Source organism: Staurois parvus, unplaced genomic scaffold (assembly GCF_062004578.1).
Source record: "Staurois parvus isolate SC_StPar_1 unplaced genomic scaffold, SC_StPar_1.0 ptg000048l, whole genome shotgun sequence".
Classification (NCBI taxonomy): Eukaryota; Metazoa; Chordata; class Amphibia; order Anura; family Ranidae; genus Staurois; species Staurois parvus.
The window spans coordinates 136,948-281,126 of record NW_028317844.1 but is presented as its reverse complement, the minus strand read 5'-3'; the positions used below and the strand labels follow the sequence as shown (position 1 = coordinate 281,126).

The following is a 144,179-nucleotide window of genomic DNA, read 5'->3' as shown; positions in this document are numbered from 1 at the left end:
AGTGGTTGGGGGTAGGTAGGTGTCAGTGGTCGGGTATGGGTGAGAGGCGATGGCTGGAAACAACACACAATACTGCCTCTTTCTGACACATTGACACACAGATTATGTCACGTGAGAGAAAAAAAACCAGCCCTCTCTGCCCCTGGTTGCCCCAACTATCCTTCCTTCGTAATAGAGGGGTCTTATCTTCCTCCCCTTCATCACAGTTGTGACTGCGCACACAGACCAGATAGCAGGGTGGGATTTACACTAGAATATTAATAATAAAAAATATTCGTCATCATCACCTGCGTTTATATGCAATCAGAGGCGCCCTCCCATCGCACATAGAGGCATTGTGAAGAGTGTAAAGGTAAATCCCAGGCAGGAGGAGGAGAGCGCGAGCGACACCAGTTACCTAGTGAACGCTCCTTTGTATAGTGTTTATTGCTCTTTGTCCTGGGGTGGTAGGTTGGGGGTGATGGGTGTAAGTCTGGGGTATCAGTGGTGGGGGGTAGGTGGGAGTCAGATGTTGGGGGTAGGTGTCAGTGGTTGGGAGTATTTAGGTGTCAGACTGGGGTGTCAGTGGTTGGGTGTAGATGGGTTTCTGTCTGGGGTGTCAGTGGTTGGGGGTGATGGGTGTCAGTCTGGGGTATCAGTGGTTGGGGGTAGGTAGGTGTCAGTGGTTGGGGGTGATGGGTGTCAGTCTGGGGTATCAGTGGTTGGGGGTAGGTAGGTGTCAGTGGTTCGGGGTGATGGGTGTCAGTCTGGGGTATCAGTGGTTGGGGATAGGTAGGTGTCAGTCTGGGGTGTCAGTGGTTGGGGGTGATGGGTGTCAGTCTGGGGTGTCAGTGGTTGGGGGTAGGTAGGTGTCAGTGGTCGGGTATGGGTGAGAGGCGATGGCTGGAAACAACACACAATACTGCCTCTTTTCTGACACATTGACACACAGATTATGTCACGTGAGAGAAAAAAAACCAGCCCTCTCTGCCCCTGGTTGCCCCAACTATCCTTCCTTCGTAATAGAGGGGTCTTATCTTCCTCCCCTTCATCACAGTTGTGACTGCGCACACAGACCAGATAGCAGGGTGGGATTTACACTAGAATATTAATAATAAAAAATATTCGTCATCATCACCTGCGTTTATATGCAATCAGAGGCGCCCTCCCATCGCACATAGAGGCATTGTGAAGAGTGTAAATCCCAGGCAGGAGGAGGAGAGCGCGAGCGACACCAGTTACCTAGTGAACGCTCCTTTGTATAGTGTTTATTGCTCTTTGTCCTGGGGTGGTAGGTTTGGGGTGATGGGTGTTAGTCTGGGGTATCAGTGGTGGGTGGTAGGTGGGAGTCAGACGTTGGGGGTAGGTGTCAGTGGTTGGGAGTATTTGGGTGTTAGGCTGGGGTTTCAGTGGTTTGGGGTAGGTGGGTGTCAGTTTGGAGTGTCAGTGGTTTGGGTGTAGATGGGTTTCAGTCTGGGGTGTCAGTGGTTGGGGGTAGGTGGGAGTCAGATGTTGGGGGTAGATGTCAGTGGTTGGGAGTATTTAGGTGTCAGACTGGGGTGTCAGTGGTTGGGTGTAGATGGGTTTCTGTCTGGGGTGTCAGTGGTTGGGGGTGATGGGTGTCAGTCTGGGGTATCAGTGGTTGGGTGTAGGTAGGTGTCAGTGGTTGGGGTGATGGGTGTCAGTCTGGGGTATCAGTGGTTGGGGGTAGGTAGGTGTCAGTCTGGGGTGTCAGTGGTTGGGGGTGATGGGTGTCAGTCTGGGGTGTTAATGGTTGGGGGTGATGGGTGTCAGTCTGGGGTGTCAATGGTTGGGGATAGGTAGGTGTCACAGGTCGGGTATGGGTGAGAGGCGGTGTCTGGAAACAACACACAATACTGCCTCTTTTCTGACACATTGACACACAGATTATGTCACGTGAGAGAAAAAAAACCAGCCCTCTCTGCCCCTGGTTGCCCCAACTATCCTTCCTTCGTAATAGAGGGGTCTTATCTTCCTCCCCTTCATCACAGTTGTGACTGCGCACACAGACCAGATAGCAGGGTGGGATTTACACTAGAATATTAATAATAAAAAATATTCGTCATCATCACCTGCGTTTATATGCAATCAGAGGCGCCCTCCCATCGCACATAGAGGCATTGTGAAGAGTGTAAAGGTAAATCCCAGGCAGGAGGAGGAGAGCGCGAGCGACACCAGTTACCTAGTGAACGCTCCTTTGTATAGTGTTTATTGCTCTTTGTCCTGGGGTGGTAGGTTGGGGGTGATGGGTGTAAGTCTGGGGTATCAGTGGTGGGGGGTAGGTGGGAGTCAGACTTTGGGGGTAGGTGTCAGTGGTTGGGAGTATTTAGGTGTCAGACTGGGGTGTCTGTGGTTGGGTGTAGATGGGTTTCTGTCTGGGGTGTCAGTGGTTGGGGGTGATGGGTGTAAGTCTGGGGTATCAGTGGTTGGGGGTAGGTAGGTGTCAGTGGTTGGGGGTGATGGGTGTCAGTCTGGGGTATCAGTGGTTGGGGGTAGGTAGGTGTCAGTGGTTGGGGGTGATGGGTGTCAGTCTGGGGTATCAGTGGTTGGGGGTAGGTAGGTGTCAGTCTGGGGTGTCAGTGGTTGGGGGTGATGGGTGTCAGTCTGGGGTGTCAGTGGTTGGGGGTAGGTAGGTGTCAGTGGTCGGGTATGGGTGAGAGGCGATGGCTGGAAACAACACACAATACTGCCTCTTTTCTGACACATTGACACACAGATTATGTCACGTGAGAGAAAAAAAACCAGCCCTCTCTGCCCCTGGTTGCCCCAACTATCCTTCCTTCGTAATAGAGGGGTCTTATCTTCCTCCCCTTCATCACAGTTGTGACTGCGCACACAGACCAGATAGCAGGGTGGGATTTACACTAGAATATTAATAAAAAATATTCGTCATCATCACCTGCGTTTATATGCAATCAGAGGCGCCCTCCCATCGCACATAGAGGCATTGTGAAGAGTGTAAAGGTAAATCCCAGGCAGGAGGAGGAGAGCGCGAGCGACACCAGTTACCTAGTGAACGCTCCTTTGTATAGTGTTTATTGCTGTTTGTCCTGGGGTGGTAGGTTGGGGGTGATGGGTGTTAGTCTGGGGTATCAGTGGTGGGTGGTAGGTGGGAGTCAGACGTTGGGGGTAGGTGTCAGTGGTTGGGAGTATTTGGGTGTTAGGCTGGGGTTTCAGTGGTTTGGGGTAGGTGGGTGTCAGTTTGGAGTGTCAGTGGTTTGGGTGTAGATGGGTTTCAGTCTGGGGTGTCAGTGGTTGGGGGTAGGTGGGAGTCAGATGTTGGGGGTAGATGTCAGTGGTTGGGAGTATTTAGGTGTCAGACTGGGGTGTCAGTGGTTGGGTGTAGATGGGTTTCTGTCTGGGGTGTCAGTGGTTGGGGGTGATGGGTGTCAGTCTGGGGTATCAGTGGTTGGGTGTAGGTAGGTGTCAGTGGTTGGGGGTGATGGGTGTCAGTCTGGGGTATCAGTGGTTGGGGGTAGGTAGGTGTCAGTCTGGGGTGTCAGTGGTTGGGGGTGATGGGTGTCAGTCTGGGGTGTCAATGGTTGGGGGTGATGGGTGTCAGTCTGGGGTGTCAATGGTTGGGGATAGGTAGGTGTCACAGGTCGGGTATGGGTGAGAGGCGGTGTCTGGAAACAACACACAATACTGCCTCTTTTCTGACACATTGACACACAGATTATGTCACGTGAGAGAAAAAAAACCAGCCCTCTCTGCCCCTGGTTGCCCCAACTATCCTTCCTTCGTAATAGAGGGGTCTTATCTTCCTCCCCTTCATCACAGTTGTGACTGCGCACACAGACCAGATAGCAGGGTGGGATTTACACTAGAATATTAATAATAAAAAATATTCGTCATCATCACCTGCGTTTATATGCAATCAGAGGCGCCCTCCCATCGCACATAGAGGCATTGTGAAGAGTGTAAAGGTAAATCCCAGGCAGGAGGAGGAGAGCGCGAGCGACACCAGTTACCTAGTGAACGCTCCTTTGTATAGTGTTTATTGCTCTTTGTCCTGGGGTGGTAGGTTGGGGGTGATGGGTGTAAGTCTGGGGTATCAGTGGTGGGGGGTAGGTGGGAGTCAGACGTTGGGGGTAGGTGTCAGTGGTTGGGAGTATTTAGGTGTCAGACTGGGGTGTCTGTGGTTGGGTGTAGATGGGTTTCTGTCTGGGGTGTCAGTGGTTGGGGGTGATGGGTGTAAGTCTGGGGTATCAGTGGTTGGGGGTAGGTAGGTGTCAGTGGTTGGGGGTGATGGGTGTCAGTCTGGGGTATCAGTGGTTGGGGGTAGGTAGGTGTCAGTGGTTCGGGGTGATGGGTGTCAGTCTGGGGTATCAGTGGTTGGGGATAGGTAGGTGTCAGTCTGGGGTGTCAGTGGTTGGGGGTGATGGGTGTCAGTCTGGGGTGTCAGTGGTTGGGGGTAGGTAGGTGTCAGTGGTCGGGTATGGGTGAGAGGCGATGGCTGGAAACAACACACAATACTGCCTCTTTTCTGACACATTGACACACAGATTATGTCACGTGAGAGAAAAAAAACCAGCCCTCTCTGCCCCTGGTTGCCCCAACTATCCTTCCTTCGTAATAGAGGGGTCTTATCTTCCTCCCCTTCATCACAGTTGTGACTGCGCACACAGACCAGATAGCAGGGTGGGATTTACACTAGAATATTAATAATAAAAAATATTCGTCATCATCACCTGCGTTTATATGCAATCAGAGGCGCCCTCCCATCGCACATAGAGGCATTGTGAAGAGTGTAAAGGTAAATCCCAGGCAGGAGGAGGAGTGCGCGAGCGACACCAGTTACCTAGTGAACGCTCCTTTGTATAGTGTTTATTGCTCTTTGTCCTGGGGTGGTAGGTTGGGGGTGATGGGTGTAAGTCTGGGGCATCAGTGGTGGAGGGTAGGTGGGAGTCAGACGTTGGGGGTAGGTGTCAGTGGTTGGGAGTATTTAGGTGTCAGACTGGGGTGTCTGTGGTTGGGTGTAGATGGGTTTCTGTCTGGGGTGTCAGTGGTTGGGGGTGATGGGTGTAAGTCTGGGGTATCAGTGGTTGGGGGTAGGTAGGTGTCAGTGGTTGGGGGTGATGGGTGTCAGTCTGGGGTATCAGTGGTTGGGGGTAGGTAGGTGTCAGTGGTTCGGGGTGATGGGTGTCAGTCTGGGGTATCAGTGGTTGGGGATAGGTAGGTGTCAGTCTGGGGTGTCAGTGGTTGGGGGTGATGGGTGTCAGTCTGGGGTGTCAGTGGTTGGGGGTAGGTAGGTGTCAGTGGTCGGGTATGGGTGAGAGGCGATGTCTGGAAACAACACACAATACTGCCTCTTTTCTGACACATTGACACACAGATTATGTCACGTGAGAGAAAAAAAACCAGACCTCTCTGCCCCTGGTTGCCCCAACTATCCTTCCTTCGTAATAGAGGGGTCTTATCTTCCTCCCCTTCATCACAGTTGTGACTGCACACACAGACCAGATAGCAGGGTGGGATTTACACTAGAATATTAATAAAAAATATTCGTCATCATCACCTGCGTTTATATGCAATCAGAGGCGCCCTCCCATCGCACATAGAGGCATTGTGAAGAGTGTAAAGGTAAATCCCAGGCAGGAGGAGGAGAGCGCGAGCGACACCAGTTACCTAGTGAACGCTCCTTTGTATAGTGTTTATTGCTCTTTGTCCTGGGGTGGTAGGTTGGGGGTGATGGGTGTAAGTCTGGGGTATCAGTGGTGGGGGGTAGGTGGGAGTCAGACGTTGGGGGTAGGTGTCAGTGGTTGGGAGTATTTGGGTGTTAGGCTGGGGTTTCAGTGGTTTGGGGTAGGTGGGTGTCAGTTTGGAGTGTCAGTGGTTTGGGTGTAGATGGGTTTCAGTCTGGGGTGTCAGTGGTTGGGGGTAGGTGGGAGTCAGATGTTGGGGGTAGATGTCAGTGGTTGGGAGTATTTAGGTGTCAGACTGGGGTGTCAGTGGTTGGGTGTAGATAGGTTTCTGTCTGGGGTGTCAGTGGTTGGGGGTGATGGGTGTCAGTCTGGGGTATCAGTGGTTGGGTGTAGGTAGGTGTCAGTGGTTGGGGGTGATGGGTGTCAGTCTGGGGTATCAGTGGTTGGGGGTAGGTAGGTGTCAGTCTGGGGTGTCAGTGGTTGGGGGTGATGGGTGTCAGTCTGGGGTATCAGTGGTTTGGGGTAGGTAGGTGTCAGTCTTGGGTATTAGTGGTTGGGGGTAGGTGTCAGTCTGGGGTGTCAATGGTTGGGGATAGGTAGGTGTCACAGGTCGGGTATGGGTGAGAGGCGATGGCTGGAAACAACACACAATACTGCCTCTTTTCTGACACATTGACACACAGATTATGTCACGTGAGAGAAAAAAAACCAGCCCTCTCTGCCCCTGGTTGCCCCAACTATCCTTCCTTCGTAATAGAGGGGTCTTATCTTCCTCCCCTTCATCACAGTTGTGACTGCGCACACAGACCAGATAGCAGGGTGGGATTTACACTAGAATATTAATAATAAAAAATATTCGTCATCATCACCTGCGTTTATATGCAATCAGAGGCGCCCTCCCATCGCACATAGAGGCATTGTGAAGAGTGTAAAGGTAAATCCCAGGCAGGAGGAGGAGAGCGCGAGCGACACCAGTTACCTAGTGAACGCTCCTTTGTATAGTGTTTATTGCTCTTTGTCCTGGGGTGGTAGGTTGGGGGTGATGGGTGTAAGTCTGGGGTATCAGTGGTGGGGGGTAGGTGGGAGTCAGACGTTGGGGGTAGGTGTCAGTGGTTGGGAGTATTTAGGTGTCAGACTGGGGTGTCTGTGGTTGGGTGTAGATGGGTTTCTGTCTGGGGTGTCAGTGGTTGGGGGTGATGGGTGTAAGTCTGGGGTATCAGTGGTTGGGGGTAGGTAGGTGTCAGTGGTTGGGGGTGATGGGTGTCAGTCTGGGGTATCAGTGGTTGGGGGTAGGTAGGTGTCAGTGGTTGGGGGTGATGGGTGTCAGTCTGGGGTATCAGTGGTTGGGGGTAGGTAGGTGTCAGTCTGGGGTGTCAGTGGTTGGGGGTGATGGGTGTCAGTGGTTGGGGGTAGGTAGGTGTCAGTGGTCGGGTATGGGTGAGAGGCGATGGCTGGAAACAACACACAATACTGCCTCTTTTCTGACACATTGACACACAGATTATGTCACGTGAGAGAAAAAAAACCAGCCCTCTCTGCCCCTGGTTGCCCCAACTATCCTTCCTTCGTAATAGAGGGGTCTTATCTTCCTCCCCTTCATCACAGTTGTGACTGCGCACACAGACCAGATAGCAGAGTGGGATTTACACTAGAATATTAATAATAAAAAATATTCGTCATCATCACCTGCGTTTATATGCAATCAGAGGCGCCCTCCCATCGCACATAGAGGCATTGTGAAGAGTGTAAAGGTAAATCCCAGGCAGGAGGAGGAGAGCGCGAGCGACACCAGTTACCTAGTGAACGCTCCTTTGTATAGTGTTTATTGCTGTTTGTCCTGGGGTGGTAGGTTGGGGGTGATGGGTGTAAGTCTGGGGTATCAGTGGTGGGGGGTAGGTGGGAGTCAGACGTTGGGGGTAGGTGTCAGTGGTTGGGAGTATTTAGGTGTCAGACTGGGGTGTCAGTGGTTGGGTGTAGATGGGTTTCTGTCTGGGGTGTCAGTGGTTGGGGGTGATGGGTGTCAGTCTGGGGTATCAGTGGTTGGGGGTAGGTAGGTGTCAGTGGTTGGGGGTGATGGGTGTCAGTCTGGGGTATCAGTGGTTGGGGGTAGGTAGGTGTCAGTCTGGGGTGTCAGTGGTTGGGGGTGATGGGTGTCAGTCTGGGGTGTCAATGGTTGGGGATAGGTAGGTGTCAGTGGTCAGGTATGGGTGAGAGGCGATGTCTGGAAACAACACACAATACTGCCTCTTTTCTGACACATTGACACACAGATTATGTCACGTGAGAGAAAAAAAACCAGCCCTCTCTGCCCCTGGTTGCCCCAACTATCCTTCCTTCGTAATAGAGGGGTCTTATCTTCCTCCCCTTCATCACAGTTGTGACTGCGCACACAGACCAGATAGCAGGGTGGGATTTACACTAGAATATTAATAATAAAAAATATTCGTCATCATCACCTGCGTTTATATGCAATCAGAGGCGCCCTCCCATCGCACATAGAGGCATTGTGAAGAGTGTAAAGGTAAATCCCAGGCAGGAGGAGGAGAGCGCGAGCGACACCAGTTACCTAGTGAACGCTCCTTTGTATAGTGTTTATTGCTCTTTGTCCAGGGGTGGTAGGTTGGGGGTGATGGGTGTAAGTCTGGGGTATCAGTGGTGGGGGGTAGGTGGGAGTCAGACGTTGGGGGTAGGTGTCAGTGGTTGGGAGTATTTAGGTGTCAGACTGGGGTGTCTGTGGTTGGGTGTAGATGGGTTTCTGTCTGGGGTGTCAGTGGTTGGGGGTGATGGGTGTAAGTCTGGGGTATCAGTGGTTGGGGGTAGGTAGGTGTCAGTGGTTGGGGGTGATGGGTGTCAGTCTGGGGTATCAGTGGTTTGGGGTAGGTAGGTGTCAGTCTTGGGTATTAGTGGTTGGGGGTAGGTGTCAGTCTGGGGTGTCAATGGTTGGGGATAGGTAGGTGTCACAGGTCGGGTATGGGTGAGAGGCGATGTCTGGAAACAACACACAATACTGCCTCTTTTCTGACACATTGACACACAGATTATGTCACGTGAGAGAAAAAAAACCAGCACTCTCTGCCCCTGGTTGCCCCAACTATCCTTCCTTCGTAATAGAGGGGTCTTATCTTCCTCCCCTTCATCACAGTTGTGACTGCGCACACAGACCAGATAGCAGGGTGGGATTTACACTAGAATATTAATAATAAAAAATATTCGTCATCATCACCTGCGTTTATATGCAATCAGAGGCGCCCTCCCATCGCACATAGAGGCATTGTGAAGAGTGTAAATCCCAGGCAGGAGGAGGAGAGCGCGAGCGACACCAGTTACCTAGTGAACGCTCCTTTGTATAGTGTTTATTGCTGTTTGTCCTGGGGTGGTAGGTTGGGGGTGATGGGTGTTAGTCTGGGGTATCAGTGGTGGGTGGTAGGTGGGAGTCAGACGTTGGGGGTAGGTGTCAGTGGTTGGGAGTATTTGGGTGTTAGGCTGGGGTTTCAGTGGTTTGGGGTAGGTGGGTGTCAGTTTGGAGTGTCAGTGGTTTGGGTGTAGATGGATTTCAGTCTGGGGTGTCAGTGGTTGGGGGTAGGTGGGAGTCAGATGTTGGGGGTAGATGTCAGTGGTTGGGAGTATTTAGGTGTCAGACTGGGGTGTCAGTGGTTGGGTGTAGATGGGTTTCTGTCTGGGGTGTCAGTGGTTGGGGGTGATGGGTGTCAGTCTGGGGTATCAGTGGTTGGGGGTAGGTAGGTGTCAGTGGTTGGGGGTGATGGGTGTCAGTCTGGGGTATCAGTGGTTGGGGATAGGTAGGTGTCAGTCTGGGGTGTCAGTGGTTGGGGGTGATGGGTGTCAGTCTGGGGTGTCAGTGGTTGGGGGTAGGTAGGTGTCAGTGGTCGGGTATGGGTGAGAGGCGATGGCTGGAAACAACACACAATACTGCCTCTTTTCTGACACATTGACACACAGATTATGTCACGTGAGAGAAAAAAAACCAGCCCTCTCTGCCCCTGGTTGCCCCAACTATCCTTCCTTCGTAATAGAGGGGTCTTATCTTCCTCCCCTTCATCACAGTTGTGACTGCGCACACAGACCAGATAGCAGGGTGGGATTTACACTAGAATATTAATAATAAAAAATATTCGTCATCATCACCTGCGTTTATATGCAATCAGAGGCGCCCTCCCATCGCACATAGAGGCATTGTGAAGAGTGTAAAGGTAAATCCCAGGCAGGAGGAGGAGAGCGCGAGCGACACCAGTTACCTAGTGAACGCTCCTTTGTATAGTGTTTATTGCTCTTTGTCCTGGGGTGGTAGGTTGGGGGTGATGGGTGTAAGTCTGGGGTATCAGTGGTGGGGGGTAGGTGGGAGTCAGATGTTGGGGGTAGGTGTCAGTGGTTGGGAGTATTTAGGTGTCAGACTGGGGTGTCAGTGGTTGGGTGTAGATGGGTTTCTGTCTGGGGTGTCAGTGGTTGGGGGTGATGGGTGTCAGTCTGGGGTATCAGTGGTTGGGGGTAGGTAGGTGTCAGTGGTTGGGGGTGATGGGTGTCAGTCTGGGGTATCAGTGGTTGGGGGTAGGTAGGTGTCAGTGGTTCGGGGTGATGGGTGTCAGTCTGGGGTATCAGTGGTTGGGGATAGGTAGGTGTCAGTCTGGGGTGTCAGTGGTTGGGGGTGATGGGTGTCAGTCTGGGGTGTCAGTGGTTGGGGGTAGGTAGGTGTCAGTGGTCGGGTATGGGTGAGAGGCGATGGCTGGAAACAACACACAATACTGCCTCTTTTCTGACACATTGACACACAGATTATGTCACGTGAGAGAAAAAAAACCAGCCCTCTCTGCCCCTGGTTGCCCCAACTATCCTTCCTTCGTAATAGAGGGGTCTTATCTTCCTCCCCTTCATCACAGTTGTGACTGCGCACACAGACCAGATAGCAGGGTGGGATTTACACTAGAATATTAATAATAAAAAATATTCGTCATCATCACCTGCGTTTATATGCAATCAGAGGCGCCCTCCCATCGCACATAGAGGCATTGTGAAGAGTGTAAATCCCAGGCAGGAGGAGGAGAGCGCGAGCGACACCAGTTACCTAGTGAACGCTCCTTTGTATAGTGTTTATTGCTCTTTGTCCTGGGGTGGTAGGTTGGGGGTGATGGGTGTTAGTCTGGGGTATCAGTGGTGGGTGGTAGGTGGGAGTCAGACGTTGGGGGTAGGTGTCAGTGGTTGGGAGTATTTGGGTGTTAGGCTGGGGTTTCAGTGGTTTGGGGTAGGTGGGTGTCAGTTTGGAGTGTCAGTGGTTTGGGTGTAGATGGGTTTCAGTCTGGGGTGTCAGTGGTTGGGGGTAGGTGGGAGTCAGATGTTGGGGGTAGATGTCAGTGGTTGGGAGTATTTAGGTGTCAGACTGGGGTGTCAGTGGTTGGGTGTAGATGGGTTTCTGTCTGGGGTGTCAGTGGTTGGGGGTGATGGGTGTCAGTCTGGGGTATCAGTGGTTGGGTGTAGGTAGGTGTCAGTGGTTGGGGGTGATGGGTGTCAGTCTGGGGTATCAGTGGTTGGGGGTAGGTAGGTGTCAGTCTGGGGTGTCAGTGGTTGGGGGTGATGGGTGTCAGTCTGGGGTGTTAATGGTTGGGGGTGATGGGTGTCAGTCTGGGGTGTCAATGGTTGGGGATAGGTAGGTGTCACAGGTCGGGTATGGGTGAGAGGCGGTGTCTGGAAACAACACACAATACTGCCTCTTTTCTGACACATTGACACACAGATTATGTCACGTGAGAGAAAAAAAACCAGCCCTCTCTGCCCCTGGTTGCCCCAACTATCCTTCCTTCGTAATAGAGGGGTCTTATCTTCCTCCCCTTCATCACAGTTGTGACTGCGCACACAGACCAGATAGCAGGGTGGGATTTACACTAGAATATTAATAATAAAAAATATTCGTCATCATCACCTGCGTTTATATGCAATCAGAGGCGCCCTCCCATCGCACATAGAGGCATTGTGAAGAGTGTAAAGGTAAATCCCAGGCAGGAGGAGGAGAGCGCGAGCGACACCAGTTACCTAGTGAACGCTCCTTTGTATAGTGTTTATTGCTCTTTGTCCTGGGGTGGTAGGTTGGGGGTGATGGGTGTAAGTCTGGGGTATCAGTGGTGGGGGGTAGGTGGGAGTCAGACTTTGGGGGTAGGTGTCAGTGGTTGGGAGTATTTAGGTGTCAGACTGGGGTGTCTGTGGTTGGGTGTAGATGGGTTTCTGTCTGGGGTGTCAGTGGTTGGGGGTGATGGGTGTAAGTCTGGGGTATCAGTGGTTGGGGGTAGGTAGGTGTCAGTGGTTGGGGGTGATGGGTGTCAGTCTGGGGTATCAGTGGTTGGGGGTAGGTAGGTGTCAGTGGTTGGGGGTGATGGGTGTCAGTCTGGGGTATCAGTGGTTGGGGGTAGGTAGGTGTCAGTCTGGGGTGTCAGTGGTTGGGGGTGATGGGTGTCAGTCTGGGGTGTCAGTGGTTGGGGGTAGGTAGGTGTCAGTGGTCGGGTATGGGTGAGAGGCGATGGCTGGAAACAACACACAATACTGCCTCTTTTCTGACACATTGACACACAGATTATGTCACGTGAGAGAAAAAAAACCAGCCCTCTCTGCCCCTGGTTGCCCCAACTATCCTTCCTTCGTAATAGAGGGGTCTTATCTTCCTCCCCTTCATCACAGTTGTGACTGCGCACACAGACCAGATAGCAGGGTGGGATTTACACTAGAATATTAATAAAAAATATTCGTCATCATCACCTGCGTTTATATGCAATCAGAGGCGCCCTCCCATCGCACATAGAGGCATTGTGAAGAGTGTAAAGGTAAATCCCAGGCAGGAGGAGGAGAGCGCGAGCGACACCAGTTACCTAGTGAACGCTCCTTTGTATAGTGTTTATTGCTGTTTGTCCTGGGGTGGTAGGTTGGGGGTGATGGGTGTTAGTCTGGGGTATCAGTGGTGGGTGGTAGGTGGGAGTCAGACGTTGGGGGTAGGTGTCAGTGGTTGGGAGTATTTGGGTGTTAGGCTGGGGTTTCAGTGGTTTGGGGTAGGTGGGTGTCAGTTTGGAGTGTCAGTGGTTTGGGTGTAGATGGGTTTCAGTCTGGGGTGTCAGTGGTTGGGGGTAGGTGGGAGTCAGATGTTGGGGGTAGATGTCAGTGGTTGGGAGTATTTAGGTGTCAGACTGGGGTGTCAGTGGTTGGGTGTAGATGGGTTTCTGTCTGGGGTGTCAGTGGTTGGGGGTGATGGGTGTCAGTCTGGGGTATCAGTGGTTGGGTGTAGGTAGGTGTCAGTGGTTGGGGGTGATGGGTGTCAGTCTGGGGTATCAGTGGTTGGGGGTAGGTAGGTGTCAGTCTGGGGTGTCAGTGGTTGGGGGTGATGGGTGTCAGTCTGGGGTGTCAATGGTTGGGGGTGATGGGTGTCAGTCTGGGGTGTCAATGGTTGGGGATAGGTAGGTGTCACAGGTCGGGTATGGGTGAGAGGCGGTGTCTGGAAACAACACACAATACTGCCTCTTTTCTGACACATTGACACACAGATTATGTCACGTGAGAGAAAAAAAACCAGCCCTCTCTGCCCCTGGTTGCCCCAACTATCCTTCCTTCGTAATAGAGGGGTCTTATCTTCCTCCCCTTCATCACAGTTGTGACTGCGCACACAGACCAGATAGCAGGGTGGGATTTACACTAGAATATTAATAATAAAAAATATTCGTCATCATCACCTGCGTTTATATGCAATCAGAGGCGCCCTCCCATCGCACATAGAGGCATTGTGAAGAGTGTAAAGGTAAATCCCAGGCAGGAGGAGGAGAGCGCGAGCGACACCAGTTACCTAGTGAACGCTCCTTTGTATAGTGTTTATTGCTCTTTGTCCTGGGGTGGTAGGTTGGGGGTGATGGGTGTAAGTCTGGGGTATCAGTGGTGGGGGGTAGGTGGGAGTCAGACGTTGGGGGTAGGTGTCAGTGGTTGGGAGTATTTAGGTGTCAGACTGGGGTGTCTGTGGTTGGGTGTAGATGGGTTTCTGTCTGGGGTGTCAGTGGTTGGGGGTGATGGGTGTAAGTCTGGGGTATCAGTGGTTGGGGGTAGGTAGGTGTCAGTGGTTGGGGGTGATGGGTGTCAGTCTGGGGTATCAGTGGTTGGGGGTAGGTAGGTGTCAGTGGTTCGGGGTGATGGGTGTCAGTCTGGGGTATCAGTGGTTGGGGATAGGTAGGTGTCAGTCTGGGGTGTCAGTGGTTGGGGGTGATGGGTGTCAGTCTGGGGTGTCAGTGGTTGGGGATAGGTAGGTGTCAGTGGTCGGGTATGGGTGAGAGGCGATGGCTGGAAACAACACACAATACTGCCTCTTTTCTGACACATTGACACACAGATTATGTCACGTGAGAGAAAAAAAACCAGCCCTCTCTGCCCCTGGTTGCCCCAACTATCCTTCCTTCGTAATAGAGGGGTCTTATCTTCCTCCCCTTCATCACAGTTGTGACTGCGCACACAGACCAGATAGCAGGGTGGGATTTACACTAGAATATTAATAATAAAAAATATTCGTCATCATCACCTGCGTTTATATGCAATCAGAGGCGCCCTCCCATCGCACATAGAGGCATTGTGAAGAGTGTAAAGGTAAATCCCAGGCAGGAGGAGGAGTGCGCGAGCGACACCAGTTACCTAGTGAACGCTCCTTTGTATAGTGTTTATTGCTCTTTGTCCTGGGGTGGTAGGTTGGGGGTGATGGGTGTAAGTCTGGGGCATCAGTGGTGGAGGGTAGGTGGGAGTCAGACGTTGGGGGTAGGTGTCAGTGGTTGGGAGTATTTAGGTGTCAGACTGGGGTGTCTGTGGTTGGGTGTAGATGGGTTTCTGTCTGGGGTGTCAGTGGTTGGGGGTGATGGGTGTAAGTCTGGGGTATCAGTGGTTGGGGGTAGGTAGGTGTCAGTGGTTGGGGGTGATGGGTGTCAGTCTGGGGTATCAGTGGTTTGGGGTAGGTAGGTGTCAGTCTTGGGTATTAGTGGTTGGGGGTAGGTGTCAGTCTGGGGTGTCAATGGTTGGGGATAGGTAGGTGTCACAGGTCGGGTATGGGTGAGAGGCGATGGCTGGAAACAACACACAATACTGCCTCTTTTCTGACACATTGACACACAGATTATGTCACGTGAGAGAAAAAAAACCAGCCCTCTCTGCCCCTGGTTGCCCCAACTATCCTTCCTTCGTAATAGAGGGGTCTTATCTTCCTCCCCTTCATCACAGTTGTGACTGCGCACACAGACCAGATAGCAGGGTGGGATTTACACTAGAATATTAATAATAAAAAATATTCGTCATCATCACCTGCGTTTATATGCAATCAGAGGCGCCCTCCCATCGCACATAGAGGCATTGTGAAGAGTGTAAATCCCAGGCAGGAGGAGGAGAGCGCGAGCGACACCAGTTACCTAGTGAACGCTCCTTTGTATAGTGTTTATTGCTCTTTGTCCTGGGGTGGTAGGTTGGGGGTGATGGGTGTTAGTCTGGGGTATCAGTGGTGGGTGGTAGGTGGGAGTCAGACGTTGGGGGTAGGTGTCAGTGGTTGGGAGTATTTGGGTGTTAGGCTGGGGTTTCAGTGGTTTGGGGTAGGTGGGTGTCAGTTTGGAGTGTCAGTGGTTTGGGTGTAGATGGGTTTCAGTCTGGGGTGTCAGTGGTTGGGGGTAGGTGGGAGTCAGATGTTGGGGGTAGATGTCAGTGGTTGGGAGTATTTAGGTGTCAGACTGGGGTGTCAGTGGTTGGGTGTAGATGGGTTTCTGTCTGGGGTGTCAGTGGTTGGGGGTGATGGGTGTCAGTCTGGGGTATCAGTGGTTGGGTGTAGGTAGGTGTCAGTGGTTGGGGGTGATGGGTGTCAGTCTGGGGTATCAGTGGTTGGGGGTAGGTAGGTGTCAGTCTGGGGTGTCAGTGGTTGGGGGTGATGGGTGTCAGTCTGGGGTGTCAATGGTTGGGGGTGATGGGTGTCAGTCTGGGGTGTCAGTGTTTGGGGGTAGGTAGGTGTCAGTGGTCGGGTATGGGTGAGAGGCGATGTCTGGAAACAACACACAATACTGCCTCTTTTCTGACACATTGACACACAGATTATGTCACGTGAGAGAAAAAAAACCAGCCCTCTCTGCCCCTGGTTGCCCCAACTATCCTTCCTTCGTAATAGAGGGGTCTTATCTTCCTCCCCTTCATCACAGTTGTGACTGCGCACACAGACCAGATAGCAGGGTGGGATTTACACTAGAATATTAATAATAAAAAATATTCGTCATCATCACCTGCGTTTATATGCAATCAGAGGCGCCCTCCCATCGCACATAGAGGCATTGTGAAGAGTGTAAATCCCAGGCAGGAGGAGGAGAGCGCGAGCGACACCAGTTACCTAGTGAACGCTCCTTTGTATAGTGTTTATTGCTATTTGTCCTGGGGTGGTAGGTTGGGGGTGATGGGTGTTAGTCTGGGGTATCAGTGGTGGGTGGTAGGTGGGAGTCAGACGTTGGGGGTAGGTGTCAGTGGTTGGGAGTATTTGGGTGTTAGGCTGGGGTTTCAGTGGTTTGGGGTAGGTGGGTGTCAGTTTGGAGTGTCAGTGGTTTGGGTGTAGATGGGTTTCAGTCTGGGGTGTCAGTGGTTGGGGGTAGGTGGGAGTCAGATGTTGGGGGTAGATGTCAGTGGTTGGGAGTATTTAGGTGTCAGACTGGGGTATCAGTGGTTGGGTGTAGATGGGTTTCTGTCTGGAGTGTCAGTGGTTGGGGGTGATGGGTGTCAGTCTGGGGTATCAGTGGTTGGGGGTAGGTAGGTGTCAGTGGTTGGGGGTGATGGGTGTCAGTCTGGGGTATCAGTGGTTGGGGATAGGTAGGTGTCAGTCTGGGGTGTCAGTGGTTGGGGGTGATGGGTGTCAGTCTGGGGTGTCAGTGGTTGGGGGTAGGTAGGTGTCAGTGGTCGGGTATGGGTGAGAGGCGATGGCTGGAAACAACACACAATACTGCCTCTTTTCTGACACATTGACACACAGATTATGTCACGTGAGAGAAAAAAAACCAGCCCTCTCTGCCCCTGGTTGCCCCAACTATCCTTCCTTCGTAATAGAGGGGTCTTATCTTCCTCCCCTTCATCACAGTTGTGACTGCGCACACAGACCAGATAGCAGGGTGGGATTTACACTAGAATATTAATAATAAAAAATATTCGTCATCATCACCTGCGTTTATATGCAATCAGAGGCGCCCTCCCATCGCACATAGAGGCATTGTGAAGAGTGTAAAGGTAAATCCCAGGCAGGAGGAGGAGAGCGCGAGCGACACCAGTTACCTAGTGAACGCTCCTTTGTATAGTGTTTATTGCTGTTTGTCCTGGGGTGGTAGGTTGGGGGTGATGGGTGTAAGTCTGGGGTATCAGTGGTGGGGGGTAGGTGGGAGTCAGATGTTGGGGGTAGGTGTCAGTGGTTGGGAGTATTTAGGTGTCAGACTGGGGTGTCAGTGGTTAGGTGTAGATGGGTTTCTGTCTGGGGTGTCAGTGGTTGGGGGTGATGGGTGTCAGTCTGGGGTATCAGTGGTTGGGGGTAGGTAGGTGTCAGTGGTTGGGGGTGATGGGTGTCAGTCTGGGGTATCAGTGGTTGGGGGTAGGTAGGTGTCAGTCTGGGGTGTCAGTGGCTGGGGGTGATGGGTGTCAGTCTGGGGTGTCAGTGGTTGGGGATAGGTAGGTGTCAATGGTCAGGTATGGGTGAGAGGCGATGGCTGGAAACAACACACAATACTGCCTCTTTTCTGACACATTGACACACAGATTATGTCACGTGAGAGAAAAAAAACCAGCCCTCTCTGCCCCTGGTTGCCCCAACTATCCTTCCTTCGTAATAGAGGGGTCTTATCTTCCTCCCCTTCATCACAGTTGTGACTGCGCAAACAGACCAGATAGCAGGGTGGGATTTATACTAGAATATTAATAATAAAAAATATTCGTCATCATCACCTGCGTTTATATGCAATCAGAGGCGCCCTCCCATCGCACATAGAGGCATTGTGAAGAGTGTAAAGGTAAATCCCAGGCAGGAGGAGGAGAGCGCGAGCGACACCAGTTACCTAGTGAACGCTCCTTTGTATAGTGTTTATTGCTGTTTGTCCTGGGGTGGTAGGTTGGGGGTGATGGGTGTTAGTCTGGGGTATCAGTGGTGGGTGGTAGGTGGGAGTCAGACGTTGGGGGTAGGTGTCAGTGGTTGGGAGTATTTGGGTGTTAGGCTGGGGTTTCAGTGGTTTGGGGTAGGTGGGTGTCAGTTTGGAGTGTCAGTGGTTTGGGTGTAGATGGATTTCAGTCCGGGGTGTCAGTGGTTGGGGGTAGGTGGGAGTCAGATGTTGGGGGTAGATGTCAGTGGTTGGGAGTATTTAGGTGTCAGACTGGGGTGTCAGTGGTTGGGTGTAGATGGGTTTCTGTCTGGGGTGTCAGTGGTTGGGGGTGATGGGTGTCAGTCTGGGGTATCAGTGGTTTGGGGTAGGTAGGTGTCAGTGGTTGGGGGTGATGGGTGTCAGTCTGGGGTATCAGTGGTTGGGGATAGGTAGGTGTCAGTCTGGGGTGTCAGTGGTTGGGGGTGATGGGTGTCAGTCTGGGGTGTCAGTGGTTGGGGGTAGGTAGGTGTCACAGGTCGGGTATGGGTGAGAGGCGATGTCTGGAAACAACACACAATACTGCCTCTTTTCTGACACATTGACACACAGATTATGTCACGTGAGAGAAAAAAAACCAGCCCTCTCTGCCCCTGGTTGCCCCAACTATCCTTCCTTCGTAATAGAGGGGTCTTATCTTCCTCCCCTTCATCACAGTTGTGACTGCGCACACAGACCAGATAGCAGGGTGGGATTTACACTAGAATATTAATAATAAAAAATATTCGTCATCATCACCTGCGTTTATATGCAATCAGAGGCGCCCTCCCATCGCACATAGAGGCATTGTGAAGAGTGTAAATCCCAGGCAGGAGGAGGAGAGCGCGAGCGACACCAGTTACCTAGTGAACGCTCCTTTGTAAAGTGTTTATTGCTCTTTGTCCTGGGGTGGTAGGTTGGTGTCAGTGGTTTGGGGTGATGGGTGTCAGTCTGGGGTATCAGTGGTGGGGGGTAGGTTGGAGTCAGACATTGGGGGTAGGTGTTTTTACTATTACTATATTTGAAAAATGTTTAATGATTTCTTTAATTGCGGTAGAAATGTGTTTCTCGTGTTCTATTTAGCCACCCTGATTGCTCCTTTGCATCTTTCATTGCATTCCTTGTAAATCTGGAATGCTGAGGGTGTCCCTCCTATTTTGTATTTTTATGGCCTTTTTTTATATATTTGTTTTCTTTTTTACATTAGAATTTAGGGTCTCAGCTTATTGTACATAGTTAGCTGTTTTGAAATGTGGAGTTCTTGTCATACCAACATGCTTGTCTTTCCTGTAACGTATACCAAGTATGATTATACCATAATCGCTATTATCCAGGTTGCCTCTAAAGCTGGCCATACGTAAATCTTTTGTATTTCATATGTTTACTGTGCTTACTGCAAAGTCAACTTCCATTCCAATATTGAAAATTAATGAATGAACATGTTTTAATTTTTTTTTGATTGAGTGATTTTAAAAAATGGGAGCGATATGCTCATGAGCAGTAGGGTAGCATTTTTAGTCAACTGGAAAAAATTATGTTTAATGTTGAAAACAATCAGTAAAATGTTGAAATTCACAGGAAAATATCTGATACGATGGCTGGGCCCACCGAATGTTAGATCAAAAGAACGTTTAAATTTTTGTATGAACTTTCGTTCTTTTTTTTTTATCCATGTATGGCCAGCTTAATGTGCACATTTGTAATGAACTCCATGTTGTTTGAAATGAACAGATCCAGCAAAGCATCTTTCCTTGCTGGGGCTGTCACCATCTGTTCAATTAAATTGTCCTGCAATATGTTTAAGAAATGACATGCCTTTATTGACTGTACAGTTCCATTTGCCCTATCAATATCAGGATAGTTCAGATTATCCATAATGATAACATTGTATGGCTTCCCAGCCATTTCTACCTGTGAAAGGAGCTGAAACTCTTCTCCATCCTATGTAAGGGGGGCTATAACATACTTCCACAAGTAATTTAATATTTGTTGAACTCTTATGGATCTCCAGCCTTCATGATTCTGCACCATTGCAGTTCTTAGTGATATAATCTCTCAAACTCACTTTCAGATCACTCCTCATGTACATACATACCCTCCACCTCTTCTACCAGTTCTATTCCTCTGAAATAAAGTGTACCCCTCAATATCTGCAGCCCATTTGTGTGAGCATTCCAAAGTCAAATTGCTCCTCCAATAACAGAAGTGTTAGTTTATCCATTTTATTTGCCAGGCTTCTTGCATTTGTAAACATATCTTCTAATTTTGTATTAACGTTTAATACATTATTATTACTCATTTTTGAGTAATAATTTGATGCCACTATGAGGGGCGGACTGACAACTCATGGGGCCCCTGGGAAAAAGGGGATCATGGGGCCCCTGTGTCCTTGCCCAAACTCAAAAAAGGCTATGAAAAAGGTACCAGGGGCATCTCATGGTGCCCCCTACTGACCCCGGGCCCTCGGGAAGTGCCCGGGTTTCCAAATGGTCAGTTCGCCCCTGGCCACTACACTTTTTATATTGACTTAGGTGATTTTTCTCCCGTCTAGTTTGAGCCCAGCTCCCCCCACTATTCTACCTCTTCTATATCCTGTTCCCAATAAACCATTGCCTTCCATATGGAATATTCTTTTCTGATCTCTCCAGCCCAGATCCTTGGGGTTTGTTGCCATGCGCATTGTATTTACTTTTCCCTTCTATCTATTTCAAAAAATGTTGTCCAGCATAAAAGAGGAACTTCAAGCATATCATGGTACACATTTACACTTTCTTAATCCCAGGCTGGGACAAGCTTTCAGAAAGCTAACAACCTAACAAGAACACGTTTATTATAATAACCAGAGTGTATTTATTTTGGTTGTATTTTTACTTTTAATCATAACGCATTGTAATGACCCTAAGTGGCTCATTTTATATTTTCGTCTTGACATTTCAGATAGAAAGCATAACACCAAGCAGTTCATGAATATTTTGGCATTTATCCCAGTAAAAGGTTCATAATTGATTTATGTTGTAGAATCAGAATCACTTGACTGCTGAGATCAATAGTTATACAAAAAGTGTCTCTGGCTATTTGTAGTGCTTTTGATGAAAATGAAAACATATATTGGAGAATTAACATAACAGAGCAATACAAAACCCACCAATATTCAAAATATAAATATACACTGAAAAATGTGTCATTTTCTGTAGCCAGTTCTGGGATCTAGGGTCTCCTGCCAGTCAAAATAATAAGGTCTGAAAGTCCTACTACAGCCACAGCACTAAAGTAGGGTCTGAGCACACTCCCTGATTGCTGATTGGACAGTAATGGCAAAGCAGCACCATGACAAAGTCAGCCTTCTACTGCCTCTCCCATCAACATGGCTATCATTAGATCCTACTGCAGTTATTATGTTCATGATTCAAAGAATATCATAGAAAAATACAGTCTATATACATATACAGGTATGGGGGTCATAATTCCAATTAATACCATGTACCGTATTTTCCGGCGTATAAAACGACTTTTCAACCCCTGAAAATCTTCTGAAAAGTCGGCTTATACGCCGGTGCGAGTGTCAGGGCGGCACTTTTTCGAGGGGCGGCGCGGCGCCGCCCCCCCTCCTCCTCCAGCAGACACTAAATACAGGGGTGGGCAGAGGGGTTGCTGTACCTTACCTGGCTCCGGTCCCACGACGCTCCGGTCCAAGAAGCGCGACTGCTTCTTCTTTCAGTTCGGCCGCTCTATGGTCACGCGCCCGCTCGGCTCCGCCTCCTCACCGCTGATTGGGCGCCAGCACACAGGCGACCAATCACCGGCGAGGAGGCGGAGCCGAGCGGCCCAGTGAAAATCGAGCGGCCGAACTGGAATAAGGAGCAGCCGCTCCTCTCCCCAACTGACACTAACGATGGGGCACTATTCCTCCTCCACACTGACATCAACGATGAGGCACTATTCCTCCTCCACTGACACCAACAATGAGGCACTGTTCCTCCCCCACTGACAACAACAATGAGGCACTGTTCCTCCCCCACTGACAACAACAATGAGGCACTGTTCCTCCCCCACTGACACCAACGATGAGGCACTGTTCTCCCCACTGATACCAACGATGGGGCACTATTCCTCCCCCACTGACACCAATGATGGGGCACTATTCCTCCCACTGACACCAATGATGGGGCACTACTTCTCCTCCCCACTGACACCAACGATGGGGCACTATTCCTCCTCCCCACTGACACCAATGATGGGGCATTATTCTCCCCACTGACACCAATGATGGGGCACTATTCTCCCCACTGATACCAATGATGGGGCGCAATTCCTCCCACTGACACCAACGATGGGGCACTATTCCTCCAACTGATACCAATGATGGGGCACTATTCCTCCCACTGACACCAATGATGGGGCACTATTCTCCCCACTGACACCAATGATGGGGCACTATTCTCCCCACTGATACCAATGATGGGGCGCAATTCCTCCCACTGACACCAACGATGGGGCACTATTCCTCCCACTGATACCAATGATGGGGCACTATTCCTCCCACTGACACCAATGATGGGGCACTACTTCTCCTCCCCACTGACACCAACGATGGGGCACTATTCCTCCTCCCCACTGACACCAATGATGGGGCATTATTCTCCCCACTGACACCAATGATGGGGCACTATTCTCCCCACTGATACCAATGATGGGGCGCAATTCCTCCCACTGACACCAACGATGGGGCACTATTCCTCCAACTGATACCAATGATGGGGCACTATTCCTCCCACTGACACCAATGATGGGGCACTATTCTCCCCACTGACACCAATGATGGGGCACTATTCTCCCCACTGATACCAATGATGGGGCGCAATTCCTCCCACTGACACCAACGATGGGGCACTATTCCTCCCACTGATACCAATGATGGGGCACTATTCCTCCCACTGACACCAATGATGGGGCACTATTCTCCCCACTGATACCAATGATGGGGCGCAATTCCTCCCACTGACACCAACGATGGGGCACTATTCCTCACACTGATACCAATGATGGGGCACTATTCTTCCCACTGACATCAACGATGAGGCACTATTCCTCCTCCACTGACACCAACAATGAGGCACTGTTCCTCCCCCACTGACAACAACAATGAGGCACTGTTCCTCCCCCACTGACAACAACAATGAGGCACTGTTCCTCCCCCACTGACACCAACGATGAGGCACTGTTCTCCCCACTGATACCAACGATGGGGCACTATTCCTCCCCCACTGACACCAATGATGGGGCACTATTCCTCCCACTGACACCAATGATGGGGCACTACTTCTCCTCCCCACTGACACCAACGATGGGGCACTATTCCTCCTCCCCACTGACACCAATGATGGGGCATTATTCTCCCCACTGACACCAATGATGGGGCACTATTCTTCCCACTGATACCAATGATGGGGCGCAATTCCTCCCACTGACACCAACGATGGGGCACTATTCCTCCAACTGATACCAATGATGGGGCACTATTCCTCCCACTGACACCAATGATGGGGCACTATTCTCCCCACTGACACCAATGATGGGGCACTATTCTCCCCACTGATACCAATGATGGGGCGCAATTCCTCCCACTGACACCAACGATGGGGCACTATTCCTCCCACTGATACCAATGATGGGGCACTATTCCTCCCACTGACACCAACGATGGGGCACTATTCCTCCCACTGATACCAACGAGGGGGCACTATTCCTCCCACTGATACCAATGATGGTGCACTAGTCCTCCCACTGATACCAATGATGGGGCACTATTCCTCCCACTGACACCAATGATGGGGCACTATTCCTCCCACTGATACCAACGAGGGGGCACTATTCCTCCCACTGACACCAATGATGGGACACTATTCCTCCCACTGACACTAATGATGGGACACTATTCCTCCCACTGACACCAATGATGGGGCACGATTCTTCCCACTGACACCAATGATGGGGCACTATTCCTCCCACTGACTAATGATGGGGCACTATTCCTCCCACTGACTAATGATGGAGCACTATTCCTCCCACTGATACCAATGATGGGGCACTATTCCTCCCACTGATACCAATGATGGGGCACTATTCCTCACACACTGACACTAATGATGGGGCACCATCATTGGTGTCAGTGGGAGGAATAGTGTCCCATCATTGGTATCTGTGTGAGGAATAGTGCCCCATCATTGGTATCTGTGTGAGGAATAGTGCCCCATCATTGGTGTCAGTGAGAGGAATAGTGTCCCATCATTGGTATCAGTGGGAGGAATAGTGCCCCATCATTGGTGTCAGTGGGAGGAATAGTGCCCCATCATTGGTGTCAGTGGGAGGAATAGTGCCCCATCATTGGTGTCAGTGGATGAAATAGTGCCCCATCATTGGTGTCAGTGGGAGGAATAGTGTCCCATCATTGGTATCAGTGGGAGGAATAGTGCCCCATCGTTGGTGTCAGTGGGAGGAGTAGTGCCCCATCATTGGTGTCAGTGGATGAAATAGTGCCCCATCATTGGTGTCAGTGGATGAAATAGTGCCCCATCATTGGTGTCAGTGGGAGGAATAGTGTCCCATCATTGGTATCAGTGGGAGGAATAGTTCCCCATCGGTGTCAGTGGGAGGAATAGTGCCCCATCATTGGTGTCAGTGGATGAAATAGTGCCCCATCCTTGGTGTCAGTGGGAGGAGTAGTGCCTCATCATTGGTATCAGTGGGAGGAATAGTGCCCCATCGTTGGTGTCAGTGGGAGGAATAGTGCCCCATCATTGGTGTCAGTGGATGAAATAGTGCCCCATCATTGGTGTCAGTGGGAGGAGTAGTGCCTCATCATTGGTGTCAGTGGGAGGAATAGCACCCCATCATTGGAATACCATACTGAAATAGCATACCATATTGAAATCAAATCTGATGTTTTTTTATTTGGTGTGCGTTGGAAGAGGGGTAGTCTTATACGGCGAGTATAGCTCAAACCCTATATTTTAACAGGAAAAGTAGGGGGTCGTCTTATACGCTGGAAAATACGGTAAATGCAACTGTTGGGTCCCTGTGTACATCTTTCTGTTAGAGGGTAGTTTCAAAGCATATTCATATACAACCTTCCTCTTTAAGCTTTGTGCAAACTAGGAACTTTTAGAAAGGTTATACAAATGCCTGTCAGATCTCAAGTGACACTAGAAATTCTTTAGTTTCAGATGATGTCTATTTTCCTTGAGGTTCCATTTACACTTTTTATGTTGTGCCAATGTGTGAATCAATGTGTGTTGCCATAATGCATGGAAATGCAACTGCTGTATGTGCATTGTGGTGTAATTCACTCCAACTCACTACACACTGTACAGTAGAGTGCAATGCATGACACACTTCAACATGCCACAATGTACTTACTATGCGTTGTGGTGCACAGTGCTGCTTAAAAAAGAGTCATGTGTGTTTTTTATCTATTGTGGCGTGTTGGCAGCTCATTCATAATGAAAGGGGTGCCCTAATGCAGCACATGTTAACACGCATTAATGCACCACAAGGGATCACTTAAGTGTGATCGGGCCTTTAATCTTATTTTAGTTGGACAAGTAAGCCCAAACATGACTAGAAAAAAGAGTGGATAATGGAAAACAGTATATTATTATTATAATACAGGATTTATATAGCGCCAACAGTTTGCACAACACTTTACAATATGTTATATAAAACAAGAATTTTACTGCTAAGTATGAAAGCCTTTAAACTATTATTTAGTTGACCAGCAAATCACTTTCATGCTCATTATTTTTAATTTATATACAGTTGTGTCCAAAATTATTCAACCCCCACTGAAATTGAGTGTTTTGGCCAGTTTGACATTGCTTTTGATCATTCAGTCATCTTGCTTACATTTACATTAAAGAGGCACTTGTAGGTCAGACAAATATAACATAACAGTTATAATGAAATAACCACAAATGTCTTTTCTGTGCTCACAGCATTATCAGTTTTATTCAACCCCCAAGTGACATTCAATCTTAGTACTTAGTACAGCATCCTTTTACAGTTATAACAGCTTTTAAACGTGAAGCATAGCTTGACACAAGTGTCTTGCAGCGATCTACGGGTATCTTCGCCCATTCTTCATGGGCAAAGGCCTCCAGTTCAGTCACATTCTTAGGCTTGCGCACTGCAACTGCTTTCTTTAAGTCCCACCAGAGGTTCTCAATCGGATTTAAGTCTGGTGACTGCGATGGCCACTCCAAAATGTTCCAGCCTTTCCTCTGCAACCATGCTCTAGTGGACTTGGAGGTATGCTTGGGATCATTGTCCTGTTGAAAGGTCCAACGTCTCCCAAGCCTCAGGTGTGTGACGGACTGCATCACGTTTCCATCCAATATCTCCTGGTACTGAAGAGAATTCATGGTACCTTGCACACGCTGAAGCTTCCCTGTACCTGCAGAAGCAAAACAGCCCCAAAGCATGATTGACCCTCCACCATGCTTCACAGTAGGCAAGGTGTTCTTTTCATCATAGGCCTTGTTCTTCCTCCTCCAAACATAGCGTTGATCCATGGGCCCAAACAGTTCTAATTTTGTTTCATCAGTCCACAGAACACTATCCCACAACTTTTGTGGTTTGTCCACATGGCTTTTGGCATACTGCAGTCGACTCTTCTTATTCTTTGGAGACAGCAAGGGGGTACGCCTGGGAGTTCTGGCACGGAGGCCTTCATTACGCAGTGTGCGTCTTATTGTCTGGGCTGAAACTTCTGTACCCACATCTGACAAATCTTTTCTCAGTTCCTCAGCAGTCACACGGGGACTTCTCTCCACTCTACGCTTCAGGTAGCGCACAGCAGTCGAAGTCAGCATCTTCTTTCTGCCACGACCAGGTAGCGTTTCAACAGTGCCCTTTGCCTTGAATTTGCGAATGATGCTTCCTAAGGTGTCTCTTGGTATGTTTAACATCTTTGCAATCTTCTTATAGCCATTGCCCTTCCTGTGAAGAGAAATCACCTCTTCTCTTGTCTTCCTGGACCATTCTCTTGCCTTCACCATGTTTGTAACCACACCAGTAAATGTCTAGAAGGAGCTGAGTATCACAGTCATTTTAAAGCTGCCTAATTGGTGCTTATTATGCTTGATTGCTGCTCGGTGACATCCACAGGTGTTTTCAATACCTGATGGAAAGCACCTGTATGAACCTCTGTTCTTCAGAGTGGTAGTCTTTAAGGGGTTGAATAATTGTGGCAATGAAGAAACCACATAAGAACCATTTACTACTGTATTACATAAACAATTGATGTCATTTTAGTTGCATTTGGGTAGTTACAACGTCCTTGTAGGATTTGATTCTGAATACAATTCCAAATGTACACTATAGTCCCTAAACCCCTTTACAGCATTGGGGGTTGAATAATTTTGGACACAACTGTACCTATTATTATATTATATACAGCAACATAATGTTAAAATAAAATGAGGTCAGTTCTTAAGTTGGAAGGATTTAGGAGTTTGCCCAGAGAACCAATAAACAGCAAGGGCACAGCAAAACTTTGGCCAGCCATATTTTTGGTTTGGCTGAAAATTCAAGAATAGGAAAAGTACATGTATAACCTGTGGTGTAGCTTTACCTTTTAATATATATTGCCATGTGTACAATTGCTTACTGTAGGTGTGTACGGATTTTGAAAGAACAGCTTGACTATATTACAACTGAAATCCAGACAAATGCAAATATATATGAATTGTAAGGGGATCTACTTGCAATTCTTTCTCCATTTTTTCTTTTTTAATGTGACTTTAACATGACTATGTTGTACTGTTTCATAACAGCATGTGCATTTTGTAGCATCTCTTAAGCATGTTATTTATAGGATTTGTGTTATTTCAATTGTTTACCTTGAAGCCGCCTGAAAATGCCCTCTCCCTGATTTGTTAAATATTTGTTTGGCATGTAGATGTACATGAGCCCCTTGGCAGTACCTGGCTTATTATGCCCTAATAGTTTGCAATTGTCCTTGAAATTCAAAATTAAATAAAATTCACCTACTAGAGACCTCAATGAGGCTCCTGATAAGTTTGATGGACTGCAAACTTGACAAATTCAGGTCAGCAAACCTCAAAGTGCACTAAGCTTGGGTTTGCCAAGCTTAAATTTTGGGTTCAGGCAGATTACCTTAAATGTGGTTAGCAAGTAAGAATGGCAAGGAAAGATGAAACGTAGGAACACCTATAGCAACATAAAATAAAACAAGCTTTTAAATAAATTTGAGTTTACAGTTAGACATAAAAAGCAAAAAAAAAAAAAAACAAATCTAACTGGCTCTTGATGCTGACCAGGCATGTTTTTTTCCACATATATATATCATGAGAAATTTCAATATCCATAGAAGACTCTGGACTAACACAGAAACTGTTATGCACCACTCACATTGAAGAAAAGGGATGGGGAGGTTGATGCTTCAGTTTCAAATTACCTCTAACATGGTAGTGTGTTTATGAAAATAATACTTAATGCCATTTGCACCCTCAAGTTGTCCACTTTATGGAAATAGATCTAGCAGAGGATAACAAGGTGGCTTCCTCCAGGAACCAGAAGCAATGCCAAATCCTAAATAGACAGCTGATCTGTGAAGATAGCTTCTACACTGTGCTAACAGGCTTTGCAGAGTACATGCCATGACTTCAACACACTAAGAGGTTATCCAATCTAAAAGGGACCATAAGTATAAATTATAAAAATAGAAATGCAATTACAAAACAGTACATATAATCTACAGTATGTATATACACTATATTGCCAAAAGTATTGGGACGCCTGCTTTTACACACACATGAACTTTAATGGCATCCCACTCTTATTCCATAGGGTTCAATATTGAGTTGGCCCATCCTTTGCAGCTATAACAGCTTCAAATCTTCTGGGAAGGCTGTCCACAAGAGTGTGTCTATGGGAATGTTTGACCATTCTGCCAGAAGCGCATTTGTGAGGTCAGGCACTGATGTCGGACTAGATTCTCCTCTCTAGTACATCTCAAAGGCATTCTACTGGGTTGAAGTCAGAACTCTGTGCAGGCCAGCCAAGTTCTTCCCCCCCAAACTTGCTCATCCATGTCTTTATGGACCTTGCTTTGTGCACTGGTGTGCAGTCATGTTGGAACAGGAAGGGGCCATCCCCAAACTCTTTCCACAAAGTTGGGAGCATGAAATTGTCCAAAATGTCTTAGTATGTTGACGCTTTAGAGTTCCCTTCATTGGAACTAAAGGGCCAAGCCTGACCCTAAAAAACAACCCCACACCATAATCCCCTCTCCACCAAACTTTACACTTGGAACAATGCTGTCAGGCAAGTACCATTCTCCTGGCAACTGCAAAACCCAGACACGTCCATTGGATTGCCAAACAGAAAAGTGTGATTGCTCACTCCAGAGAACACATCTCCACTGCTCTAGAGTCCAGTGGCGGTGTGCTTTACACCACTGCATCCGAAGCTTTGCATTGCACTTGGTGATGACAAGGCTTGGATGCAGCTGCTCGGCCATGGAAACCCATTCAATGAAGCTCTCTATGCACTGATGTTGTGCTAATCTGAAGGCCACCTGAATTTGGAGGTCTTTAGCTATTGACTCTGCAGACAGTTGGCTACCTCTGCGCACTGTGCGTTTCAGCATGTGCTGACCCAGATCTGTCATTTTACGTGGCCTACCACTTGGTGGCTGAGTTTCTGTTGTTCCCAGTTGCTTCCACTTTGTTATAATACCACTAACAGTTGAGCGTGGAATATTTAGTAGCAAGGAAATGTCACGGATGGACTTCTGCACAGGTGGTAACCTATCACGGTACCACGCTTGAATTCACTGAGCTCCTGAGAGCATCCCATTCTTTCACAAATGTTTGTAGAAGCAGTCTGTATGCCTAGGTGCTTGATTTTATACACCTGTGCCCATTGAGGTGATGGTAACACCTGAATTCAATGATTTGGAGGGGCATACCAATACTTTTGACAATATAGTGTATGTAGAGAGAGAGGGAACAAGAGAACTTTACCAACAAGCCCTCTTCAAATTCTTCACATAGAACTCTTCTTCACATACAACCATGTGGCAAAGGATGTATGAATGATGCCATGAGCCTGGGAAACCTTAATGCAGGCATCACATACTAATTGAGGGTGTGGCATTCTTGCGGTTTCTGAAGTGGACTTTCCTCTGCCAGGTGCCTGGAAAAGTATATGTGTGCAGCTGATGACAATTTGACCATCTTGACATCCATCTGCTCATGATCTGTCAGTGGAATATGGATGTAATTGGACATAAGGTCAATAATAGCATAAATGACCTGCAAAAACACCCCTGATACTGTTGGTTGACTTAGTCCACATACTATTCTAGAGGTAGTTTGAGTGGATCTGAGTCTCAAACTATAAAGGGTCACTGGCAACATCATCATCCCAGGAACTGCCTGGCTGCATGCAGTGATTGGGCTGAAATGTCCTCTATGAGGCTGTACAGTAGGATCTCTGTGCAGCCGGTATCTGTGCCAGAAACGGATATCCCGCATGGTATCCAAATATGTACATGAGGCAAAAACACAACCATAGCAGCACCAGCTGCTGCTAAACCTACTACTAGAACATTTACCAAAATTTCTTCAGCCATTGTGAGCCACACGAGTGTTCCTTACAGCACCTCTCCACCCAGCTGGTGCAAAATGTTCTAATACATGCATTCCATCTTCAAAAGAAAAATTTCTTTTCAATCATAACAAATAACAAAATTACATCTACTTAATTTGTCCAAACATTGTTTTCACCCGTTCAGTTGCATAATGCTACATAATTTTTTTAAATTAATATTTGGTAATTGTTTAATTTTTCCACAAGCCTAGCTACGTAACTTGTTCTCTTCTCAAGTGATTAAACACAGACAATTAACACACAAAGGAAATTAACTAATTAAAGCTGATGTTTACCATATTTTTTAGATATAGCACCATATACATTAGTTAAGTGTAATGGTGTGTATCCTATTACCTGAAGGTGGCTGCTTCTGGTAACAAAATCTTTCTTGCAGTGCCTCCTTCAGGGCTGCAAGATACCATCCTGAGCCCAGAGACTGTAAAGCAAGGTGAATATTCACCTAAGTCCCTGCAGTGAGTAGGAACAGATAGTGTTTCCAATTAATTTGCCTGAAACAGTCTCTGGGGTGGATTATTGAAACAATATGGATGACCTAGTAAGTAACAAGGACAGAAAAACTTTTGTCTGTTTGATTGTTTTCTGTTCTCTCACTTGTCATGATTTAATTGAATCGTATTTATTTTTTCAGAAACTATATGGGCAGACAGTACAATTACAATATAATTTATTACAGGAGAAATCAGAGGACCCTGCTCGTTGGAGCTTACAACCTAAGAGGGAGGATCAAGAGATACAAAAAGGTAATAACTGTGGGGGATGAGCAGATAAAGTGGAAATACAGTTGTTAGGTGGGAGCAGTTTTATTTGTTTCCAGTCTTTTCTACACCGTGTTCCAAATTATTATGCAAATGATATTTTTCTCATTTACCTAAATAATTGATGTAAATAACAGTCAGCATAATTCTCATGTTATCAACTATTAAGAGTACAATTCACATTTTATTGAACAAACCTCCTAATGATAACAGGATTTTTTTTAAACATAAAAAACTTACAATGCACTGTTCCAAATTATTACGCACAGTAAGTTTTAAAACACTTTATAGGTTGTAAAGAACTGAAAATTGTCATTTGTTGTGTTTGCAGCATATTTACTGAAATCAAAAGCTATTTCAATCAAACTTTTAACAGCATTTTAACTTTTTAAATATTTTAACAGGTCACGTTACATTTTAACATAGGGCCCCTTATTTGATAGCAGCTTCACAAGTCTTGCATCCATTGAACTTGTGAGTTTTTGGACAGTTTCTGCTTGAATTTGTTTGCAAGATGGCAGAATAGCCTCCCAGAGCTGCTTTTTGGATGTAAACTGCCTCCCACCCTCATAGATCTTTTGCTTGAGGATGCTCCAAAGGTTCTCAATAGGATTGAGGTCAGGGGAGGATGGAGGCCACACCATGACTTTCTCTCCTTTTATCCCCATAACAGCCATTGATGCAGAGGTATTCTTTGCAGCATGAGATAGTGCATTGTCATGCATGAAGATGATTTTATTATGGAAAGCATAGTTCTTCCTTCTGTACCAGGGAAGAAAGTGGTCAGTCATAAACTCCACATACTTTGCAGAGGTCATCTTTACACCTTTGGGGGCTCTAAAGGGGCTGACCCACTCTGTTCTCATGATTCCGGCCCAAAACATGACTCCACCACTGCCTTGCTGACGTCGCAGCCTTGTTGGAACAGGGTGGCTGTCCACCAACCATCCACTACTCTATCCATGTGGACTATCCAGAGTTGCACGGCACTCATCAGTGAATAGCACTGTTTGAAAATTAGTCTTCATGTATTGTTCTGCCCAATGCAGCCATTTCTGCTTGTGAGCATTGGTTAGTGGTGGCCGAATAGAAGGTTTATGCACAGTTGCAGGACTCTGGAGGACTCTACACCTTGATGTCCGTGGGATTCCAGAGGCACCAGCAGCTTCAAATATCTGTTTGCTGCTATGTAATGATATTTTAGCAGCTGCTCTCTTGATCCGATGCATGGATCTGGCAGAAATCTTCCTCAATGTGCCTTTATCTGCACCAACCTGTCTGTGCTCTGAATCAGCCACAAATCTCTTAATAGTGCGAAGATCATGCCTAAGTTTTCGTGAAATATCTAATGTTTTCATACCTCCTCCAAGGCATTGAACTATTTCACTCTTTTCGGCAGCAGAGAGATCCTTTTTCTTCCCCATATTGCTTGAAAATGGTGCTCTGCTTAATAATGTGGAACGCCCTCCTTTAGTAGTTTTTCCTTAAATTGGGCTCACCGGCCAATCTAATTATCACAGGTGTCCGAGATTGTTTTCAGTGATAAAAAGAGCCCTGACACACAATGCCATCCATGAGTTAAACTGAAAAACAAAATATTTCATCTTTGTGACACTTAAATAGAATTTGCATAATAATTTGGAACGCGGTGTAAGTTGTCCCGGTCTCCTGGTGGCATCCAGGCAAAAGAGCACCTTTCTGTGTACATAGTTCCAATGCATGCTTATGAGGACACTGGTTTTGCCCTTCTGGTACAGGCATAATTCTCTTATTTCACTTTTTTGTTACTCAAGTTTATATTTCTGCACAATAGATCTTTGGAATGACATTTGCATGATTCATATATATAGCAGCCATACAATTTTGACTTCACTTTTCTACTTGGTTTTGCTCAGTGCTCACCCTTATATATTACTTGGAGAGCACAGACACTCCAAATTTTACTGATGTGTTGTTATGTAAGCCCCCCTCCCATCCTCCAAAAAATGTTAAAAAGAAACTTATGTTCTTGGGTGCTGGCATTCTCCTGGATGGGAAACTCATGAAGTCAGAGAGGGCCCCTGAGGGACTCATTCAATGTAGGGCGGGTTTACAGTGATGTCATCACTTTTGGACATGTTTGAGCTTTGGGATTGTCTGGTTAGTGGTGCTGGAGTGTGAGCCCATAGCTTTCTGTGAAATGTATGACACACTGACACTATTTCTGCCTATATGAGTGCACCTTTTAATTTTTAATAAAATGTTTATAAGCGATACTTGTTAGCCTCTTGTTCCATGCATGTGGGGTTTCCATTTTGATGAATCCACCTGTGATCTGGATTCATTAATAAGGGCAAAAGTCTGGCCTGAATTATAACAAACCATTTCAGACCTATTGGGGGTTGATTTTAACAGTGAGCTGCTCTCCTGTGGGAAGGAAGATCTTCATTTTTATCTTGTGTTTAATCGTGGATTTATAGATGGACTATACTTTATTTATGATGGATGTTTTGTATATTTTCTGGTATGATATTCACATGTTTATATGTGCATGGGTTTAAGTAGGCTCTCCTTTGCTACTGCTTTCACCTTTTGAGGTACAGAGCAACTTCTATAGCTTCTAGACTGCGTTAGCTCAGATCTAGCTGTTCCCAAGCTGTGTGGGGACCTACAGTATGGCTGGGCTGCCAGAATGAACAGCTCTTAGTCTCATAAAATGCTCTGAAAATTGTGGGCCTAACCACTTTATTACATGTCACATTCTTCACCAGGTAGGATACCCAGGGTGCTAATGGCAGCCTTAAGGTAGACATAAGATAGATCCCATATGAATGTGGATCGGCAAAAAAGACGGCGTCAGTTCATCAGATGTGCTAAATACGTATACAGTCTCCAACACTTGAAGAGCCAGGGATAGTAGATATCAGAAATGATAAAGAAAAGCCAAGTAATGCACTGACCAGATAGCGCAAGTTAAAGCGCATGGGACATTTAAGACCTGTCCCTGGTACTCAGCCACTGTATCACTGGAGCAAGGCGGTGTCATCTATAGGGTGACCACTAGATGTCATCTGTCCGGATGGAAGCTGTGTCCAGCCACTGTGTTGATGGATCAGGTGGGTGTTGTCTGTAGGGTGACCACTAGATGTCATCGGTTCCAGGAGAAGCTGTATCACGGATCCAGGGATGTCACTGCAGATGTGTTCTTGTTAGGCACAATCCCAGGACCTACTGGATTTACAGGCTCCCCAGAAATAAAGAGCCCGTGGAAAAAGGCCTCAAATAGTGTGATAACGTTTATTTAAAATTGAACAATCAGAAAAGAACTTACTTAGCAAAGGTACAGCTGCTTATAAACGGCCTTTATAAGATACTGCAATCCTAAAGGTGGTTGTAAGTTAGCTCCATATTGTGAGTATCTGTAATTGGAGGAGGGGGACAGTCTATGTTGATTTGGGAACTGTCTACCCTGTTGTGTCTGGTAACCCCTTCCATGGGGTGTCCGATAATTAGGACTGTTATAATGGTCATAAGTATGTCTGTCATTGCGTTGATTCCATCCGTCATCATAGTCATCCCTAGAGTGAATATAGGACGGAACTCTTGGACGGAAATTACTTTTTTGTTGCTGATGAGGTCTGGATATGGCATATTGTTCCTGATGATTCAAGGGATGTGACCTCATATCCCTGTTGCCTATATTAGGACTTGGGTGATGTCTAATGGCATCAAACCTATTATGAGTGGAAATGTTATACTCATAATTGGGTACATTCTCCGAATGATGTCTATAGTTGTTATTAGGAGTATGGGGAGGTTTGGCAACTTTTTTGCGTTTTGCATTATTTTTTGTTGTATTGTTTTTAGTGGGAATGGTTACAGTTTCCATCTGAGTGGAATCTACATAATCATAGTTCTTGGCTTCCCATCTAAATACTGTTTTGTCCTTATAGTCATGGAGATCTCTGAGATATTTTTTCTTTTTCTTATATCTTTGCTCTTTATCTGTTTTTTCCAATAGCTGTTTCAGTTTTTCAGACTCATTCATGTAATCTTCCCTGCCCATGTAAGGCACTAATAATTCCTTGGTTTTATTGATTTCTCTATCTAAATGTGCAAGTTTCTTTCTTTTTCTAATAATGAGGAATTTGAGCAGGTCAATCCCCATGTTATTGAAAAAGAGATACCACTCTGTTTCACTGTTTGTATCCTCCGTTTCCGGTGGTACATCCCACCTTAGAGATCGGGGTACCATCCCTTCCTTGATATATTTCTCAAGAAACGAAATGTCCCATAGCGTCCGTATCTCAGAGGTGGTATGATTCGAGAGATGTATGAAGAGACCATGTAAATTATCTGGTTCATCCTCACATGTAAATACATCATCAGAAATGATAGCTCTTTTGGATCTATACTCAAAAATATCCATGAGGATCCAGGTAAAAAATATATTATTGCTGCTCAGATGTAAGAGGTAATGAATAGATAAAATAAACTTATATATAAATATATATATAAAATCGAGCGCAGTATGAGGATGTAGATAGGGTAGCTGCTGGCACTAAAAGGCACCTCGTGAACCTCCAGAGTAATGGTAAAATATGAAAGTGCAGCGCTAACTTAAACAATGATTACACATAAGATAGATCCCATATGAATGTGGATCGGCAAAAAAGACGGCGTCAGTTCATCAGATGTGCTAAATACGTATACAGTCTCCAACACTTGAAGAGCCAGGGATAGTAGATATCAGAAATGATAAAGAAAAGCCAAGTAATGCACTGACCAGATAGCGCAAGTTAAAGCGCATGGGACATTTAAGACCTGTCCCTGGTACTCAGCCACTGTATCACTGGAGCAAGGCGGTGTCATCTATAGGGTGACCACTAGATGTCATCTGTCCGGATGGAAGCTGTGTCCAGCCACTGTGTTGATGGATCAGGTGGGTGTTGTCTGTAGGGTGACCACTAGATGTCATCGGTTCCAGGAGAAGCTGTATCACGGATCCAGGGATGTCACTGCAGATGTGTTCTTGTTAGGCACAATCCCAGGACCTACTGGATTTACAGGCTCCCCAGAAATAAAGAGCCCGTGGAAAAAGGCCTCAAATAGTGTGATAACGTTTATTTAAAATTGAACAATCAGAAAAGAACTTACTTAGCAAAGGTACAGCTGCTTATAAACGGCCAGACCGGAGGTACATGTACATAAGATAAACATAGCTTGGCACTTCCCTAACGCGTATCGTGTAAGTACACATCATCAGAGGGGACTGTGCCAGTGTTAAGTGTGGTGTTTTAAACCTAAAAAGGCGCCAAAAACACCGCAATGCGGCGGCACCGTTATTGCCGGTTCGCGCATGCGCAGTAGCGATCGGCCGTTCGCGCATAACTTACAACCACCCAATACCCTAAACCAACATCATTTTTTAGGGGAGGGCTCAGGACGAAAAAGGGGTCTAGGACGAGAGGAAAACGAGGAGGAGCAAGGGTTAACCGACAAAAGAAGGAAAACCTAAATAGCTCAGGCATTTTTAACCTCAGCAATAAGATCCTCACTAATGAAGAACTAAATCTTCTAAACAAAGGACTAAAATTTGCTCCACCGGCTAAACTAAACAAATTTAATACTTTTATAGACATCCACAAGTTTGTAAGGAGACTTGCGATGAAGAGACATTTTCTAAATAAACCTATCACAAGTGTAACATCCAATGTGAGTAACCCTAATTTCAAGAACACCAATCTCAAGAATGCGTCCTTGTTTAACCCCCAGGCACAATCATATATCAATGTATTTAAAAATATGGTCCTTAAAGATCTTGATAATATACGGGTAAAAAAACGGTACAATAAGTCATTTAACCAAGACAAGATTAACATGATGACCAATGTATTATTAAAGGAAAAGGAGTTGGTAATCAGACCAGCGGACAAAGGGGGAGGAGTTGTGGTCATGAATAAATCAGACTATTTAATGCAAGTGCAGAATATCCTCCAGGATAAAGACACCTATTTAGAGCTTCCGAGTAACCCTCTTTTGTCATACAAAAAAGCTTTGAAGGTTCTGATAAAAAGGGGATCCGATTCGGGAATCCTGAATAAAAAAGAGCGTGATTTTTTGTGCCCTACGGTACCCAGACTTCTGGTCTTGTACTGCCTGCCCAAGATCCACAAGGACCCAATTAACCCTCCAGGTCGCCCCATTGTGAGTGGCATAGGGTCCTTGTGCTCCCGGGTTGGTGAATATATTGACTGTTTCCTACAGCCAATAGTGCGCAACACGCCATCTTTCCTGAGGGATTCAAAACAAATCCTGGTTGAGATCATGGACATTAAAATAGAGAAGCCTACCTTTCTGGTAACGGCGGACGTTGCTTCTCTCTACAGTAATATCAAGCATGCAGATGGTTTAGAGGCGGCAGAATATTATCTGAATGAGGCCATAGACATACCACACATTCAGAAGCAATATTTATTGGAACTATTAAGCTTCGCAATGAAGCACAATTACTTTTGGTTTGATAATAAGTATTACCTGCAGACCACAGGCGTAGCAATGGGCGCGAAATTCGCTCCTAGCCTAGCAAACATCTTTATGGCAAGATGGGAGGAGGAGGTGATATATTCCATGGAGTGGCCACATTTGCGTTTTTACCGACGCTACATAGACGATATAGTGTTGCTATGGGATGGCGATGACTCTTCACTACTCAATTTTTTTACCACTCTAAACTATAACAACCTAAATATTAAGCTCACTTTCAATTATAGTTACAGTAGTATTGATTTTCTGGATCTCACCCTCATTAATGACGGTACTAGAATTACCACCAAAACCTTTTTTAAAGCTACAGACAGGAATGGGTACATCCCAAAAGACAGTTGCCACCTGCCTAGGTGGCTGGATAACATTCCTAGGGGACAATTCCTTCGGATAAGGCGGAACTGTGGTGCTATGCAAGACTACATTGCACAATCCAACATTCTTAGAACTAGATTCATAGAAAAGGGCTATGACAGCCAACTATTGGATATGGAGATTGACCGAGTGGCTAGTTTGGACAGGGCCAATCTGTTAACTACCCAACATAAGACCAATAAAGAGATTTTCTGTCCTTTTACAACTGCCTTCTCGATGCAATATAAAGAAGTTGCCACTATCATTAGGAAGAACTGGAACATTCTTAAGAACGATCCGGTGATGTGTAAAGCCCTACCGGAACACCCAGAAATCATCTATAAAAAAGCACCAGCATTAAGAAACAGACTAGCCCCCAACGTTGTCAATCCTCCTAAGCAATTGACGTTTGATTTTCTGAATAGAAAAGGGTTTTTTCCTTGCAACAGATGTATGATATGCATTTGTAATGGCATTCACAAGAACCCGATAAAAAGTTTTTGTTCAAATGCTACCGGTAGATCATTTGACATTCAGTCTACTATTACGTGCTACAGCTCCTATGTTGTCTACCTTCTGGAATGTAGTTGCGGGAAGCAATATGTCGGTAGAACGACAAGGAGACTGCGGGACAGGCTGAGGGAACACCTGGTCAATATTAAGAAAGGTTACAAGGAGCACTCCCTGTCTATGCATTACCGCCAGCGACACAATAAGAATCCACACTCCCTGCGATTTGTGGGTATAGATATCATCAAAAGTAACTGGAGAGGTACCCACAAAAAACGCGCGGTCTCTATGCTTGAGACCAAGTGGATTTATCTTCTACAGTCCCAAGCTCCACAAGGACTAAATGTAGAATTAGATATCAATTGTTTTATCGATACCAGCTGATCGATCTTTAAGCACTTTTCATGATCTCACTTCTTAATCAGATTACTTTTACTTTGCCTTTATCTGTATTTCCATTTGAGTGTTTAGATCGTTTTTAAAAAAGTCGATGCACCTTTATCTCTTGATCGCTTTAACATATTCGATGCACCATAATCTCAGTACATTTGGTTTTATAATTGTATATTTCATGGGTATTACTTTTAACCAGATGTTTTTTAATCCACATGTTTGTCATATTTGATGTATTTGGTTTTTATTCAGTGCCAGAATCACTTCATATATGAGATCCCACTCATTTATATTTTTATAACCTTGCCTTTCACCAGGCCGTTTTTTTGCTACAAGGGGGCACACAGTATGGTCCACGCATTACTATACTTGCCCCGTGTTTTTAGGATTGCAGTATCTTATTCCCAGTAAGATCACTGCAGAACCAACACCTGTATGTCCATACATTCATGTCGGTCTTCTTTAAAATGGCCGCCGCGGACGCTACTGCGCATGCGCGAACGGCCGATCGCTACTGCGCATGCGCGAACCGGCAATAACGGTGCCGCCGCATTGCGGTGTTTTTGGCGCCTTTTTAGGTTTAAAACACCACACTTAACACTGGCACAGTCCCCTCTGATGATGTGTACTTACACGATACGCGTTAGGGAAGTGCCAAGCTATGTTTATCTTATGTACATGTACCTCCGGTCTGGCCGTTTATAAGCAGCTGTACCTTTGCTAAGTAAGTTCTTTTCTGATTGTTCAATTTTAAATAAACGTTATCACACTATTTGAGGCCTTTTTCCACGGGCTCTTTATTTCTGGGGAGCCTGTAAATCCAGTAGGTCCTGGGATTGTGCCTAACAAGAACACATCTGCAGTGACATCCCTGGATCCGTGATACAGCTTCTCCTGGAACCGATGACATCTAGTGGTCACCCTACAGACAACACCCACCTGATCCATCAACACAGTGGCTGGACACAGCTTCCATCCGGACAGATGACATCTAGTGGTCACCCTATAGATGACACCGCCTTGCTCCAGTGATACAGTGGCTGAGTACCAGGGACAGGTCTTAAATGTCCCATGCGCTTTAACTTGCGCTATCTGGTCAGTGCATTACTTGGCTTTTCTTTATCATTTCTGATATCTACTATCCCTGGCTCTTCAAGTGTTGGAGACTGTATACGTATTTAGCACATCTGATGAACTGACGCCGTCTTTTTTGCCGATCCACATTCATATGGGATCTATCTTATGTGTAATCATTGTTTAAGTTAGCGCTGCACTTTCATATTTTACCATTACTCTGGAGGTTCACGAGGTGCCTTTTAGTGCCAGCAGCTACCCTATCTACATCCTCATACTGCGCTCGATTTTATATATATATTTATATATAAGTTTATTTTAGCCTTAAGGTAGACCTCCACAAGGTTGAACCTTGTGAGCCCACTGCTTATAAATTGACGGCATACCATGTATCTGGCAAAGTCTGCCATGTCAGATTTGGGTGATGTAGTGTAATATAGAGTAGCAATGATGGTTGTAGCACTACCCCCTTAGGAGTTGCTGAGTTTTTGGGTCTCCCCTACAGTCCTTCACAGCTAGGCAATACGTATTTTCCATTCAGACTTGTACCAGGAGACAGAAACCAGTCCTTGAGCTTTGTTTTTGAAGTTTTATTAGGGGATAGGCTAAGGGGTGTATGGGATACCCAAGGGAATGGCACCTAAGAACAAACTTCCTGAACTATATTACAAGCCTTTACATAAAAATCCTCTCCTGGAGAGCTAGCCGCATCTCCCAATGTACCTCTCCAATCCCAGATGCTCCTCAGTCCGGCTGTATGGAGGAATCCCTGGACAGAGGATACAGTAGTAACTACCAGAAGGGCAATAGTCTCAGCTTTAGAGCGAGTTAGGTTTCCCACCCAAGTGCTCTCTCCTCTCTCTGGCCCAGGGGGTGTAGGTGTACTCACTGAGTCCTTCTCTTGTGCTGCTGTTGGGTTGGTGGCCTTTTGGCTGGTCAGCTCCTTCCCTGCCGCCAGGTGGTCCTCTCTCAGGGGGCCAGTGAAGTCCAAAGCTTTCCTCCTCTCCAGCATCACTTCTAGAGGGGAGCCCCTTTCTGCCTAGGATCCTTCCCAGGCTCCTGCACCCCAGCCTCACTCTTCCTCCTCCTCCCACTCCTACCACTGAGCAGGCTCTCTTACTTTTAAGGGTTGTCCTTGCCCCTATCAAGCCTCCTGTTGGGGAGTGGCCAGGTTCCCTCAAAAGTACAAGCCAGCCACTCCTCGGATCCACCCACTGCCTCTACACCTTCCTCCAAAGCTCTATAGCAGGGGGAAATTCCAGAGGGGCTGGCCTGCAGAGCCTCTTAGCCCTGACCAAAATTTGACCCCACTTGGGCTAATACACCTAGGCTGCTGCTGCTCAGCCCCATCTATCCATTGGAGTCTAGCTCCCCCTACCTACCTATGAGGGTGCTACATGGTTAAACCAGGAAAAGGTATACAACCAATGCTATGACAGAATGAGACTCTGTTGCTGTCAGGAAGGAGATCACTAACCTGATGAGGTGGTAGTGGTTTGGCTTGACTCACGACACCCAAGTTTATTCTCTCTGTAACCTGTGGCTCTGCTTAATAGGTAGAAGAATAACAGGTTTGTCACATTCATAAGGAGTCACATTAGTACCAAGCAGCTGATGCTGTAAAGGAATGCCATTGTTGCCAGAAGTATCAGAGGTAACTGAGGATTAGAAATTCTGGCTTAAGCCCTGCTTCACGCTGCGTGGACTGGTTGTGGGAGTGGGAATTGCATCTGTTCCTGCACCTGCAACCACCCACTGTCAAATCATGCTGCGTTTACGGGAAGAGTGGGTCTGCCACTCTGAATGGCACCCCCATGTATCTCAGCCTGCAGCATGTTTGCGGGTGTGGGAACTGCAGGCAGGGCAGCCCATTCAGATGAATGGGCTACCGTGCCCGCGCAGATGTGGCCCACATGGCCCGCAAAAGTATGAACCAGGCCTAAAGGACTCACCTTTTGTAAAATTATTTTTTTTTTTACTCTGCAGGCTGTAAAGCACTGCACTTGCAATCAGCAAAGAAGGTTTCATAATGTTTTTTGTATCTATACACAAATGTTTTGCCTTTCAATTCAATTTTCAACTGAATGGGTTGTTTTACAAGGTGAAGGTTCATATATACCTTAATTTCTGGGAGCAAAGGACAGCATATTTTCTATACTCTACCAGCAGCAGATATTTATGATACAACCCTCACTGAATAAACAAACTTCTGTTTGTTTAAAGTGTATGTTACCCCAACATTTCATATTCCTGGTAGGTGCCTGCTGTACCATGTACTTGTATGAACAAGTATCCTTTTCTATTTGCATTGTTTACTTTGTGTGAAATACTGTGTATTCTGCCAGTCCCCTTGCTTTCTATTTCAAACTGACCATGCTAGGCATGGAAGCACAGCCATTCCAGTGTGGTCAGTTTTCTTCTTTGCATTCTACTTACAGTAGGAGCATAGCCTGCCTTTATTCCTGTGGTCAGACTTGTGTGCATTTCTATTTTAAAATGAATAAAACTGTTACCAAAGAATAGTCTATGCAGATAAGGAGCATCTGTAGGTAAAAACAAACTATACAACTTTGACAACAGTTGAATAATGCCCCTGCTATAGGTGTAGCCCATTTACATCCCTCATGAAGCCTGACTGGAAAACCTCTGGGATGATTCTAAGAGACACCTAGCTGTTACTATTCACCTTTGTCATCACAGGCGTGACCTCTTAAATGCTGAGCTCAGAGCTGCTGCATCAGGGGAGAGAAAGCATATACGAAGAGGTTTAAAGCAGAAAAAGAGTTCACTCCCATGATGGTGAAGGTGAACAGTAACAGCTGGGCATCTCTTAGCAATGTTCTAGAAGTTCTCCAGTCAGGCTTCATGTGGTACATAAATTGCCTACATCTATAGCAAGGGCATTATTCAACTTTGGTCAACCTACAGTTTGTTTTAATCTCCAGACGCTCCTCGTCTGTATAGCCTATTGTTTGGTAACAGTTTTATTCATTTTAAAATAAAAATGCAAGGCAAAATGTTTGTGTGTGTGTATATATATATATATATTGTGGCAGTGCGGTATCCTGCCACATTGGAAATCACAGTGGTGACCCAGGATTCTCAACTATACAGGTTGAGGGGCTCCAGGCAGTTCTCGTAATGCAGAGGAAACTGGTTTATCGGTTTCCTCTTTGGTTTGTAAAGCCTGTTATGGGACCTGTGGCCTGGAGATTTCTAAGAGATTTGGAAGGGATGAAATCTCCAAATCCTGGGTCCAAGTTTTGAGAGCAGCCAGCACATTATTGCGCAGGTGTGTGCTGGCCTTTTTGTAGGGGCCCAAACCATGATTCTGGCTCCACCGCGGCAGACAGGAGTCAGGAGGGCTCCACCCTGGAAAACAGGAGGTCACTCCCTTGGAGTCAGGTGGGCTTCACCTAGGAGAGGTGGAAGTCAGAGTAGCTGTGTGCTAGTGGTTAGCTGTGTGCAAAAAAAATCCATATTTTGGAAAGAGTCTGCAGGAGACAGATGTAAATCTGTGTATTCTGTGTGAATATTCGTTGCATTTGTTTGATGGTGGATACCCCTGCGTGTGAAGCATGTTATTGAACTTTCTTTTTTGAATAAAATTGGGCTAAAAGGCCTTTAAATAACAAGAAGCGAGTTGCTGTGTGCTTTAAAAAACTCTACCATTTTGATGCGAGTTCCCACAATATGTATATATATATATATATATATATATATATATACACACACACACACAGTATATAGGCAGCTTTCTGGTAAAGGTGAACTACATGTAGCACCCTCCCAGTGTAGGATGCTAAGCAAATTAAGTTTTTGCCTACTTCTTTAGTCAAGGGAGCAGTTATTGTTTGCTCTGGTCTGTTCAGGGTTTCACAAGCTGAGAGTTTGACTGTTTCCCCCTGCTTCTGGAAGAAGTTTCCAGAATATGGGGCTGGGAGAGGCTAATGACCAACCTGAATATTTATCATGCCCTAGCCAATCTCTGGAGAGGAGTGTCCAGGTGTCTGGGAAGGTGATAACTAGTCTGGAGCCCTGGAGAGAATGTTCTTTCCTCATCAGTGAGGGTTCCGAAGCTTATGGAGCTGCTGCCCCCTGAGGTACAAACAAACGGCAACTGCCCCAATCTACTGAATAACTGGCCTTTGCAGAATGAGCACATAGAAGGGCGATGCATGTCAAACAACAACAAAGTAAAATTCCCAGGTTAACTTACCAAACAGCCTGCAACCAGCCAAATTGTCTTGTTTATCAGTTCACATAAAAACAGGGGTTTTGTTTGCACACATTTGCAAATACATGTGTAAGCTACAGAGCCACTTCACAGCACCCATGTATTTTCTGTAGTCCTAACTAGAAGTCCTAGAAGCAATGTAAGGGGGGGTTAAAACTGATGACCAATGTAAAGGGGAGTTTGCACTGACCACTACTGTAATGAAGAATTTACACTGACATCCAATGTAATAGAGGATTTTACATCAATGACCAGTACATTTGTACACTAGCCACCAATGTAATGGGGAATTTGCACTGACCACCAATGTAATGGTAAATTTGCACTGACCACCAATGTAATGAGGAATTTGCACTGACCACCAATGTAATGGGGAATTTGCACTGACCACCAATGTAATGGTGAATTTGCACTGACCACCAATGTAATGAAGAATTTACATTGACATCCAATGTAATAGAGGATTTTACATCAACGCCAGTACATTTGTACTGCAAAGTTGTTGGTGGCTGGAGCCTCCTGAGGCATAGTATAACTATAAATGCTGCTGCTATTTACATATGAATGCCACATTGCTGTCGCTATTTACATATGAATGCCACATTGCTGTCACTATTTACATATGAATGCTGCCGTTATTTACATGTGAATAGTGACATGGTTACATGGCAATAGGACAGAGCTGGGCAGCATAAGTGACAGCACTTCACAGTGAGATATCGGACACAGCCTGGACAAAGACTTCCAGGGACAAGGGAGTGTAAAGCAGTACTGTTGGCATGTATGGGGCAGCTGCTTTTGGCTCCACAACAATAACTGGAAATCGCAACTGTACTTGGAACTTCGGTTCCCGTGAGGGCTGTGTTTTAAAAAATAGTGCAGGAACTTCTTTCCAGCATGTCAAATGAATGGGCTCTCATGCAAATCGCAGCCTGCATGGCTGCACAAGTGTGAACCTAGCCTAAAGAAGCCCTTCAGACTTGAAATCCTAAAGGGAAATCTTGACAAGGTTTTACTTCAGAGTTCTTACATGTCTACAGAGTTTTCATGTTATTTCTATTTTCCTTCAGGTATTCTGGTATAATCTCCCAATCCCAAAATATTATTGTAGAAGAATCAGTTTGTATTTATCTTAATGTATGGTTGTGCTAGAAGTAATAGATTGCAAAGTGGAATCAGGGCTGATGAGAAAGTCTTTGTTCTGAGAAATATGTTGTTTAATGAAAAGAAGTCAAATATAAACTAATGAGTTAAACACCATTTTTGAATTCATGATGAAAGTAATGACATGTAAGTATTTTCTGTTTTTCTCTTTCTGTTTAGTATTTCCTGTTTTTAGAAGGCAGTACTATGTGTAGCTCTGGATGGAAGCCCCATTCGAGTAGTGCCCCATTACATTCCCTTCTCCATTAACTGACCAGCTCCCAGATCTGTGGCCTCAGACTTTGGCCCCACCCACCACACCCACAGGAAGTGGAGAGTCAATGTGATGGTGGCAGGGAATCTCCGAGTACAAAAGCCAAGAAGAAGGTGCAGTCTGGCACTGAGGGGATAACAGTGACCAGGGACTGAAAGCTGGGGATAGTTGTGCAGCAAAAAGAGACCCACTAGGCACCAGGGAGATCCACAGGAAAAAGAGAGAGAGCAAAATGGGAGAGCTAGCAGGGGGACAGTATGTTCAACCCCCAGGGCTGGCAAAGCATGTTTGATGCTAAATTATGAGTTATTGACTGCACTGGTGACCAATGAGCTCCATTACTGCAATACAAAATTCTAGCCTTTGACACAGCAGGCTGACCTGGTGTAAAGCTGGACACTAACCATCAATTGTGCCACAGTGACAGTGTGGTCTGCCTTTCATTTGCCTACATCTAGGCAGGAACAGTGTGGCCCACATTGCATTTGCTACATCCAGCCTTCAGGGAACTGAATGCATCCAGCCCAGTGGTGTATCATCCATGTGTGCAGAGTGTGCAATGCACACGGGCCCACAAGGGCAGGGGGCCCACTGTGCCCTGTCATACTTTACCCACATAGAGCAAAGAAACATGCCAAATGTAATGTGCATTTTTGGGTCCCAGTATTCAGCAAGAGAAGAGACTGTCACTGTGCCCTTTGCTAAGCAAACTAGTAGTAGCAGCACTGTGGTCTTCTGCCCTGTCTTAAACAAGATAGTAGACTACTAGCTTGCTTAATCTAGGACAGCAGACCACAGTCTCTTCTTATCAAACAGTGCTTATTCTGCTAGCTTGCTTAACCACTTCCAATCAGTGCCACCTATCACTGCAGCCTCATCAGAGCCCAACAGTGCAGCCCCATCAATACCCAGTAGTGCAGCCTCACAAATGCCTCATCAGTGCCGTCTATCAGTACCCATCAGTGCCGTCCCACCGGTGCCCATCAGTGCAGCCCCACTAGTGCCCATCAGTGTAGCTTCATCAGTGCACATCAAACTTGCTGGTTATCGGCATTCCTTTACTCAGAGTGAAGAAAGGAGAGCCGGAAACCGGCAAGTCTGATTAGACACATTTACACTGATAATCAGAGCACTGATCACTGCAGTACCATCAGTTCCAATCAGTGATACCTATCAGTGCCCATCAGTACAGCCTCACCAGTACCCATCTTTGCAGCCTATCAGTGCAAATCCGTGAACAAGAAAAATTACTTATTTGCAAAATGTTATAACAGAAACAAAGAAAAAACATTTTTTTTCTACATTTTCAGTTTTTTTTCATTTGTTTAGCAAAAAATAAAAAACCCAGTAGGGATAAAATACCACCAAAAGAAAGCTCTATTTGTGGGAAAAAAATGATACAAATCTCATTTGGGTACAGTTTTGCATGACCGAGCAATTGTCATTCACAGTGCGACAGCGCTGAAAGCTGAAAATTGGATTGCGCAGAAATGGGGTGAAAGTGTCCGATATTGAAGTGCTTAATCCAGAGCAGCAGGCCACAGTCTTTTACCAAACAAGTTCTGCTACTACTAGCCTGCTGCCCTGGATGGGTTAAGCAAGCTAGTAGCACTTGTTTGCTAAGAGACTGTGACAAGTTATGTGATTTGGTCTTGGTGGGACACAGGCTGTGCTGCAGGCTGTATACTGACCTAACAACTTGTGAATCACTGTTGGACATGGTTTCACAGGTCACCACTGGACATCAGGTGGCAGGAACAGAGGAGTACCTGAGGCTTGTGGCACACACATGCACACATATAAAGTATGCTCTTCACCAACAAGACTTACAGTGCCTTGAAAAAGTATTCATACTCTCTGAAATTTTCCACAGTTTGTCATGTTACAACCAAAAACGTAAATATATTTTATTGGGATTTTATGTGATAGACCAACACAAAGTAGCACATAAATGTGAAGTGGAAGGAAAATAATAAATGGTTTTCAATATTTTTTACAAATAAATGTGAAAAGTGTGGCATGCATTTGTATTTAGTCCCCGAGTCAATAGTTTGTAGAACCACCTTTCGCTACAATTACAGCTCCAAGTCTTTTTGGGTCTCTACCAGCTTTGCACATCTAGAGAGGGACATTTTTGCCCAATCTTCTTTGCAAAATAGTTCAAGCTCTATCAGATTAGATGAAAGCATCTGTGAACAGCAATTTTCAAGTCCTGCCACAGATTCTCAATTGGATTTAGGTCTGGACTTTGAGTGGACCATTCTAACACATGAATATGCTTTACTCTAAACAATTCCATTGTAGCTCTGGCTGTATGTTTAGGGTTGTTGTCCTGCTGGAAGGCGAACCTCCACCCCAGTATCCGCCCTGTATTTGGCTCCATCCATCTTCCCATCAATTCTAACCAGCTTCCCTGTTCCCGCTGAAGAAAAGCATCCCCACAACATGATGCTGCAACCACCATGTTTCACGGTAGGAATGGTGTGTTCAGGGTAATGTGCAGTGTTAGTTTTCTGCCACACATAGCGTTTTGATTTTAGGCCAAAAAGTTAAATTTTGGTCTCATCTGACCAGAGCACCATCTTCCATGTGTTTGCTGTGTCCCCCACATGGCTTCTCGCAAACTGCAAACAGGACTTCTTATGGCTTTCTTTCATCCATGACTTGTCTGGTGTGTTCCTTGGTCTTCATGATACTGTTTGTTCACTAATGTACTCTAACAAACCTCTTAGAGCTTCACAGAACAGCTATATTTATACTGAGATTAAATTGCACACAGGAGGGCTCTATTTACTAATTACATGACTTCTAAAGGCAATTGGTTCCATTAGATTTTAGTTAGGGGCATCAGAGCAAAGGGGGCTGAATAGAAATGTACGCTGCACTTTTCAGATATTTATTTGTAAAAAAATTTTGAAAACCATTTATCATTTTCCTTCCACTTCACAATTATGTGCCACTTTGTGTTGGTCTATCACATAAAATCCCAATAAAATACAGTTGCGTTTTTGGTTGTAACATGACAAAATGTGGAAAATTTCAAGGGGTATGAATACTTTTTCAAGGCACTGTATTAAGCATATTGGTTGAACAGATTGTTTTATTGATGTTCACAGTGTCGTTCTCTATCCACCAAGTGCATTTAGGTCAAGACCATTCACTAATGGTAAATAGAATGAACCACAGTCCTACTAATCTCATTGTATTGTTGAACAATTCTGCTGTGAGTAAATTGTTACCTTTATTGTTGACAATCCACTTAACAATTACTTTCTGAAGGGTTTATGTCTATAACATGCTTGAGGTGATTGTAGCCGTATTAGTGCATTTGCGACAGGAACAATTGAGTACTGTCCGTGATACTTTTTTTACTTGCACTAAAGTACAATATTGAGGACAAGCTTTCGGGGAATGTCCCCTTCTTCAGGTCTAAGCAGTACTGAAACAAAGATTTAGCAGAATGTTAGAAGAGATGGGAAAAAACAAAAACAAAAAACAGAGATAAGACACAGCAAAAGCAAATTCTGGGGGGGGGGAGACAACACTAGCAGAGGCAGTCATGCTTGAGCTGATAGTCATAAAACTGTTGGATAATGATTGAGGAATCCCATGTCCAAATTCAGGCCGTTATCTCTTGTGTCAAATAGAATTCTTAGTTCAAAAGTTTTTCTTTCCTGAATGGATTTGAAATTTCCTTTAAAGAATGACAGAGGGGGTGGCAGAAGAGGAGTGGTTGGTAAGGTGGATGAGTCTGGCCGCTGAGTTCAGGATAGACTGAAGTGGGGATAGTCTGTGATGAAGAAGGCGGTGATGATGATGATGATGGTGAGAAGGGAGTTGCAGTAGTCCAAACGTGAAATAATGAGGCAGTGAACGAGTAGTTTAGTAGTGTCTGGGGTTAGGAACGTACGTATTCTGAAGATGTTGAGGAGGTGGAGTCTGCATGAGTTTGCCAACGAATGGACATGGGGTTGGAAGGACAGGTTTGAGTCTAGAGTGACACCTAGGATTTTGGCTTGCGGGGTGGGACTGATGGTGGCGTTGTTGGTCATGATGGAAAGGGGGGGGGGGAGCGGACTGGGGGGAAGATTAGGAGCTCGGTTTTGGAAAGGTTCAGTTTGAGGAAATGGAGCGACATCCAGTCTAATATGTCGTTCAGCAGGTGGGTGATACGGGCGGAGACTGAAGGGGTGAGGTGAGGGGTGGAGAGGTAAATTTACGTGTCATCAGCGTAGAGGTGATAGTTGAAGCCGTGGGAGTGTATCAGTTTGCCCAGGGAGGAGGTGTAGATGGAGAAGAAAAGGGGCCTGAGGACAGAGCCTTGGGGGACCCCAACAGAGAGGGGGAGGGAGGGGGAGGTGGTAGCATTATAGGTAATGCTGAAGGAGCGTTGGGATAGGTAGGAGGAGAGCCAGGAGAGTGCGGAGTCTCTGATGCCGATGGAGTGTAGTTTATTAAGGAGGAGGGGGTGGTCAACTGTGTCGAAGGCCGCGGAGAGGTCAAGTAGTAAAAGGACTGAGTAGTGGCCATTAGCTTTGGCGGTTAGCAGGTCATTAGTGATTTTGAGTACGGCGATTTTGGTGGAGTGTAGGGGACGGAAGCCAGACTGTAGTGGATCGAGGAGGTTGTAGTCAGTGAGGCGGGCGCTTAGGTGATTGTAGACATGTCGGCACATGAATGGCATGAACCTGCACATTGGCGCACGTCCACGTACTTTCAGTTCCCAGAATGGCACCAAGCTACCTATTTAAAGGAAGTCCTAATGTGCTGATTGCTGAATATTCTTAGCTCTCTGTGATCCTTGTTCCTGTGCTTCCTGGTTACCCTGCTGCCTGATTTTCTATTACCGACTTGATCTGTTAATGGATTTCCCTTACTCTCTGATGATCGTGAGCCTGGCTTTCTGCTTGACCTTGCTCCTGCTTGATCTCCTATGCTTGATCCAGCTTGTCTCCAGACACTGTTCTTTCTACCTCTGCTCATCTGTGTATGACCCTGGTCTGACTGTTGAATACATCCTCTTCTCCAGTCGTCTGAACTTGTATGACCGTGGTTCCAGCTGCCTGCTCCTTCAGAGCCTGCTTACCAGATCTGCCTTCCAGGCCCTGTCTGGCATTCCACACAATCAGTACATGGACTGTGTACCACTGCTGATTGTGAAGCGGACCCTTATCTGCATCAACCATCATCCCTACAGACCATCTCTACTGATCACCACCTGCTGTCCAGGTCCCAGCACCAGTACTAACCTGAGCCTCACACGTCTAGTCCCACATTTAGGTGTGTTTGGACCAAAGTCGCATGGGAAGCCCTGTCACCACTTTGGCCTCCACCAAGGTACGTGACAACATGGTTTTATGGGACCTTTACAGTATCATCAAAGAAGCAAATATGACACAGATAGACAATATGATTTAGGAGGGGAGTTTCACAGCTCCAGGAAAACTGTGCTGTCAATCACTGTGATGCAGGGAAAGGAAAGGGTGGACACAGACAAAATATTTGATAACTGACAAGTTCTGGTATGCAAATTAGCTGATCTTCCATTGAAGGGAAATACTTCAAATATTGTTTTGCTTTTATTATTTTAATCATTTTAATCAATCATCTTTTAAAACAATTGTATTAAATGAGCATTTTACATCGATCAGTTTACAATACAAGCTTTAAATGCTTAGCTATTCAGCCAATAATGAGAAGTCAGTTCATACAATCAAGTTAACATTGAATTAAATGCTTTACAAGAGAGACCACAAATATCTCCTGAGTCTTCTAAGGCACTCTAGCTGATATTGCCATAGCCTGCTTATTTATTTGTTGATTTAATTCCTATCCTTTGGGCACACATGGCACAGCAAAGCAGAAAAACAGAATAAGGTAAAGAGCTGAGTGTGAAGCCTCCTGAGCCTGTGGGTACATGACGCAGATGGTTGTGTATGTGAGTGTATGTGTGCATAGAGAAAGGTAAGACTAGCACAGAGGACAGAAGGGAGCTTTGTGTGCTTTCTCATATCCAGCTCCGCTTACTTTCTATCTCTCAGTTAGATTTCAGGCATCATAAACATGCAGTGGCTCCTTTTGACTCTCTTCACTACTTACTATCATCAGGTAAGTTGTGCTGCATTCATATATTTTTCTTTAGCTATGTGTTTAACTTTACAGAGTTTATGCTGCCAAAAAAAAAAAAAAATGGAGAGGCCTATGGTAGGAGCAAACATAAGCTGCTGCTCTGAAGCTATGATGTTAAAGCTGCATTTCAGGCTTGCAGACTTGCCCAGATCACATAGTTCGAGGTGGGAGCTCGCTCTCAAGAATCTAACAGCAGTTTCCGAACCAATCTAACTAATTCACAAAACATTGTCACTACTTAACCATCAAATACAACCAAACTCAGCTTCATTTTCTAAATTAGTTATGGTGTTAGGGAAACCCATTTTAAACTAGACTTTATTTGCAAGTCTCTATACATTAAAATTATTATTTTTCATGTGACCCAGCATGAAGACATGGCAAACAGTGACACGACATCAGTTTACTGCATAGACTTCTCAAGCCTGTATGCTAAGAGTCATCCCATGTGTTGGACTTTGTTTTAGGTGGGGGTGAGGGAAGTCATTGGAGTGTCAGTTAGGCAAGTTAAACCCTCAGGTTCCAACACTATGTAATAGTTTAGAACTTCAAATTTTTATCCCATTTGGCATGCACTGCAAATGTCAGAAGACACTCAATTATTGTTAGTGCTCAAGTCAAAGGGTGTTGTCATGTGGTATTTTCTATTCCCCTGCAGCTGCATCCCAATCCAATTTAAAATGCAGCGTTTGGCAAGTAAAGGCTGCCTATGACCTACTTTGCCTACAGTGCAGACACACTTCATTAGGACATACTGCATCCAACTGCAAGGAACACTGTGCAACGCACAGCAGGTCAAACCCAGCCTCTGAACTGTCATGAGTAGTGCTCCCTTAAAATCAATGGAATTTTGATGACCTGTGTTTGACGTGTTCCAAATGCATGTCAAGCACAGAAAAACAACACCTACTGACATGAGCCCTTATTTCCTTTAAAATGATATTTTAATACATGTGTATAAATTATAATATTGTATTTTATTGTGTTCTTGATATTGTTTGACACCTTTTAACAATAATGAATCATTTAGATTGTAAACTCTCACAAACAGGGCCCTTCTAACCTTCTTTTATGGATTTGTATTTAATGCCTAGTACACACTATGAGAAAATTGGATGAACGATCATCCAATTTTCCACAAAGGTGTGTATCGTGATGTACTGACAATGGTGTTTACCCTAGGTTCACACCTAAGCGTTTTCAGTTTTGCAGAAATGCACTACAGTCCATTTAACGTGATTTCCTATGGGACAGGTTCACATCTCCACATTTTCACCAGGTGCGTGTTTTGGAAAAGGTCAGGGCATTTTTTTTGTTCTATAGACTTCAATGGAAATGCTGCAGAAAAGCATGTAGTGCGTTTTTGTTGCGGTTTTTCCACCTTTTTGATGCGTTGCAACAAGAATAAAAAAATGCATCAAAAACGCATGTACTAAAATGCAAAATGCACCACAAACCACAATGCAGAAACGGATAGGTGTGAACCTAGGGTCAAGGATAAGTTTGCCTTTCAACCAAAAATAATAAATGCACATTTTCTGCAAGTCAAAAAAATGTAAGTTTATTATTCTTGGTTGCAGGATCCTGGAAAGCATCACACCAGTGATCATTGCTAGTGCCATACTGGTATCCTGCAGACCTGTCAGCATACAGTATCAACTTGCCTGTACGGGATGTATGGGCAAACAGATAAACTGACAGGAAGAATCAATGCATGTGGAGTGCCATGGTAGTTCATTGAGTGCTACAAGCTGACAGCCGCTAAGGCTGTTGGGACTTGTAGTTCATTCATTCACAGAACACAGTGAACTAATGATGTGGCCGTGTGGACAGAGCCCTGCATGGCCACGCTGTTTTTAAACAGTGACAACTAGTACGGGGAACTTCTCTTCGTACTTCTGTCATAGGGAGGGGGGTGGGCAGCAGGCCGGAGCTGCAGCATTAGGAGCATGTTACATGGTCCACCCTAAAAACGGGTGGAACATGTAACATGTTCCCAAAAGTGAACTTATCCTTTAACTTGTACAAACATTCTTGACTGACAAAGGCAAATGTAGGCAAACATAACTGCTTACTAGCGTAGAAGAGGAAGTGTAGAGTTGTTACCTGCTCCTGACCACATGTGCATTTTTTTTCTCCATTCAGTTACTTCCATACAATTATTGTACACATTGGATAAAAATCGAACGTTGTATTCACTTACGATAAAAATTTTCAAGCTTGCACCTTTGTTTTTTTCACCTGAATAGTTAGAATTGGCTGTCGAAAGCAGTACACTAAAGGACAGTTAACTGACTGATCGTTCCTTGCACTGAAATTTTCGTAAATGTTCTTATCGTGTATATGGGCCTTTACTATTCTGTCTCCCTTTATTTTGAGAAGAGCTGTGCAAACTGTTGGTGCTCTATAAATCATGTATAATAACCATTATTAATATAATTTGTAAGTATAATGTAGAAATACTAGTGTATTTTTGGATTTGCCATAAATGTTCATGGGGAAAATAGAAAAGAAAATCTGGAGGATTTAATTTAGAATCAAACTGAGTAGCATGATAACGGGCACACACATTTACAGTCATTAATGGACCACCATGGCAAAAACTATTATATTCTGATACCTGTATATGAGTAATACTCATTTTACTCATCTAATTTTATTATGGTTTTATCCCATTTATATCCACAAACGTAAGGCCCCATTCACACTTGAGAGTTTTGTAGCTCGAAACTCAAAGCTCCAGGACTCTTAACAAGCACAAATCCATTCATTTCAATGGCCTCTGTTCACAGCTGATCGTTTTGTTACCTAAAGAAAGTACATGGGATTCTTTTAGGCAGATTGGAGTGTTTTTGGCCCCACTGGCTTTAAAGGAAACACCTTACAACAAAGGAAAAACATACAACATGGGCATTTTATGAGCATTTTGTTGCTCCCTTTCAGGCCAAACAGCAACTCGCCACCTGAAAAACGAGTAACGTGTTTTTTTCTAGTGTTTTGTCGCTCATTTTCCAGCCAAACAGCAGCTATCCACTCCTTATTTCCTCCCCCTAGTACTTTCCATTGGCTAAAATAAAAATACCTGAAACTTGAATACACATGTACAATGCTTGTATACACTTGTAAAACTCTCATATAGAGACTTCTGAATACACCCTCTTTTCTCATAGTCTAATTAGCTATTATTCTCATTCGGTACGGAACACTCATAGCTATACAGATGTAACAATATTCTACAACAGTAGCCCACATTTTTTAGAGATGGAAATATATGTCATAGATGCCTTGAGAGGATACTTTTGACGACCACTTCTGACTCCGCTTATGTGTACTCTCCTTACATAGAGCCTAGTGTATACCATAATTATCTAAAGTACATGCTACTGTCAGTATTGCTATGGTTACGTCTATCACTTTTGCCTTACTGTGGAACTCCGTCCTCTGATGTTCTACATATTAATATATTGTCTTGATCCCGTCTGCGTTACGGGAGAACGTACAAGAAATTTTGCACGGACTGCGATCCGTATGTGTCTATCATTTGTTTACCTTTCATACTTCGATAAAACGTTTTTTTGGAAAAAAATAAAAATAAAAATAAAGACTTCTGAAAATTACTCTGCTCAGGTCTGAATGCAGCCTTAGGCCAACCATATATGGATCGAATCTCAGCTGGTTCAGCCAAGATTTGATCCATCTATGGGCAGGCTGGTTGTATTGAGGTTAATCCATCAATTGATTTCCGTATAACCAGCCTGTCATATTTTTTGCATGTGATCACTGCTAGCTGCTATAGCTGCCAGCAGTGATCATTGTGTTCTGAAGGCTCCCTGACAACGGACCATAATAGCACTGTGGGAGGGATTCCCCCATCAACACTGGCTGCGTTGATGGGGGAACCAAGCAATTTTCTTTCCTTCAACCCTTGGTGGAAGGAAGGAAAATTGTATAATCTATGGCTTAGTTTAGCGTCACTTTCAGGATAAAAACTGTTGAGAGTGCAGAGTTTGCTGTTCATGGACCGGATTATCCACCTTGTACATAATTACATGTCCCCCTCTGTTTGCTTACATGTGTTCTATATTAGAAGTATTAGATCATCTTGAGAAACTACAGTAATAGCAGTATCACTGCAAGGGCTGGGGAAGATAAATCTTTACTGTCTAGTTTAATACATTTTTCTTAGATTCTTGGTGGAAACAATGATACTAAAAGGTTACAGATCTTAAGGCACCTCATCCAAAAAATGTTAGTAAATGTCTCAAAGCAATACAAAATAATATAATTAATTAAAAAAATTAGGGCTAAAGCCTAAACTGGATTACTTATGATCTGCATTGACAAAATTGCCCCAAACTAATGGAACCAGCAATATAATCAGTCCAAATATTGAAATCCTGATATCAGAAAAGGTTATGTGTCATACATCCCTGGAACTGGAGCCTGTTACTGAAAAGCTGTTTTGAGCCCAAGCAGATTAGGACCTGCCAGTGTTTGCTCTTCTATTGGTGTTATGAGCAGCTTACTGTCAGACACGCTGATGCTACATGTGGTCATGAAGTGGTTAAGCTTGTGCTTGCCTGCCGCAGTCCTCTCCTTTGCTCTTGTGAGCATTCCAGCTCCCTGCTTTACTTTCTAAATAAAAGGATCACTTTAACTCAGGCACTCAAATCTGTACATGCTTTTGATAGTAAAGTATTTCCTGTTGAGCTAATCCCTTAAATCTTTGGTTGTGTATAAAATTGAAAACGTGCTGTCATATGGGTAATGGTGAAAGATTTGGCATGGGCCTGTTTGTAAAGGTTACAGTGTGTAGAATAATTTCTTAAAAGTAGTGTAGCGCTTAACCTAAATAAACCTCAAAATCAGAAAGTGACAAACACACTGAATAAACATAAATATATATATAAAAGTGCATCAAGTGCCCAAACAAAAGTGACCAATGGTCACCCTCATGCTCTATTAACAGTGAGATATAATAATGAAATATATAAGTGAAATATATTAACAAAATATGTGAAATCACTCATATAAATAAACAGCCTATAATATATCAAATGACCCCTATATACAGGGGATATAAAGAATGTGACAAGTGACAGATGTGACCATACAGCAAATCACTTAAAAAACTCAAAACAAATATAAAATTGTCCATAAATAAGTGCTTCAAACAACACAAAAAACATGCAGCGTGAAGATAGTGATGGTATCGGTGAAAGTGTCAGCACACTTTTATCCTCAGTGGCTAGATTGCCTCCTCACCTCCTTTAGGTGACCCAATGGGCCATTTCACTTTCAGGATCACACCTGGATCCTACTCCAGGTGTGATCCTGAAAGTGAAATTATTTGGCAGGTAATTATTTGACCTGTAGTTCCTCTCCCAAGTATTCAGTCAGATACTCCAGGCCTCTCAGGAAGGGATGTGTCTGTCAAAAACTTTTCTCACCAATACAGCATGGAGAATTCCTATTCCATTTAGCATTTTCAAGGGTATATATAGTGAAAGACTTCAGAAAGGACACTGAAATACTTCTTGCAGCAGTCCTGTTCCTGATCCCTAATCATGTGTTTGTCTGTGCTCATCAGACAAACACATAATTAGGGATCAGGAACAGGACTGCTGCAAGAAGTATTTCATGCTAAATGGAATAGGAATTCTCCATGCTGTATTGGTGAGAAACGTTTTTGACAGACACATCCCTTCCTGAGAGGCCTGGAGTATCTGACTGAATACTTGGGAGAGGAACTACAGGTCAAATAATTACCTGCCAAATAATTTCACTTTCAGGATCACACCTGGAGTATGATCCAGGTGTGATCCTGAAAGTGAAATGGCCCATTGGGTCACCTAAAGGAGGTGAGGAGGCAATCTAGCCACTGAGGATAAAAGTGTGCTGACACTTTCACCGATACCATCACTATCTTCACGCTGCATGTTTTTTGTTTTGTTTGAAGCACTTATTTATGGACAATTATATTTGTTTTGAGTTTTTTAAGTGATTTGTTGTGTGGTCACATCTGTCACATTCTTTATATCCCCTGTATATAGGGGTCATTTGATATATTATAGGCTGTTTATTTATATGAGTGATTTCACATATTTTGTTAATACATTTCACTTATATATTTCATTATTATAGCTCACTGATAAAAGGGCATGAGGGTGGCCATTGGTCACTTTTGTTTGTGCACTTGATGCACTTTTATATATATATTTATGTTTATTCAGTGTGTTTGTCATTTTTTGATTTTGAGGTTTATTTAGGTTAAGCGCTGCACTACTTTTAAAAAATGTATTTTACACTGTCGAGGTATCAGTTTAAAGTGTTGGCTGCTATTGTTTAGGCCACTTCCTTAAGTGCAGGAGGATTTTGTGTATATTTTTGACTTACACTGTGTAGAACTATCCAAGATTTACTTACGATTCATCATATCTTCCCTGTTTCTAATCAGCTGATTTTTAGTCAATTAGCACCAATTTATTTCATTATTTTATCGGCATAGATTTTAAAATGATCATTTCTCTGCCATAGAGAGTAGTGTCTTCAAACATTAAATCACATGACACATATTTTATTTCTTCCTAGGTTAAAGATGATTATAGCCATATTAGTGCACTTGCAACAGAAACAATTAAGTATTGTCTGTGAATTTTTTTATTTACACTAACATCTCTTTCAGGGTTTACCCCTTTCTTCAAGGTCCAAGCAGTGTTCAAGTTTGAACCTGGGTTCACACTGATGCGGTGAAGAATTCTCAGGGTTTTCCGTGCAAATTATGCACCGCATCAGAATTGGACCCTGTTCATGCGAACCAATGCGGGTGTGTATGCAAAATGTGGTGTGATGTGCAAAATTGGATTGCATAGGTGTGACTACCCATGCGACCAGGTGCGGACTGACAACTCATGGTGCCCCCAGGCAATAGGGGATCATGGGGCCCCTGTGTCCTTGCCCAAACTCAAAAAAGCCTATGAAAAAGGTACCAGGGGCATCTCATGGGGCCCCCTACTGACCCCGGGCCCTCAGGCAGTGCCCGAGTTTCCAAATGGTCAGTCCGCCCCTGCATGGGTCCTGCACCTTTCTGGTGCGGTGCGATTTGAGCCATACAAAATGCACACAAATCGCATGTGATTTGCACAGGAATGTGGTGCAGTTCCTGTGTGAATCACATGCGATATACCGCACCACATTAGTGTGAACCTAGCCTGTTAACCCTTTGAGGACCGTAAGATTTTGGAACGCCAAAAGAATCAATTGTTTTGTTTTTAAAGTTCGTACACTTCAGTTGCTGTAACTAAGCCATTTCATGAAATAATTGGCAAAAAGCTAGATCTATTTGTTGTTTGTTGATAAGAACTAATATTTTGACTCAAACCAAAAAAAAAGAGTTTTAAGTTCTTAATCAGATGATACACGCAATTAAAAACATGGGACAAATACGTCCCTTGGTGCTCAAAGGGTTAATGCAAATTAAAGATGTATCATTAACATTACTCAATTGTTTTTGTCTTAAGTTAAAGCAAATCTGAAGTGGCAAAGTACAAGAGTCTAGCTCTGCTTCCTGAGTGGTATCAACAGTGGTTCAGACAAGTTACTGTCACATCTGGTATGCGTTATTATATACTGCAGATTTGTTACACAATGATTTGACATCTGCAACAATAAGAATTTATTTTGTTTAATTTATGTTTGCCTAGTAATACATTTATTTTCTTGGATACATTTCCTACAACAATACCACTCTGTATTTCTTTGAATTACATTGAAAAGTACATATATATATACATACTTTGTATCCATTTGACCATCATTAGCTTCAGTATCTCGTATAATGTAACCATAAGCACTGCATGGCAGTGGTAGACAGACAAAGATTCCGAAATAGATGTTGAAATTGTGTCCAGTTGTGTTCACAAAATATTATTGCAAATGCACCTGGACATAGCTTTGACATTTATCTCAGAATGAATATTTCTTTTTTTAACAGTTGCGTTTATTGAAATTGCACAAAAGTATAACAAAGCAAGGTACATAAGAACAGGCAAACTTATGGCAAGCAGTAGAAATACAACACACATGGCATTCCAATGCTAAGGATCATACTGAGTCAACTGGTCATCCGAAGTGAATGGGGGGGGGGGGAGAAAAAGGGGAAGAGGAGGGAAACCCCTGAGGGGGGGGGGGGGGGAGAAAAGAAGAGGGACAAAGAAGAAAAGCAAATCATAAACATAAACAATGCAAGCAAATAATCAGTATGAACTGGACATGCCTGTACAAAGTTGGACAATTACGGCAGAATGAATATTTCTATCTTGTTGTACCAATGGAAATATTATCATGATGTGCTTATTAACTAGAAAACAGTTTGTGATTGTGTGCTTATGTCTATGGTAGTTGATATTAACCCCTTCCTGACCAGGCCATATTTTGCCATACGGCGCTGTGTTACTTTAACTGACAATTGCGTGGTCATTCAACACTGCACCAAAATTTAATTTACGTTCTTTTTTCCTCACAAATAGAGCTTTCTTTTGGTGGTAGTTGATTTCCTGTGCGGTTTTTATTTTCAGCACTATAAACAAAAAAATGACAATTTTGAGAAAAAAACTATTTTTGCCAGTAAAAAAAGTAAAAAAAGTAAAAAATCTAATTTCGTCATAAATTTAGGCCAAAATGTATTCTGTGACACATCTTTGCTAAAAAAAATTCCAATACATGTAAATTAATTAGTTTACGTGAAAGTTATAGTGTTTACAAACGGCGGTATAGATACTGGAATTTTTTTTTTAATCGTAATGGCGGCGATCAGCGACTTATAGCGGGGTTGCGGTGGACATTCCGACACTGGGGGAAACTGACTTGGTGTCGCTGACATCCCCAGTGACACCAATACAGTGATCAGTACTAATAAAAAGCACTGACACTGTACTAATGCCACTGCACAGGAAGGGATTAATAGTAAAGACATGTTGGGTGCTCAGAGGAATTTAACTATACCCCCCCCCTATAAAAGACACAGTACACCTTATGACTGGTACACACGGGCCAAAGCTCAGCCGGTTCAACAGAAACATTCAGCCATTGTGTACAACAGCCTGTCCAACAGAAGCCAGCCTAACCATCGGCTTTTATCAAACAGATATGCTGGAATGCTGGAAAACCAGCATCCTATCAGGGCTTGCAAAAAAAAAAGTCTGTGAGCGCTGATTAGTGTGTTCTGGTGGGGGGGGGGGGGGGGTTTGGCCACACTAACATCGCTTAGATAGTACAATGGGTGAGCCCACTGGGTTGAAATAAAAAAACTATCATGTGTACCCCATGTTAGTCTAAACAGGGCGGGTTGTGCTTCACTATCATTTAACTTTACTAAGGATCTTGACCCAAATATATTAGGACTCCCATGCCCGTGACACACAGGGAAGAAGTCCCTGCACTTCTTTGGAAAATGCAGCCAATGGCACCCGCCTGCAGGTCCGCAATTCTCTGTGCGGGTGGTGCGGCTGCATGGATTCTCGTTCGGATCCGCAATGGCACCACCCGCACATATGTGAACCTAGGGTAAGAGTGGACCTTGATCAAGCTGATTAGTGGATACTTGTAAATATCAGTAGATCCATCTTTTTGGTTTTCTCTAAGACGGTACTCCAAGAGGATATAAGAGACACCATTAATACATAATTAAATGCATTTTTTTATATGGAAGTACTTGATTATGACCTAGTTTCAGCCATAAAATAGAGGTGGAGTGTGGAAGGAAGAAGCATGTGAAGCCAATCAGTTGATATGCTGACGAGTAGTGGGTCCAGGATGACCTGGGCTCAGATGAGGTGGGTTGAATTATATTTAGTCATAAAAAGCTAAAATAAATAAAAGCTAAAGCTAAACATTGCAACTGTAGATACCCTTCCCTAGGTAGTAGTTCTATAGACTAAATTTAGTGCTGCTAGGCCATAGCTTAGTGAAAACCTGAGAAAATCAAAACTGTCAATCTGTGCTCAGGCTGGCTAAGTGTTATGGTTTGCTTCTGCTTGCTGTTGAGGAGTGTCCCTGGAAAAATGTTGATACAATACAACAATTTGAGTGATGAATATATACACTGCTCAAAAAAATTAAAGGAATACTTTTAAAACACATCAGATCTCAATGGGGAAAAATATCATGCTGGATATCTATACTGATATGGACTGGGTAATGTGTTAGGAATGTAAGGATGCCCCAACGTTTGATGGAAATTAACATTATCAACCTACAGAGGACTGAATTCAAAGACACCCTGAAAATCAAAGTGAAAAAATGATCTAGCAGGCTAGTCCATCTTGCTGAAATTTCATTGCAGCAATTCAAAAAGGTACTCAGTAGTTTGTATGACCCCCACGTGCTTGTATGCATGCCTGACAACATTGGGGCATGCTCCTAATGAGATGACGGATGGTGTCCTGGGGTATTTCCTCCCAGATCTGGACCAGGGCATCACTGAGCCCTGGAAAGTCTGAGGTGCAACCTGGTGGAGTCGGATGAACTGAAACATGATATCCCAGAGGTGTTCTATTGGATTTAGGACAGGCGAGTGTGGGGGCCATTCAATGGTATCAATTCCTTCATCCTCCAGGAACTGCCTGCATACTCTTACCACATCAGGCCGGGCAATGTCATGCACCAGGAGGAAACCAGGACCCACTGCATTGGCATAGGGTCTGACAATGGGTCCAAGGATTTCATCCAGATACCTAATGGCAGTCAGGGTGCCATTGTCTAGCCCGTAGAGGTCTGTGAGTCCCTCAATGGACCCTTTCACGTCTGTCACATGTGCTCAGGGTGAACCTGCTCTAATCTGTGAAAAGCACAGGATGCCAGTGGCAGACCTGTCAATTCTGTGGTTCATTGGCAAATGCTCTATGGTGCCGGGCAGTGAGCACAGGGTCCACTAGAGGACATCGGGCCCTCAGGCCACCCTCGTGAAGTCTGTTTCTGATTGTTTGGTCAGAGACATTCACACCAGTGTCCTGATGGAGATCATTTTGTAGGGCTCTGGCAGTGCTCATCCTGTTCCTCCTTGCACAAAAGGAGCAGATACCAGTCCTGCTAATGGGCTAAGGACCTTCTATGACCCTGTCCAGCTCTCTTAGAATAACTGCCTGTCTCCTGGAATCTCCTCCATGCTCTTGAGACTGTGCTGGGAGAGACAGCGAACTTTCTGGCAATGGCACATATTGATTTGCCATCCTGGAGGAGTTGAACTGTCTATGCAACCTCTGTGGGGTCCAGGTATCACCTCATGCTACCAGTAGTGACACTGACCCTAGCCAAATGCAAAACTAATGAAAAACAGTCAGAAAAGATGACTAGGGAAAAAATTGTCAGTGGCCTCCAACTGTAAAACCATTCCTGTTTTGGGGGTCTTCTCATTGTTGTCCATCTAGTACACCTGTTGTTAATTTAATTAACACCAAAAGCAGCTGAAACTGATTAACAACCGCCTCTGCTACTTAACTGACCAGATCAATATCCTAGGAGTTTAAATGACGTAATGCTATGATTAAAAAGGGTTCCTTTCATTTTTTTGAGCAGTGTATGTCCCAACAGCCAGCCACTAGGAGGCTTATTGCCAGTGCTGGATAAGAATATACAAAGCATGTGTGTGAGCTTTTCTCTTCCAGGCCTGCAAGGTGTGTTTCTGTTGCTCTCTTTCCTTTCCTTCCCAGGCCTGCTGCCTGGTGAGGGTGTGCAGTGCAAGATAGTCTCCCAGGCCTGGGGCCTCAAGCTTCCTGGTGTCCTGCTGCAAGGTATATCCGGGGGAGGAAGCGTAGGAATGTGTAAGCCTGGAACAGGGTGCCGGGGTAAAACTTAGTCAGCTGAACGATGCCTGGGAGTGCTGGCTAGAAGCTGTAGACATTGCAGAAAGTTCTGGGGGCCCATTCTAGGGGTATGGGTGCTCCATCACAGCTGCTTTACAATCGGAGAATATGGAGTGACAGTCTGGCTTAAAGGGCCTTCTTTTGTTTGGACTGTGGATGGAGATCCGGAGTCTTTATCTTTGTTCTTTTTGGGCGTCCTGTCCCCCAACCCCTCTCTCCCTTAATTTACTGGGTATTTAATAAACTCTGTAAACTTTCTTAAAGTTACTCACACCCAATTTCTTCCACCCCATGAAGAGTCGAGAAGTGAGGTGAAATGCTAGTGCACTGAGCTACCTCCATTACTACTTAGGTGTAAGGGGTGCTACCCAATAATAGGTGGTTTTGTTGTTTTATCATCATTTAATGGGCTTCATTTTTTCTTCATATTTTTAGTTGGAGTTATGTGTAATTTTTCTTACAGTGTATACACAGTCAAACTTTTTTTTTTTTTAGTTTTGGATTGAGCAGAGAATGGTTAGAATTATCCAGGCCTCCATTAGAAAGATTTACCTTCACTTCTTTTTCCTGCTGATAATGTTTGACTAGACAGGAAATGAGGGTTACTCCACACAGCAACACAGACAGAAATACCAACATTTTCTTTAGTAGAATAGAAGAGGGCCTAAACCTCTGTCAGATTTTTATTGTTGTTTGTCTCCCTGTGCAGATTTTTCCTCACTTCTTGTCTGGTAAAACCATTTTCAGACACACAGGATTTAGGAGTAAAAAAAACCAAACACGTTCTAATCCTTCCTAGAACATAAAATAAAAAATTAAGGCTCAGGCAGTGAAAGGGGGTTCATTTTCATGTTTTAACGTTACATTATTAGCTTCAGTGAAAAGGGTCACGTGGCTTGCAACCTAAGAAAATATTCTGCTAAAGTGATGGCATACTTATAAAGTGCATATTGCTATAGTTTCTTTGCAGGGCAGAAGAGCAAGTAAACTCTTTGATGGCGAAGGACAAAGCAACAGACTCAGAGAACATCCAACGAAAGGAGTTTTGTCACTGGCCATGCAAATGCTCCAATAAACGTTCATGCTCCGTGGGAACAAGCCTGGTGAGGGATGGTTGTGGATGCTGTAGGATCTGTGCTAAACAACTGGGGGAAAGTTGCAATGAAGCAGAGGTGTGCGATCACCACAGAGGTCTGTACTGTGACTACTCAGCTGATGCCCCAAAGTTTGAAGTCGGGATTTGTAAATGTAAGTTTGCTTTCTTATTGTTGGCTGTATTGGGGGTTTGATAACTGTTCTTTCATCATTTGGTGATTTGTAAATGTGAACTTAATATTATCGATCAGTGACTACCATGCTATGAATTTTACTTATGCATTTGATTTACTGCTTTATGTTTGTCAAGAAAGTTAAAAAAACACAATGAAATATACATTTCAGAGCATCTTCAAATAATATCCACACCAGATTTGCAAGTGTTGCTGTATTACAGATAGTCCTTGTGTTTTCCTGAGAAGCACTACAATTCTAAGCAGTCATATTTGTAGGGCCTGAGTCTGCATACAGATGAGGTTCTAAAGTCTTGCCAGAATTCAGACAACCAAGATCATGTGGCTTGGAAGCAAGGAGATTGTGATTAGAGATGAGCGAATTATTCAAAAATTCGATTCGGCTGATTCGGCGAATTTCAGGAAGAAATTCGATTCGATGCGAATTTATTCGCTACGAAGTTAACTTATAAAAAGGGTTTCTAGGCTTCAGAGAGCCTTTAAATTAGTGCAGAACACTATACCTTTAATTTAAATGCCCTTGGAGATGAGGAAGGAGAAGGATGAGAAGAAGGAGAAGATGGAGAAGGATGAGAAGAAGGAGAAGGATGAGAAGAAGGATGAGAAGAAGGATGAGAAGAAGGAGAAGGATGAGAAGAAGGATGAGAAGAAGGAGAAGGATGAGAAGAAGGAGAAGGAGAAGGATGAGAAGAAGGAGAAGGATGAGAAGATGGAGAAGGATGAGAAGAAGGAGAAGGAGAAGGATGAGAAGAAGGAGAAGGATGAGAAGAAGGAGAAGGATGAGAAGAAGGAGAAGGAGAAGGATGAGAAGAAGGAGAAGGATGAGAAGAAGGAGAAGGATGAGAAGAAGGATGAGAAGACGGATGAGAAGAAGGAGAAGGATGAGAAGAAGGACAGTTCTGTGACAGTTTCTGTCTATTTCTGACAGTTCTGTGACATTCACTCCATACAGCGGTTTCAACCGCTGTATGGAGGGAATGTCACAGAACTGTCAGAAATAGCCTATTTCTGACAGTTCTGGGACATTCACTCCATACAGCGGTTGAAACATTGTATCTATTTGTTTCCATAAATGACATTCTGCAGATACACTTAGAGGAGCTCTGCAGATACACTTTTTGCCGGCTTGGAATTATTCTTATTTTCATCCTACTTCTTCTTCTTCTTCTTCATCCTCATCCTCTTCTTCTTCTTCTGAGGATGAGGATGAAGAAGAAGAAGAAGAAGAAGTAGGATGAAAATAAGATTAATTCCAAGCCGGCAAAAAGTGTATCTGCAGAGCTCCTCTAAGTGTATCTGCAGAATAGAGGAGCTCTGCAGATACACTTTTTGCCGGCTTGGAATTATTCTTATTTTCATCCTACTTCTTCTTCTTCTTCTTCATCCTCATCCTCTTCTTCTTCTTCTGAGGATGAGGATGAAGAAGAAGAAGAAGAAGAAGTAGGATGAAAATAAGATTAATTCCAAGCCGGCAAAAAGTGTATCTGCAGAGCTCCTCTAAGTGTATCTGCAGAATAGAGGAGCTCTGCAGATACACTTTTTGCCGGCTTGGAATTATTCTTATTTTCATCCTACTTCTTCTTCTTCTTCTTCTTCTTCATCCTCATCCTCTTCTTCTGAGGATGAAGAAGAAGAAGTAGGATGAAAATAAGATTAATTTCAAGCCGGCAAAAAGTGTATGTGCAGAGTTCCTCTGTTTCTGACAGTTCTCTGACAGCTCCTTCACATGTACAGCGGTTGAAACATCTGTATCCTAAATGGAAACTAATAGATACAATGTTTCAACCGCTGTACATGTGAAGGAACTGTCAGAGAAATGTCAGAAATAGCGGAGCTCTCTGCAGGGACACTTTTGCCGGCTGATCGGGAAAAATCCGATTCGCGCACCCGAAGTAGGCAAATATTCGGATTCGACGCGAATCAAATTTTTCCTGAAATTCGTATCGAATTCCGGTTCGCCTGGTTCGATTCGCTCATCTCTAATTGTGATCATCACATGCATCACTTACGCATCTAAAGCTCTGGGCTTTCAAACAGAATGATACAAAGACAGCTGTATTTTGCAATATGATGCTGTGAACAGTGGAATGATCTTATCTTTATAATAATAATGCAGGCATTCATTTTGTGTGTGTGTGTGTGTGTATATGTGTGTGTGTGTATATATATATATATATATATATACACACATACAAACACACACATATATACTAATACAAACACACACACACACTATATTGACAGAAGTATTTGGACACCTGCTCATACATGCTCATGAACTTTAATGGCATCCCAGTCTTAGTCCGTAGAGTTCAATATTGAGTTTGCCCACCCTTTGCAGCTATAACAGCTTCAAATTCCCCCCCCAATTTCGCTCATCCATGTCTTTATGGACCTTGCTTTGTGCACTAGTGAGCAGTCATGTTGGAACAGGAAGGGACCATCCCCAAACTGTTCCCACAAAGATGGGAGTATGAAATTGTCCAAAATATCTTGGTATGCTGATGCCTTCATTGGAACTAACGGGCCAAGCCCTGAAAAACAATCCCACACCATAATCCCCCCCCCCCTTCACCAAACTTTACACTTGGCACAATGCAGTCAGGTAAGTAATGTTTTCCTTGTAACCACCAAACCCAGACACTTCCATCGGATTGCCAGACAGAAAGGCATGATTCTTCACTTCAGAGAACACATCTCCACTGCTCTAGAGTCCAGTGGTGGCGTGCTTTACACCACTGCATCCGACACTTTGCATTGCACTTGGTGATGGCTTGGATGCAGCTGCTAGGCCATGGAAGCCCATTCCATGAAGCTCTCTATGCACTCTTGTGATAATCTGAAGGCCAAATTAAGTTTGGAGCTATTGACTCTGCAGACAGTTGGCGACTTCTGTGCACTGTGCGCTTCAGCATGCTCTGTTCCCACTCTGTCATGTCACGTTGCCTACCACGACATGGCTGAGTTGCTGCTGTTCCCAGTTGCTTCCACTTTGTTATAATACCAAACAGTTGACCGTGAAATATTTAGTAGCAAGGAAATTTCACGGATGGACTTATTCCACAGGTGGCAACATATTACAGTACCACACTTGAATTCACTGATCTTGTGAGAGCAACCTATTCTTTCACAAATGTTTGTAGAAGCAGTCTGCATACCTAGATGCTTGATTTGATACACCTGTGCCCATGGAGGTGATTGGAACATTTGAATCCAATACTTTGGGCAATATAGTGTGTATATATGCTGTGTATATACAGTTGTGTTCAAAATAATAGCGGTCAGACATCACTTACCTGATCAATCACTGTTTTTGGTGGAAATGATATTTCTACATGGCAAATAATTTACTAGCAAGTGTTGAAGAGTAATAGAAATCCAACAGACCCACCAGTCATGACATGCATGCTGCTGATTCTGTGTAATTGAATCACTAATTGAAAGGGGCATGTTCAAAATAATAGTGTGAAGTTCTATTAGTGAGGTCATTCATTCTTTGAAAAACAGGTGGCAATTATTGCCCTTATTTAAGGAAGGAAGGCAGCAAATGTTGTACATGCTGGTTACAGTGCATTTCTCTCTGAAATTCTGAGGAAAATAGGTCGTTCCAGACATTGTTCAGAAGAACAGCTTACCTTGATTAAAAAGTTGATTGGAGAGGGGAAAACATAAAGAAGTGCAGAAAATAATAGGCTGCTCAGCTAAAATGATCGCAAATGCTTTAAAACCAATACCTGAAAGACGTGGAAGAAAGCGAAAAACTACCATTCGATACCATGGATAGAAGAATAGCCAAAATGGCAAGGACTCCACCAACAATCAGCTCCAGGAAGATCAAAGAAGTTGTAAAGTTACCTGTGAGTACTGTTACAATTAGAAGACGCCTATGTGAAGCCAAGCTATCTGCAAGAAGCCCCCGCAAAGTCCCACTGTTGAAAAAAAGACGTGCTGAAGAAGTTACAATTTGCCAAAGAGCACGTTGACTGGCCTAAAGAGAAATGGCGCAACATTTTGTGGACTGATGAAAGTAAGATTGTTCTTTTTAGGTCTAGTGGCCGGAGACAGTTTGTCAGACGACCCCCAAACACTGAATTCAAGCCACAGTACACTGTGAAGACAGTGAAGCATGGTTGTGCAAGCATCATGATATGGGGATGTTTCTCATACTACGGTTTGGGCCTATTTATCGCATACCAGGGATCATGGATCAGTTTGAATACATCAGAATACTTGAAGAGGTCATGCTGCCTTATGCTGAAGAGGAAATGCCCTTGAAATGGGTGTTCCAACAAGACAACGACCCCAAACACACCAGTAAACGTGCAACATCTTGGTTCCAGACCAACAAGATTGACGTTATGGAGTGACCAGCCCAATCCCCGGATCTTAATCCAATAGAAAACTTGTGGGGTGACATCAAAAATGCAGTTTGTGAGGCAAAACCAAGAAATAGAGAAGAACTGTGGAATGTAGTCCAATCATCCTGGGCTGGAATACCTGTTCACAGGTGCCAGAAGTTGGTTGACTCCATGTAACACAGATGTACAGCAGTTCTCAGAAACAGTGCTTATACAACTAAATATTAATTAAGTGATTCAAAGGAAAGTAAAATCTTCAAACATTTTTCAGTTTATATAGTGAATGTTTGAGTTTTAAAGAAGAATACAAACACTGCTATTTTTTTGAACAGTCTAATATTCACTTTTCTTCAATTTTTTGTTCCCAATGCATTTGTGTGTATGGAAATAAATGCTATTAGGATTGTGAGCTTTATTCACTTTTTTCAACACGCTTCTATTATTTTGAACACAACTGTATATATCTCACACTTTACACAGCAATTTTTGTCAATAACATTTCTTCAGCATTTTACTTTTTCATAAACTATTCCATGTGGCCATTTCTCAAAAACTCTCATGCTAAATGACTAATCATGCTAAATTACTGAGTCTAGAATGACTAGGCCTGCCACAGTGCTAACATTCTATTGGCCCAGCTTCTTCATCCTGATGTCCACATATGAGCAACTGAACCCCATAGACTTGTATGGAACCAAGATATGGATCAAAGCCAGTTTGTCTCCCAGCCCATAGAAGTTTATGGACCTCTACTGTACATGTGCAGACATCAGAATGAAGAAGCCACCAGAAAAGATGTAAACATTGTGGCGGACCTCCACAGTCAAAATTTAATGGGATGGGGGCAAAAAGCTAACAACTTTTACTGAACGTTTACTTACCCTTTAAAGCTCCTGAGCACCCCGAGACCTGAGTGTTTTTTTTGTTGTTAAAATATTTTCAGCATGACATAATTGAGAGGGAAATTGGTCATATACGGCATGTGCATGTATAAGGCATAGGGACGCCTTATAATTTTTTTTTTTTATAAATGTATGTTTATTGATCATAATAAGTACATGGGACAGTAACAAAATGCATCATATCCATGAGGTACAAGGTACAAGGATTGTAAGTGAACGTTTGCTAAACATAGTATGTTGATGACCAGTAATACAACAGTAGGTGAATTTATGGCTTAGTATGGTGTCCTTTTTCGGAAAAATATGATCTATGGAACATTCAAACTTATAACAAAGACATGTGTATTGATTAGCACATAGTATAAATATACCTGATATCTTCTATCCTTGAACTTACAGATATATATGCTGTTGGATGTGAACTCAACGGTGTGCTTTATCAGAATGGACAGTCTTTTCAGCCAAGTCCCTTTTACACCTGTCTTTGTATAAGTGACACAATTGGATGCTCTCCACTGCTTAATTCCAAACAAGATGGAAGCCAATGCACAGAGTCTACAGATGTCACTAAAAAAAAGGCTGATTTATCAAACTGTGCTTTAGAGAAGAATGCAGCTATGACAGAAAACAAACTTATACCAGGTATACAGCATTATCTATCAAGTTCCTTTTGTTCACTGTAAGGCCTCCTATACAAGTGTGCCAACCTGTTGACTTAAAGTGGTTGTAAACCCTATCATACACCCAGTGCAGTGTAAAACAAGGTAGAGAGAGTGCACCAGCCTTGTGCATTAACTCTTCTTCAGAGTGGTGGATTGCCCCCTTGAAATGCTACCGTTATTTGGAGGGTGCTCTTGCATTTGGGACTGGTCTTGGAGACTAGGTTGCTTTGGACCCTGATATGCTTTTGCCATTGAAGTTGTTTGTGAGTATACATCCATTTTATTAAATCAATAAAACTACCACTCAGGTAATGCACAAGGCTGATGTGCCCTCTCTTCCTTGTTTTACAGTGCTTCTTCTCAGTTCTTAGTACCCTTAGGGGGCAGCAAAGCCTATTTCAGTATTGGAATTGCTAAGGACCTGTGATCCATCTATTGCCAGTGCACCACTCTTGAGCGCAGGGGATTTTTGATCCCTCCCTTGTCAGAAAAACTTGTCAGAAGTGATAGAGGAACAAAGCAGCAGACAGGAATGACACTGGTTTGGATTGCGAAAAGTACACACTATAGAGGGATATGCTTTGTTCATATTTCATGTCTGAGGTTTGCAACAACTTTAAAATAAATTCTGTTTCAGTCCACAATATTATTTTATTATAGTTTGTAGCACTGACTATGTAAGTTTGTTGAGTGATATTGAGCCAGACATTCGCAGTATGTAAAACATACATAGAGGTCTTTTTTTATGTTATCTAGTGATATTGGTTTGTTAGGTTTTTGTGGGTTGGACATTTTTTGGTCTTTGTGTGTAGGAGTTGCAGATACAGTAACAAATTTGACAGCATGTTAAGTATTTACAAAGCATCTGGGATTAATGGAGGAAATATCAGCTTTGAGTTGTTCAAAGGAAACAAACCCTGAAAGATATTTGTAGGCTGATCTTATGAAAATTCTAGTTGCTTAACTGTCTGTGGCTTCCAATATACAAAACAAGCATTCAACAAGTGAAGTGAACACCTTATTTTCATATATATTTCATATAGACGGCGCTTAAGGTCATACAATCAACTAAGTAACCATATATACAAATTAGAGTGATAACAATGGACAAAAACAAATAAAATATTGGTATTCAGTCCCAACATGTGAATTTAAGTGCAGTAGTGCTGTATCCTTAACGGTGAACCTCCGTACTGAGGTAACAAGTGCTTCACTGTGCTCACACTGATGCCCCACATGGATGTAAATTCACCATCATCCCATGACCATCTATCTCTAGGTTAGTCAAATGCGCTTTTGGGACTATCCCAGTATGCAATATGATATTGTTGGCCGGTATTCCTTCACACTCTTAACCCTGGTAACCGGTGACCCTCCACTAGGGCTGCATCAATAATAGAAGCTCCTCTCCTCCACAGGCAGTAATTCATATTATGAGCATAAAATAAAACAAAATCAGACAACCCATAGTGTAAAACCGTAAGAGCTTTAATAATGGGGTCAAACAATAAAAATGCCACTCACAAAAAAAGTACTTTCCTGGCACTAGGTGTATTCAGCCTTGTTGTATATGAATGGAAGTTAAAATGGCCGCTGCGTTCTAGCGTGCGTTCCAAATGGCGGAAGTGACGTCGGCGGAAGTTGTGTCATAAAACCTTGATGCGTTTCGGCCAATAGATCGTCTTTAGGAAGTGCAAAATCCACCATTTTGAAGATGGTTTTTATACCCTTCAGTCACAAATCAATTGCTCAATCATACTGCAGAGAAAATTTTTTTTCATTTATCCACTGATTCTGCCATTTTATAAATACATTTACCCTATTTCTGTGTATAGAAATGCATTAGGGAATCTTCCCCCTTAAGAACACCACTATGTGCCAACTTTTCAAATAGATTTTGTATATGTGTAATTAGCATCAATATAATGGCTTAACCATATTCCATTGGGCGCTGACTTTATTCAGCAATGTTGAAGTTATTGTTAAAAAATTAGTGCCACAGCTGTACTATGATTGAGCAAATGATTGGTGACTGAAGGGTATAATTACCATCTTCAAAATGGCGGATTTTGCACTTCCTGAAGACAATCTATTGGTCGAAACGCATTGAGGTTTTATGACGCAACTTCTGACGACGTCACTTCCGTCATTTGGAACGTACGCTGGAAATTATTGGAGCTTTAGATGGCCATAGATGGCCAGCAGCCAGAGCCATTGATCTACAAAAGTTTGCCAACATTCCCGTTAGACAGAAGTTGATCTAACAATCAATTTCTGTTAAATAGGGATGACTGCAGATGGAACGACATTTGGCTGGTCCCTGATGAACCGGTTGAATTTCAGCTCATCTATGCCAGCATTAGCATGACATTCAGGTAACTAGTATTTTTGAAGAACATGAGGTCAGTAGTGGCAACCTATATACTTTCTTCCATACAGGTTTCCTTTAAAGCCTTGTAATTGTATTAGATGTTCCAATAAAGGTAGGAATCATTGTTTTCTTTAAGGCATTATTTGGCAGCACTTTTCCTTATCAGGATTCATAGTCTATTCTGTGTATGAGAAGCAAAAAATTATTTTTGAATTAATAAACTGCTGAAGGTTGAAGGTTGACTAAATCTGCTTTTAGCATTTGTGATCCAAATATATGAGATGTATCTTGTGTATAATATCTAGATCAGTGACCTTAATCAGTAGCTGTCACTGTGTAATGTAAGTGTTAATAGTAAAAGCAGGGTGTAGTGCTAAAAAACAAATAACGGGGAGCTACGGAGTTGTGACGTCACGCCGCGGCGCCAAGAGAGCCCCGGCGGCCATCTTCAGATGGTCAGTTTTTTTTTGTTTGCCTATACTCATTGTTTGTACTTCACTTGAATAAACATCGCCTGTTTAGAAGATATCACAATACCTCCTCTTTTGGAGCTCCTTGTGAGCTACTAATACCCACAGAGCGGGTGCATCACATATGGCAGTGGATACCAGGCAGTGAGGGGCACCTGACCAAGACCAGACCATTGAGGGATCCCCAGTCCTCTGGAATTGATATTTCTTAATGCGTATCTGGTGAGTGCGCAATCTCATTATTCCTATCACCATAGCACCAGACTAGACCACTGGACTTTGAAGATCATCTGGATCTCCTGTGCACTTTTCATTGTGGACTATTGTTTGATTCCCTAGTCCTGCACTTTGCACTTGATTGGTCACTAAACAGTGACAACATTATCACTTTATGCTGCACTTTATTTCAATTTATTTATATGAGCTGGTTTCATGCGTTTTTATGATGTATGCATGCATTTACCATTGACACGGGTTTTTGCACCATTCAGTCACTTGATTTTATTATTTGATATAAGTACCGTTATTTATTGTTTTTTAGTGCTACACCCTGCTTTTACTATTTATTTGGAGGTTTTATATGGTACCTTTTGGTGTTTAGTAGCTTTATTTCTGTATAAGCGCTCGCTTGTTTTTTCAGATTATTCTTAAGTGTTTATTATTTATTCTTAGATTATTCTTAGTTTTCATGTATACTATGGCTTAGATGCTTCTTATATTTGAAGATGACTCACAAGCTATTCCGAATCTGTTTTGTCGGATCACTTACATTAAAAGTAGAAATTGCACTGTAGGCTTTTTTAAAACCAATAATTTAGCACATTGTGTGTCAATGACAGATTACTGTCATTCATATAATAAAGGCATGGCTTTGTTTAGGCACATTTTCAGCAAAACAATATGTGCACTAGTATTGGTGGAATTTTTGTTGTAATTATCATCAGTGAAACAATAACTGATCACTAAGGAGATTCATCTATAAACAGTGAGCTAACAAAACATTTCTTGATGCCCATAGTAATTAAACAGCTTGCAATCGCACTGCAGTACAAAACTTAAAGGACTCATTTTAACTTGCTTTGGACTCAGAAATGCGATCAGGGAGCAGTGCAGGAGCTGCTGCCAGGCATTTAGAAGGCGATACTGCCACCTCCTACATGTTGTTTTTTTTTTACACTTGAACAAGGTTTTGGGAATTCTGTACTGCAACCACAAGCCTAGTATTTGAATACATGGAAAATGCTTTGCATGCATTTCTGATGATGAAAAAAGGCTCTGGACAGCATTTGGATATGGAACAGTTAAACAACGCTGCTAAACTCAAACGCTTATAAATGTGGTTAGCCGCGTTTACAAGCGTTTGGCATTTGAAACGCTGATAAAATCTACTCCTGAAAGTTTGGTGTGTTAAAAAAAATGACTGTAAACTCAACTGACTGTAAACGACTGTACATGGACACATAGGAAAACATTAGGGAGAGTTCAGGGCTGCTGAAAAAAATGCAGAAAAGCTCCTAAATGTGAGTTTATCAGCTGCAGTGTACATGGAGCCTTATAGCTTATTAGCAGTAGTTCTTTTGTTCTGGCTAAGGGGTGGGAATTTCATGCCATAATCATGACTTTATCTCTTTTTATCGTTTATGAATTTAAACATCATTAGAAGACACAAACATTTATAGGCAATACATTACCAAACTAATTCTGTGGGTGTTAAACGCTACTTCACTAATGCTTTTGCTGCCACTAATGTAGTATTCACATACTTGCCTGTCCAACAACATAGAGACGTGGTGATACAAATCTAAAGCAGTACCTGTTTGGAGATATGCTATCATATAGCGCAATAACAGGATTTCTTTTTAAGCTATTCCATGTAAAAGTGCTGCTTCCCTCAAAAACAAGATGATGCTACACATTACTTCTGGAAACTGATAGAAGGTTCACAACTGAGCAGAAAGTCGCATACTGAAGATGTCAGATCACTTTCGATTGTACGCTCCTTGAGGGTTAGGGACTGATGTGAATGTACAACATACGTATGTAAAGCACTGCGTAAATTGACGGCGCTATAGAAGTACCTGAAATAAATAAATATCCAACTTTATTAAAGCAAGACAAAGCGCACTGTCTACCTACTACCTAGGACCAGGGGCGGACTGACAACTCATGGGGCCCCCGGGCAATATGGAATCATGGGGCCCCTGTGTCCACACCCAAAAAAAACCTATGAAAGGTACTAGAGGCATCTCATGGGGCTCCCTACTGACCCTGAGCCCTCGGGCAGTGCCCAAGGGCCCAAGTGGTCAGTCCGCCCCTGCCTAGGACCACCCTTCTCTGATGTTTCATCCAATATAGGATTGATCATACAGATGCAACCAAGCTGTTCACAACTAGTCACACATGTATTACGGGGGCAAGTCCAAGGGGACATTTTCTTCCTAAATTAATTAATTATATCAGTACACCATTCTAGTGATAAATCATATGAATATTTTTTTCAGATGTCAAATTTAACCTAAGGAAGTATTTTTAGTTATGAAAAAAAATAAACTGGATCATTTGTAAAATAAACTATAAGCAGGTATTGGTAATAGTTATCCACTTGCCAGTGGATACTTGAGATAAGGTAAGCCACACCAGGAAGTACCTGGCAAACATTGACTTTCATAAAGGGTTACATACTTTAATAAATTAGAAAAGTGCTGCTTTACATAAAAAGGAAAGGAAACAAAATCTATGTCCCTTCAATAGCTAGGGAGAAATGAGAAAAGGCTGAAGTGAAATCTATGTGTTAATGCTGAGCTCCAGGAAATAGAAGGTAGGAATTGTTAATACATCTGCACCAATGGAGTGTAAATTGTGTATTACTTATCTTCAGAATACAGTATTTTCTAAAAAGATGCTAAGCCAGTGGTCTATTTAGCACAATGTAGCCTCCCACCATTCTTTTCCCATGCCAACTGACCAGTCAGAGGACTGCCCCCAGAGTAGTGTGTCCTAATACTTGGTATGAGCAGGACATAGAGTGGACCTTCTTCCAATCATGTTGGTGACAGCCAGGGGCGAACTGACAACTCATGGGGCCCCTGGGCAATAGGGGGTCATGGCGCCCCTTTGTCCTTGGCCAAACTCAAAAAAGCCTATGAAAAAAGTACAAGGGGCATCTCATGGGGCCCCCTACTGACCCCGGGCCCTCGGGCAATGCCCGAGTTTTCAAATGGTCAGTCCGCCCCTGGTGACAGCAGAACTTTAGTAGTAGAGTACAAGGGAGATTTTCGGATTTCCTCACTCTACCCTTTTTATTGTTCTCACTGCCACCCTCAGGCATTGGCTGCAAGATGAAATGTAACATTGATTTCCTGGGGATCTCTTTCCCAAGTTCAGCATTGTTTTGTTCCAGTTTCTTTTTTAAACCTGACAGGGGCTACAAAGGAACATGGGAGGTAATTTTTAAGAGGCAAGTTCTGGTAAGGAGGAAACCACTTTAAAATAAAAGAAAATGTAATGTGCTATGGGTTCAGGACCATAAAAGACAATACGAGGGAGCCTGGAGTCCAGCTTTAAATCTCTTATAATTCTAACAGGATGTTAGAAAAATCCACATTGGAGTGCTGAATGCTGTGTCATTGTGAGGCTGCATTCACACTTGAGTGTTTTGTAGTTTGAAGCTCCAAAAAAGCTCAAACTTAAAAAAAATCAATTGTTCATGAATAGGCACCATAGAGAACAATTGATTTTTTTTTAAGTTTGAGCGTTTTTGGAACTTCGAGTTCAAGTGTGAATACAGCCTAAATTAGTATCTTTACCTTTCAGTTGGATTTGTAAACATGTCTAGTATTTCAAACAGGTGAGCTGCAAGAGAAGTAACATATGTTTTCCTAATTTATATTTAATGCAGTGGCTACATATTGCATATTTTACAAGCTAGTCTTATAAAAGACTGCATATTCAAAGGAAAAGTAAAGGGATTCCTATATGTGAGAGATGATAGTACAAGCAATCAATGGCTGCTACTGGATCAGTATTTTGTACTACTAAGGCTTGTTTGCTGTCAAATATCTGATTTCAGAACTTAGTAAATACATCTTTTAGGAAACAATTTAGGGCTAGTGGTTAAACCAGGGTCACTTGTTTACCGTGTTGTGATTGAATTCAGGTTAGGGGTTTATTTTTAGGATTGGGTTAGGTTTTAGAGTTCAGTTAATGGTTAGGGATATAGTTATAGTTAAAGTGTTCGTGAAGGCAAAACGGTTTTTACGTTTTTGCTTACAGTGGGAAGGCTTAAACCATTTCCCAAGTTTTTTTATTGCTGGCTGTGTCCCTCTATTTGTCCTGTGACTACTGTCACCAGAACAGATAGTGAGAAAAAAATCCAAAGTTTAAGGGTTGTCATGAAAGCAAGAGGTGAAGGGAATGCAACTCTTCCAGCAACAACAATCTATGAAATTCCCCTCCCTTTGTGGACACTTTCTCTTACTTCCAGTTTTGTCTTCAAGACAGGTAGTAAAGGCAGACCTCCCTAGCAGGAAACAGACATAAAAAAATAAAGTACTTTAATCCTTTTCCAGCTTTCCTTTGTATCTTTGTATAATAGCATGAGAAACAACTTAATATTCAAACTAACAATTTTAACATGCTCTTATGTATTGCAGATAAGTTCTGGGCTTCTAACCTGCTTCCTCATCTGACAGCATTAAACCAATGTCTACCTTTCAGGTACACGTATAGATTTGGTCACATTATTGAACAATGTTAAGGATGGGCAATGTTGAAATGCTACCTTAATGCTTTACGAAGCATTAATGCACAAAAGGTGAGAGTACAGTAGATGCTTTTACTAACAAATTAAATAAAGAAGACTTTTGAATCACAAGATATTTTTTTATAATTATAATACAGTAGGTAATAACTTTGTCAGAGATCTTTGAAGCATCAATCCAAAGAATAGTCTCGTTACATCATAGCTGTCTTTATACTATACTTTTCTTTGTAAAAAAAAAGTTAAAGTTTATTTGTGGCTATGAAAATGCAGATATACTGTATACTGTGATAAGATACTAAGCAAGCAGTGACTGAAGATGGCTATAGATGGGCTCATCAAGAGCCACCAGTGCTGAGACATCTTCATTTTGTTTTCTACTTTGGAACTTACTGCATAGTACCTTGTTGCTCAGTTGATCCAGTAGTACACACAGGGGTTTATTTACTAAAGCTGGATCACTCAGAATCTTTGTACTTCTGCATGGAAACCAATCAGCTTCCAGGTTTTATTGCTAAAACGTAATTGAACGAGCTGAGGTTAGAAGCTGATTGGCTACCATGTACAGGTGCACAAGATTCTGAGTGAACCAGCTTTAGTAAATCTCCCCCTCATTGTAAAGTACTTCTTCTCAGTTGAATACATTGTAAAACGATGTATGCAATAATGTGTGCTTCCAAATGGTAGAAAAACTAATTTTTGTCCCCTGCAGTAACATTCCATGGTCTAATTCTAGTCAGATTGCTGCATCAGGGTATCACACTGGGAGCAGAATTAAAATGTTGATGGCCACCCTGGCAATTAACCTCTGCAGAGTCAAATCCATGTTATTAACAGAATACCTCGTAATAGAAACCAATGGGCCAGAACAAATGATCTGTGACCAAAATAGAAGATTACCAAGGTCCTAGCTGGCAACCAACATCAATTCAAATATCTTTGGTCTCAAGAGAGACAGCAGATATAACAGAAGGTATCCTTACTTCCAGCACAAAACCTAAAAGCAGGGAACTCAGTCTCTGCTTATGGGTCAGTGGTCAGTCATGAAAATCTTTTTGCCCTCTTTTAGTCGTGTGTATGTCCAGACCTGATGGTGTATTGAACGGATATAGCCATAATTTTACAGAACCAATATAACCAATATGCATACAATTGTTTCTGGCTTCTTGGTCATCATAGGTGTAAGATATGGCTTTACTGGCTCTATAGTGTCATCACATTATCCCTTTACAAAGTACATACAAATGAACAACAGCCCCTCTCACATTCAGTCACACATTTTTGCTCAATGGCCAACTTGATCAGACACCAGTTAACCTTAGAGTATGTGTCTGGGGTACCTGGAGGAAACCAAAATTTTGCACGCAAATAGTATCCTTGGTTACAATTGAACTTGATACATCAGTACTACCCACTGATTTACCTTGCTAATTTAAAGATGGACAACCTTGAAAACTGGTTAAAGTGGTAGTATACCACCACCAAAATAAAAAGGACCCCAGCATGTTTAGGTCATGTACCAGTATGCGCCGTATACTAGCACATTATGACAGACTTACCTGGACACGGAGCCCTCCAGCTCAGCACTGTCATGGCTCCCGGGCACATCCATCTTCAACCAATCTTCCTTCCAGGTTCGCGAACTCCGGCTTTATGAATGGCTGGGGCGCTGATGACATCACTCCAGCGTGTCTCTTCAGAGTGCATGTGCTGCAGAAGTCACCGGCTGCATGCTGTGTGAATATTTCCTAAACAGTGCAAGTTTAGGAGATATTTACTATTTCAACAGCTAAGTCTTATTATAGGCTTACCTGTAGGTACAAATTAAAAAGTGGACGTTACTTTCACTTTAAGACAGGTATGGCTGTATACAAGCTCCACTCAAGCTTATTAGTCATATCCATCTCTTTAGCACACTCCTACCCTCGGTCTACCTGTCTATATAAGCTCATTCATAAAATTTACCTCTCCTTTGCAATCCATAGAAAACTGGACATACTGAGCCATATATTTCTTAAATTGGTTAGTATGAGACCTAGAAATATTGGTAGGAGTTCCACATTCACTCTGTATGCAGGTGTGTATTTACCACAAGGCATTTGCATAGGGCGGCATTTTTCAGGGGGGCAGCAGAAGGGACACACACGGCATGAGAACCTGGTGGGTTCCGAGACATGCTGTGGGTTTCATGACTGTGTATGCACAGCCTGTCTCGTTCCTGGGGATGTCTGGAGCTGTGAAGGAGAGTGTCTTTCTTTGTCGCCCACCAGGGGTTATGGTGGCTGGTGTATGGGGGGCAGTGGTAGTGGAAGGCTCGGGTGAAGGGCAGGGGTGTTCTTGGTCAATGTCAGGCTCTTTCTGTGGGGGGGGGGGGGGCACCAATTGTTGTGTTGCCTAGGGCAGCACAAAACCTAAATACACCACTGTCTGTATGGACTCTGACCTAGCTTCCCTAAGGCATTAAAAAGAAATTTCTTCATACATATGACTTTGGCCTTTTATAAACGTACATACTTAAACCTAGTCTGGTTTACCTCCCAAAATAAGCCTTGTATACCCTGAAAAGACTTGCAGCCCAGGAAGAGATGACAGTAGCTGGAGAGGGTTTAACTGTGGAGATGAGAATCTTGCACATTTTAGTACAGGTTTAAATGCAGTATTTCTCATATAGATAAAAGTGTACATATGATTGGAAAGCTTCCTACTTTAGCTGATGGTCATGGCAGTGCTTATGGAACGCACAATATATGCTGGGATAAAATATCAAGCAAGAATATGCAATTCTCCAGGATTTTATACAGAATTACATTTTTGGTCAATTATTTGTGTATAGTGTTTAAAATAAAAATGTCATGAGACAAATATGGTTGCTGTCCTTATGACACTGATAGTTTCCTGGCTGCCATGCTAATTCTCTGGCTTTAAAACACCATAAAGACGCTATATATTGTTATTAAGAACATAGTTTCATACAAAGATCTTCTCTCTATTTGTTAGGTATTTGGGTTCTTGGTAGATGCCACTAGGTTGAATTACACACCAGCCTGTTGGCCCTTTTTGGAACTTAGTCCAAGAGTTCCAAAGTCTTCCACTTTTGCTCTAAACACCACAGTGAAATCAGAAATAAGTAGAAGTCGCCCCACTAAATCTTGAAAGAGAAACACCCAGGAATGCGGGGAAAGCTCTCATCTGGAGTGACCAGTATTATAAGCAGTGGGTGACCCAGCACACTGCTGTCCACCCTTAAGCTGAAATGTCAGTTTGTTGGATAACTCACTTTAAATTTACTATGCTTCGTTCTAGTATACAAGATTCTACCACTTGTTTGGAAAAAGAAGTGCCTTGTCCAGGCAACTCAATGGAGTCCATGTTCTAAAACATGTGGCATGGGGATCTCAGTCAGAGTTACCAATGAAAACAGCAAATGTGAAATGACAAAAGAAAGCAGACTATGCTACCTACGACCATGTAATACTACTCTGCTCAGTGCAATAAAGGTAAGCACATATGAAATTCCTTTTTAGGTTGTCAAGTTGAATGTTTTAAATGTATAAAAGCATTTTAAATTAAAACAGTTGTGGAAATTTACAAGTTATACCACAATAAATCCAAGAGCTCAAATTGTGGCCATGTAATTAACTTTTTTGCCATGCACCACTTGGCTGCTAAGTACTCTTCTCAGTAGGACTCAAACCTATATGGAATTTGTGCGGATGCTACATCAATAGAATATCATATAGGTTGCCAGAATGACATTGCTAATGAATATAAATTGGCTTACTGAAGCCCCATCATCTTCTATTCCAATATCTTGTCAGCTAAGGAGGTAACCTAATAAATGAATAAACTTAGCTCTTTCTGCCTCTGCAGGTAGATGTATTCACACAGGCAGTGTTCAGGTTAAACTGAAATATCCAATCTGTTTAGTTGTTATTGGAATGGCCAGGAATATACAGTTGTGTTCAAAATAATAGCAGTGTGTTGAAAAAAGTGAATAAAGCTCAAAATCCTTCTAATAGCTTTTATTTCCATACACACAAATGCATTGGGAACACTACACATTCTATTCCAAATCAAAACAAGAAGAAAAATATATCAAATTTGTGTTGTTCCTCTAAAAAAAAATTGAAGAAAAGTGAATATTAGACTGTTCAAAAAAATATAGCAGTGTTTGTATTCTTCTTTACAAACTCAAACATTCACTATATAAACTGAAAAATGTTTGAAGATTTTGCTTTCCTTTGAATCACTTAATTAATATTTAGTTGTATAAGCACTGTTTCTGAGAACTGCTGTACATCTGTGTTGCATGGAGTCAACCAACTTCTGGCACCTGTGAACAGGTATTCCAGCCCAGGATGGTTGTACTACATTCCACAGTTATTCTCTATTTCTTGGTTTTGCCTCAGAAACTGCATTTTTGATGTCACCCCACAAGTTTTCTATAGGATTAAGATCCGGGGATTGGGCTGGCCACTCCATAACGTCAATCTTGTTGGTCTGGAACCAAGATGTTGCACATTTACTGGTGTGTTTGGGGTCGTTGTCTTGTTGGAACACCCATTTCAAGGGCATTTCCTCTTCAGCATAAGGCAGCATGACCTCTTCCAGTATTCTGATGTATTCAAACTGATCTATGATCCCTGGTATGCGATAAATAGGCCCAACATCCCCTATGAGAAACATCCCCATATCTTGATGCTTGCACAACCATGCTTCACTGTCTTCACAGTGTACTGTGGCTTGAATTCAGTGTTTGAGGGTCGTCTGACAAACTGTCTCCGGCCACTAGACCCAAAAAGAACAATCTTACTTTCATCGGTCCACAAAATGTTGCGCCATTTCTCTTTAGGCCAGTCAATGTGCTCTTTGGCAAATTGTAACCTCTTCAGCACGTCTTTTTTCAACAGTGGGACTTTGCGGGGGCTTCTTGCAGATAGCTTGGCTTCACATAGGCGTCTTCTAATTGTAACAGTCCTCACAGGGAACTTTACACCTTCTTTGATCTTCCTGGAGCTGATTGTTGGCTGAGTCCTTGCCTTTTTGGCTATTCTTCTATCCATTCAAATGGTAGTTTTTCACTTTCTTCCACATCTTTCAGGTATTGGTTGCCATTTTAAAGCATTTGCGATCATTTTAGCTGAGCAGCCTATCATTTTCTGCACTTCTTTATATGTTTTCCCCCCTCCAATCAACTTTTTAATCAAAGTACGCTGTTTTTCTGAACAATGTCTGGAACGACCCATTTTCCTCAGGATTTCAGAGAGAAATGCACTGTAACCAGCATGTACAACATTTGCTGCCTTCCTTCCTTAAATAAGGGCAATAATTGCCACCTGTTTTTCAAAGAATGAATGACCTCACTAATAGAACTCCACACTGCTATTATTTTGAACATGCCCCTTTCAATTAGTGATTCAATTACACAGAATCAGCAGCATGCATGTCATGACTGGTGGGTCTGTTGGATTTCTATTACTCTACTACACCTGCTAGTAAATTATTTGCCATGTAGAAATATAATTTCTACCAAAACAGTGATTGATCAGATTAGTGATATCTGACTGCTATTATTTTGAACACAACTGTATATGCCATGCAGCCTCATAGAACACAAGAACACTGGCACTGGAAAGGAGTATTAAAGCATGTATAGTCCTAAATAGAACAAAAATCTAATACATTGCAGTTTTACATTCCTTATATGTATTTGTTTTCTTTCTAGTTGTTTTCCATTTAATTTCCCCTGGTGATCCTGATCCTGTGAGTAATACACTTTCTGTACAAAGGTGAAAACTCACTGTAATGTAACTATGTAAGAGCAGCATTGTCACCCTGTGATAAGATTTGTCTTGGAACTACAGGACAATTTTATCTCCATAATATAGGGGGTTGTTCTATAGTCCACAGAGAGAGAAAACTGAAATCAGGAAGTAATCTGCTCACTGGATTTCTCGCAGGATCAACAGGTATCAAACAGATGTAACAAATAGTTTTCAATGGTATATTTAACAGACCAAAAAAGGAGCAAATTACAGAAGTTATTGTTAGGGTTTACATATTATTATACAGGATTTATAGAGCGCCAACACTTTGCGCAGTGCTTTACAACATGAGGGCAGACAGTACAGTCACAATTCAATACAGGAGGAATCAGAGGGTCGTACTCGTTAGAGCTTATAATTCAGGATTTAAGACAAGCCTAATGCTTGGTACCCATGGTCCAAATATCAGCCACTATTGGCTGGTTCAACAGAAACCGGCCGACATTCGGCCCGTGTGTACAGGAGCCTGTCCAGCTGCTGTAGAATGGGCATGCCAGAAAAACATCTGCTGATCGACATCTGATCAATGCTGGCAGCCAATTTCTGCAAGCGCTGACTGGTGTGTTTTGGTGGAGAGGAGGTGCCCCTGTCAAAACACAATATCTCAGTGGGGAGATTGCTGTACTAACATCACATAGTTAGTACAGGGACCTCCTTGCGAACTCCTCTTAGTGTGTATCGGGCAGAAGAATAAAAAATGGTTTTACCAAAGCGATCTTTGAGAAAGGGTGAATGCTGTGGGGTTAGGAAGCAGGGAGAAAATTAAATTATTGTATTTTAATTTAAACAAGATAAAAGTAAATAGATTGTACACATTCCACACGCTGAATGATCTTCAAGTGCTTTCTACTCCATAATGGTTTTTTTCTTGTTGAAAAGTCTGCTTTAATATATTCACAGAGGTGTTAAAGGACAGTCTGGTTGATTTGCACAAATGCATCTGTGGCTGACAATTGTATATCAAAACAGACATGTTAGGGTTTATTTAGTAAAGGCAAAAATACTGTGCACTTTGCAAGTGTAGTTGCTCCATAGGTTAGTTAATGAGGTAAAGCTTCACTTTACAAAGAATACCCAATCACATGCAAATAAAAAAAAAAAAACAAAAACAAAAAAAACAGCATTTTTACTTGCATATTGGATAATGGAAGCAAACAGCTTCCCCTTGAAGAGTGCAACTACACTTGGAAAGTGTACAGTGTATCTGCCTTTAGTAAATCAACTATGTTACAGTATGTCTATTAGGAAAGTACCTAGTTGTTTATCTTACTGAAAACATAAGAGATTCCAGTTCTTGAATAAGATTTACATAGACGTAAGAATTTACTGATGTGTACAGTATACTCAGGATCTTGTTAAAAAGATCCTGAGTAAAATGTTCCATAAAGACCTCGTGTAAATGTATATTAGCATAAAGTTTTCTTTATTGCCAGTATTGCAAACATAAAATTTTCTATTTTTGCTTTACGACTCTGTATTCATCACTCTATTCCTGATCTTTCCGCAGCTGTGTGTATGGTTCCATAGATACAATATATAGATATACATACATACACACACACACACGCTGCTCCAAAAAATTAAAGGAACACTTTTTAATCAGAGTATAGCATCAAGTCAATTAAATTCCTGGGCTATTGATCTGGTCAGTCAAGTAGCAGAGGGGGTTGTTAATCAGTTTCAGCTGCTTTAGTGTTAATGAAATTAACAACAGGTGTACTAGATGGGCAACAATGACACGACCCCCAAAACAGGAATGGTTTTACAAGTGGAAGCACTTAAATGTTTTTCCCTACTCATCTTTTTTGACTGTGTTTCACTAGGCTAGCATTTGGCTAGGGTCAGTGTCACTACTGGTAGCATGAGGCAATACCTGGACCCTACAGCGGTTACACAGGCAGTCCAACTCCTCCAGGATGGCACATCAATGTGTCCCCCAGTACATTGTCAAGAGCATGGAGGAGATTCCAGGAGACAGGGAGTTACCCTAGGAGAGCTGGATAGGGTCATAGAAGGTCCTTAACCCATGGGCAGGACTGGTATCTGCTCCGTTGTGCAAGGAGGAACAGGATGAGCACTGCCAGAGCCCTACAAAACGATCTCCAGCAGGCCACTTGTGTGAATGTCTCTGACCAAAGAATCAGGAACAGACTTCATTAGGGTGCCTGAGGGCCCAACGTCCTCTAGTGGGCCCTGTGCTCAGTGCCTGTCACCATAGAGCTCGATTGGCATTTGCCATTCAACACCAGAATTGGCAGGTCCACCACTGGCGACCTGTGCTTTTCACAGATGAGAGCACGTTCACCCTGAGCACATGACAGACGGGAAAGACACTGGAGAAGCCAAGGAGAATGTTATGCTGCCTGGAACATGCAAACTCCAGGCAGGTGGTACCTTGGTTGGGATTGGAACCAATGACCCCAGTACTGGCAGGCGGAAGTGCTGTTTTGGTGGTGGGTCAGCGATGGTCTGGGGAGGCATATCCATGCAGGCACGCACAGACCTCTACAGGCTAGACAATAGCATCCTGACTGCCATTAGGTATCAGGATGAAATCCTTGGACCCACTATCGGACCCTACGCTGATGCAGTGGGTCCTGGGTTCCTCCTGGTGTAAGACAGTGCCCGGCCTCATGTGGTAAGAGCATGCAGGCAGTTCCAGGAGGATGAAGGAATTGATACTATTGAATGGCCCCCACATTTGCCTGACCTAAATCCAATAGAAAACCTCTGGGATATCATGTTTCGGTCCATCTGACACCACCAGGTTGCACCTCAGACTGTCCAGGAGCTCAGTGATGCCCTGGTCCAGAGCTGGGAGGAAATGCCCCAGGACACCATCTGTCGTCTCATTAGGAGCATGCTCCAATGTTGTCAGGGATGCATACAAGCACATGGGGGCCATACAAACTACTGAGTACCATTTGAAGTTGCTGACATTTCAACAAAATGGACTAGCCTGCTACATTATTTTTGCACTTTGATTTTTGGGGTGTCTTTGAATTCAGTCCTCTGTAGGTTGATCATTTTCATTTCCATCAAACGATGGGGCATCCTTACGTTCCTAACACATTACCCAGTCCATAGCAGTATAGATATCCAGCATGATATTTTTAACCATTGAGATCTGATGTGTTTTCATATCCAGCATGATATTTTTAACCATTGAGATCTGATGTGTTTTCAAAGTATTCCTTTAATTTTTGTTGAGCATTATATAACAATGCATCTATATCCACATCCGTAAAAAAAAAACACGCAGAAGAGGCCTTACACAGTGCTATACAATGAAAAATAAATCTAGACAGAAACAAGCATATACATAAGGAGGAGAAATAGACCCAACAATTAAATGTATGCAAAACACAATAGGGAGACAATTGGTTACATAGCAATTAATAAAGTAGAGAGAAATTTCAGTTTTCAAGATGTGGGTTTAAAATTAAAAATCTTGTTGCTATGCATGGAATGTTATGAGTGAAGAGGACATTAGTAGTACAATGGAGGAGCAGAGAACGTGTGCTTTAGGAAGCATATGTGAAGGAGATCAGAAATATAGGCCGGGGAGGCGTTGTGAAGTGTAGAAGGCAAAGGATAGTAAATTATATTCCTGGGAGGAATAGAAAAGTCTTATGCAGACCTAATGATTGATAATAGAGTTTAGGGTATTGTTAGTGGACTAGGAGGAGGACATTGCAGTTGTCAAGGCAAGAGGTTATGAGAGTGTGGACAAGAACTTTGTTGGTCTCTTGAGGAAGGTGCAGCCATGCTGCAGATGTTACAGAAGTGACAGTGAAATATGAACCAAGGGCAACACCAAGACAGCCTTGAAGAAGACCTTGAAAGAATAGTACAGCAAATAAAAAGAAAACAAAAGTGTCTTAAATGACAAATAATCAAAACTGTAAAATACAGAGGAAAGTTTAAAGTGATTGTAAAGGCTCGATTTGAAGAAAAAAAAAAATACATGTCATACTTCCCTGCTCTGTGCAATGGTTTTGCACAATGCAGCACTGATCCTTCTCTTCTCAGGTCCCCCATCAGTGCTCCTGGGAATTGCCCCTCGCCGAGTGCCCCCATAGCAAGCCGCTTTCCATGGGGGCACTCATGTAGGCTTGATCTCAAGCAGGCTCTGTGTGCCCTGACAGTGTGGCTCGGCGGCACCCCCCCTCACCTCCTTGCTGGCTGTGACTGACAGCAGTGGGAGTCAATGAGGAAGGAAAAAGTCGAGAAAGATTGGGCTCAGGTAAGCAAAAAGGGGGCTGGGGAGTAGCTGCATGCAGAGGGTTTTTTACTTTAATGCACAGAATTAAGGTAAACAATAAAAAACATCTGCCTTAATAATCACTTTTAGAAGCCGGTATAAATATAAATAATGGGTATGCTTTGTGTGTTGTATTATTTTTTAGATTCCAAAAGGAAAAACATGTCAGCCTACATTTCAAGAACCTCAACCAGTGAAATTGACGTTATCGGAGTGTTCAACAGGAAGGAGTTATAGACCCACTTATTGTGGTGTGTGCACAGATCGGAGATGCTGCATCCCCAACAAGTCTAAAATGATAACAGTCCAATTCCACTGTCAAAATGAAGGCTCCTTCAGTTGGAAAATGATGTGGATCACATCTTGTGTTTGTCAGAAGACCTGTATTAACCCAGGAGACATATTTGCTCATCTTAAAATTTTGTGAGTAGTAGTTTAGCGGTTTGGTTACAAAATGGTCACACTTTACACTGAAGCCATAATCTAGAAATGATCAGGAAATATATAAACTATGCACCCAAATCACTTTCAGGAACAAATGCTAAAACACACAAGATATAATAGTAGGAAATCACCTGCAAGATTCTTATTAGAAGGTACAATAATTTATATAGAAAATAGGGGCATTAGTGACAAGAATTCTAGGGAAAGTTTACATTTAAAACAAAGTTTTAATTCCCATAAGAATATACTATTCATAGTATTTACACTCTTTCTTGCCTCAACAAACCCAATTTGAATAATACAAGGTTTTATTCACTCAAAATTATTTTGATAAAAAAATTTAAAAAAATAATTTTCTATGGAATTTGTGTTTAGTTTTATTTAGAATTGCCCAGAAACCTGCTATGCATGGGACCTGTATATGCATAGTACATATCTCAACCCACTACTATCCTAGATAATAGATAATCCTTATTTTAAAAGTGTGACTATGAAACATACGCATGTGGCTGAGACTTTATAAGCACGTTAGATAAATACAGTAATGTATATACCAGATCTTAAAATCAAAAGAATTCTTTATTAAATAAAAATGTATATGTATGTAAATACAAATCGTAAATACAAATCATGCATGACAGATCTTTAAAACTGCAGCCTGGCCTCTCAACCCTATTTTTAAAACAATTGCCAAGGACCGAATGTGGGGTATGCACAAAGACTTAACACAGTCTTAAAATAAACTTCAAATCATACACATGTGGCTGCGACTTTATACGCACCTGCGTACAAGCAACCTGCATACAAAATCCTAAAATCATAAGATTTAAAATATACAGCAAATATAGCACAGCTAATCAAGCAAGGTTTTTATAGCCCTTGTAAATATAGCTTGTGAAAGAATATACCATGATCCTTGATGCCTCTAGAGGCGCTGACAGACTGAATGAAAATTTTGGGAAAAACTACATAAGGGTTGATTTACTAAAACTACATGGTGCAAAATCTGGTGCAGCCCTGCATAGAAACCAAACAGCTTCCAGGCCTTAAATTGAACAAGCTGAAGTTAGACGCTGATTGGCTACCATGCACAGCTGTACCACTCTCCAGTTTTAGAAAATCAACCCCATAGAATCCAATTGTTGCAGAACCTTGTGACAGCAGTAGTGGTGTTAGGTAGGCTTCTGTGGGGGTTAGGTGAAGGCATCGCTCTATAAATTTTAACACTCATGGCTCATGTTCCCCTTGGTCTTTGTATCATATAATATACCATATGCACCGCTAAGGAAGACAACTGTTTGAAATGTGGCAATTATCCCTGAGTAATGTATTTGTAAAGCAACCTATATTGAGATTTAATGAGACATGTGGAAAAAATATAGTGATATATTCTTTCCCAAGCTATTTTTACAAGGATTATAAAATCTTTGCTTGATTAGCCATGATACACTATATTGCCAAAAGTATTGGGACGCCTGCCTTTACACGCACATGAACTTTAATGGCATCCCAGTCTTAGTCCGTAGGGTTCAATATTGAGTTGGCCCACCCTTTGCAGCTATAACAGCTTCAACTCTTCTGGGAAGGCTATCCACAAGGTTTAGGAGTGTGTCTATGGGAATGTTTGACCATCCTTCCAGAATCGCATTTGTGAGGTCAGGCACTGATGTCGGACGAGAAGGCCTGGCTTGCAGTCTCCACTCTAATTCATCCGAAAGGTATTCTATCGAGTTGAGGTCAGGACTCTGGGCAGGCCAGTCAAGTTCTTCCACCCCAAACTCACTCATCCATGTCTTTCTGAACCTTGCTTTGTGCACTGATGCACAGTCATGTTGGAACAGGAAGGGGCCATCCCCAAACTGTTCCCACAAAGTTGGGAGCATGAAATTGTCCAGAATGTCTTGGTATGCTGACACCTTAAGACTTCCCTTTACTGGAACTAAGGGGCCAAGCCCAACCTCTTTAAAACAACCCCACACCATAATCCCTCCTTCACCAAACTTTACATTTGGTACAATGCCGTCATGCAAGTACCGTTCCACTAGCAACCCAAACGTCCATAAGATGGCCAAACAGAGAAGCGGGATTCATCACTCCAGAGACCACATCTCCACTGCTCTAGAGTCCAGGGGCAACGTGCTTTACACCACTGCATCCGATGCTTTGCATTGCACTTGGTGATGTAAGGCTTGGATGCAGCTGCTCAGCCATGGACACCCATTCCATGAAGCGCTCTACGCACTGTTGTGCTAATTTGAAGGTCACACAAAGTTTGGAGGTTTTTAGCTATTGACTGTGCAAAGTTGGCAACTTCTGCACACTGTGCTCTTCAGCATGCACAGACCCTGCTCTGTCATTTCACGTGGCCTACCACCTGGTGGCTGAATTACTGTTGTTCCCAGTTGCTTCCACTTTGTTGTAATACCACTAACAGTTGACTGTGGAATATCTAGTAGCAAGGAAATTTCACGGATGGACTTATTGCACAGGTGGCAACCTATCATGGTACCATGGTTGAATTCACTGAGCTCCTGAGAGCGACCCATTCTTTCACAAATGTTTGTAGAAGCAGTCTGCATGCCTAGGTGCTTGATTTTATACACCTGTGCCCATGGAGGTGATTGGAACACCCAAACCCATGATTTAGAAGGGTGTTCCAATACTTTTGGCCATATAGTGTGTGTGAATATATATACACATACATACACTATAGATTCTTCTGATTTTAAGATTTTGTATGCACATTACTGTATTTATCTAAGTTTGCAATGAAGTCCCAGCCACATGTGTATTGCTTTGAAGTCAATGTTACTGCTGTTTTAAGACTGCAATCTGCCCTTGGCAATCATTTTAAAAAACAAATTTATAACAATTTTTGATTATAATTATATGTATAAAAATGATATAATTATAAGCATCTTACACTTTCTGAAAAACGTATCCTCCTAACTGCTGAAAACCTGGGGAAATTAATATTTTTCTTAAGCTGGGTAGACACTATAACAACATAGAAGGAAAAATGCAGTACGATGAACGATCGTTCTATTTTCATATAGTGTGTATACAACGTTCGACGTCTAATTCAGACTTTCCAAACGAAAATTTCTGAAGGGACAAACTAGCGATTTTCATTTAATGTGTACTGTGTTCGTACAAGAAAAATAGGATACGAATGACTACGTATGATCAGAAACAATAGACAACATTAATCTACGCTACATTTCTACGTCAAAACAATGAAAAAGCCTTTGTCGTTTGAGAATTTTCATACAATTAGTACCATCCTCGGGTTCGACTTGCTGTGAATCGTTGACACGATTTTCTTATAGTGTGTACACAGCTTAACTGTAGTACAATGTTAATCCTGTGCATTGGATACTTTTAGGCTGTACAGTTAATTTGAAATGTATTTGAGAGCAGTGGGTGCAGACACATGATTTTAAAAGTACTCTACTGGAATTACCCTCCTCTTTCATGGAAAGGAAAGTAGTTGAAACTGCTATTTAGTTATCTATTTATGTTGTCATGCTGCTTTTTAGTTATTTTTAAAAAATATCAGCAATGTCAATTTGGATTCACATATGGCACCCACTGTTGATAAATACTAGTTTAATACTGTCACCATTCAGATATGAATACACTACTAAGTTCAAGAGCATGCTGGAGTACAGCATCGTGTCATATTCATGTGACAGCTGGTAGAGTCAATACATGTAGAAATGAATGATCCACTGGGAAGCAAGCAGAGCTTCTCTGCAGTTTCCCGGCAGCTTCTGGCAGTTTGCTTGATTAACTCAGTAGGAGTAAAATGCTTTTAATGGCCAAGTTTTGACTTTCCTCATGTCTGACATGCATTGTGTGTGCAATATATAAATCATCTATATTTAATATTATATGACAAATAGTCTTCTTCAATTATTAAATAGGTTTATGGTTGAAGTTAAAGCAGAATTCCAATTAAACTCTAACTACTTTTAAAAATGCTTCCTCTCCCCTCCCAACACCTATTCTGACTACCCTGTATAAGAAGAGATCTGCATACTTACCTATTTTCAGGCCACTTCCATCAGGTCAAATTATATTCTGTGTCGACCAGCAGCAGCAGAATGGGGATGGAGAAAACGCTCGACAATGGTTTGTATTGCCTGAGCAGCGACATCCCATTGGCTCATCCATTGTCGGCACTCCCTCCCCTGCCACTGGCACAACCTGACAAAGAAGAGTAGATCACATCACTGGAGCGGCCTGAAAATAGGCAATTAAACAGATATTTTTTTTTACACAGGTTAGTCAGAATGTCCATGTTTAATTAGTCTTATAGATTCACATATTGCATTGTTATCTTGGATGTCGCTCCATTTCCTCAAATTGAACCTTTCCAAAACTGTGCTCCTAATTTTCCCCCCAGCCCGTGCCCCCCACCCTCTCCATTACGACCAACAACGCCACCATCACTCCCACTCCGCAAGCCAAAGTCCTAGGTGTCACTCTTGACTCAAACCTGTCCTTCCAACCCCATGTCCAATCGTTGGCAAACTCATGCAGACTCCATCTCCGCAACATCTCCAAAATACGTTCGTACCTAACCCCAGACACTACTAAACAACTCGGTCATTCCCTTATTATCTCACGACTTGACTACTGCAACTCCCTCCTCACCGGTCTACCTCATCACAGACTATCCCCGCTTCAGTCTATCCTGAACTCAGTGGCCAGACTCATCCACCTTACCAACCGCTCCATATCCGCCACCCCCCTCTGTCATTCCCTCCACTGCCTTCCGATTGCCCAACGCATTAAATTCAAACTACTAACACTGACATACAAAGCCATTCATAACGCTGCCCCAAACTACCTCACCGACCTGATACCCAAATACCACCCTACCCGTAATCTTCGCTCCTCACAAGACCTCCTACTTTCTAGCTCCCTGGTCTCCACCTCCCATGCCCAATTGTAGGACTTCCCCCATCCTCTGGAACTCTCTACCCCAATCCATCAGACTGTCACCTTCCCTCCTCACCTTCAGGTGCACCCTGAAAACCCATCTCTTCAGGGAAGCCTACCCCACCCTCACCTAATTGCTAATCTACACTCTACACTCCTCCTACTACTCCATCCCCCACAGCCACTTCCTCCTGTACCACTATCCCCTCCCTCCTAGATTCTAAGCTCGAAAGAGTTGGTCCCTCGAACCCCTCGTGTTTTGTCTTGTTACTGTATTGTCTCATGTACTGTCCCTCACTATAATGTACAGCGAAAACCTTTTGGCGCTATATAATGTATAATAATAATCTTTGAGTGGGAGGTGCAGCAATATATTTTTTTCTTTTTTATAGTTGTGTTGGTTGTGGGAACATAATTACATTGCTAGCAGCCAATACCTTTTAGCATATTTTACATGGTGCACAATATATATTTTATATATTGTTAGAGGCGTGGGATACATTCACTTTACTTTTAAGAGTAGTTAGGGTGTGACCAGAATTCTACTTCAAAGGCTATAGCTTAGATAGAAAACACCTAATGAAATATGGGAGCTACCAAAGTTGGCCTGCTTCTGAAAAGGCTAGCTATTTAGTTCTGACTGGCTTTAAAGTCATGGACCAAGGGCAAGCATGTTGCAAATAAAGAAGAACAGTCAGAATTCATTATTTTTTACCTGATACAGGTCAGTAAATCAAAAGACTGAGAGCAAAAACATCACCATGACACCCAGGCCTAGTATTCAGGAGATGTCAGCTCCCATATTTTTTTTCTGGTAGTTCTTCTTAAAATACAAATTGATTATACATATTTATTGTGTAAGTATATAATTTGTGAATTTGTTACTTATGTTCCTAAAGGTTACCATGGATTTTTAAGAAATAAAGAATCAATTGTTATAAACCAACAATATCCACGTATATAAAATTTATATTAAACAGCAAATAACTCTCTTTATGACCTCAAAATACCCCTTTAACAGGTCTAATTGCATTAATAAGAATATACAAAAGAGAAGACTCCTTAAAAATCAGTATATTCAATTATGTGAAGTTATCAATAAAAATAAAGCTATTACATATTGTTTATAACTACAATCTTATTTGACAAAATTTAAATATAGTATTTTTTTTTAAAAACAGGTTTCACAAATATATATATACAAATTGCATACAGAAAATGTACTTTTGTTTGTCATTAAATCTCACAAAGAGAATCCAGTTTGTACATGTGAAACTATTCAAAATGATCAGTACCTTTCACAATAGTGTGTTAAAAAATAATTGTAATTTAACTCAGTTGCAATATTAAGACATGTTTTGTAAACTGAACCACCCAGCTCTCCTTAACCGATGGGTCTGACTGTGGCAGCAAGCCAGATATCGATATACCTCTGTATTTTTTCAAGCTTTGTGATGCTTCCTGTTGACCCCAAACCCTGTATGTAGCATTCCTGGAGTGGTAAACCATTACAATAATTGTTCTACTTTAAGCGTTGCTTGGCCCTGCATCTGACATCCGTGTACATACAAGTGTTCAGTAACATTCTACACTGAAAGTCCAGTATTTTATAAAAGCACCACCTGAAACATTCTGAACACCGCTTCCTTGCATGGGTAACTGTGAATACCCTACCGGTACTTATCTTCCTGAAAAAATTAAATAAAATAAAACAAGCCACTATCTGAAACCCAACATATCTAAACCAAGATTAAAGAACGGAGACACAGTGGGGGGTTATTTACCAAAACTGTAGAGTGCAATATCTGGTGCAGCTCTATATAGAAACCAATCAGCTTGCAGATTTTAATTCCAAAGCTTAATTTTACAAGCTGAAGTTAAAAGCTGATTGGCTATCATGCACAGCTGCACCAGATTCTGGAGTGCATCAGTTTTAGGCCCTATGCATACTAGCATTTTTTTTAAGCTCCTAGAAGCTGTTATTTGCATTTTTCTTTCTGCTCCTAGAAGCTAAATAGTGTTATCCTATGTGTCCATGCACACTACTTTAGGCTATGAGCATTTTTTGAGCTTCAGGATCTAGAAGCAGAAACAAAATTGCTTGTGTAGCGTTTTTCCAGCAGAAAAAAATGCTAAATGCTCATAAACGCTGCTAAATGCTACTAAAACACAGCTTTTTTCTCCCTTCACCATGTACTGTAAGAACACTAATAAAACGCTAACACTCTGAAACGCTACTAAGAACCGCTATTATCAGCGGTGTTTATGCAGCATTTTTTCCAGCGTTTTTTGAGCTTACAAAAACCGCTAGTACGCATGGAGCCCTAGTAATTCTCCCCCACAGTTCGTACCTGCCGGTATGGCTGAATCCTATGGAAAAATGCATGTGTCCAACACAAAGCCTTTAAAGAATTAGGGCTCCGACACATGAGCAGTTGAAACAAATTCTGGTGTATTTCTCCCAGGAAGCTCAGGTGCCGTGTATAGCTGCCTATAGACATGAATAGCTGTGCTCCCCTATACTCAGGTATGCGCCAGTACTTACATAAACACATGTAAAGGGTATAGGCACATTCAAAGAATAGAAAAAACAAAAAAAAGATATAGACAGTTCACCGAAGTGCAAAAATAATCTCTCATTGTAGATGAAGTCCAATAGGCTGAATCTCCTTAAAACTATATTGCTGAGATTTTTGTACCTCTCAGCTTCCGTTACTGGAGGCTCTCCTCTTTTTAAAAGAGGAGTGGTCATGCGTGTTCCAATCTTCCTTACTGGAATTTGTCAAGTTAATAAAGGCAATCTCCTCATTTACATCCCTCAACTTTTACAGAGCATGCATGTTAATGCATCTGTATCAGATTACTCTGGTACATATGTATAAGACTTTCAATTGCAGAATTAAAAAAAAAAGAAATTGCAAAACGTAAGGATAGAAAATAAATGTCAAACTGCTATGTTAAGTCGAGGAGGGTTTGGCATATATAACCCTTTGGTGGCATCCAGTTGGTTGTACTCTTCTATTAATGAGGATAATGATGTTAGAGCCTCTGAAAAACAGCTCTGCTCCATGCCGTCAACTTGTAGGTAATGGTGAAGATGAGCCTGCAAAAATGAAAAGTTTATCAGAAATTAACCCTGTAAAAAACGTGTTTATATACGCCTAGCATACACTGTATGCATTTTGCACAAACAAAAAAAAAAAACTTTAAAAAACACACACACTATATGGATTGTTAAATGTACCTTCTTTCTGTACAGCCTAATAAACCTCTCTCTGAGGTCTATAAATGCTGGTTTCACACATGTGTTATTGGCTAGTGCCAACAATGAATGGGAATGGCCAACTGGTGGGACAGAACACATCCCAGTTTTCCACCCTTCTTGGTTCCAAGAGACGAACTGTAGTGAGGGTTTCAGCCTGAATAAAAAAAAAAAAAAAAAATATCTATATACATACATAAACACACACACACAACTTTCATGCATTTTTTGTTTTTTTGAATAGATGGCATCTAAAGTCGTCAATCACAACAGACTTTTCCATCTGGACCAAAAATCATTGAAATCTACTAAAAGACTGCCAAAAATGTTATACTAGGTTTAAACAACTATTTTAAAGCCTAGTAGACACCTGTGTGCTTTCATGTGCATTTTGCAGCACAAAAAAATGAATGTGTCATGAAAATACATTGATTCCAATGAGGCTATTCACATCTGCATGCTCTGTTGTAACAAATGAAGCATGTCTGATATGATATGCATTTACCTGCAGTTTCTATCCTGTTGAGAGTCTATGGAAGTGCATGAAAACTCATAAAAGTGCATGAAAAAATACATGCAAAATGCACTAAAAGAAAAATACATGACAGTAGGAGCAGAGACATGTGAATGGGGCCTAGAGAAAATGAAAAAAATGTGTTAAATGTGAAGGAATTCAACATGTTTGGGCTTTATACAAATAACTGAACTCTAGGGTAATGTTAATTTAAAAGGGAACACAAAACAGGGCATCTGAATCCATTGCATTGGCAATTCGAACTGAGCATATAATGAAAAAAATGATAAGTAGAGTCTACCTTCAGGAAAACCTGCAACAATGAATGGATCCACAGATATGGGGAGTTGTGTTTATATGTAAATCTCTACTCTTCCAGTATAAGTTGACCTTGCTCCTTACTGGACATACAAATGGACCAACAAGCAGTCCTTTTGCACCTTTTCCAGTCACATGCAGATCCTACAAAATCCAGAGCCCCTCTTAGTGATCTCTACTTTCTGGATATCTACTACATCCTTCTGACTATGAGCCAGCAGGGGTCAAATGATCTATCAGCAGGCCTGGACATTGCTGCTTGGGTATACTAGGTGTACACAATAGCTCTAAAAACATTGCTATTTGCATAGCCACTTCATAGTGGCGGTGGAGTCACTGGAACTGCCAACAGTTGTAAAAAAGGTGCAAGCTGTCAGCTTATGCTGTTACTTACAAAACTGAAGCTCTTAGTAACTATTCCCACAGACTTATTCCAGATATTTGGGTCTGGGTTGCCAACCACTCATTTTCACAGAGGAGAGGGTTTGTTAACCACTTGACCTCCAGAGGATTTACCCCCATTAATGACCAGGCCTCTTTTTGCTACTCGGCGCTGCACTAATTCAACTGATAATCGCTCGGTCAGGCAATGCTGCACCCAAACGAAATTTACGTCCTTTTTTTCACACAAATAGAGCTTTCTTTCAGTGTAATTTGATCACCTGTGCACTTTTTATTTTTCACGCTATAGACAAAAAAAGGCCAAACATTTTGAAGTAAAACAATATTTTTTACTTTCAGCTATAAAAAATATATAGTAAATTCAAAGTTGGTTATAAATTTAGGCCAAAATGTATTCTGCTACATGTTTTGGTAAAAAAAATCCCAATAAGTGTATATTGATTGCTTTGTGTGGAAGTTATAGCGTCTACAAACTATGGTATAAATACTGCAATTTACGCCATTTTTCTGCTATACAGCGCTGCGCTAGTTTAACGGACAATTGCGCGGTCATGCAATACGGTACATAAATGAAATTTACATCCTTTTTTTCCCCCACAGATTGAGCTTTCTTTTGGTGGTATTTGATTGCCTGTGCGGTTTTTATTTTTTGCGCTATAAAAAAAAAGGCTGACAATTTTGAGGAAAAAAAAAAACAATATTTTGGACTTTTTGCTATAAAACATGTCCAGTAAAAAAAATTTAGTCATAAATTTCTGCCAAAATGCATTCTGCGATGTCTTTTCTAAAAAAAAAAACTCAATACGTGTAAATTAATTGGTTTACGTGAAAGTTATAGCGTTTACAAATGGCGGGAAAGATAATGGGATTTTTAGTTTTTTTTTATACTAATAATGGCGGCGATCAGGGACATATGGCAGCGATCAGTGATCAGTGCAAAAAAAAAAAAAAAAAAACCCACTGACACTGTACTAATGGCAATGGGGAGGAAGGGGTTAACTTTATTTTGCAGGGAAGGGTTATAGGAGTGAGGGGGAGTGTTTTACTAGGGGGCGGGGGTGTGTACTGGACGGGACAAGGCTGATTGAGAAAGAGAAACTGTTCTTTCTCGATCAGCTCATCCTCGAGCTGACAGGGAAGTGACAGACAGCACAGCTACTGCAGCTGTACTGTCTGTCACTGTTTGCCGCCGATCGCCGGGAGATAGCCGGTAAGGACCGGCTGTGACCCGGCGACTCACATCTGCGGCGGTGATCGGTGGGACAGATAGGGCGGCGGCGCGCCTCGTGTGCGCCCCCTATTTGTTTACAAAACACACGTTTTAAAATGTGGTTTTGCCTGCCAGTGCCGCCCTGCCACCGTATATCTACAGTGGCTGGGCGGCAAGTGGTTAAAAAACAAAAAAAACAAAAACCCTATTTGCTGCCATCCAATTATGTCCTTTTCACCTGGTCAAGAAAGGAGCCTGCACAGCTGAAATAATGTCAGAAGGCTTAATCTCATAGATCTTTGTCTCTACCCCTCCAACCAAACTGCTTGCTCTGCCAGCACAGCTAAAAAGATTTTAGGAGGCTTCTTCTATCCATTCTCAGCCCATTTCTCTGCCCAGTAAAAACATTTGCAGGCAGTAAATTCTAGCACGCATGTATGTGTCCCTTGTGCTTTGCAAAATTGTGCAAGTATGTTGTGCTACATTCTATATTGTGTGTTCTTTGTCATGGACTCTGGCAATGTAAGTAATCCCCATTTTATTCTTAATAAATATGTGTAACAGGGACTTAAGATAATGAGATAAGCAGTGATTTCTGGCATTGAAAGTTGCACAGGACTTCATGATAACCATCCTGTGTGATGCATTGTTTATGACGTCTACACTCATAGTTTGTTTCAATTTACAGTTCATACCACTCTTTGAAATAGTATTTTGAGGAATGTAACAGCTGAGCCAGGGTGTGCTTTGGTTATAAGAACAATACTGGCATCAGTCAAACAGCAAACAGATCAAACTTAAGATCCGGGAGTGATTTCCCAGAGTAGTCATACTGCATTTTTACACGGCCCTTAGAAAAATACTTGTGCTTTGTTCACTTAGTGCAAACTAATGGGTTTGATGTAATCCTCATCCAGCATACATGTGCATTTTTTTCACTCGTGCCGCTGCCAGCCTTCCAGTCCATAACCTGTGTAAAGTACAACTCCAGTGCCATGTAGCTCACACAGGATTGTACTTTCACTCCCAGTGACTAAACGGAATGGTTGGGTAGTGAAAAGAAGGCAAGAATGTCTTTTTGCTGTAATGAAACGTGCTGATCATGGGTGTAATACTTTGCAGGCTCCTGTAACAAAAAAAAAAAATGCACATTTTTAAACATGCAAAAAGTGTGCATTTATTATTTTATAGTAGAGGGTGAATGTAGCCTTTAAATCGGAACTTCACTCCTCGGATTGATTTCATATTCATACCTCTGTGGCCTTTTGGTTTGATGTAGCCGTCTTATTTGTACATGTGGCTTCAACTTTACTCCTAAAATTACGTCTGCCCCTTTAGAATGCAAAAACAAGTCAGGGCTGAACGAATGAAAAAAACTCTACAGCTGTCAGCTTTTTTTGAGCTTTAAAATTGTGAAAGCTGGATGTATATGTTGCTTGGATTCTCCAAAATGCTTGTTGACTCCTACATAAGTCTGACGCACAACACAATGCAAATTCTAGCACAAAAGGTCTATGTGATTAGGGTCCTTGTGGGTTTTACACCAGAAAACATTTAATTTTTGGAGGTGTTAGTTCACACCAACCTTTCAATATTCCTGCGAACATCAGAAATATGAACGTTTCCTCTCACCATCAAAGCACAGGCAAGGTAAAGATTATGCTTCGGGTCAGCTCGAATTAACTGATGATCTTTGTTAAAGGCATCAGAGAACATTTGGTCCAACCTGTGCAAAAACATGTAATAACAGTAAATGCAGTGTTTTGCTATATTCTCAAAATGGCAGCAAAATACTGTAATGTATAAACATTCATTTAACTTGTTCTGTTATATGTGCCCTCTGGAAATGTTCCCAATGTTTAGAGCAATTGTTCAGTGCAGTCTTTTCCTGTTTTATGCATAAGGACTCTTATGGCATATCAATTTGCCAGTAGGGGGCCTGGTTAAAAGAAACTTGTCATGAGAAAATCACAGAGGCTGTTGTTGCTGACCACTTTCTTTTTGAAAAACCTAGTTGCCCAGTTGTTGTGCTGATGAAACATATAGAGATAAGAAATTCTGACATTTTTCCTAAATTCCTTTTTAGTAAGTTTGTTCCTGGTCAGTGACTCAAATTTTTGATGCCAGACAGTCATTCAATTGTCTGTCATTTTTTTACAAGAGCAACCACTATAGGCCTCTCATGACAGGGTCACTTTAAAAAGCTTAAATCTCACTAAGGAAGATCGTAAGCTGGCCAAACATGATCCACTTTCTTTCATTCAACCAGACGGTTTAACAATAGAAAATTAATCAATTCTTCCATCCATACACTTGAAATTGCATTCTTACAGCCGGGAGGCTTCCAGGCTGCCAGAATATACTCATCAGCACCACCTGCTGAAGCAGCCGGCACTGATCAAGCAAACATTTTCCAATAGGCTGGTTGTACAGAAGTTAGTCGAGAGATCGACTTCTGTACAAACAGCTTGCACATGGATTAAAATTTGGACAGTCCCTGCTGAAATGGATGAATTTCAATCCATCTATGGCCAGCTGAAGCATATACTGTTCGGTAAGAAGGGTAGTACTTAATTTTCAATTTACCTTCGTAACAATGCTTGGAAAGGAAGCACACTAAACAAAATATCACACTCATATAATTTTAATCGTGTGTGACAAACAGGCCAGATTCCTAAAGGAAACTCAATAAACAACCAAAGTGACCAAAATATGAAAAGCCCAAAAAATGCACACACAGTAAAAACTCAATAAATTCAGACTCCCTACTATGTAAACCTGTTCTATAAAAAACAAAGCTTTCTTTTCATGAAAAATTTTCAGGCAAATCTTAGCGTTTTTTTCCACCATAATCTTAAATAGAAAACACCTGAACAGTAGAAAGAAACGTTTTTTCAAGCGTTTTTCCAAGCATTTCTTCAGGCGGTTTCAGCTCAAACAGCAACTATTTCTATTAGCCACAGCAAAAAAGCCTAAATGAAAAACGCCTATAATATTTGCATATCTGCTAAAGAAAAAAAAAATGCTCAAAAACGCCATAAAATAACACTTGAAGAAAATGCCTGAAAAAAGCTCAGCTCAGTGTGAATGTATTTTGTATTATAAGTGCACATTGTATTCTGGAAATTGTCCTGTTTAAAAGGACACTAAAATTATGATTCTGGTACAAAGCATTGAAAAGTTATTTTAAAAAAAAAAGCGCAAAATTGAAATTATTTAATTTCTAAAGTGAAACATGTAAATATATGTTAAAAGGTGTAAAAATATTAACGAACAAAGCAAACAAAAAAAGTTTTAATTACTAAAAGTTTATAAAATGGAATTGAACAAACAAAAAATCAGAAGGAAAATAATTAAATGGAGAAGGAGAATAAGGATTTAATTATGGCTGATTAGAGTATATTAAGGGTTAAACAGAGGACCATTTAATGTAAAAGAAACACACACACACACACACACACACATATATATATATAAATGAAACAGGAAAAACTTTGCAATGTTTTATTTTACGTTTGAAAGTCTAATTTCCAGATCGAGCTGTCACAGCTGCCATCTAGGGATTGCAAGAGAGCTGCGACGTGACAAAGGGAGCTACACTGCATCCAGAAAGTATTGACAGCGCTTAACTTTTGCCACATTTTGTTTCAGCCTTATTCAAAATGGATTAACGTAAATTAATTTTTTTCATCAACATTCTACAAACAATACCCCATAATGATAGCGTGAAAGAAGTTCATTTTGACATCTTTGCAAATACTTATGTATTTTTATTTTTTATAAAATTGCAGTCTTTGCTCAATACTTTGTTGAATCACCTTTAGCACCAATTACTGCCTCAAGCCATTTTGAGTATGATGCTACAAGCTGGGCACACCTATTTTTGGGCAATTTCTCCCATTCTTTTCAGTACCTCTCAAGTTCCATCAGGTTGGATGGGGAGCATCAGTGCACAGCCATTTTCAGATTTCTCCAGAGATGTTCAATCGGGTTGAAGTCTGGGCTCTAGCTGGGCCACTCCAGGACATTCGTAGAGTTGGGCTGTGTGTTTGGGGTCATTGTCCTGGTGAAAGATGAATCGTCGCCCCCATCTAAGGTCCAGAGCGCTCTGGAACAGGTTTTAATCAAGGATGTCTCTGTATATTGCTGCATTCATCTTTACTTCAATCCTGACTAGTCTCCCAGTTCCTGCTGCTGAAAAACATCCCCACAGCATGATGCTGCCACCACCATGCTTCACTGTAGGGATGGTATAGGTCAGGTGGTGAGCGGTGCCTGGTTTCCTCTAGACATGACACTTAGAATTCAGGCCAAAGAGTTCAATCTTTCTTTCATCAGACCAGAGCGTTTTGTTTCTCATGGTCTGAGAGTCCCTCAGGTACCTTTTGGCAAATTCCAGGCGGGCTGCCATTTGCCTTTTACTGAGGAGTGGCTTATGTCTGGCCACTCTACGATACAGGACTGATTGGTGGAGTGCTGCAGAGAAGGTTGTTCTTCTGGAAGGTTCTCCTCTCTCCACAGAGAAACGCTGGAGCTCTTTCAAAGTGACCATCGGGCTTAGTTACTTCCTTGGCTAAGGCCCTTCTCGATCGCTCATTTTGGCCGGATGGCCCGCTCTAGGAAGATTCCTGGTGGTTCCAAACTTCTTCCATTTACGGATGATGGAGGCAACTGTGCTCCTTGGGACCTTCAATGCTGCAGAAAGGTTTCTGTACCCTTCCCCAGATCTGTGCCTTGCTACAATCCTGTCTCGGAGGTCTATGGACAATTCCTTGGAATTCATGGCTTGGTTTGTACTCTGACATGCACTGTTAACTGTGGGACCTTATATAGACAGGTTTATGCCTTTCCTAATCATGCCCAATCAACTGAATGTCCCACAGGTGGACTCTAATCAAGTTGTGGAAACATCTCAAGGATGATCAGTGGGAACAGGATGCACCAGAGCTCAATTCTGAGTGTCATGGCAAAGGCTGTGAACACTTATGTACGTGTGTTTTTTGGGGGTTTTTTTTGTTTTTATTTTTATTAAATTGCAAAGATTTCAAAACGAACTTCTTTCATGTTGTCATTATGAGGTATTGTTTGCAGAATGTTGAGGAAAAAAATTAATTTAATCCATTTTGGAATAAGGCTGTAACATAAAATGTGGCAAAAGTTAAGCGCTGTGAATACTTTCTGGATGCACTATATAAAGATATTAGAACAACTGCTATACACGGTTATACAGCACAACAAGAGGAATGGCACAGGTCAATGTACAGCCTTAGCCTCAGAGCCCTCACCTTCGTGTAGGTATATTCACATCAGCAAGTGTATAAAGAGGAGTTACGCTGGAGGTCAAATAATGCAAATGAGGGAATGGGACCAAGTTCATGGTGATCTCATTCAAATCCATATTAAGCTGCCCTTCAAATCTTGCAGAGCTGGGAGGAAAACAAACACATTAAATGTAATCTTCCGTCTCCTGCACAGCTTCTTATTCAGCTACTTTTTAGAATTTGTCATGCAAATATGAAAGCAAATATAAATGTGTTTCAGTAACAAAAGAACAAATGGCAAACTTTCAAGAGGTTATGGCTCCTTCATCTGGCAGGATAACAGTGCTAAAGTACAACTCAACTAAAACATTTTTGTTTCAATAGAATTGGGAATGGCTAGGCTCTCCTGCAGCTTTTCATTGTGGTATCTATCTACCCTCTGGGGAAATTTACTCTCATTTTCTGCTCCAAAGATACGACAGAAGAAGATTTACTAAAACAAAAAGAAATTGTATTTGTTGTTTCCCCATAGTGACCAGTATAAACCATTCCGTTTATATTTTTCCCCCATATTGACTAGTTAGGTTTTTTAATTTTAGGGAAACCTTTATGTAAACATCTGTTTGGTGCTAATAGCAGAAACCTTGTTTTTTCTTCTTCACTTGAATCAGTCCAAAGTAAGAGGAAATCCTACCCGTCATTGGGATAATCTCATTGTAACTGTCCTATGTGCGCAGAGACTTTTGTTTGTTAGGAACGCATATTGGGTTTCAAAAGCCACAGCTAGTAAACAGTGTGTAGAAGTGTTTTTCTTAAAAGAAAAATGTGTTACATGAAAAATACTGGGGTTGCCATTGCTAACTTCATGCTAAAAGTAGACGTTTGTTAGTCGTTTGTGGCTACAATACTTTCAGTCATTGACCGAGCGCAAGCATGCAGCAAGTAAAGACAGAGTGAGGTCAGAACATCTAATTTGCATATTTTATCTGAGTTAAACTGGCCATGCAGATTTTGTCTGGTTCAGCAGAGACCGCTTGAATTTTGATCCATGTACAGTAGGGTCAGGTTGGATTAACTTGTGACAACTAGCCCGTTTGAAAAATTTCTATTGACCAACTTCACGAGTGCTGATCAATATATTCTGACTGGTGAGAAAGTCTCCCCACTGTCAGAATACATTAGCGCAGCAGGAGGGATTCCCCTATTCATCTTGATTAAGTGGATGGGGAAATCAAGTCAATTTTCTTTTATTCAACCATGTATAGCCAGCCTCAGTCACTTAAGGCCGGTTCACACTATAGAAACGCAGTCCAGCTGCATTTCTGCATGTGCATTTTGACATGTTTCGGTTAATCTTTTTTCCCCTCTCAATTTAAATAGGGACATGTGCATTCCAGTGCATTTTACCATGTTCCAGTACAGTTTTGTGCAGGAAAAATGCTGAAGTGCAGGAAGTACTTATGTGAACTATAACACTGACAACCAGGTGAGGTGTCCAAAAGCAAGATACTACCAATTATACGCATTTCTAAAACTACATTAGTTACTATGCAAAAGGTGTTTAAATATCTTTCCTATTGGAGTATGTCTAGTGAATAGTAATATTCTCCTAATTAAAAGGAAAAAAACCAACAAAACTAATTGTCTCCATGGTGTAACTTATTTTTGACATTCCAAAGTTTATCATGACCTTGAGTTGCCTCAAAGATATGGCCTTTCATGAAACCATCTATACAATTTATAAGCTCACAAAATCACAATCTTTAAAAGAAAGATATTTCAAGAGAGAAACATGGGGACTGCCATTGCTAAGCCCTTCAGAAATGCATGTTGCTTGTCATTCATGTTGACTCTTGCGTCAATACTTTGAATCACTGACCCTGAACAGCGGCACAGGTAAGGACTCCTGAGTTGCTTGATCTGCATACTTAATCTGGGTCAGTGACTTGGCAAACTGTTAAAACACAGGCAAAGGCTCACTTTATGCAATCTATTAGCTGTTCACAGTTCAAAGTAAAAAATTAATTACAAATATTTCATACTCAATGTGGACAAATTAATTAGGAATTTTGCATAAATATTTTTCTTCCTATCCTGATTTTTCTTATGTGTATGTTGTATAGATAATTTTAAATGGAGAAGGGGATCCAGAGTATTGAAAATAAACCGTGTGTATGATTTTCAGTCGTCATTTAAAGATTGCCGTTTACAGTCCTTAGACGTGGTGGCTTCATTTGTTTTGTTTTTTTAGTATTTTACTCCTGTATTTTCACTTATGTATTGTGCCAATGGAGAGATAGCACTGTCACCCTAGAATAAAACTACAGAACACCTTTCCCTCTCCTCATCTTCCTAGCTGAGGGGGGGTGGCATTCAGTAGTCCGCAGAGCTGAATTGGACAGGGATGATAACCTGATTTAACCACTTACCTACCGGGCACTTTTACCCCCTTTACCCCCAGGCCAGTTTTCAGCTTTCAGTGCTGTCGCACTTTGAAGGACAATTGCGTGGTCATGCAACACTGTACCCATATGAAAATTTTATAATTTTTTTCACACAAATAGAGCTTTCTTTTGGTGGTATTTAATCGCCACTGTGTGTTTTATTTTTTACACTATAAACAAAAAAAAGAGCAAAACAAATTGAAAAAAAAATGATTTTCTTTGTTTCTATTATAAAATTTAGCAAACAGGTAATTTTTCTCCTTCATTGATGTGCGTTGATAAGACTGAACTGATACGCAGCACTGATGAGGTGGCACAGATAAACAGCACTGACAGGCTGCAATGATGGGCATTGGTGAGGAGGCACTGAGGATGCTGCACCGCTATGCAGCAATGATGGGCACTGATAGGCACTGCTGGGTGCAACTGCTCGGCACTGTTGATCAGTGCCGATCTGCTCTGTGACAGTTGCCAATTATCGGCAGTACTTTCCTTGTGACAGCGTGAGGAAAGTGCAGCTGATAACCGGCAGCTGTATTTACATTGTGATCTGCTGTGTCAATCAGCTGTGTCTTCATGAGCTCCTGAACAGTCTGAGGTGCAACCTGGCGGGGATGGATGGACCGAAACATGATATCCCAAAGGTGTTCTATTGAATGAAGGTCAGGCGAGCGTGGGGGCCATTCAGTGGTATCAATTTCTTAATCCTCCAGGAACTGCCTACTTACTCTCGCCACATGAGGCCGAGCATTGTCGTGCACCAGGAGGAACCAAGGACCCACTGCACCAGCGTAGGGTCTGACAATGGGTCCAAGGATTTCATCCTGATACCTAATGGCAGTCAGGGTGCCATGTCTAGCCTGTAGAGGTCTGTGCGTTCCTCCATGGATATGCCTCCCCAGACCAGGCCTCCACAGCTTCTCCAGACCTTTTCATGTCTTTCACATGTGCTCAGGGTGAACCTGCTTTCAACTGTGAAAAACACAGGGCGCCAATTCTGGTGTTCAATGGCAAATGCCAATTTGAGCTTTATGGTGTCAGGCAGTGAGCACAGGGCCCACTAGAGAACGTTGGTCCCTCAGGCCACCCTCATGGCCCTGTCCAGCTCTCATAGAGTACCATATTTTTCGCTCCATAAGACGCACTTTTTTCCCCCCAAAAAAGGGGGGAAAATGTCAGTGCGTCTTATGGAGCGAATATAAAGCGGCCGGTCCAGTATTTTTGTGGCCACCATGTCAGAATACCGGGCCGGCCGCTCAGCTGTTCTCTCCTGCAGGGCCTTACCTGTTCCTCGCTCCAGCGCTGCACAGTCTTCCCGCGCTGGCTTCTGTGACAGCCGGGTGCCCACTGCGCATGTGCTGCGCTTTGTGAATGATCCGGTGTCTTCTGGGACACATGAAAGTCCCAGAAGGCGCCCGGCCATTCACAAAGCGCAGCGCTTCTCGCACATGCGCAGTGGGCACCCGGCTGTCACAGAAGCCGGCCCGGGAAGAAGAGGGAAGGACAACTCCGCGGAAGTGGGAGCGGGTACCTGTCAAATTCAGGTACCCGCTCCCCCTCCCTCCCCAAAGGTCAGCAGTCTCTGGTCATTCCCTTCACTGTCTGCAGTCTCTGGTCATTCTCTTCACTGTCTGCAGTCTCTGGTCATTCCCTTCACTGTCTGCAGTCTCTGGTCATTCCCTTCACTGTCTGCAGTCTCTGGTCATTCCCTGCACTGTCTGCAGTCTCTGGTCATCCCCTGTACGGTGTCTGCAGTCCATTGGTTCAGAATATTTTTTTTTCTTGTTTTTCACCTCTAAAACCTAGGTGCGTCTTATGGTCTGGTGCGTCTTATGGAGTGAAAAATACGGTAATTGCCTGTCTCCTGGAATCTTCTCCATGCTCTTGAGACTGTGCTGGGAGACACAGCAAACCTTCTGGCAATGGCACATATTGATGTGCCATCCTGGAGGAGTTGGACTGCCTGTGCAACCTCTGTAGGATCCAGGTATCGCCTCGTGCTACCAGTAGTGACACTTGAAGCTAAAAAATATTCCTTCAATTTTTTTTGAGCAGTGTATAAAAGACCAAAGGGAATAGAGAAGTTTTTTGTTAAATACTGCATACAACACACGAGAAGTACTTGGATCTTTGCTTACACCCAGTAACAGAAAACCATTTAAATCAAAATTAAGGTGCTTACCTTGTGAGATTTAAAAGCAGGTTTGCTACAATGTTGTTCATGGCATCAAATGGTTTCTCACTTTCTTTTACACCACCTTTATTGGAAATTAGAAGACTATTTTGCTTTACACTTCCAAGTTTTCCAGAGTTTGTCATCTGGACAATTTTGTTCACAATGTCAGCTAATGACTTAACAGAAACAAATAACATATTAATACAAAGACATAATACAAACTAAAGGAACAGAGACAATAGTATATAGTATACTCCATGCTTTGTTGGTCTGCATAACATTCTGTTAATGAGAGGAAATGTGCTCCTAACCTGTTTGGCTGACAACATAGTGCCTTTTCTGCAATAAAATCCCACAAAGTGTTGGCAGCCCTGCTCAGTTCTCCCCTGCTGGACTACAAAACCACCCTTCTCATTTCCATAACATATGACAGAGGAGTCCTGTAATCCACAAAAAAAGATCTGGCAGGGCTGATAACACTTGATTGGAATTTCAGCGTGCCTCAGAAAGCTAGTACCTCACTAGATTTATGGCAGATTAATAGGTACTTTTCTTGAACTGTTAAAGAAACAAAAAACATGGAAAATGTGCAAGGATTGAAGAGATGCACTGCTTATGCAGTACTGTGCTAAAGTTTTAGACAGTTTTGAAAAAATACTGTAAATTAAGAATGCTTTCAGAAATAGATGTGTTAATGGTTTATTTTTATCAATTAACAAAATGGAAAAGTAAATGCACAGAAGAGGAATCCAAATCAATATTTGGCGTGACCACCCTTTGCTCTTTGTTCTTCTTTACACTGAAGATAGCTCTTAATTACATTGGCTGTATGTTTGGGGTCATTGTCCTGATGCAGAATAAAACTGGGGCCAATCACACACCTCCCTGATGGTATTGCATGATGGAAAAGTATCTGCCAGTCAGAACTGAGGACACCATTGATCCTGACCAAAAGCCCCACACTTGCAAGGAACCTCCAACATGCTTCACTGTTGCCTGCTGACACTCATTATTGTACCACTCTCCAATGAACAAACTGCCTTCTGCTACAGTTAAATAGTATGACCCATCAGGGGAGAGCACCTGCTGCCATATGTTTGCACTCATCCTACGTTCTTGTGCATAGTTGAGTCGCATAGCCTTGTTTCTACATCAGAGGTAAGGCTTTTTGGGCGCAACTGACACTGATGGCCAAACTTCCACAGACAGTAGACAAGTTCACCTGGGTCCCACTAGTTTCACCCAGTTCTGTGCTGATGGCACTGTTGGACATATTCCAATGTTGAAGGGAAGTAAGCATGATGTTTCCTGGGCCGACCACTGCGTCTACAATCCTCAGTGTTGCCTGTTTCTTTGTACTCCTTCAAACAGCTTTTTGAGTTGAATGGATGCTGGTTTTTCAATTGGAGTTAAAAAAAATAAGTAAAATAAAATATATATATATTTTTTTTTAAAGCATTCTTATTTTACAGCACTTTTTTACACCTGCCTATAACTTTTGCACAGTATTGTATATATTATTATTATACAGGATGTATATAGCGCCAACAGTTTGCGCAGCGCTTTACAAAATGAAGGCAGACATTACAGTTACAATACAATTTGGTACAAAAGGAATAAGAGGGACCTGCTCGTCAGAGCTTACAATCTAAGAAGATGGTTCAAGTGACACAAAAAGGTAATAGCTGTGGGAAAGGAGTGAGAAAGTAAAAACACAATGCATTAGAAGTAGGATAGGCTTCTTTAAAGAGAAGGGTTTCCAGGAATCGACTAAAGGTAGATAGATTAGGAGATAGTCAGACACATTGGGGTAGGGAGTTCCAAAGGATGTGAGAAGCTTGGGAGAAGTCAGGAGCAGGAGGTCTTGGGAGGACCGAAGAGAGCGGTTTGGTTGGTACTTTGAGACCAGGTCAGTGATGTAGCTGGGGGCCAAGTTGTGGGTGGTTTTGTAGGCTGTTGAATTTTATTCGTTGGGTGAGTGGAAGCCAGTGGAGGGATCGGCAGAGGGGGTTGGCAAGGTGGATGAGTCTGGCAGCAGCTGAGGCACCCCACTTGTCTCCACCACCACCTTATCTCAGTAATCGGCAGCAGAGAGGACAGAACTCCTCCGCCAGATCCTGCACTCCTCCATGCAGATGTGGAGAGGCCTGTCTCTGCCCCCCCCACCTTGTGTAAGCAGTCAGCAGCAGAGAGGAAGACAGAACTCCTCCTACAGATCCTGTGCCTCTCTGTGCAGCTGCAGCACCCTCTCGTCTCTGCCTACCTTGGTTTCAGCATACAGCAGACTCTGGCAGCCCTCTTCTGGTCCTATTCCAAACCTTGCACATTCTGCTTCCCAGCTCTGCCCCCAGCTTCTTCACAGCAGCAACACAAGGTAAGGGAGGTGAACTGCAATGTGAGGGAGAATGGGTGACTCCGACTTCTGATAATGGGAAGGCTCTTGACATCTGATGTAAGGAGGGGGGTACTTTGGACATCTGCCTATAATTAATGAGAATAATACAATTCTATCCACATGAAACGTTACTGGAGACTGCTCAGACAGAATACCATGGCAGAACCAAGTTCTGTCTGAGCAATCTCCCATAAAGTTTCTTGTGGATACCAGCGGTGTGTGACCCTCCTTTTCAGACTTGCATCATCTACTACAGACGTATTACATTTGCTTGTGCTCTCAACCAAACTGTCAAACCATCAAATGGCTGGTGTCATAACTGATCATATATGCAGCATGATGGCAGTTGAAGACCAAAACAGAGGATTAGATGGCAGCTTCCTTAGCTGAAAACTATAGGAGGGTTTAGTTCCGCTTTAATATGATAAAGAGTAGATATATTTGTAGTCTTACAGATACAACTGGCCAGTGTTTCACTATATATACACACAGTATATGTTTATTATACACACACATGCACACACACAACACACAGGAAACATGCTGTGACGGCTGAAAGAAACAAGACTGTAATGTAAAGGTTCTTACTTGGTTTTCAATGGGAAGCACACAGTCTGCATGTTCAGTAAGCTCCTTCATGGCTAAAACACTGTTGTAGGGGGATGTGATTACATCATCTTCAGCTGATGGGTAGACAGAGGTGACAAACCTGTACACTTCAGGGAATTCATCCTCAAGCACATTCAATACATATGTACCTAAACCAGATCCTGTTCCTGAGGGTGACAAAAGAACTGAATTAGCAATTTGCGCATTCTTTGGTAGTCTACTGTTATAGCTTTAAAAGAGTAACACTCAAAAAATGTTCAAAACTTGCCTAGCTTCACCAATAAAATATACCATTATATATATATATTTTTTTTTCTCTTTCTTAAATTGCTGCTACTTTAAAGCCCATTTCACACGGGCGATCTGATTAGGTCTGCCTGTCAATTTTTCAGGTGGACCTGATGGATAGGTCTACATATTCCTATGGACAGGCAGGAGTAAACAGACTTGTGTTAGTCTACATCTGCCTACCTCTGGACTGATCCAGCCCACACAAAAAAATCCGTCCATGTCCGCTCTGCATAAACTGAGTGGACATGGATGTGTCGTCTGACTGCTCTGCTCCGATCAGCAGGAGATATGTGAGTGGATCCCTTGCTGATCAGAGCAGAATCCACCCCATGTAAAAGGGTCCTAAAGCAGACATCCACAAACAGATATGGCATTTGAACAGCATTAGCATTGCTAGGAATTGGGCACGTTGGAATTTTTAATTCAAACTTCTATTTATGTAAAAATGACCAAGTTTATCCTTTTTATGCCTATGAGCTAGCTTGGCACATACTGAATAATGAATATGCTTTTCAAGCCTGCTGGTGCATGATCAGGTTTCATGTCCACTATTAATGTTCATCTTACCTCCTCCCATTGAATGAATCACAAAGAAACACTGCAGACAATCACACTGCTCTGCTGTCCTCCTCAAATTCTCTACGATCTGCTCCCGGTACTGAGAGCCGTACAGCTTGTGACCAACTGCCCTACACATACAAATGAATAGGTACATATCTTCAGGAATCATTGTAATCATTATAAACATTTTAAATCAGAAATGGTAATGACTGTTTTCAACAAAATTTGCTGTAACTAAATATTTTTTAAACCCTGCTGCATAGTTCACACCACACATTATCTTTAAGTGGTTCTAAGGTCTAACAGGTTTTTTTTTACCTTAGTGCTCGTTCACACCAAAGTGCAGAGATGCCAGTTTTTCTGCATGTGTTCTGCAAGGGCACAATGAAATCAATTGTTCTTTGTGTGTTCTGTTCACACCTCAACACTAGTATCACCTGCAGATTTTTTTTCTGCGCAGGAATCGGCAACATGTATAAAACTCATTGAAGCGCACATGAAAACTGACGTAAACTGATGTCTCTGCAAGTGAAATCTGCATGGCAGTTTCAATTCGTTTTTTAATTTTTTGAAGTGCCCTGCTAACTGTTCCCCCCACCCTCATCCGTGAATACCTACTTGATTCCTGTCACCAGTCCAGCAAGCCAAAATGTCCTATCAAACTCCTGTGTAGAGAGGGGATTGATAGGGAATTTATACTCTACATGCCACAGCTGAAATGTGGAGATAGGTGGGAGGAGGATGTGGGTCCCTTTGAAGAAGAACAATGGCACCAAGCACTTGAACTTACTCCTAGGGTATCATGATATCCCTCTCAACAGTTGACACAACTATTTATTTTACACAGGGTTCATTATACCCCATAGTGCTTGCACACATGGTACACGCGTTGTATAGTACAGAATAGGTCACTGATCCATATGTTGTGGCGATATCCTAATTACATCGTTATTGGACCATAATTTTCAGTATACTAACCAGCATATGTTCTACACAGGTCCCTATAGACCCCAAGAGTGCTATATTGGGTATTATCCAGGAGGAGGTGTTACCCTCGGATTATAATATGTTATGGATCAGAACCCTGTACGTTGCTCGCCAACTTATTTTGCAAAAGTGGTTACTGCCTAATCCTCCAGCACAAACACAATGGAAAGAAGCAGTGAGTTCCACAATAAAAAAGGGAAGAATTTACATACAAGCATTGTATGTACCCTAAAAAATTCCATAAAATCCGGGACCGCTGGCTATCCTCTAACGACCCCTCCCTTTCCTCCACTGACTCCAGAGAACTTATTAGAATGTACTATATAACATTTGTGACTTATGCTCTTTATGTGTCATTTCGGTGTCTAATGTTAACATACCTGCTCACACAAGCTGTGTTTCCAATGGAAATTGCAGACCAAAATTGTGTTACTCCTACAAGATGGTATTTGTGTTGTGAAAATGGAAGCCACTTGTTTACTCTCTTTCTATTGTTTTTCTTTTTACTACTACTCTCCGATACTGAGGTATCTGTCTCTTTTGTTTTTATTGTTACTCTATTTTTTTTTTCGTTATTATAGAAAAAGTTGTTCAATAAAAAAAAAATCCTGTGTAGAGAGGGCAGGGAGTGTGGCTTATTGGCGCTGTGTGTTTATGAACGCACACAGTCCAACTTCAGAGTGCGCCCACAGCTTGCTATGCTGGCACCCGCGGACAGAAGAAACAGAGGCATGCCAAGAAGACGTAAAAGACCACTTTGTACATTACGGTAAAATAGATTTATTTTAAATTTTAAAAAATAGCCTTTAGGATAACTTTAAACAGTTATGAGAACCCTCACATCACCTTAAAGTAGATGTAAACTCTAACTGAATGACATCTAGTTTACTAAAGTAATGTGTATCATTTTTTAAAAATATCCTGGTTTGATCCCTTTTACTTTATTTTACATTGCAGTGCTGCTGACCATAACATCCTGTCCACACTGCAAGGTATTGCTCAGGACAGTTTTCCTGATAATGACACTGGCAGAACATGCCTGTTCAATTAGTATAGGTACAGTCCCCACAGGATGCACGTGACAAGGCATCAAAAGCAAAAAAAAAATTGGTAGACAGATCCTTGTCACCCTATAACAGGCAGTGCCTGAAAAAAGGACCACCATGGTAAGATCGGCAGGTATTATTGTAATAATAACTAGATTTAAAGACATAAAATATTACTATTGAAATTACTTTGATGTGTTAAAGGTTATATGAGATATATATGTAGCACATGCACCTGTGACAGTTGGCTCTGAAGATAGTCAAATACTAAAGCTCTGCTGAAAAAGTTACCGTAAACAATGCTAAATTAAAAATGACAGCCAGCTGTGGCTCCCAGACCTCGGTTTATGTACCAATACTCTACAGATATGTAGTATTAGGGTCTTACCAATTATTTCCTGAGCCTGACACATCAGTAATGAGCTGCTTGCTATCAAAAAGGTCTCGAAGAGGCCCTTGTAATATCTCGTTTACAACACCTTCTTCCATATCTATTAAGACAGCCTAATGAAAAACAAAAACACATTTAGCATGATTTTGATCACTGTACTTACAGGCACTAGGCAAATAAATATATTGGTCTTTCTCATGAGTGTTTGTGAGGGACTTTTAATGTTGTGATGCTTTCATTATGTACTTAATTCCAGGAATGTGGGGAAAAAAAAATCTAAACATTAAAGTATTCCCTATGCAATAATAAGCCTAATACTAAGGCTTTGTAAAAAGCAATGAAAGTGCCGTAACCCACATTAGTAATATTCATATTAATAATTAATAATCAGACAGACCACATGTCACTCAACAGAGAGGGAGGGGGGATTTGGAGGCTGAGAGAGATACAAGATGGAGGATCCTTAGCAAGATGGAGGACCGTGTCCATCTTTGTATGCACAATTGCTACAGGGGTCTCCACACTTTCTAAACAAAAGGACCATTTTACTGTCATTCAGACTTTAGGGGGGTGAGATTGTGGCCATTAGGAACAGAAATTGTTTTGGCATCAGTGGGCGTAGAAAGTGCATCTCTGGAATTAGGGAAAAAATATTTCATCTTCGGTTTCAATGGAAGGCATTGTTACCCACGTGACATCGAAGTTTTAGATTGGCTAGTCCTTCGGTCACGAGTTTGGTGAGAAGGTCTGGGGTCTGACGCCGCGATCGGGACAACAGGTGCTTATGACTTTTTAAAATTATATAGCTAGAGCTGAAGTGAATCTGAGATTTCAGAAAGTAGTTTAATTACAGTAGTTTAAAACATGCAACATATTTAACAAGGTATATCCCCACCAGGCAATGAATAAGAGTATGAGTAAAGTGCTAAATTAATTCATAGCATAATTGGGTTGTACATGACTTAGAAATATTTATAATAAAAGTCTCCATTACATTCTTTGATAACCATAGTCATACTTTGTGTGATCAACAGGACAGAAGCTACATTATTGTGCAGTCATAACAGCACCGGTACTTTTAGAGATGTTAATTCAAGATGCAATCAGTATCATTTGTCTTACCCGTGCTTTAAGTGAGCAAATCTTCCCTCTCTGAACATCTGGTTTGACAGCTTCAGCTCTTGAAAACAAAGACAATTTTCTTTTTAAACAATATTTAAACAGCTCTCCTATTCACCACAAACTGACTGGGACACTGGTAAGCATTTTACCATGTCTAAATACTAAAACATTGTTTTACAATGCACTTATGACTAAAGAGTATTTTCACACATGACTTTTCCTCAAACTGTAAAAGTCCTTCAAGACAAGAGGCTTGCATCCTCTCATCACAAACTTTTTAAAGCATACTGAACACCCCAAAAAATTTAAGACATTGCCAGCTAATTAGATGTAGTAGCTGTATTTGTTTTCTTTCTTTGCTGGCTTTTTTTAAACCTGGTAATTCTGTGAACATACTTCTTGACCTTTCATGTATACACTCATTTCTTCACTGTGTCTAGGTTGCAATTTGGGGTAGATTTCTGCCCTACATAACCATTACATAGTGGATCAATGGGATTAATAGTTTACTCAATAGAAATACGATTCTTAACTTTCTGTTAAGCTTACAGAAAGTGCCAAGGACACTGCATTTCAAATATTTTCTGTAATTGATAAAATGTTCTTATCCTGAAAAGTGAAAACAAATGTAGCCACTACAGGACTGGTAAGCTACAATGTACATAATTTTTGTTGGCTTCTCAGTTTCAATAATATTTTAATAAGTAAACACAAGAAAATAAAAATCATAAATATATATTTTTTTCCCCCAAATGTACAAAAGTATGCATCTGAATTTAACCCCTATATGCCAACATAACATAAATATGCGGCACCACTACACTGGGCTTTTTGCCATGGGGCCACATATTTCCATATCTCCCTTTTCCTGGGAGCTCGCCACACAACGCGCTCCCAGTATGGACACCAGGGTCTTACCGAGAGCTAACGATCGGGACCCAGAACTCCCAATTCAGGGTCACCTGATCACTGCGATAGCCTCTGATTGGCTATAAGAGAGATCAGTCACTGTGAAGCCTGCCTCCATGTTTTCTTGCTCTGAATGGAGGAGAGAGATACATTGCATCTTTCTCTCTTCTTGCAGAGAGAGAGAAAAAAAAAAAAATCTAGATCAAGGTTTAATTTAGGTCAGTGTCTGAGTCAGGTAAGAGTCAAAGTCAAGTTCAGTATACCTTGGGTAGGATTTTTTTTAAAAGTGCCAATGTGTTTTAGGTAGGACAAAAAAAAAAAAAAAAAGAAGCAAAATGCTCACTTATGTTTCTGGGCTGTACTATGGGTACAAACAACAATTAACAAAACACATGTGGTATCGCTGCGATCGTCATAAGCAGGAGAATTAATTTTGGGTTGTTTTTTGGTGATAGGTGCTGATATTAACAAGAAACATATCGCTAAATTAAATTAAATATATATGTTTTTACTATTTTGGGCCAGGTTTCCTTTGATAATGAAAAAAAAAAAAAAAAAAAAACAAAAAAAAAAAACAGGAGATAACCATTTACCACCAAATGAAAGCTCAGTTTGTTCTGAAAGAAAAAAAAAAAAGAAAACAAAAAAAAAACAACAAGGTAAAATTCTCCTGGATGAACAAAGTAGTTGTGAGGATATGTACAGTTTTACTAACACATGTCAAAGTTAAAAAATTGTGATTAGGCATAAAGATTTGTTTTAACCTTCAGCGTGAAGGGGTTGAGTAAAAAAGTTAGGCACAAAATTAACATAATATAAGACAAGGGCAATATAACAACAGGTCACTATGCAGCAAGAACTTCCAAGTATTAGTCAATTCCATTAACCAATCTGACATAAAAGGTAAACAAACCCACAAAAATATAGCAATAGCAAAATTACAAACCAACCGAGGGTTAGGGAGGTTTACACCACCAAGTCATTATTTTATAGTAGTGAAGTACACCTTTTTAGAGTAATCAACTGTAGAATCGGGATTCCAGCTTAAAGTGATGCTAAAACCTTGTATTTGTTTTTCTACCTAAAATTAAAAAAAGAGGTTTATGCTTACCTGCTTTGTGCAAAGATATTGCACAGAGGGACCCTTTACCTTATATTTTGAGGTCTCCCACTGGTGCTGTCCTCTCCTGAGTGTGCCCCCATAACAAGTCGTATCCTATGGGGGCTCATATGCGGGTACATTTCCCAGGCTGGGCTGTGTGCATCAATAGACACACAAAGCACAGCTCGGCCCAGCCTCACCTCCCTCCTTACTGGATTTGACTGACAGCAGCAGGAGCCAATGGTTCCCGCTGCTATCAGTCTGTCCACTGAGAACAGGGAGAAAGACCAGTGCTGCTGCAGGTGCGGTTGCAATGCTTTACAGACTGTTCAGAAATCAAAAAAAAAAACCAAAAAAAAAAAAAAAAACAGGAAATGCACGTTTTTATCTGCCAATAAATGTGCATTTATTATTATTATTATTTTTTTTTTAAAAAGGTAAACTTATCCTTTAATACCTTTACATACACTGCTACAAATATTAAGAGTCTTTTAACATAATGTAAATAACCTTTTTACATGTTAGAGACATGAGAAAGCTATGGAAGCTGCCACTGCTGACCTCCTTCTGAAAATTCTATTTCCCTGGCTGCTATGTGGATTCTCTGGCTGCAATAATTTGAGTCACTGACCTGGAAAAATTATGCAGATCCACAAAGCTGAGGAAAAGTCAGAAGTCTATATCTGCATGCTTGTTCCCAGTCAGTGATTTAATGTACACAAGGAAAAAAAAAAAAAAAAAATCAGGATACAGTGACCGAACTAGTAGCCACTTCTGATGCTAGCCATTAGTGCTGTGGCAGTAGTATAGATGACAATGGTCCTGTCAGAATGAAGACCAATCAGCATGGTTACTGATTAGTATGCTAGACAATCACAGCGATCACATGGCATTGCTTGCAAGCAAGCTTGGCAGGCCAGCAGTTGCATTATATATATATATATATATATATATATATATTTCAAATGTAAATTGCATTTTTCCACATGTATCAGATTATAAAATACAAATAAAAATCTCAGCGGGGTATTTAGTTCATAAAAGTGTGCTACACTATGTCCTTCCACAACATTTTTAGGTATTCAAATTAATCATTGAGGTATATTTATAAGGCAGTAAATATGACATTCACCAATAATGCACTGCAGATGAATCTTCTTGATGTTTGTGTTTTATATTACAGTAATTGGTTTACCTGCAGAGAATATCACATTTACTGCTTTAAAATTATGCCCCACAAAGTTATTGCCAAGTTACCATTGCATACTGATACCACTAAATTTGTCCCATGTATCTAGGTTTCATTGACGCCAGAAAGGCAGTATGACCAGCTAACATTGTCAGAAAGAGAGGTCAAAATGGCAGTCATTGTGTTTCTTTCATGACATATTTAATGGCCAGGGAGATATCAGTAAAGAGGTCTTGGTAAGAACAGTCCTACAACCTGGTGCAAGCTATAGGACTACTAAAAGCCTATTCACACGCGTGTGAATTGCAACACATGAGGTAACCCACACACAAAGATGTGAATGACCCTATATAGTTCCCCTTAAACATATACTAAACTGTATTGCATACATGTAAACCAGCCACATAGGAGAGAATGGAATTTCTATTTCAAATGCATTTTTATTCATGTGTTTTACTGCATGAAAATGGTCAGGTTTGAATAGGCACTGATACTGGCCACATGCAACAAATCAAACTGTATAAACCACCCAAGCATGATGTTAGCGGGCCAATGAACACCTGGAACCACTACAATCATCCTCTAAATTAATTTACCAACATGACAGACTGTCCTGACCGATACAAAGCTTTCTGAGATTAATTTAAGTCAAGGGATCCATAGCACTGACATCCAGTTCTTCAGATTATGCACAATAGTTTTTCAGGGCTGTGCAAGCAGCAGATTTAAAGTTTCTTATTTTTCTGCATGAACAATAACCCTTACCTTGTATCAACATTTCTAAAAAAGCTGCACAGAGCTTCATCGTAAATTCCTTTCTGGAAAAAGAAAATGGTTTGCATCTGGTTATATATTTTTAAAACACTAAAAAGATGTAAGAACAGCTCTACAGTATTCATTTGCCTATGGCGTGAACCTAACCACAAATGTAACGGTCTAGGCTTCAAATGATTCCTCTGGAGCTCTTTAAATTAGAACTATGGCTTCCCATATATATTATGCTGCATCTGTGGTTACCAATTTACCTTATCTCCCCTACATAGTCTCACAATACTGGCTGACCCTACCAGTGTAGTCCATCTAATGCAGCTTCCTGTGATGGGGGGACAACACTGCTGCACTGCTACCAAATTCAAAGCAGCATTGTACAAATTGTAATGTATGGTGCAAGCTTTAAAGACTAGACCTAGGTTGTCCACAGATTCTTGACTTGGCATTTGAAAGATAAATAACAGGAGGTAAACCAGGTTTTCAGCCTCTTGATTGCCCACAAGGAGTCACGTGATCCTACACATGTACACAGAAGTCAGTCAATCCTGTGCAACAGCACAGGAGGCTGTGAGCAAGCAGGCAAGTGTCTTATTGCAAAAGAGACATACCACGTGTCTTCTGCAATAAAGAGCTGCCTCCTCCCGATTTTTTAAATGCTAAGGTTAGTTCCACTATAATTAAGGCTTTGGTTAAAATGGATTAGCACTTTGCTGAGTTTGATAGAATGCACCAGCTTCCTCGTCTTTTATTGACTAAAGCATTGTGATGGATCATAGTCGGACTCCAGCTCATCAAATTGTATGCTTTGGAGGTGTGCAGGAGCCTGGGCTGTTGAGGCCAACATCCCTGGAGTGAATACTGGCATGAGAGTTACCCTTGTGACACTTTTACATTTTTAAGCTATCACAGGCTCACTTTAACGTCTTAACCTCAGCATGTATTCACAGCATTGACCATGAGCAGAAACATACTTTAAAGGATAAGTTCATCTTTGGTAACATGTTACACCCGTATTTAGGGTGTACCATGTTACCAAGATTACCTGCCTGCACCTGTCCTGATCCCCCATTGTGACAGTGGGCAGGGGACCTTCTCCCCGCACCCGCTGTTACAATTCAAGACAGCACAGTAATGCATGGCTGCACCCACACGGCAGCATCAGTCACTCAGTCTCCTGTGAATTAATGAACTACAAGGGTGCTGGCGAGCTCTCTTGTAGTTCATTGATTCCTCCTGGACTGACTGCCTGTATGGGATTAACGGCAGACAGTTGACAGAGTCTGCAGGATCCTGACATTGCACCTGTGCTCTGCTGATTGTGGGTGCAATGATTTATAGGCTGCAGAGTATACAAAAATAATAAACGCACATTTTTTTTACCTGCAAAAAGATGTGTATTTATTATTATTTTTATTTATTTATTTTTTTCAAAAGGTAAACAGCATTTAAGCCAAACAGCTCAGCATAAGCAGCCACATGAACACTTGAAGTATTTACTTTGCTTTGGACTAAGTTGAAGATGAGCTGTCATTAATGTTGTCCCTGCAGACCTGCTTCTCCAGAACGCCTTCTCTGATTTGGTACCACTCAGGACTATTTTGAAGTGCAAGTCACCAAAGGAGCTTTAAACATAAAGTACGTGCCACCTTGGATTTAAGAAAAAAAAAAAAAAAAAAAAAAATCTGAAAAGGAAGTTGTTTTACCTTGTTGACGGAAGCATGTTCTCTCAATGCAAGGTCCCAGAACCTGCACCCAATCTGATTTCCACACTGCCCAACTACACAAGAAAATAAGAGCAATAAAAATCTTAAAACATTGTCAGAATTGATCTGTTGCTTAGGCTATAATTTTGTAAGACAGAATGTTCCCACGTTCAAAGCAGTTTCCAATTTATTGTCTTCATATTTCAGTCTGAGAAGAAGCTAAATTTTTACAAGTATTATTTTGGATTATAGGAAGATACCCACTTAGGGAATATCTAAAATCCACACAGATGGGGAGATTTGCTAAAACTGGTGCAACTGTACATAGTATCCAATCAGCTTCCAGGTTTTATTGTCAAAGCTTAATTGAACAAGCTGAAGTTAAAAGTTGATTGATTATGCACAGCTGCACCAGTTTATCTCTGGGTTTACAAACTAGCCTGCAGGCTGTGGGCTGGTTGCGGGTGTAGGAATTGTACGTGTTCCCGCACCTGCAATGGAATCGTGCTGCTCAGACCGCAGAACGTTTTTTAAAAAGGTACATGCATCTTTTTAATGCAGGAGATGCAAGCACAGCAGCCCATTGAAATGAATGGGCTACCGTGCCCAAGCAAATACAGACAGCACGGTCCGCACTAGTGTGAACCAGGCCTTCGCAAATCTCCCCCACAGAATTGGAACTCAAAGATCTTTTAGCAACTGCACTCTTCTTACCATTTACTAATGACGATAACTAAAAGTATGTCCGTAAGTTCAGCATGTTCATTCAATGCATGGTCTGATTATGAAAGTGGCACAAACATGGAGTCTTTACAGCAATCTCTCTGTGACTCAGGGTAACATGTGGCTGAATAGCATAGCCCCTAAAAGACTCTACAACAACAGAGAGTTGAGAAACTGAGAAGCTGATCTTTCAAGAGTACATAATAAACTAGAAAAGCTACAATTTCTGGGGAAATTGTGTGAAGTGTTCTTGCCTCCACCAGTAGTCTACAACTCACACTCTAGCTTTTGTCACTCTGCTGCCTGCTCACACACCTGGCGTATGGCAACTCACTCTACAGCAAGGGCAGAGAAGAGCGGTTAAAAACAAACTGCTCCAACTTGCTCACTTCACTGGTGGTTGCCATCTTCAAATGGTTGTAGTTTAAAAACTATAAATTCTACAGCGAAGAGCTTTATATTGTGAGAATCACAAGACCCAGACCTACATTTTGCATAGTATGTCTCTGAAATGTTAAAAATAAAGGCACAGTCATAGTTTAGATATTGCCCTTCAAGTTTGAGGTGGCTAGAGTGGAGTTTCAATGAATGTCAATGGGCGGCGTGAGTTGCAAACAAATGGTCATATTGTGAAAACTATCAGGGCTATGGCTTAGCCCTGGACATTTTTAGTGTCAGCAGGGATAGCTGAACGTTTTGATATAAGATTTGTGTAGGTGGGCTTGAAAATGAGGGAGTGATGGCAGTTTAGAAATCATGTCCTGATTTTTCAGCTCCCACTCTAGTTTTGAACATTCTGCCATTCGTTCCTATGGGACCAATTTCACCACAAAAACGCCGATATTTCGTGAACCATGCGGCGAAACGTTCCACAAAGTAATAGCACACCAATCGGGAACAATCCACACGTTTTGGTATATTACTGTCTATGTAGTGTAAAAACTGTGGGAGGAGTTAGGGTGGTAAATTTGGCTATAATAATAAGAATATATATGTGAGATAACAGTAAGTGGTCTTGCCATGCAAGAACACTTCACAATACTAAGCCTTTACAGACAATAGCATACTAGTTTACCAAAATATATTTACCTTACTAAGGGCTGGTTCGTGGTGCGGGAAACCCGTGTTTCATGCATATTTTCAGGCTTGAGTTCAAAACTCGTTGCAGTTGCGATCAGCAGCGGGTGTCAAGTTAATTACACCCCAAACATAGTGCGTTGCCTGTACCGGATTGCATAGTGCAGAAGTACCATGAGATATGGTTGCAGCAAGTTTCCGAAAGCAGTGCATGAATTTGGTGTGGTAAAGTGTGATTTGAGCTAAAATGAATGAACTCAAATCGTTCCGCACTGAACTGCATGTTAATTGCAGTGGAATCATAACCAAAAAAAAATTTGGAATTCTATGTCCACAATTTATCCAGAGAAAGGCAGAAAAAAACCCCCAGAAAAGTATGATCCAATTTGCTCTTGCAGGGCACAAAATTCCTTCTTGATTCCCCGAGAGGCATTTGGATATTCTCTGGATTAACTTTACCTATAAAATGTTAGTATCCAGTTATATTCTGTGTATCTTGTACGAGCAAGCAGATATACTGACAGATCTGCAGGAGACCTGCATGGCACCTGAGATCTGCTGATTGCTTGTGCAATGCTTTCCAGACTCCTGCAGACAAAAAATAACAAATGCACATTTTTCTTACCTGGAAAACAACGTACATTTATTATATGTTTATCAAAAGGTGAACTTATCCTTTAACCAGTTAAACTCCGCCCTATATCAGTTTTACTGTCTCTTGATACATTGCACACAAAACTGCAGGGTTAGCAAGATCAGGCCTTATTTCTGATAGCACTAACCGGTAAATATTTTTTGTAGCGATTCAAGCAGTCCCTGACAGCCAGATGCTCTTTTTTCCCCATGAGTCGCACTACGTATCTATACATTTAGTGGCCAAAATGTCCAATGAAAGGTACACTAGTGAAGAGGCCTACAAGATTCTGAGCATGTCAGAGGAAAGTGAAGGAGAAACCTCTATGACAGAATCAGGCTCAGAATATGAACCTGTAGAGAGCAGCGGCACCCTGACAGATAGCTCAGACGGTGGAGTAGAGTTCCTTGCTAAGGTCAGGCGTACCCAACCCTGTTCCTAGGTTGATGAGGTGTTACAATTGCATGATGATTCTCAGAGCGCCACTACTAGTGCCGCTCTATCTTTTGGTAAAAAAAGGCGAGCACCAGCGGTCTAGTACATCCTGGTCTTATACATACCAGCACTGCAGTATCATTTGATGATGTGGCGAGTCCCATAAGTGAAGTACAAGCTGGTGCAGTGGCTAGCACAAGTAGTGTCCCGCAGCTACCAAGAATTTGAATACAGGCCCATAGAGTCCTTCCGGATGTGCTTGCAAATCCTGTTTGGCAGCCCACAAATTCTGCAGCACCCGCACTTCCCCCATTCACTGCCCAACCTGGAATTCAGGTGGAAACAGCAAATTTAAATATTCCCCTTGATTTTTTGGAGCTGTTTTTCACAGAAGATCTTTATGGATTCATTGTGTATCAAAGCAATTTATACACACACAACAATTTATCACCACCAACCCAAATTCAAACCTTGCCAGACCAGTTGCATGAAAACCTATTACGGCTTTCTAATTTAAAGTTTTTTGGTCCCAACTCTCAACATGGGCATTACTAAAAAAAATTAATTGTGATTGTATAGGTCCACAGACCTGATTCATCATATGCCCATGTTCTCTGCTGCCATGGCCAGGCATAGATATGAGAATATAATGCAATTTATGCATTTCAATGACATTACACTCTGTCGTCCTTGGGGTGACCCTGAAAAGGACCGGCTCCACAAAATTCAGCTCCTAGTAAATCACCTTAACCAGAAATTTGCAGATATGTATACTCCCCAGCAAAACATCTGCGTTGAGGAGTCCCTCATTAATTTTTCTGGCCGCCTTGCATTCAAACACTTTCTCCCCAGCAAGCGTGCCAGATATGCGGTCAAAATGTATAAGATCTGTGAGAGGGCAACAGACTATATATGAAATTTTCAGATTTACAAGGGAAAAGATAGTCACATGGAGCCCCCTGGATGCCCAGTGTATATGGGGAGCAGTGACAAGATATTTTAGGACTTGGTGTCACTCTTTTTCCATATGGGGTACCACCTATATGTGGACAACTTTTTTTACATGTCACTATTTAGACATTTGTACAAATCTTGTAATTGGTACATGTGGCACCGTGCGACCTAATCGCCGGGGCTTCCCCCAACAGCTTGTAAATGCCTTTCTTAGAAAGGGGGAGAAAGCCTGCTTGAAAAACAATGAATTGCTTGCAATTAAGTAAAAGGACAAAGAGGATGTTTTTGTGCTGTCTTTAATTCACGTAGACAGGACCATCCAAATTTCCATGGCAGCTGGTGTTGTTGAGAAGCCCCTCTGTGTCCACAACTATAAACTTAACATGGGAGAGGTGGACTTTAATGACCAGATGATGAAACCATACTTAGTTTCCCAAAAAGCCAGATGCTGGTAAAAAAAGTGTGTTTATTTATTTCAATTTGCTCTATAAAACTGTTTTGTGATTAACAAAGCAACTGGATGTAGTGGATCCTTCCAAAAATTCCAGGAAGAGATCATCATGGCCCTTTTGTATCCAGAAGATGCTGTGGCATGTGAGTTATCGCCGCAAATATCGGATCAAGGGCAGCAATTCTAGCACTAGAACTCCTGTAAAGCGTCGCCTATGGATATTAAAAATGTTTGCAGTTTTTCGCCATTGCACGGGGCGTGTGCAGTTTTAAAGCATGTCAGGTTTGGTATCTATTTACTCAGCATACCATCATCTTTTATATTTTAACAAACATTTGGCCAATATATTATGTTTTTGTACCTTAAAATTAAAAAAGTACATTTTTTTTTTTAAAAATGGCTTTTGAAAAATCGCCGCAAAAGTACTATGTGACATAAAAAATTGCAACACTCACCATGTTATTCTCTATGGCATCTGTTTTAAAAAACATATAATGTTTAAGGGTTCGAAGTACGTTTCTAGCAAAAAATACAGATATTTTAATGTGAACAAAAAGTGTCAGAAAAGGCTTGGCCTTCAAGTGGTTAGAAGAGTGAGTGATGTGTGGCATAAGCTTCTAATGCTGGGCATGTTGAGACAATAGAAAAAAATTATTTTTTTATTTAGTTTTTGGAAAATGACAAAATTTATTTATTTATTTTTTTACACAAAGTTGTCACTTAGATGATATATTGCTCACACATGCCATGGGTATATGTGGAATTACTCCCCAAAATACATTCTGCTACTTCTCCCGAGTATAGGGATACCACATGTGAGATACTATTTGGCAGTCTAGCCGCATACAGGACCCCAAACTCCAATAAGCACCTTCAGGCTTTTAACCGCCTCCCGCCTGCCATATAAAGTAAAGACGGGCGCAAGGCGGTTCTCTCGTTCTGGGAGGACGTCATATGATGTCCTCCCACTCTAACCGCGCATGCGCGGATCCAGGGTCATGCAGTGCGGCGATCGGTGGCGCGCTGTGTCCTTCGGACACAGCGGATCACTGATCAACGGAAAAAGCCGAAGATGTCGGCTCGGTCATGTGAACAGCTGTGTCCAATCACAGCTGATCGCATGTAAATTGGGAAACGCCGGTTATTGGCATTTCTTGCCTCACGAGCTGTCACGCTGACAGCTTGAGAGGAGAGGACAGCTGGTAATCGGCATCCCTCAGAGGGGACATGTACACTGATCATCAGAGCACTGATGATCAGTGTGCCCTGATGATCAGTGTAGCCCCAGCAGTGCCACCTGTCAGTATCCATCAATGCCAGCTGTCAGTGCTCATCAATGCCACCTGCCAGTGCCCATGAGTGCCTCATCAATGCCACATATCAGTGCCTACCAGGGCACATCAAAGCCACATATCAGTGCCCGTCAGTGTCATATATGAGTGCTGCCTTTCAGTGCCCAGGGATGCCTGTCAATGCCCATCAGTGCCACCTACTAATGCCTCCTAATCACTGCAGCCTCATTAGCGCACATCAGTGAAGGAGAAAAACCACTTATTTACAAAATTTTAAAACAAAAACTAAGAAAAAAAAATTTTTTTTTTAATTTTCAGTTTTTGGTTTGTTTAGCAAAAAACCCAGAGGTGATTAAATACCACCAAAAGAAAGCTCTATCGGTCTCAAAAAAATTATAAAAATTTCATATGGGTACAGTGTTGCATGACCGCGCAATTGTCATTCAAAATTTGACAGCGCTGAAAATTGGCTTGGGCAGGAAGGGGGTATAAGTGCCCTGTAGGCTAGCGGTTAAAGGGCTTTATTTCCTCATTACACTTCCTGACTACCTATCACAGTTTTGGAGGCCCCGAAATACCAGGATAGCACCAAACCCCCCCAAATGACCCCTTTTTGGAAAGTAGACACCCCAAGGAACTTGATAAGATGTATGAAAAGCATTTGACAGATCTCGTTTGTTGCAACAAATTTTTGGAAAATGAAGAAAGAAAACAAAAAGCTACAACTTTCACATAAACCAATTAATTTACACCTATTGGGATTTTTTTTAGCAAAGACAACACAATACATTTTGGCCTAAATTTATAACGAAATTTTATTTTTACAATTTTTTTACTGGACATGTTTAATAGCAAAAAGACAAAAATATTGTTTTTCTCACAACTGTCAGTCTTTTTTTATTTATAGTGCAAAAAAGAAAAAACAGACAGGCGATCAAATACCACCGAAAGAAAGCTCTATTTGTGGGGAAAAAAGGACAAATTTCATTTGGGTGCAGCGTTGCATGACCGCGGAATTGTTAAAGTAACGCAGAGCCGTAACGCAAAATATGGCCATGTCAGGAAGGGGGGTAAATCCTCTGGAGGACAAGTGGTTAACTACTTGCCAACTGCAGATACCCAAATGATGGCTACACTGTGGCCGGCAAGTTGTGGGAGGGTGTCATATGACATCCTCCAAGAACGCGCTCTCCTGCGAGCCCCCGGGGGTGCGCACCCGGTGATCTCCGTGATTGCTGTGTCCTACGGACACAACTAATCACGTGATGTGGTAAAAGGCCAATCACAGCAGCCTTTTACCACGTGATCAGCCGTGTCCAATGACACAGAGCGTGAGGAAAGTACTGCCGAGAACCGGCAGTTGTCAGAGCAGGGATTGGCACTGATGATCAGTGCCCTGATGATCGGTGCCCAGCAGTGCCACCCACCAGTTCCGCCACCTGTGCCCAGCAGTGCACCCACCTGTTGATAGCAGTGAACCAACCTGTGCCACCCAGCAGTGCCACACACCTGTGCCCAGAAGTGCCACCTACCTGTGCCCAGCAGTGCCACCCACCTGTGCCCAGCAGTGCAGCCCAGCAGTGCTGCCAGTCAGTGCCCAGCGGTTGTGCCAGTCAGTGCCCAGCAATTGCACCAGTCAATGCCCAGCATTGATTCCAGTCAGTGCTACCTATCAGTGCTGTCTATCAGTGCCACCTATCCGTGACACCTCATTAGTGCCACCTATCCGTGCCACCTCATTAGTGCTACCTATCAGTGCCACCTATTAGTGCCCATCAGTGCTGCCTTATCAATGCACATCAGTGAAGGAGAAAAATTACCTGTCTGAAAAATTTTATAATAGAAACAAAGAAATTTTTTTTTTTCAAATTTTTTGCACTTTTTTTGTTTATAGCACAAAAAGTAAAGTGCCCAACAGAGATTAAATACCACCTAAAGAAAGCTCTATTTGTGAGAAAAAAAGTGATAAAATTTTCATATGGGTACAATGTTGCATGACCGCGCAATTGTCAATCAAAGTGCAACAGCGCTGAAAGCTGAAATTTGGCCTGGTAAAGAAGGGGGTATAAGTGCCCGGTAGGCAAGGGGTTAAGCAATGATTGATGTGTGCCTCTCAGATAAGTTACCTCTGACAACAACTATGTTCTCTTTAGCTGCAATGGCGGGATTCTTCCCAATGACTACAAATATGAGGAACATTCTTCCCCTGACCCTCTCACTCGTGTCCCTGACACATGAAGGGTTTTTTAATGGCTCCTCAATGTAGAAAAAAGCCTGAGAAAGGTTGCAGCAAATATCAGGTCCATCCCCACTTACAGAACTCCTCCATAGCACGGACGTGCCACTTATCAAGTTAGAAGAGGGAGCAAACTTTTAGAATGGCACCAGCAGAAAAAGTAAAGCAGCCATGCATCACCTCCAGTATCTCCATTATTCCTCACCTTGTACAACTATAGACTGTGTCATCTCTCCCGCACTGACAGCACTGCTTACCGCTCACAATACCTGCCTGCAAGAGGAACGTTTCTTTCTGTTCTTTGTACACGGCGGGAGCATTTCACATCAGCACCGGTCTCCAGCGTGAGTTGTTATGCTTGGCGCTCCCTGGCGGCATAGCAACGATGTCAACGCTGGAAGATCGCTCTGTTCCACGGAGACGCCATTTTAGTGGAGTCCTGGCAAAACGCTACAGGCTCTTCTTACTACAAATGGCAGGAAGGAGGCGGAGACGGGGAGGGGCTTCACTGTCTCATCTTTTGCCGGGAAGTTTACCATTTAATTAGATAGATGATCCCACAAGAACTAGAGCACAGCAGTTTCCTCAATAGGATTTATTTTTTGGAGGAGGTTTGATTAGATAGTTTGGGGATCTCACTGACTGCCCCTCTTTAGCTCCAGTATTCTTTGCTCTAGCTCAGTGGTCTCCAAACTGTGGCCCAGGGGCCAGATATGGCCTTTGCTTGCCTTTATCTAGCCCTTGGAGTCCTATGCCTCTCAATGACACCATGAATGGGGCACAACTCCTGTTTCTGACATCAATGGGGCACTACACCTCCCACTGACACCAACGATGGGGCATTATTTCTCCCACTGACACCAATGATGGGACACTGTTCTTTCACAAACACTGGCACCAACGATGGGGCACTATTCTGCCACTGACACCAATGCTGGGGCATTATTCCTCCCACTGACACCAATGATGGAACACTATTCCTCCCACTGACACCAACGATGGGGCTTTATTCCTCCCACTGACACCAATGATGGGGCATTATTCCTCCCACTGACACCAATGATGGGGCACTATTCTGCCACTGACACCAATGATGGGACACTATTTCTCCCACTGACACCAACGATGGGGCACTATTCCTCCCACTGACACCAATGATGGGACACTGTTCTTCCACAAACACTGGCACCAATGATGGGGCACTATTCCTCCCACTGACACCAACGATGGGCCGTTATTCCTCCAACTGACACCAATGATGGAACACTATTCCTCCCACTGACACCAACGATGGGGCATTTTTCCTCCCACTGACACCAACGATGGGACACTATTACTCCCACTAACAAACAAGAGATCCCTGTGCTCAAATCCCAACAGCTAGTGCATGCATTTATCCATCAGGTGCTAAAGGGGTGTAACCACATATTAACACTAGAAATTCTGAGGACCCTCTGCACACTGGTATATACCCTTCCAAGCAAACTATGCAATAAATAGGGATATTTAGTTCACACATATTGCAATACATGCTTAAGCTGGCCAACTGCATCAAAGTAATCCCTCTATGGCCAGTCCTACTCTGCCCTGCCTACGCAAATGCTACTGTGGACACAATGCTAGCATAGGGGAAAAGACACAATGGGGAGAGATACAAGGTTCAGGTCTGGCTACTGACCCAACAATACAACAAACGAGATCCCTGTGCTCAAATCCCAACACTTATTTATTGCATAGTCTGCTTGAAAGGGTATATACCAGTGTGCAGAGGGTCCTTCAGAATTTCTACTATTATTCCCACTGACACCAATGGTGGGACACTGTTCTTCCACAAACACTGATAACGCATTATTCCTCCCACTGACACCAACGATGGGGCATTATTCCTCCCACTGACACCAAGGGTGGGACACTGTTCTTCCACAAACACTGACACCAACGATGGGGCATTATTCCTCCCTCTGACACCAATGATGGGACACTATTACTCCCGCTGACACCAATGGTGGGACACTGTTCTTCCACAAACACTCATAAGGCATTATTCCTCCCACTGACACCAATGATGGGGCATTATTCCTCCAACTGACACCAATGATGGGACACTATTCCTCCCACTGACACCAACGAAGGGGCACTATTCCTCCCACTGACACCAACGATGGGGCATTATTCCTCCCTCTGACACCAATGATGGGACACTATTACTCCCACTGACACCAATGGTGGGACACTGTTCTTCCAAAAACACTGATAAGGCATTATTCCTCCCACTGACACCAACGATGGGGCATTATTACTCCCACTGACACCAAACGGTGGGACACTGTTCTTCCACAAACACTGTTAAGGCACTATTCCTCCCACTGACACCAACAATGGGGGATTATTTCTCACACTGACACCAATGCTGGGGCATTATTCCTCCCACTGACACCAACGATGGGACATTGTTCTTCCACAATCACTGTTAAGACACTATTCCTCCCACTGACACCAATGATGGGGCATTATTACTCCCACTGACACCAACGGTGGGACACTGTTCTTCCACAAACACTGGTAAGGCACTATGCCTCCCACTGACACCAACGCTGGGGCATTATCCCCCCACTGACACCCAACGATGGGACACTGTTCTTCCACAAACACCAATAAGGCACTATTCCTGCCACTGACACCAACAATGGCACACTATTTCTTCCAGTGACACCGAAGATGAAGCACTATTTTTTCCCTGATTCCAGAGATGCACTTTCTACACCCACTGATGCCAAAACAATTTCTGTTCCTAATGGCTTCAATCCTACCCCCCTAAAGTCTGAATGACAGTAAACTGGTCCTTTGTTTAGACATTGTGGAGACCCCTGTAGCAATTGTGCATACAAAGATGGACGCGGTCCTCCATCTTGTGTCTCTCTTTCTCAGCCTCCAAATCCCCCCTCCCTCTCTGTTGAGTGACATGTGGTCTGTCTGATGCAGAGATCACAGGGAAACTCCTTGGGAGGGCGTCATAGTTATAAACCCCAATTAGCCTGGCCCCCATATGTCTGCGAGACTCTTGCTTGGAAAAGGATCGTAAAACCATAAACCAGTCCTTCGTTGGGCTTCAAAGACATTCCAGATAAGCTGTAAAACAGACATCACATTCAAAATCCATTTTCCCCTATGATTTCATATCTTGGAATATGGAAGACTTACATAAAAACCAGGCATATCGTCAGATCGGTCACTTTAATACAAATCACCTGATATGTTACACCCCCTAGCTGACATCTGCAGAAGAGCAGAAAATTATATCTCCTTCCCAGCAGGTATGTCATATTTCATATCTAGACGTTCAGCAGATGCTTCTGCATATTAATCTACTAGTGGCTAGGCTGCTAAATGCACCGAGAGTAAGTTATGGACCATGACATCAACTGAGAGGGTTTTTGGTTCTAGCTTGGGTCTCCACCCCAACACCCTCCCCAAATGAGGTGATTGGTTCTCTGCTTAAGGGAGACACCCTGCTGGGTTCCTAGAAAAGCTGTTATGCTTGGAGCAGAAGCTAAGCTAAGCTGAGTTTGGTTGAAGTTGAGGAACTCTCCCTTTTAACACATCAAAACCAACTTTGGGAGATAAGGCCCTTTTGCTCTGACACTTGATCTGCTAAACCAAGGCTAACAGCAAGTACCTTATCTCTCTAAACTTGTTTCTGTTATCTCTTTGCTGTGTTATTGCTCTCTGTATATATATATATATATATATATATATATATATATATATATATATATGCGACATTTTTTCTGTAAATATTTTTATTGCACCCTTTTGACCTTTTAGTAATAAATCTTACTTTCTGAAAGTGTTGAACTGTTTCTAAAGGTCTTTAATGCAAACTAAGAACCCCTGTCTCTGAAGAGCGCTACTGTGTGTGTTTAAACCTCTATATATCCCTGCCTGCGGTGACAGTGTGAAGGGTTAATTGCGTAATTAACCGGACCCAGTAACAATCGCTCAGGCTGCAGGTGCACAGATTGTGGTCCATTAGCTGGAAAATCTTTGTGCAGGGTGCAGCTGGGCGTGGTATTGTTACGCATGTGACAGCACGGTTTTAGATTGGCTAGTCCTTCGGTCACGAGTTTGGTGAGAAGGGCTGGGGTCTGACGCCACGATCGTCACAACCCCTGGTCTACCTTTTGCTCACATGCAAATAGGTGATGTATTGTGAATATATCACATACTTGCACACCTTTCCATACAACTTCCACTTTTTATGCACTCAGCACTTCCCATGCAGGGGCCACAGTGCTGCAGACGCCTGTCTCTTTCATAGAGACCTCAAAGCAAGGCCCCTTGCACAGACGTGTTATAATTTATTGATGCTCAGGAACTTGTGACACCTGTGTGCAAGGGGTCAAAAACTGTGTGTAAAGACCTGAGTAATGTTGGGTATAAGTGAATAAAGGTGTGTAAGTGTATAGATGAGTATAGACTAGGGTGGCCACCTCATCCCTTTAAAACACTCTGTGGCTGATTAACCACTTGCCTACCGGGCACTTATACGCCCTTCTTTATCAGGCCAATTTTCAGCTTTCAGAGCTGTCGCACTTTGAATGACAATTGCGCGGTCATGCAACATTGTACCCATATGAAATTTTTATAATTTTGTTCACACAAATAGAGCTTTCTTTTGGTGGTATTTACTCACCACTAGGTGTTTTATTTTTTGCGCTATAAAGAAAAAAATAGCAAAACATTTGAAAAAAAAAAGTTTTTCTTTGTTTCTATTATAAAATTTTGCAAACAGCTAATTTTTCTCCTTCACTGATGTGCGTTGATGAGGCTGCACTGATAGGCGGCACTGATAGGCGACACTGATGGGCACTGATAGGCTGCAATGATGAGGTGGCATGGACAGGCGGCACTGATGGGCACTGATAGGCGGCACTGATGAGCTGGCACTGATGAAACAGAACTGATAGGCGGCACTGATGGGCACTGACCGGAGGCACTGCTGGGCACTGACTGGCGGCACTTCTGGGCACTGATGGGTGGCACTGCTGGGGTGCACTGATGGGCACTGCTGGGTGGCACTGGTGGGCACTGATGGGCACAGGTGGGTGGCACTTGCTGGGCACTAATCATCAGAGCACTGATCATCAGTGCCCTGATGATCGGTGCCAATCTCTCCTCTTACAACTGCTGGTTCTTGGCAGTACTTTTCTCACGCTGTGACAGCGTGTGGAAAGTGCAGCCGATAACCGGCAATTGCATTTCCCAGTGATCAGTGTGTCATTTGACACGGCTGATCACATGGTAAAAGACCGCGGTGATTGGCCTTTTACCACATCACATGAGCAGCTGTGTCCGTAGGACACAGCGATCATGGAGATCACCGGGTGTGCGCAGGAGAGCGCATTCTGAGAGGACGTCATATGAAGCTCTCATTTGGCTATCTGCCTTCGGCAAGTGGTTAAGGTGATAATTAAACTCACTTGGTGCTTTATTTGCATTAAATTAGCCTCAGAACCTGTATAATTAATATGTGTTTAGATTTAAAGGGATGAGGTTACAACCCTAGTATAGACTAGCCTTTTTCAACAAGGGTGTCCTCAGGTGTCTTCATGGGTTCCTTGGCAAAATACCAAAAAAATGTATAGAAGTCAGCAGGTGGATCAGGCCTGCCTTTTAGTTACACAAAACCGCAGGCTTTCATGCACCATTGCAACCTTCTAGCTGCCGGCATCCTAACAGTCAACAATGCTATCAGGTGATAAGGAGGATGTCAGGCACCTGCACCACATCCTTGTTTGCCCCTCTCTGTCTCCTCTGGGGTCATATTAGCTGAGGGAGAAGAGAAACAATAGAATACTAGTCAGTACCAGTGTGCAAAGGTGTGTTTGCTTTATAAGACTAAATCACCTCTAATGTTGGGTGTCCTACATGTGTGGATGTTGCTGCATTATGGAAAAATATTTGTTTAATTTTTTACATATTAGAACTGGCAATTCAGTGCAATTCCGGATAATCCAGAAATTGGGGACTTCAACATGCTGTCCAATATCCACAAGCCAGGAAAATCAGGGAGACCCATCATAACAGGTATGAATACACTTACTGAACAAATCTCAGGTAGAAAAAAAAAAATTAAAACCATTAGTTATAAATACTTCTAGTTTCCTACAAGATACAACTGATTTTCTGAACAAGCTCAATAATATACAGCAATTACCACAAAACACACTTCTAGTCACCATGGATGTAGAATCTCTGTATAGTAACATTCCTCACACATTCCTCACAACAACTGCTGCATGTTACAGATTTTACACCCTCACCAAACCACAAATACAGTGCTGATGTTACACAGCTCATTCAATTCATTCTTGCACACAACTACTTCACTTTCAATAATGATATCCATTATCAATGTATGGGTACTGCAATAGGGAGTAAAATGGCATGCCAATATGCAAATTTATTTATGGCTGACCTGGAGGACAGATTCTTTAACAGCATACAACAAAAGCTATATAGATACTATCACTATATCAATGACATTTTCATCATATGAAAAGAAGACCTAATAAAATGTACTCATATTAAAATGTACTCATTGGTTATCATGGTACACCCATAAATGAAACTAAAAATGGACTATTCCAACACACACGTCAATTTCCTAGACACCACAGTATATATCAGGGATGACAAGCTGAACACCTCAATATACAGGGAACCCACTGACTGATGCAATTCCAGCTTCTACCACTAGTATGCTAAATGAGCCATCATACACAGTCAGGCCATTAGATACCGCCGTATACAACCCCTGTCAAAAAGTATGGAATCACCACTCTTGGAAAATGTTCATTCAATTGTTTAAATATGTAGAAAAAAAAACAATCACAGACATGCCTCAAAACTATTTTCGTTTAACATTCCAACCTTCTGGCTTTAAGAACCACTTAAAAAAATTAAAAAGAAAGAAAACTGTAGTCATATGCAACTGTTTTTGCAGATCAAGCAGAGAAAAAAATTATGGAATCACCCTCATATTCCTTCTGTACTGAAATGTATTATAATTGTACTGTCTCCCTTATATTGTAAAGCGCTGCGCAAACTGTTGCTATATAAATCCTGTATAATAATAATAATTCTGAGGAAAATATTATGGAATCACCATGTACTTTGCAGTTCTAAAACAAACATCTTCATCAGATTACATTTGCTAAATAGTCTGCTGTGAAAAAAGAGTGCTTGCACACCTTGGTGAGCTGTTGTACCAAGCTGTTTGACATGATCCATGGCTCCAACACCAGGGATGTCATTTGAAACAAAGGAGAGGATTATAAAACTTCTTCAAGAAGGTAAATCCTCACGGAATGTTGCAAAAGATTCTGGTTGTTCCCAGTCAGTTGTGTCTAAAATCTGGACCAAGTACAACTCAAATAGGAAGGTTGTAAAAGGGAAGCGTACTGGTAGACCGGGAAAGACATCAAAGTGTCAAGATAGAAAACTTAAAGCAATATGCCTTGAAAACAGAAAATGCACAACAAAACAAATGGGCAGAAACTGGAGTCAATGTCTGTGACCGAACTGTAAGACATCACCTAAAGGAAATGGGATTAACATACAGAAAGGTCAAAAGAAAATCATCAACACCTAAACAGAAAAAACAAGGTCACAGAAGGCTAAAAAAAAAAAAACAATCACGGACTGTGGATGACTGGATGAAAGTGATATTCAGTGATGAATCACCAATCTGCATTGGGTAGGGTGATGATGCTGGAACTTTTGTTTGGTACCGTTCCAATGAAATGTATAAAGACGACTGCCTGAAGAAAACATGCAAATTTCCACAATCATTGATGATATGGGGTTGCATGTCAGGTAAGGCATGTTAGGTAAATGGGGGAGATGACAATCATTAACTCTTCAATAAATGCACAAGTTTATATTAAGATTTTGGACACTTTTCTTATTCCATCGATTGAAAGGATGTTTGGTGATGATGACATAATTTTTCAGGATAATAATGCATCTTGCCATAGGGCATAAGCCATGAAAACTTTCCTTCAAGAAAGACATATGGGGGTTTATTTACTAAAGCTGGAGAGTCCAAAATCAGACTCCCTTCTGCATAGAAACCAATCAGCTTCTAACCTCAGCTTGTTCAATGAAGCTTTGGCAATGAAACCTGGAAGCTGATTGGTTTCTATGCAGAAGGGAGTCTGATTTTGGACTCTCCAGCTTTAGTAAATAAACCCCCTGATGTCAATGGCATGGCCTGCAAATGGTCCAGACCTCAATCCAATTGAAAATCTATGGTGGAAATGAAAGAAAATGGTCCATGATAAGGCTCCAACCTGCAAAGCTGATCTGGCAACTGAAAGAAGAGAAAGATGGAGCCAGATTGATGAAGAATACTGTTTGTTGATCATTAAATCCATGCCTCAGAGAATTCAAGCTGTTATAAAAGCCAGAGGTGGTGCAGCAAAGTACTCTAGTGTTTTTTTCATGATTCCATAATATTTTCCTCAGAATTGAGTGATTCCATATTTTTTTTCCTCTGCTAGATCTACAAAAACAGTTGCAACTGACTACAGTTTTCTTTCTTTTTTATTTTTTTAAGTGTTTCTTAAAGCCAGAAGGTTGGAATGTTAAGTGAAAATAGTTTTGAGGCATGTCTGTATTGTTTGTTTTTCTACACAAACAATTGAATGTACATTTTCCAAGAGTGGTGATTCCATACTTTTTTCCAGGGGTTGTATGCTCAGACCCAGGAGACAGAAATAAACATTTCAGAACATTAGCAGACTCCTTCCATAAGAAAGGGTACAAGAGCAAAATCATCAATACCAGTATAAACATGGCCCCGAAAACCCAAAGAGAACATCTCCTCCAATACAAAGAGGAAAAAGCAAATAATCATGTACCTCTAGTAACAACATATAATCCTAGATTTCTTTTCCATTAGAAGGGATAAGAAAGAAAAGGATGTACAACCCATCATAACGGAATAAAACGTTATAAAAAATATTTCAAAAACCCCCAATGCTGGCTTTCGGCGAACCACCCAACCTCAGACAGAAACCAATCAGCAGGAAACAAGAAAGAATTCACAAATTAGGAAAAGAACTATGCAACCAAATCAATCCATCAAAAAGTGTCACACACACAAAAGGGACCTCAATATGACAGGATTATACAGCTGCACCTCCAGAAATATTGTGTATCTCATCCGATGCAAAAATGTAGCCAAGGATCTTGGTGAAACAGGACAAACATTAAGGACAAATTCATTTGCACAGACTCACAAGGAGTATAAGGAAGATGATTTCTGCACACCTGTGGGACATCATTTCAAACAACCAGGCCACACTATGGGAGACTTGAATGTTTTGGTTGCTATAGGGAGCTTTAAATCTACTCAGGAAAGGAAAACTTTTGAACTAAGAATAATAATTCTATTTGACACAAAAATAATGGTCTAAATGTAGACCTCGGCATCCTTAATCACTATTCAACATTTTTATGGCTATTCTAATCTCTGTGACTTTCCCCGCCTCCAATACCATAGGCCTCTCCCTGCCTTATCTCACCAGCTATCAAAGTTGTGTGCTTTTTTCATAGAGATTGTCTTGTTAACACTCTGTTAAAATTTTATGCATTAGTACTGCTTGGACTTTGATGAAGGGGACATACCCTGAAAGCTTTTCCTGAAAAATTGTATGTTAATGCAAATCAAAAAAAGCACAAACGGCACTGAATTGTTTCTTTCACAAGTGCACTAATATGGCTACAATCACCTCAAGCAAAGTTTAGTGAAGAAAGAGTTAAGTGCTGGCATATCAGAAGTGGCACCAGGAAGTTTTGGGAAAGGGGATGGAGTGTTGGAGTCAGGTCCTACCCCGAAGCGATGAGGGTATGTGCAGTAAACCCCTCCAGAGCGCTAAAGTACAGAGCTGGGGCTCACCAAGTTTACTAGACTCCCTAGATAGGGAATTTTTCAATGGTTTGTTTTATGTAGTTGGGGTATATAGGTTTAGTTAGTTATGTTGCCTTTCTCTCTCTTTTATTCCAGGGCTGTTTTCAAGATCTGAAAATGGTCGTTGAGTATAGTAGTATAGATACTAGGATATATAGTTGGTTGGCTGAGGTTCCCAGAGGTGGTGCGACAAATCTAGGTTGTGCTGTTCATGTGCTTTTGGCTGCTCTGGGTTCTGCTGGTACAGGCTCAACTACTTCCCCCTGAATCCCACTGAATTATGGGATATAGTGAGTGGGGGAGTCTGACCCTGGCACACATATTCATGCACTCTCAGCCAATCCGTGGTCAGGAGAGTGAGTTACCATTAGGGGGCTGAGAGGGGTAGAAAAAGGCTGGGGCCTAGAACAGCACTCTCTTGTTCGTGGGAGAGTAAGACCTAGCCTGAGGGCTGAGGCACTCCTGGGCTGCCGGCTACTGCACTGAAAAAATTATTTTGAGGTCCCAGTTCCAGTTAGAGCTGGGACACCTTTTGTCCAGATTATCTTGAAAGAGTGCAGAAAGCTCTACAGGGTAGCCAGGCCACAACCACCAAGTACAGATACTGGCTGGTACTACTGAGGAGGCATTACAGTTCCCAGGGCACAGTGAGTACTAGCCTTAAAGATCCTAGATAATTTCCTTGCTAACTTTGTCAGAGATCATTACAGTTTACTCAGGACTGTTATGAAGTTTTTGCATTGACGTTCATTTAATCTTCACACTCAAGATGATGGTTACAACCCGAAGGAGCAGCTTCAGTGTCCTCTGTTGCAATTGTTCTACTTCTTTTTTGGCATATTCCCATCCAAGTTAAACCAGCAAATGAACTGCAAAAAGACATACACCGCTTGTTTTCTGGCTTGGGTTACTGTGAACTATCTTGTGCCTGGCTGCCATATGCCTATTAGAAAATGGAACCTGGGATCAGCCAGCTCAGTCTGGGGTCTGTGTTACATCTTTATCATACATTATAGGGCACAGGAAGGTATTCAGGTCGCTGTGTGAAGAAGCCATTCTCTTGACCCTGGATACTGACAATTGAGGAAGTCCACCTCTCAATTTTTCATGCCTGAAAGGGGCCGGTATGCAAAGTCTTTGTAGCACCCTCCTAGTTTAGAGCAGACCCCTAAATAAATTTAGCTTAGCTAATGTGAGAGAGCCAAGAGGAGGCTGTGGGAGTGAGCCCAAGTTGTCCAGAGGTGGTGTGAGTCTACATCTCCCTCAGTAGGAAGAGCCTGGTGGATATCAGCAGGAGGCAATCAATGATCCTGTGGCTATGTGAGTTCAAGCCCCAGTGCTGCATAGTGTGACAGTGTGGTGGTTTGAAGCTATGAAAGGAGTACAGATAACAGTCAAACTATAGATCTAGTGGGACATTTCTTTTGCAAGTGGCGAACCTATGGCACGCGTGCCGCAGTGGCCACACAGAGCCCTCTCTGTTGGCACATAAGTCAAGTCGCCCCAGGAGCCAAGCTAATAGCATACATGGGGTCCATGCACATGCTAGGAAAGGAATAGTGGCACTAGGCGACTCATTAGCCGCAACTTGTCCGAGCTTTTGCATGGCCGGTCAGTGTACTGCCAAGGATATATATATTGGATTGGCTGTGAGTTTTAATACATGTGTTTTTAATAAGACAAGATTTCAGTTTGTGCTGGTGATCCGTGGAACTTTGCCCCCTTGTGCTGTTGGTCAGTGGAACTTTGTCCCCTTGTGCTGGTGGTCAGTGGAACTTTGTCCCCTTGTGCTGGTGGTCAGTGGAACTTTGTCCCCTTGTGCTGGTGGTCAGTGGAACTTTGCCCCCTTGTGCTGGTGGTCAGTGGAACTTTGCCCCCTTGTACTGGTGGTCAGTGGAAGTTTGCTCCCTTGTGCTGGTGGTCATTGGAACTTTGCCCCTCTGTGCTGGTGGTCAGTGGAAGCTCCGTTATTGTGGTTTTCTTTTAAGACAAAAGATGTTAATGTATGGGTTGTTTTTTCTAAACTAAAACCTTAGTATTCAGGTTTAATTGCAGTGTTGTCATGTACTTGAGCCAGAAGTTCACTCTGGCTGAAAAAAAATTATTCCATATTGTGGAAGGGGAGTGTCTGGCAATAATGTGGGCTTTAGAGACACTCCTCTACTACTTGTTGGACTGACCCTTCAAGCTTGTGTCAGGCTATGCCCCCCTTATGCGGATGACACAAAATAAAGACCTCAGAATCATCCAGTGTTTTTTTTTTTGCTCTTTTCAGGGGACTTTGTTTTTGTTTTTTTTTCTTGTCATAAAATGTGTTTGTGATTTTATTTACTTTTTCCATTTCTTTAAAAAAAGAGTAGGGGTTCAAATGTGTGCAAACTAAACCCCTGTTTTTAACGTGAACTGTTAGACAGGACAATTCAGTTTGTTGCAGGCTGGTTGGTAAGTTGAGCTGGGAATTTTTCTTTGTTGTTGTTTTACATGCGTCTCCCTTCCATGTGCTCCTTGTGTGAAGGCCAGTTATAGGCTGGAGCAGTTGCCGTTTGTTTGTACCATTGGTTAATTGGTGAGGGGGTGCACTGAACACCTTTGCGACCCTGTTCTTTTAAGGAGGAGTGGGCTCCCTAAAGGGCATACCTGCCCTCAATCTATCTGTAGCGGGGTTGATGGGACCCCCTCCCTTTTCCTCTTGTGCTGCAGCATGGAAGAGCGGCACTTACTAGGATCGCCGCCCCCTCTGCCCCTCCCTACTGGTCACAGCAGGGGACCAATCGGTGGTGACTAAGGGAGCATTGTGGGACATGTAGTCCCAAAGATAGATGGCTCCATGTTAATTAATGGGAGGCAAACCACAGCTCCCAGGATTCTTAGGGAAAAAACCCGGAAGAGAATGGCGTGGCAAAATGCATCGGAGACAGACAGGCTGCCAGGGAGAGAGAAAGGATTGCTGACCATTAACCTGGACATCTTGTTCAGCGAGGCAGTCTGCCAGCAGGTGACCCGGAGCAGAGGGACTGGACAGAATGCTGCACATGAGGCCGTAGAACCTGATTATCAATGCAACACCAAAAGTGCCCAGCAGTGCTGCCCATCAGTACCCAGCAGTGCTGCCCATCAGTGCCCAGCAGTGCTGACCATCAGTGCCCAACAGTGATGCCCATTAGTTTCAAACAGTGCTGCCCAGCAGTACTGTGAATCTGTGCCCTTTAGTGCCACCAGTCAGTGCGCTTCAGTGCAGCCTCATCAACGCACATCAAAGAAGAAGAAAAATTACCTGTTTGCAAAATTTTATAATAGAATCAAAGAAACCAGTGGTGATTAAATACCACCAAAAGAAAGCTCTATTTGGGTACCCTCCCCTAGCATTAGGAGCCCATCAAAGTCCCGACCCAGGAGGGAATCCAACTCTGACCAGCTGTCAGAACCATGCATGGAAATCAGTGCTCAGGAGAGGTCAGACTCGAGTGCATGTCGCCCTGGTCTATTCACCTCCTTCCCTACAACAGGTCAGCCAGTCACAGATACTGTGTTGAAAGACATGTTATCACTACATTCTTCCCTTTAGTCTGATATGCTAGCATGCTTTCATAAGTACACAGCAGAGGTCCAAGATTTGGGAGAGAGGGTCAACCACCTAGAAGATAGCGTGAGCACCTGTGTATCCTCATATAGTGGCCTGATAGATGTGCATGAAAAACATGGTGATGACATTGCCTAGTTAAA

General features: G+C 42.6%; 3 protein-coding genes across 3 annotated transcripts; 2 read left to right on the top strand and 1 right to left on the bottom strand.

Annotated features, from left to right (window-relative positions):
- The first annotated feature begins 51,712 nt into the window (after nucleotides 1–51,712).
- Nucleotides 51,713–78,532, top strand: LOC149470277 (cellular communication network factor 6-like). The gene is made up of 4 exons (XM_089665398.1): nucleotides 51,713–51,842; nucleotides 64,684–64,972; nucleotides 70,673–70,915; nucleotides 78,429–78,532. Exons 1-4 carry the CDS (start codon nucleotides 51,798–51,800, stop codon nucleotides 78,530–78,532), a joined length of 681 nt encoding a protein of 226 aa, XP_089521524.1. The 5' UTR covers nucleotides 51,713–51,797.
- Nucleotides 78,533–78,541: 9 nt separating this feature from the next.
- LOC149470276 (cellular communication network factor 6-like) lies at nucleotides 78,542–89,432 on the top strand. The gene is made up of 4 exons (XM_089665397.1): nucleotides 78,542–78,589; nucleotides 81,533–81,662; nucleotides 81,839–82,032; nucleotides 88,770–89,432. The coding sequence occupies exons 1-4, from the start codon at nucleotides 78,542–78,544 to the stop codon at nucleotides 89,049–89,051; spliced, it is 654 nt and encodes a 217-aa protein (XP_089521523.1). The 3' UTR covers nucleotides 89,052–89,432.
- A 5,534-nt stretch (nucleotides 89,433–94,966) lies between these two features.
- LOC149470275 (tubulin epsilon chain-like) lies at nucleotides 94,967–130,754 on the bottom strand. The gene is made up of 12 exons (XM_089664467.1): nucleotides 130,686–130,754; nucleotides 122,679–122,752; nucleotides 120,970–121,022; nucleotides 117,005–117,062; nucleotides 115,880–115,995; nucleotides 113,465–113,586; nucleotides 112,586–112,773; nucleotides 109,609–109,778; nucleotides 105,007–105,147; nucleotides 101,307–101,447; nucleotides 97,260–97,434; nucleotides 94,967–97,118 (listed from the first exon to the last, which is right to left on the bottom strand). Exons 1-12 carry the CDS (start codon nucleotides 130,708–130,710, stop codon nucleotides 96,960–96,962), a joined length of 1,422 nt encoding a protein of 473 aa, XP_089520593.1. The 5' UTR covers nucleotides 130,711–130,754; the 3' UTR covers nucleotides 94,967–96,959.
- Nucleotides 130,755–144,179: the final 13,425 nt, after the last annotated feature.

What these genes read in the sequence shown, in the direction of transcription:
- LOC149470276 (XM_089665397.1), top strand. Translation starts at nt 78,542, where the DNA reads ATGTTGAAATGCTACCTTAATGCTTTACGAAGCATTAATGCACAAAAG. An exon ending in CACAGTGAAATCAGAAATAA is followed by an intron (nt 81,663 to 81,838) that starts GTAGAAGTCGCC and finishes GCTTCGTTCTAG; the next exon opens with TATACAAGATTCTACCACTT. An exon ending in CTCTGCTCAGTGCAATAAAG is followed by an intron (nt 82,033 to 88,769) that starts GTAAGCACATAT and finishes ATTATTTTTTAG; the next exon opens with ATTCCAAAAGGAAAAACATG.
- LOC149470275 (XM_089664467.1), bottom strand. Translation starts at nt 130,710, where the DNA reads ATGACACAGTCTATAGTTGTACAAG. An exon ending in CTGCTTTTAAATCTCACAAG is followed by an intron (nt 105,148 to 109,608) that starts GTAAGCACCTTA and finishes TTTTCCTCCCAG; the next exon opens with CTCTGCAAGATTTGAAGGGC. An exon ending in TTAGGCTGTACAGAAAGAAG is followed by an intron (nt 97,119 to 97,259) that starts GTACATTTAACA and finishes TCATTTTTGCAG; the next exon opens with GCTCATCTTCACCATTACCT.
- LOC149470277 (XM_089665398.1), top strand. Translation starts at nt 51,798, where the DNA reads ATGCAGTGGCTCCTTTTGACTCTCTTCACTACTTACTATCATCAG. An exon ending in TCACTACTTACTATCATCAG is followed by an intron (nt 51,843 to 64,683) that starts GTAAGTTGTGCT and finishes ATATTGCTATAG; the next exon opens with TTTCTTTGCAGGGCAGAAGA. An exon ending in AGAAAACAAACTTATACCAG is followed by an intron (nt 70,916 to 78,428) that starts GTATACAGCATT and finishes TATGTATTGCAG; the next exon opens with ATAAGTTCTGGGCTTCTAAC.